At 39.2% G+C, this 121,853-nt stretch overlaps 2 protein-coding genes and 1 pseudogene across 2 annotated transcripts; 1 reads left to right on the forward strand and 2 right to left on the reverse strand.

Moving 5' to 3' along the window:
* The first annotated feature begins 4,235 nt into the window (after positions 1 to 4,235).
* On the forward strand, positions 4,236 to 29,394 carry LOC131901537 (vomeronasal type-2 receptor 116-like). Its single transcript, XM_059252653.1, has 6 exons — positions 4,236 to 4,450; positions 15,600 to 15,891; positions 16,763 to 17,569; positions 18,419 to 18,646; positions 20,235 to 20,358; positions 28,469 to 29,394. Exons 1-6 carry the CDS (start codon positions 4,236 to 4,238, stop codon positions 29,392 to 29,394), a joined length of 2,592 nt encoding a protein of 863 aa, XP_059108636.1.
* A 6,815-nt stretch (positions 29,395 to 36,209) lies between these two features.
* On the reverse strand, positions 36,210 to 59,636 carry LOC131901536 (vomeronasal type-2 receptor 116-like). The gene is made up of 7 exons (XM_059252652.1): positions 59,525 to 59,636; positions 54,591 to 54,837; positions 44,986 to 45,277; positions 43,800 to 44,603; positions 42,676 to 42,903; positions 39,142 to 39,265; positions 36,210 to 37,105 (listed from the first exon to the last, which is right to left on the reverse strand). Exons 2-7 carry the CDS (start codon positions 54,797 to 54,799, stop codon positions 36,210 to 36,212), a joined length of 2,553 nt encoding a protein of 850 aa, XP_059108635.1. The 5' UTR covers positions 54,800 to 54,837; positions 59,525 to 59,636.
* A 21,411-nt stretch (positions 59,637 to 81,047) lies between these two features.
* On the reverse strand, positions 81,048 to 116,709 carry LOC131901535 (vomeronasal type-2 receptor 116-like; annotated as a pseudogene).
* Positions 116,710 to 121,853: the final 5,144 nt, after the last annotated feature.

A 121,853-nucleotide genomic window follows, 5' to 3' on the forward strand; every position in this document is an offset into this window, starting at 1 on the left:
GTTCTTGTCTTCCTTCATGGTGGTCCCTGAGCCTATGTTGATATATATTTCCAAATATGGCTGACCATTCTACTGTCACTTATTCTCTGCACTCTGATGACTTCTGGGTATCTGTGTTAATGACTGTCCACTGCACAAATGTGCTTCTCTAATGGTGTCTAGTGTTGCACTGACTAGAAAATGTGGAGATATGAATTTAGAGGACTGTTTGATACTATGTTCACTTAGATAAATAATAGAAGTGATTTACCCTTGGAGATCTTGGCCAGATTATATCACCAGGCACGCATTTATGTCTACTGAGCACACCTTGAATCCAATAAGAAAGTAGTTGGTTACCAATAGAATATTTGTGCCACTACTACAGATAAGGCATATCCTGCCTTGCTAGTTGTTACCATATATCCATATATAGCCTGTAGAGGGTTACTTTGATTTCTATCTTGATGAGTTTGGTTTTAATTCATCATTATATAAATTTAAGTTTTCTAATAAAAGAATAAAATCAAACACAAAAAAACACAACCCCTAAACTATGCGTGAGGATCATGAAACAATCACCCTTTCCATAATAAAATTGCTTACTTTCTTGACATCTTTGAAGCCTTATATAACCACAGTTACTATTCATTCATGTATATAACAAGCATGTGATATCTAGGGGCTAGTCACATTTGTCTTCTCACACTGATGAATGAACTTGGTTTTAGGATACATATGACTGAACATAGAACGTATTATGGAGTTTTGAGAGCTAAAGTTAAACAGCTAATTTCAGACTCCAAACAGGAATGCAACAACAACAAACACCTCATACTGTATTGAAGGAATTGTATAAAGGCAAGTCATTCTTGAAATCAATCTTTCATGAACTCACCCATTTATTTACTGATATTCTTTTTCCAGTATGATTGTAACACAGAAATAAGAATTTGTATCTTCTTACAAAAGATGGATAGACCCCATGTTCCCAGAACACTGAGGATAAAAAGGTTTCACTGTGTCTTTTATACTCTGAAATGGATGGAGAAAGAATTGTCTCTTCGAATGCAGTACAGACAACATTAGAGACCCTTGCATTGTTGTTATAATACTTTATTCTTTATCAAAGCCATGACATAGGCTGTAATTTATTAAAGAAACCAAATAATATGAAGCCCATCCAGAGTTTACCTATTCAAATATGATTACTTCAAAAAACAACCAATTTCTAAAGAAGAATTACAGGGTATCAGGGATTAGATTATTATTAAAACCTGTGGTGAGACACAATAATCTTCCATAAGGTACAGGAAACTGGATGCAAGATGACAGTTAATGCTGAGTGGTATTCAGAATAGGAACCCTTTCACATTCTGTGCTCAATGATCTACAGAGAAGCTGCTGTAGTGTTCACTAGGGGAGGAATATCATCTGCATTTTATTTTATTGTTCTGCAAATGAGCCAAAGTAAGCTTTTACCATTGTATCATGGAACAAAACCCACAGACAACCTGATCTCACATGGCAAAAAGCATGAAGCAACACAATTGAAGTCAGAAAGAGGACAGAGATGCCCACTCTCCCCACTCCTTTACAAAACTGTGGTTGGAGTATTACCTGGAGCAATAAGGCAAGAGAAGAAAGTCAAAGAGGGCACAAAGAGAAAAGGAAGTCAAACTATCCATATTTGTGAATGAGATGATGCTATACATTAGAGATGCCAAAAGTTCTACAGAAAAAAAATCTAAAAATGTTCAACTGATTCAGCAATTTGGGCAGATAGAGAAACATCTTTCTCAAATAAATTTCTTTTCTATACATCAAAAACAAAGGCAAAGAGAAGAAATTCATTAACCTACTCCTATTCACAATAGTCTCAGAAAATACCTAGTAATAAACCTAACCAAAGAAGTTAAGGAATTCTACAATTAAAACTTTAAATCTCTTAAGAAAGAAATGGAGAAAGACAGTAGAAAATAGAAAGACATTCCATGCTCACAGCTTGGTAAATCTAACACTGTGAAATCACCATTTTACCAAAAGCTATTTTGTCACTACAATCCCAGTTAAAATTCCCACCTTTTTCTTCAAACAAACAGCAAAAAGTTTCTGCATGGCTAAAGGAACAATCCACCAGGTGAAAAGGAGACCCACAGTATGGCAGAGTCAAAAAAAATAAAAATGAATTAAAATAAAATAAACAAACAAAATGACCAATTCAAAAAAAGTGGACCTGGTACCTATACAGAGAGTTATAAAAAGAAGAAAAAATGGATCAAGAAATCTCAAAAAAAAATCATTATCCTAAGTTATTAGGGAAATGCAAATCAAAAGAATTTTGTAATTCATCTTACCTCAGCCAGAATGGCAAACAGTAGCAAAACAATGGCCAACAAATGGTAGGAGTGGTACTCAAGCCATGGAGTCCTCAGGGACTGGAGGTAGGGTGGCAGGAAGGTCTTCTGAAGCCAGAAAATTAAGGAACAGGAGGGCAGGAAAGATAGTGAACCTCCTGTGACCTAGCCCAGTAATATTGATTCATCACTATCAAGAAGCAATTATATACACAATGATTCACCTTCTGTGTTGTGCATAGTTTGCATTGTGGTCACCTTTATGTTAGCATGCATCATGGCCACCATGTCACATACAGTAGAGTCACGGGCTTAACTCATTCCTGTGCTTATGGAAAGAGGGTTCTTCTCCTGACAGCTTTGCTCAGTGTTTGGAGGGGTGAAAACCTAGATGTATTTCTAAGGTATTATAATTCTTAATGGCATTATGTTCTCAGACTTAAATAAATAGATTTAAAATATTATGTCTAATAATTAGACTTAAATAAATCCAATGTTCTAGTGAAAGACCCCCGGAGGAGATCTTCCCTCAGGAGAGACCCCAAGTCCAAGGAACACACCGAAACCACAGATCAGATGCAAACAGCAAGAGGGTTTATTCAGATACACAGGTACCCGGGGCGACAAAGTCTCTCGGAGGACTTGCGCGCCCTCCTTGGGTAAAGGGGACTTTTTATAGGATCCCAGGGGCAGAGGCACGGTTACAGAAGCGAGAAGCATAGTTACAGGGTTCCCATTGGTTGATTCAAAGAAGGCCAGGGTGAACTTGGGGACATATTTTTAATTCTCGGAAATTTGATGTGTGTGGCTGACTTGGCCTTGGGGGTGCTTTCCCAGCCCAACTGTTTATTCCCCAAGGCCAAGTGGCCAACCAGAGATATCTTATTTTGACTCAACGGTTTCTCTCCCAGGGCGGGTGGTCAGGGTGGGTGTTTCCTTGGTCCCAGGCTTTTGCAGCTGGCTGATTACGGTTTATGCCAAGTGGTTTATCTAAACGTACATTTTGCAGTTAGGCCAAGGACGCCCTGTTTTTCTGGTACTTGCCTCGCAGAATGGTGTTTCTTATGCTAAGTAAAAGCCTGCTATAAGCGGGGTCTTTCACTAGGTTTAGGGCGTATCATGACAATATGTCGATTCAGTGGTTTATGGTGGATAAATGAATATAACAGAAAGTCAAAGTTTAGATTCAATGAGGAAACTTGATTTCTACATTAACATGAAGTTGATAATTTGGAAATCAATTCGGCAGAACCATTAGTTTCATCAGAAAGAGACACAAACTGTATAGAGAGGGGCCTGGACACAATACTGGTGTTCAGAAGTACATCTGTGGAAAAGGATTCTGTGACTCATGGAGACCATGCAAACAAGACTAGGATGGAGAGTCTCCAGTTCTACAGAACATGGTGTCTGCTATTGTGTCCTTGTCAGACCTGCCATGGGGCGTTTTTAACCCTTTCCCCTTTTATTTACCATGGCATCAACTGGTGTAACAAGTTTGTATCACAATAAATGGCTTTCCTATGAGTAGTTTCTTGGTTTACACTTGTGGCAGAATCCACTAAGATGATTTCATGTCTTGGGACTCGTTCTCTATGGTCTTGGATGAAATCATACTGCTTGTGGCTGGAGAAGATCCTAAAAAAATATTTTTTATGCATATTGTGTGTTATTCTGAAAGCAAGGCCTCAGATTCAATGCCTGAGGGAAGTAATCATTGGATAATTCCACAGGGGAGTGAAGATTCCTGTCAGAAAGAACTTGAGATGGTTCAAGGGAGAGCTCCAGTCACCAATAAAATTAGAAACAAACACTTACACACATGAGCTATGTATACACGGGCTGGACCCTGTAGAGTCCACCTTATCATGCTCGTGGGTGGGCAGATACTTTGTTAATATGCTGTGCTCTTGGATTTTTATCTCTTGCTTTCTGCAGATTCCTATTCTTGTGTGCTCCTACAGAAGCAGCGAGTGCTTAGTCAGATTGAACTACCATTTAACTGGTGAAGGAAATGTGGTGATTGTTGGACTTTTCCCAGCTTTTGCTGTCTATCCACTCAACAAAACAACTGATTGGATAATGACTAAATTTAACAGAGATATTATGATTGAGTAAGTCTTTTATTCATTTATTCCTTTTCAATATTTGGTACTCATATGCCCTAGAGGAAGTACAAACTCAAACATTATTCCATCTCTATGCCATTAAGATATTTTCTAGTGACACATCTGGTGTTTCCAAATAGAAGAGTGAATTCGGGTTTTATTCTTTCTCTTTTCTGTTGTAGACATGGAATTTCCCCCATATTCTCTGTCATACCTATATCTCCTCGGGATTTTGATGTCTGAAATGCTAGTTCTGCAAGAGAAAGATTATATAATAGAGGATTGATATAATATTTGATGGAATTCTAGAGTTCTAAACACGCTCCTGTGAGAAGGGATGATGTCACTACTGTTAGTTGCTAGCAAATTCCTTGTGTGAGGTTGTAGTAACAAATATTGTCTCTGTTTGCTGCAGAAGATTTCAGGGCAGGAATGACAGAAATAGACACTGGGACCTACTGTCTGCTATAGATATGCCTTTGTCTGACTCAGATACTTCATCTGACTTCTAGTATTTGTATTATCTGATAACTTATGATGTTCATCTGTTTGCTGCATATATAATGTCAATGTGTATTTGTTCCTTTTGTGAATGTGTTTCTGTGTACACATTGACTGTGATTGGGCCTCTGACATATTTTCTAGGAATTCTCAAAGATGCAAGATTAAGACATAGTGTCAGACTAATCTGCTTAAGTAACTTCAGTACTGCTAAAAAGAAACCATCATGTATGTTAGGATTTGAAAGAAGTCAGGTATATTTTATCCCAGGCTGACATGCCCCTAGCATGAGAAGTGCAGCTTACACTCAAGTCTGAACTCAACAAGGCAATATGGAATATATATATATATATATATATATATATATATATATATATATATATATATATACTATTCAGGAATTAGGTTGGAAGCAAAGGATGGAAACCCACCTAAAACAAATATAGAACAGATGGATTGTTGTCCATGTGGCATTACTGTGTCTGCTGAAATATGGCTGTGGAGTAAGTCTTCAATTCAGCAGTGGAATGGGAAAAACGTTCAAGTATGAAATGTCATTTGACATAAAGTACATTGTGATAGGTTTAGTCTGAAGTGGACATACCAATGGTAGCTGGGAAGATTTCAAAATTGGCATCTAGATAAAATATTCTATGGAAGAGTCAACTGTCTCCAAGTGACATTGCTTACTTCATGTAAGGTTACAGTGCTGTATGGTCTACCAGACACTGGATCTTGCATGCTAGAAGGAGACTCTTGTGCTTTACAGCAGATGGTGTCCCTGTTCCTCCCTGTTTCTCCTCTTCTCCTCTGCTGTTCAATTTCAGCAGCTCAGGAACCACTCTCCATCAACCTGCGTCCCTCTTCAGGTTGTACAGCAGCAATCCCACACCTGCAAAGATCACACTTGTAATTACATGAGCTCCTGTGGCTGGCTTGTCTAATATGTACAAGAGGAGAGTGTTGTGTCAATGTGATTTGATATCTTATGAAGTCAGAAAGAAATTAAAATAAACTTATAAAAGCTATAAGAATTTAACTTATTTGATTAGACAAGCCATTTTCAATTTACACTTTTCATAGAGAATGAGACACAAGCAAGCATATGCACTTCAAGGCTCACAACCACTTTCATGCTTTTGATAATTGTTTTTACATAGCTGTGAGAAACTATGTGTGTAATTTGATAGAGGAATTATTCTGTCATTCTCCAGTTAAATTTCCTCACTGTGGCTGAATAAGTATATTTATCTTAATTACCATAACTACAAAACACCATAAGTCATAGAGCTAGCATTATTTTATATGACACTAATTTTGTCTAGTCTAATTTTCTAATTGGATTTTACTTTCTTGTCAAAATTAAGATGGTAAATGAATATTTGTTAGGTACTGAATAATGTCTAATAAGTACAATATATGTCTACCATCTGATTAAAGCAGATTAATCTACATAAACACATGTTGATGTACACTAATAGAATCTATATGCACCGAGACTAATTTCCCTGAAAAGTAATAATGACAGTTTCTCACTTCATTAGAGTGCTTTTCCTTAACACTAACTTAAAATATGGCTGACTTAGTATGTTCAAGTTGCACTATCTCAGTTATGTGTGCATTTGCATATGAACAAATTGAAACAATTTATATTAGAAGAATATGAAACCTTAGATTTTAATTTTTTTCTATTTTACTATGGATATTTTTCAATTTATAGTTTTTCCAAATTAAAAGACATAAATATCTGCACACTGGTTATTTGAAAACATTTTTGCAATGTAATGTTTATTTTAATATTTATATTATGTGATACTAAAGGCATAAAATAACACAAACTTTAGTTGTTCAAGTTATATTTATCAATTATAAAAACTATTTATCAGAAATTGCACAGATTTCCTGCCTTGCTCTAAACCTATTTTAATTAAGTTTTGCACTGTCATAGTTATCAGTAATATTTATACATGTTCATTTATCATCATGACATCGGTATCTACAGGTTAGAGGATGATAATTTAATATGTATAAAAATGTGAAATGATTAAACTATGGAAATTATCATGTCTGGCTTTTCAGTTTTAATCGTATTAATTATTCATTTTATAATCAGCGATGTACTATCAGAACCAAGCATCTGACTGGGTATCATGTTGGTGCGTGCCATTAATCTGAGCATTTGTGAGGCATAGGCAGATGAACCTATGTTTGCAAGGCAAGCATGGTCTACATAGAAATTCTGGAACATGCAAATACATATATCGAGTACTCTTTTAGAAATATCTTTTTAGATTCTCTTACTTTAATAGTAGAACTAGTAAAACAACATATTTTGTAAATACCTTTTAGTGACAAATTCATATGTAATAATATTTTGGGAATATATGACCCTCTTGAGTTGCCCACAGTGTGTTCATGTCCCAAGAGAACAAAATGCCAAGCTCTAAGCTGTGTGCTCACAATGAGATGGAGAACCATTGTCCCATTTAGTTTTGCATTGTCATGTACATAGTGCATATAATATAAAGAGATCCTTATTTAAATCATATATATGGATTCTGTACATGTTTTAAAAAGATTTTAAACTAATATATTTTGTATTAAACTTTTCTGCTCAAAATTTTGATTTTCATATTCCATTAGTTGTTAGAAAAAAAGGTTTCTGGGAGAGAATGCTGATATTTTGAAGATATTCTGAAAGTATTGTTTCATGTGGGTGAGTTTTTGAAAGCTGCTGTGTACATAGTGGACAAAGAGTACTTTCTGTAAACATATCCTCTATCTAGAGGTTTACAAGTCCACAGGGTGTGTAAAACGTAGAGTTAAAACTGACTTATGATGTCATTTAACTTCAGTATTTCTCTGTTTAATTTTTCTCATGTTACCTGTCTGTTTTTGAAAGTGAGGTATTGAAATGACCCACCATCTCTGTGCTGGGGTTGATCTGTGATTTTAAATCTAATACTGTTTCATCAATGAAGTTGGGGACTCCTGTATTTGATGTATATGTGATTAGCATTGTAATACCCTGTTGTTGGATTTTTCCATTAATGAGTACAAAGAACACTTCACTGTCTCTTCTAAATAGGACAGTTATGTCTGCTTATATTTGCTGAGGTTTTTTTTCTTATTTTCTTGTTGTTAGTACATCCTGACTGCAATTTTCCCTCCCTCACTCCTCCCAGTCCCCATTTTTCCTTCTCCCCCAGATCCACTCCTCCTCCATTTTCCTTCAGAAAAGAGCAGGTCACCCAGGGATATCAACTGGAAGGGCATAACAAGAATCAATAGCACTAGGCACAAACTCTCATATCAAATCTGGCAGACACATCACAGTAGGAGGGAAAGGTCTCAAGAGTAAATGAAGGAGTCAAAGCCACCCACGCTCCCACTGTTAGAGGTACGGTAAAACCAGCAAGCTAACAACAATAGCATGTATACAGAGGACCTCGCACAGACCTGTTTAGACTCTGTAATTGCTGCTTTAGTCTCAGTGAGCCTCTATGAACTCTGCTTAGTTGACTCTGTAGACCTTGTTCTCCTCATGTTCTTGACCCCTTTGGCTCCTACAATTCTTCTTCCCCCTCTACTCCAACCTCCCAGAGGAGGGATCCAATGGAAATCTTCAATTTGGGCTTTCTCTCTCTGCCTAATGTTTGGTTATGGGTCTCCACATCTGCTCTCATCAGCTGCCAGCAAAGAATTCTCTAATGACGATTGGGTTAGGCACCATTTATGAGCAAAATATCATTAAGAATCATTTTATTGACTTTTTTTGTAGCCTAAGTCTCTGGGCTATCCAGGCTTCAGTTCCTAGTCATCTAGACAGTGACAGGCATGGGCTTCCTCTCATGCCTTGGGCCTCAAATTAGACAAGTAACTAGTTGGCCAATCCCACAAATTCAGCCTCTCCACTGCCCCAACACATCTTGAAGGGAGGATAAATTATAGGTTGAAAGTTATGTGGCTGGGTTGATGTCCCAGTCCCACCACTGGAGGGCTTGCCTGGTTACAGAAGATGGATAGTTCAGGACCCATATCTTCCATTATTAGAATTCCTTCTCTAGTGTACCTTCATAAACTCTTAGGAACTTCTACTGTATTAGGTTTCCCACACAAAATGCAACCCAATTCCAGTCATCTCTCCAAATATTCTCTTCCTTTATCCTTCCCCCAAACCTGACCCCTCTTGTTTCAATGTCCACATCATGCACCATCCCCACCCTCTGTACACCCAAAAAAATTTATTCCACTTCTCCTTCCCAGGGAGATCCATGAGTCCCCATTAGAGCCCTCCTTTTTACATAGTCTTTCTGGGTCTGTGAATTGTAGCATGATTACAATTGACTTAGCAACTAATATACACCTATAAGTGAGTATACATCATGTTTCTCTTTCTGGGTCCATGTTACATCACAAAGGATTATTTTTTTCTGGTTGCATCTATTTGTCTGCAAATTTCATGATGTCATTTTTTCTAACAGTTGAATAATACTACACTGCATAAGTGTAACAAATTTTCTTTATCCATTCTTTGGTCGAGGGAAATCTATATTGATTCCAGCTTCTGGCTATTATGAATAAAGTCCCTATGGATGTGATTGAGTATGTGTACTTGTGGTAGGATGGAGTATCATTTGGTGATATGCACAAGAGTGGTAATACTGGGACATGAGGTAGAACAATTCTCAATTTTCAGAGGAACTGCCATATGGATTTCAATAGTGCTTGTATGAATATGCACTCCCACCAGCAATGGAGGACTGTTCCCCATGCTCCAAATACTCACCAGCATAAGATGTCACTTCTGTTATTAATCTTAGCCATTCTGACTGGTATAAGATGGAATTTTAAAGCAATTGTGATTTATATTTCCCTGATGGCTAAGGATGTTGAACATTTCCTTAAGTGTTTCTCAGCCATTTTGGTTTGCCCTATAGAGAATTCTCTGCTTAGATTTGTACTTCATCTTTTTACTGGATTATTTGGTTTGTTGATATCTAGTTTCTTCAGATCTTTATATATTTTGGATATTAACCCTGTATCTGAAGTAGAGTTGGTGAAAACTTTTCCCCAGTGTGTACAATGAAATCTTGTTCTATTGATGGTGCTCTTTCGGTTCCATAAGGTCCCATTTATTAATTGTTGGTTTTAGTGCCATGACTAACTATTGAGATGCTGTTCAGGTAGTCATGTCCTGTGCCAATGCATTCAAGGCTACTCCCTATTTTCTGTTCTGTTAGGTTCAATGCGTCTGGTTTTACTTTGAAGTCTTTGATACACATGGACTTGAATTTTATTCAGGGCAATAAATGTCGATCAATTTGGAATCTTCTACATGCAGACATATAGTTAAATCAGCACCATAGTGGAAGATGCTTTCTTTTTGCCTTGTGTCTCTCTGGATTCTTCATCAAAAATCAGGTGTCCAAAAGTGTGTGGATTTATGTCTGCGTCTTCAATTAGACTCCATTGATCATCCTATCTGTTTTTTATGCCAATACCATGTAGTTTTTATTGCTACAGCTCATAGTACAGTTTGAACTCAGGAATAGTGTTACCTCTGGAAGTTCTTTTATTGTACAGGATTCCTTTAACTATCCTGGGTTTTTTGTTTTTCCATATAAAATTGAATATTGTTCTTTCAAGGTCTGTAAATAATTGTCTTGGAATTTTGATGGAGATTGTATTGAATCTGCAGATTGCTTTTGGTAAGATGGCCATTTTTACTATATTGATCCTACCAACTCATGAGTGTGGGAGATCTTTCCATCTTCTGATATCTTCTTAATTTTTTTTCTTCAAAGACTTGAAGTTTTTATCATACAGGTCTTTCAAATGCTTGGTTGCTTAGTTGGAGTTACCCCAAGATATTGTACATTATATGTGAATATTTTGAAAAGTGTTATTTTCCTGATTCCTTTCTCAGTCCATTTCTCCTTGTATTGGGAGGGCTACTAATATTTTTGAGTTAGTCTTGTATCCAGCCACATTGCTGAAGGGGTTTATCAGCTGTAGGAGTTCTGTGGTAGAATTTTGGGGGTCACTTATGTGTATTATGAGATCATTTTCAAATAGTGATACATTTAATTCTATCTTTCCAAATTATATCTACATAATGTCATTCAGTTGTCTTATTGCTACAGCTAGAATTTCAAGCACTATATTGAATAGATGTGGAGAGAGTAGACTGCCTTTCTTGTTTCCAATTTTAGTGGAACTGCTTTAAATTACGCTCTATTTAACTTGATATTGGCTATAGGCTTGCTATAATTTAACCTTATTATGTTGAGGTATGATCCTTATATCCCTACTCTCTCCAGACTGCTTAACTTTTAGTTACATTTGCATGGAAAATTTTTTCCATCCTTTAATGATAATTTGGGGGCTATTATTAGTTGTAAATTGTGTTTCTTGGAGACAGCAAAAATCTGGCTATTGTTTTCTGATTCAACTTCTTTTCCTTTTCTTGTAAGTAGTATTATGAGACCACAAATATTAAAAGTTATTATTGAATGGTATGTATTAATTCCTGGAATTTTATTTGTGTTTTTAGATATTTCATTAGAGGTTTATTATTTGGACTTATTTTTCAGTAATAAGTTCTGAAATTTTTTATTTTTCCTTCTGCAAATTTGAATAAGTTTATCCTTTGCTTCAGACCTAACTTTTCCTTCATTTGCCTTTTGTGAAATGGGTTTAGTGGCCATAATTTTCTTCAACCACTTTTTATCATGAAAAGTTTACCTTTCTCTGTCATTATGATTGATAGTTTGCTGGGTATAGTAGTCTGGGGGAGCGTTGGAGCTATCCTGTATCTTGGAGAATATCAGCCCAATCTGGTCTGGTTTTCTAGTATCTACTGAAAGAACCTGTTGCTATTCTGAAGGGTCCTTCTTAAATACAACTTGATCATTCTCATTTTTAGCTTTCTATATTCATTCTTGGTTTGGTATATTAACAGTCACTTTTGTTTTATAACATAGGAAGTTTCTTTTGTGGAAATTTATATTTGGAGTTCTGCAAAATCAAATAAATTAACATATATCTATAGAACAATCCAACCAAAAACTAAAGAATATGGATTCTTCTTTGCAGTCCATTAAATTTTCTCTAAAATACACTACATATTCGGATAAAAGCAAGTCTCTAATGCACAGGAGAATTTAAAGCACATCCTGCATGCTGTCAGTCGATATGTACTAAATCAGGATATAAACAACAAAAAAGAAAGATCACAAATACATGGATGTTAAGTTACACAAAACTGAACTATAACTGACTGAAGGAAGAAATCTAGAAGGACATTGACATTCCTAGAATTGAATGGAAATGAAATCATAACATATCAAATCCTGTGGAACACAGAGACAGCTGTCACAAGAGGAAAGTTTATGGAACTGTGGATCCATGTCAAAAAGAAATGAAAAATTCAACAGAAAGAATGAATCAATCCAATACTAAGATCAATAGCATGTTAGTCAAATCAACAAAGGAAAAAAGAGAATTCAAATTAATAAAATTAGAGAAGGAAGGGGAGAGATTTACAACAGACATTGAGGAAATTCAGATGAGCATAAAGATATGTTATAAAACACATATATTCCTCTAAATTGGAAAAAATTAAATTAACAGGTGAATTTCAAGATGTAAAAATGACCTACCAATGAAGTTACAAATGAAGTTTATAGTTCAAATACATGTATAATATCCAGTGAAATTAAAATATTAACTAAAATATCCCAATTTAAAATAAAATTTTAAAGTTGGATTGGAGTTGGTACACAATTCTACCTGGCCATCAAAGAAGACCTAACATTAATATTTCTCAAATTATTACACAAAATATAAAAAGAAAGAATATTTACTTTGGAAGATGGTATTACCCTGATTTCAAAAACATACAAACACCATACTATAAAATGAAGAAAAATTAGCAGGCAACCATTTATGAACATAGAAACAAATAAAATGCTTGAAAACAGAACTCAAGAACACACAAAAATGATTATGCACCATAATCATATTGCCCTTATCCAATAGATGCAGGACTGGTTCAACACCTCTAAATCAATGAATGTAATCCCCCATTTAAACACACTAAATGACAGGGGAAAATGAATCATCAGATTAAATGCAGTAAGGCCTCTAAGAAAAATCCAAGATCACTTCATGATGAAAGTCTAGGAGAAAATAGGTACAAATAGAATAAATTCTGTTTTCTTAACAAGTGAGTTTAAGGTGTTATTCATCTCCTCTTCTACAGAACCCAGCAACATGAAGAAAATAATATTGCATTTATACTAATCACTAAAAGCATGTCAACAGGGGAATGAACTTTGGCACACAAATCAAGGAACTATGTATAAAATACAAAGTCAATGAAATAAAACTTCCCAAATATTATATTTTTCTTATGAAATGTCATAATATTCTTTCATATTTGTGGAAATTTGGTGGCTACAGAGTGCAAGTTATTTTCCTCACAAGTGACTAATATTAAGAGAATGAGTAGATATATCAGAAGGTGACATGATTGCAGTGCAATATAAGAACTAAGTTTACTTTTGCAGGTCACAAAAGCAAAATGGGGGAGGGAGCATTACAGTGCAGATGTGTAAACCTGTTGTTTTTGGAGAAACGAGGGGGAGAAGCAGGAAAAATCCAAGTTTATGTGCCACAAAGTACGTGTTATTAAATATGGATGAAGATAACAACCCCTATTTCAATTTTCACTGTCAACAATCATGTACGTGCACACACGCCACAGAAAAATATATACACATATCACACAACACACTTAGAAAACGAATTGTTATAGAATTGTCAACTAATGTTCAGACAGGTTGAATGGCCTGGAAGATCCTGAATTAAACAATGTCTTAATAACTAGTGGCTTGATCAAGAAATATTTTATTTTTCATGGTTGTGCAGAATGAAAGTTGGGGTCTAGGAGATCTGAAGACCTTCTACTAATGCATGGACAGAATTTATCACAGATATAAGGCAACTGAATCTTTGCTTACCTTCTTAGAGCTCAAGTTATTGGTAGGTTCACATTCAGGGTATTTCATAGTCTTATAGAAATAAAACTAAGAACCTTTTAAGTCATATAGGAATTCAATATAGTAGCAGCTTCTTAAAATATATACATATATGAAAGAAATCTCAAAGGAATCACCAAAAAACAGGGGAGAGAAAGCCCTAACAAAATATTTCTCACCAACAGACAAAACTTCCAGTTCTGGGAAGGGTTAATTGCACTGTTAGCAAAAACAGGCCCCCTGGAAATGCCCAAACAACCCAGGCTACTGCCAAAGCTATTGGTTGCTCTCCACAAATTGATGGTAAAACCCCATTGCTGAAGACTACCCTACAGGACTCATTGAACATGGAGAAGTTGAGCTAGTGCCTACCTAGAATCTTTGCTCCTATACACTAGTGATCGTGGAACTGGAAGGCAGTCTGCACGGAGATTGCATGGAGGTAAACAACAACCCAACTATAGACACTCCAATCTATAATGATGTCCTGCCTGCAAGATATACTGGTGCAAAATGGCTCAAAGCCTGTTGGACTAAACAACAAATATCTGATTGGATTTTAGGTTCACATCATGAGATGGACCCCAACACCTCTCAGACTGTCAAGAACTTGAAACAAGATAGGCCACGAAACCAGGGGGAAACCAAATACTATTGTTTTGCTAGACATGTGACAATGTAATGTCACCTAAGGATATTCTGCCATATTCATAGATCATTGTGTCACTCAGTTATCATCAAAGATGTTCTCTCCAGCAGTGAAACACTCAGTCCTAAAGGAGATGCCTTCATAAAGTCTTTTCCCTCAGGGCTCAGGGAACCCAACAGAAGAGGAGGTGGAAAGACTATATGAGTCAGAGAAAGCCGAATACACTGAGGAAACAAAGACTTTCTAAACATACCATGACTGATACACATATGAACTCAAGAGACTGGGAAGGATGCACAGGGCCTGTACCACTAAGACAGCTGGGTTGCCAGCACTGAGAGAGGAAGTGGACATAAGCCCTCATCTTTAATTCAGAAGCCAACTCCAAGTTTTCACAAGCCTCCATCACGAACCCAGTTGCAAATACAATAACTGGTTTTCTTCAAGGGAGTCTCGTTGGGTAAACAAACAATTCATGAGAGCAGACCCCATGCTCAGTAGTAGATGGAAAACAAAAAAAAAATAAACTTAATAGCATTTGTGTATTTTAAATTTTTTTAAGATTATATGACTTTTGTGCACAATTATTGTTTCTGATTTCTTCTTTTCATGATTTTCTCTGTATGAAAATGTCTGCCTTTTCCTCTATTGTGTTTCTTGTCTTTTTCTTTGGATTTTTGTCTTCTGTTTGTTTACTTATTTTATCCAATTTTGGCTTGTCAGTTTTTATTTTAATTTATCAAGATTTTCCAATACTTGTTTGTTTTCTAATAAGAGAGAGGAAGAAAGGGTATAGATTTGAGCAGGAGGGGAATTGAGGAGAACCTGGAGGAGTTGGTGGAGGGGAAACTGTAATAGGATTATATTGTATGAAAAAATCTATTTTCAATATGTTTGCACAAATGTCATGTGTTGTGTGTTGTGAGTCTTCCTGCTAAATATTGTTCTACCTTCTGTGCAGGTTCAAGTTGAGGAATTACCAATGTATTTTGGCCATGATGTTTGCCATTGAGGAAATCAATAGCAATCTCTATCTTTTACCTAATACATCCCTGGGATTTGAGGTTCATAATGTCCCAAATGGTCAAAGGGCCACTCTGGCAACTCTTTTTGGCTCACTTTCAGGGAATGGCTATGGCATCCCTAATTACAGATGTGCAAGAGAGGGCATGTCAGCTGCTGTACTTACAGGACCATCATGGGCAATATCAGAATACATAGGAACACTGCTGGATCTTTACAAATTTCCACAGGTGAGAGAAGGTGATGGGATAAGACATGATGTCAGCTCTGCTTGGTGATATTTCAGCTGTCTGTGAGGAAAAGAGGGCAAGCTTGAGTAACTCTTCATGGACAGGGAAATAAAGCAGACACAGTTGACACATCTATATTTTTGTAGCTTAGAAGAGAGAGAAGGGGAAGGAAGGGTGGAGCAGACACACCACTATTAAACCTCTAAATGTTGTCTCTATTTCTTCAGGATATAAATCACACTGTAGTGTGTATGCATTAATTAAGTAAAATCAACCTTGGTTCAGTGGGGCAGAGCCTGCAAATAGTTGCATGGAATCAGCCATAGAGCATTCTGATGAATCAGGAATACAGATAGAGAGACAGCACAGGAAGGGGTAGGGAGGGACACGGAATTTGGTTGTTTTGCTTTGGGACGAATGGAGAGACATGTCTCTTGCTGGGTCTCCAGTCAAACAGGAAGGTCACATGGATGCTCTTTGGTCTCTATGATCTAACAGGTTTTCAACCTCACATCTGACTTCTCAGTCTTTGTTGGTAAAAAAAAAATGATAGAGACTTAGTTTAAACCTACATAGAGCAGCCACCATGTACCCAGGATGAGGGACTGGATGCCCCTCCAGGTTGCAGCCTGAGTGACTGTTGGGGCACTGACTGTGGGGCTGTGGTGATGAAGACAGTAATTAAAGTATCGGTAGATTCATGTACAGCTGCTGGGCTGACCGAAGAACATCACTGTATGTTCTCATAAAGCCAAAGGAAGACAGATTTGAATTTCAAAGCAGGATTGTGCTAAAGGCTTCAAACCATTGCTGTAGAATTTTGTTCATTTTTTATGACAACGTTTTTCTTTCCAATTGTTTTTCCCCACAGCTTAGTTTTGGGCCTTTTGATACTACCCTGAGTGAACAAAGAAGGTTTTCTTCCCTGTACCAGGTGGCCCCCAAGGACACATCTCTCACACTTGGCATTGTGTCTTTGATGCTTCATTTCCACTGGAACTGGGTTGGGCTGTTCATCATAGATGATCACAAAGGTGCCCAGATTCTGTCAGATTTGAGAAGTGAGCTGGAGAAAAATGGAGTCTGCATAGCATTTGTGGAAATGATCCTAGCCGTCAGGGGTTCATTTCTAACCACATCTTGGAAAAATCAGGTGAAAATCCTGGAATCATCAGCAAATGTGATTATTATTTATGGGGACACTGATTCTCTACTGAGCTTAATAGTAAATATAAAGAAGAAGTTAGTCACATGGAAAGTCTGGGTCCTGAACTCACACTGGGATCATTCCACATTTGATAACTATTTCCTGTTAGATGCATTACATGGGACCCTTATTTTTTCACACCATAAGGAGGAGATGATTAATTTTACGGATTTTGTTCAGACAGCCAATCCTTATAAATACCCAGAAGACATTTATCTTCATGTATTATGGCACTCATTCTTCAATTGCTCATTTTTGAGGGAAAACTGTAAAATTGTGGATAACTGTCTGCCTAATGCCTCCTTGGGATTCTTGCCAGGGAACATATTTGACATGACCATGAGTGAAGAGAGTTACCATGTGTACAATGCAGTGTATGCTGTGGCCCACAGTCTGCATGAAATGATGCTCAATCAAGTACAATTTCAGTCTCATGGAAAAGAGAAAGAGATGGTATTCTTCCCATGGCAGGTAATGTCACTCTGGTGGTATTATAATGTCAGAAAGATGCCACTCTAAGGGTTTATAAATGCACTAAAACTAGACAATACATAGATTAGATTATTTTCTCAAAATCTATGAGAGAGACTGTGTAAGGAGGAGTCTGTTTTAAGTTGATATGGAGTTTTATTTCAAGGGGTCATACAATATTTCCAGGGTAAATTTTTCAATACAAAATGTCCATTAACCCCAGAGATTTCACACAACAGAAAACACACAGACAGAGAATTGTCACAATGGACATGGATACTTCTAAAATCCATACGTTACATAAATGAACACTCAGAAAAGCATTCATTTTACATAGTGAAACTCTAAGTATTTTCAAAATTTAATTGGATGTTACTAAATTTTCTTTTTTATTTTATTTATTTTATATGAGCATTAGTGTTTTGAATGCATGTATGTCTGGTGAGGGGTTCTATTCCCCTTGACCTGGAGTTACAGACAGTTGTAAGCTGCCGTGTGGGTTCTGAGAATTGAGCCCCAGTCCTCTGTTAGAACAATCAGTGCTCTTAACCTCAGAGCCATCTCTCAGGCCCAGATGTGACTATATTTTAAAAGAAGGTGGGAGTTTTCTCCATGCTCATACATGATTTAGGAGTGCTGAGTTATGTTTTTTAATGCAACTAATTGGAATATTTTAGAACCGTAATGATGTTTCCATTATCTTGGATATAACTTGATTGATATGAGTGATACCTGTATTAAAGGTGCTTTTCACAATAAAAATTAAAATCAAGAAGAGATGTTGCCTAATTCTGCCTCTGTTGTACCTCTCTGGAGTTCATGTAACATAACAGCATGCATCTCTTCCAGCTTCACCCTTTTCTAAAGAACACTGAACTCATCAATCATGCTGGAGACCAGGTGGTTCTGGATTATAAAAGGAAATCATATGCAGAATATGACATTCTCAATTTTTGGAATTTCCCAAAAGGTCTTGGGATAAATGCAAAAGTAGGAACATTTTCTCCAAATGCTCCAGAGGGCCAGAAATTCTCTTTATCTTCTCACATGATACAGTGGGCCACAGGATTAACAGAAGTGTGTGTCATCTTACTTCACTATTTTGACCTGTATGTAAATTTCAAAAAACTTATTTATGCCCACACAGGACCCATTTATAGACACATAATAACTACCAATATAAAGAATTCTCTTCATATCTAACTTTTCTAGATTAACTATATATTTTCCAATATGGCCATTTATTTAATATGGATTTTCATCATTATTACAGATCATTTGAAAAAAAAGATTTATTTGATCTCACTTTGAAAGTTTTCAGCCAATGATCAGTTGGCCTTTGTAGCTAGGGTTTTTCTCCTGGGGTTCCGCCAAACCCCGGCAGTCCTGGAGCCCATTTATAAAATAAACATACAGACACTTATATTATTTAAACTGCTCAGCCATTACCTCAGGCCTACCATTGTCTAGCTCTTTCTCTTATACTCAGCCCATTACTGTTAATCTGTATGTCGCCACATGTTCCATGACTTTACCTGCTGCCTTTACATGCTGCTCCCTGGACGGCAGGCTGGCTTCTCCTACAGACTCCACCTCACAGCCTCTCCTCTCTGTTTGTCCCGCCTATCCTATACTTCCTGCCTGGCTACTGGCCAATGAGCATTTTATTCATTTACAACATACAGGACATCCCACAGTAGGCCTTTTGCTTCTAGGCCCCTGTCAAGACAGAAGAGCATGAGGAAAATATTTAGACGTGTTAGTTGTTTGTTTTGCTGTTGCAAAAAGGGTACTTAACAAACAGTATGGGAGGTTTTCCTTGGGTCATAGTTTGAAAGTATGTTCATTCACTGCAGGAAGTCATGTTTTAAGGTGGTAGAGATAGCTGTTCACATTGCATCAACAGTCAGGAGGCACAGATAGCTGAATGCTACTGTTATCATCCTTTCTTCCTTTGCATTCATTAGGGACCAGGACCAATAACTCGAAATTGCCCACTTTAGAGAAGTTTTTCACCTCAAGTAACCTAATGTAGAAAACCTTTCCCAATAGTTCTCCTAGATTGTTTTCCATGAAGGTTCTAAGATGAACCACTACTGTGGAAGACAAGATGAATATGTACCATGGAAGAAAAAAATTACTTGCCTTTCTATCCAGGAGTCAAGAGACAATAGGTTATAGTCCCATCAAGACATGCTACTGGGCTGGAGAGATGGCTCAGAGGTTAAGAGCACTGCTTGTTCTGCCAAAGGTCCAGAGTTCAATTCCCAGCAACCACATGGTGGCTCACAACTATCTGTAATAAGATCTGGTGCCCTCTTCTGGCCTGCAGGGATACATGCAGACAGAACACTGTATACATAATAAATAAAGCTTTAAAAAAAAAAAAAGACATGCTACCAAGGACCTAAACTCTTACTTTTACACCTCATCTCATAATCTTTCAACATTGTGCCAATAAAGTGATATTATTAGGGTCAAGCATTTACCACATGGGCCTGTAAATGATGCACTTTAGCAATAAAAAATTCAACTGTATGAATTTAGAAATATTAACATAAACAAATTAACAATTCTAGGTCTTATCGGTGGTCTGTTCAAAAACACTCTATTAGAGATTCCATAAAACATGGCCATTTGCTAACATTCATATTATTATTCTCAGATTCCTCAGTCTGTATGCAGTAAGAGCTGTCATCCTGGATTCATGAAAACCCACCGAGAGGGTGAGGCTTCCTGTTGCTTTGACTGCAAGCAATGCCCGGAGAATGAGATTTCCAATGAGACAGGTACATGTCAATCATGCAGAAAACATCACAGCTCTCCACACCTGCAATATCCAAGCAAATGAAAAATATCTGTAAGTGAACTGCAATCAGTTCACTTCAGTGAAGACAATCAGTTTTCTTCCTCCCAACTGTTAGAAAACAACAGGTTGCAATTCATTTTTCCCACTCGAAAAACACACTCGTGGCATTGAAATTCATACCTGCTCTGTGTTCTTGAATCCTTGTGGACATGTCTGTCTAGAGAAAACCACTCTTCCCATACCAGTGCAGTATGCTGCATGTCATCATGCACTTTGTCTCTATTTCTTCTCTATTGCTGTACAAAGGCACTATAACCAAGCAACTTATAAAGAAGACATTTAATTGGCTTAAAATTTCAGACTGTTAAGGGTCCATGAAGGCACAGCAGAGGCATGTGTGGTAGATTGATGAGATAGGCCCCCAAAGGTTCATATGCTTGCATACTTGGCCTACAGGTGTGAAACTGTTTGGGAAGGATTAGGATATGTGGCCTTGTTGAAGGATGTCTGTCACTGAGGATGGGAATAGAGATTTCAAAAGCCTGCTTCATTCCCATTTATGTCTCTCCTCTCTGTCTCTGTCTCTGTGTCTCTGTATGTCTCTCTGTCTCTCTGTCTCTCTCTCTCCTCTCTGTCTCTCTGTCTCTCTCTGTCTCTGTCTCTGTGTGTGTGTGTGTGTGTGTGTGTGTGTGTGATCCCTATGAATCAGATGTAATCTCTCAGCTATTTTTCCTGCTCCATTCCTTCCTTCCTGCAGCTTGCCATGTTCTCCATCTGGAACTGTGAGCCTGCAATTATATTCTTTCTTTTATTAGTTGTCTTTGTTATGATGTCTCTTCATAGCAATAAAAATTTAACTAAGACAGTGTAACGACAGGAACAATTGAGACTTTACATACTGATTCACAAGTAGGAGACAGAGAAGAAACACTCTGTATGACAAAATCCTTAAAACCATTCCACAACAAGAAGCCTCTCTCACAAAGGTCCACATCTCCTAATCCTTTCCAAATAGCTCCACTCACTGGGGACAAGTCACACAAGTATGTGATGTAAGGGGAAGCATTCTCACTCACACCACCACAGTTTTCTCCCTTCTACCCATAGACTTGTGAACATGTGGTGGTTTTTTTTTTTACTTTAATTCAATTTTATGATAATTCTACATATTATACAATACATCCTGAGAACAGCCTTCCTGTCCTTCCCTCCACCCAGCCACACACGCCACCTCCCCTTCTTTCCCAGATCCACAGTTTTTTTTTCAGTTCCTTTCCAAAAATGACAGGCCTCTGAGTGATATCAACTGAACTTGACATAACAAGATGCAATAAGACTGAGCATAAACTCTCATATCAACGCTGGACCAGACAACCCAGTAGGATGAAAGAGTCCCCTGTACAGACAAAAGATACCCCCACTTCCAACTGTTAGGAATCCCACAAAAATCTCAAGCTAAAATAAACTCAGCATGTATTCATAAGGACTAGCACAGACCCATGGAGGCTTGCTGATTGCTGCTTCAGTCTCTATGAGCCCTTATGAGCCCTGCTTATGTGATTCTTCAAGCCATGATCTCCTGGTGACTTCAAACTCTTTGATGCCTACAATCCTTCCTCCTCCTCTTCTGTGTTGTTTACCAAACTTCCTATAATGTTTGGCTGTGGGACTCTGCATCTCATCGGCAGCTGGAGTAAATCTTCCTGATGATGATTGGGCTAGGCACCAATCAATGATTATATCAATTACATTTCCCTTTCCCAGGGATGTCCATTTGTCACCCCTAGAGCCCTACTTGTTACTTAGTCTCTCTGTGTATGTGGAATGTAGTGTGATTATCCTCTACTTAACAGCTAATGCTCACTTAAAAATAAGTAATTATCTTGTTTGTCTTTCTTGTTCTGGATTACCTCACAAAGTATGTTTTCTTTTCCTACTTCCATCCACTTACCAGCAAATTTCATGACGTTTTTTTTTCTAACAGATGAATAATACTCCCTTGTGTAAATGTACCACATTTTCTTTATTCAGTCTTTGGTTGAGGGATATCTAGATTATTTCCAGTTTCTAGCTATTATGAATAGCATTGCTGTGATCAGGGTTAAGCAAGTTTCTTTATGAGAGGATGGAGTGTCCTTTGGGTATGTGCCCAAGAGTGGTATAGCTGGGTCTTGAGGTAGGTCAGTTCCTGATTTTCTGAGAACTCACTATAGTTGTTTTATAATGGCTGTACAAATTTTCACTCCCACCAGCATGGAAGAGTGTTCTCCTTGCTCCGTGTCTTCACTAGCATAAGAAGTCACTTGTGTGATTGATCATAGCCATTCTGACTGGTGTAAGATAGAATCTCAAAATCTTTTTGGTTTGCATTTCCCTGATGGCTAAGGATATTGAACACTTCTTTGAGTGTTTCTTAGCCACTTTAGTTTCCACTATTAAGAATTCTCTGTTTAGCTTTATACCTTATCTTTTCATTTGATTATTTGGTTTGTTGATGTCTAACATCATTTGGATATTAGCCCACTATTTGATGCAGAGTTGGTGAAAATTTTTTCCCATCCGTAGGCTACCATCTTCTCCTATTTATGGTGTCCTTTGCCTTACAGAAGCTTATCAGTTTCATGAGGTCCCATACATTAGATGTTGATCTTAGTGCTTGTGCTATGGGTGCTCTGTTCAGGAATTCATCTCCTGTGCCAAAGGGATCAAGGCTACTCCCCACTTTTTCTTCTGTTAAGTTCAGTGAATCTGGTTTCTTCTTCAGTCTGCTTTTATGTGAAGGCTTTTGATCCATTTGGACCTGAGTTCTATGCAGGATGATGATTATAAATCTGTTTACATTCTTCTATATTCAGAAATCCAGTGAGATCAGTACCATTTGAGGACTATGTTTTCTTTTTTCCATTGTGTCTCTCTGGCTTCTTTATCAAGATTCAGGTGTCCATAGGTGTGTGGATTTAAATCTGGGTCTTCTATTATACTCCCTTGATCAACCTATCTGTTTTTATGCCAATACTTTATGGGTTTTGCTAGTATAGTTCTGTAATAGAGTTTTAAATCAGGGATGGTGATACCTCCAGAAGTTCTTTTATTATACAAGATTGTTTTAACTATCTCAGGTTTTTTGCTTTACCATATGAAACTGAGTCTTGTCCTTTGTCTCTGTAAAGGGTGGAATTATGTTGCAATTTTGACATGGATTACATCGAATCTGTAGATTGCTTTTGGTAAAAATGGCCATATTTTCCTAGGTTGAACCTACTGACCCATGAACATGAGAGACCTTTCCATCTTGTTTTATTGTCTTCATTTCTTTCTTCAAACACTTGAATTTTATGTTATGTAAATCTTTCACTTGCCTGGTTAGGGTTACCCCAAAACATTCCATATTGTTTATGGCTATTGTGAATGGTGTTGTTTCCTGATATCTTTCTCAAACACTTTGTAATTTGTAAAGGAGAGCTACTGAATTTTTTAATTATCTTGTATTCAGCCACATTGCTGAAGTGGTTTATCAGCTAGAGGAGGTCCCTTGCAGAATTTTGGGGTCAATTATGTTTACTGTAATATCATCTACAAATAATGATACTTTCAAATCTTCCTTTCCAATTTGTATGCCCTTTATCTCCTTCCGTTGTCTTATTGTCCTAGCTAGAACTTTTAGTATGACATTGATTACTTTTGGAGGAAGTACACAACTTTGTCTTGTTCCTGAATTTAGTGGAATTTCATGAGTTTCTCTCCATTTACTTTAATGTTGGCTATAGGCTTGATATAAATTGCCTTTGTGATGATTAAGTACGTTCCTTGTATCCCTAATCTCTCTAAGACTTTTATCCTGAAAGGTGTTGGATTTTGTCAAAGGATTTTTCAGTATCCAATGAGATGATCATATGCAATTTTCTTTCTTTCTGTTTGTGTATATGGTGATTATATTTACTGATTTTCATATGTTGAAACATCCCAAAATCTCTAGGATGAAGCCTACTTGATCAAGATGGATGATGTTTTTGATATGTTCTTGGATTCTATTTGCAAGAATTTTATTATATATGCATCTATATTCAAAAGGGAAATTGGTCTGTTACTCTCTTTCTTTGTTGACTCTTTTTGTGATTTGGAAATCATGGTGACTGTGACCTCAAAATGGATTTAGCAATATTCTTTCTGTTTCTATTTTGTGGAATAATTTGAGGTGTGTTGGTATTAACTCTTCTTCAAAGGTCTGGGAGAATTCTGTGCTAAAACTACCTGGCACTGGGCTTTTTTAGCTTGGTAGACTTTTAATGATTGCTTCTATTTCCTTAGGAGTTATAGATCTATTTAAATAGTTTATCTGATCTTGATTTAATTTTGGTAAGTTTTATCTATCAAGAAAAATATCCATGTCTCTTAGATTTTCCAATATTGTGGAGTACAGCTTAAGTATGACCTAATGAGTCTTTAAGTTTCTTTGGTGTCTGTAGCTTTCCCCTCCCCTTGTCATTACTGATTTTGTTAATTTGGGTATTCTCTCTCTGCCTTTTAATTGGTTTGGATGGCGATTTGTCTATCTTGTTGATTTTCTCAAAAACCAGCTCTGTGTTTCATTGATTCTCTGTGTTCATCTCTTTGTTTCTATTTTCTTGATATCATCCCGCAATTTGATTATTTTTGCCATCTATTCTTCTTCGGTGTTCTTGCTTCTTTTTGTTCTAAAGCTTTCAGGTGTACTGTTAAGTTGCTGGTATGAGATCTCTCCACTTTTTATGTAGGCACCTTTTTCCAGCCCTTTACTCACAACTCATGTCTATATTTGATGTAGAGATGTGTTTCTTGTATGCAGCAAAAGGATGGATTCAGTTTTCATATCCATTCTTTTACCTATGTCTTTTTACTGGGGAATTGAGTCCAATAATATTGAAAAATATTAGTGATCAATAATTGTTAATTCCTGTTATTTTGTTGTTGGTGATGTTTTTTTTTTGTGTGTGTGTGTGTTTGTGTGTGTGTGTGTGTATGTGTGTTTGTGTGTTTCTATTTTTTGGTTTTTGTTGGTATAAGATTATCTATTGCTATATATTAGTGGGTGTAGTTAACTTCCTTAGAGTTTTGGTTGAAATTTTGGTTCCTATACCTTCTCTAGATCTGTGTTTGTGGATAGATATGATTTAAATCTGAACTTGTCATGAAATATCTGGTTTTCTCCATCTGTGGTGATTGGGCGTTTTGCTGGATATAGTAGTCTGGGCTGGTATCAATGTTCTCTTAGAGTCTACATAACATCTCTCCAGACTCTTCTGGCATTTATAGGCTCCCTTAAGAAGTTTGATGTATTATTTTATATTATATTATTTTATTTTATTTTATTATTAAGAGATTTTTCTATTCACTTTACATATCAACCACGGATTCCCCTGTCCTTTCTCTTCCAACCCCCAAGCCTTCTCCCTGAAACCACCCCCCATTGCCACCACCTCCAAGGCAAGGTCTCCCCGAGGAGTCAGCAGAGCCTGGGAGATTCAGTTGAGGCATGTTCAATCCCCTCCTACCTGCACCAAGGCTGAGCAAAGTGTCTCAGCATAAGCACTAGGTTCCAAAAAGCCAGCTCATTCACTAAGGACAGGTCCTGGTCTCACTTCCTGGGGGCCCCCTAAACAGCTGTCTCACTTATCCAGAGGGCCCAGTCCAGTACCTTGGGGACTATTCAGCTATTGGTTCACAGTTCATATGTTTCCACTAGTTTGGCTAGGTGTCTCTGTAATTTTTCCACTCATGGTCACGATATCTCTTGCTCATATAATCCCTCCTCCCTCTAATTGGTTAGACTCTTAGAGCTCCACCTGGGACTTGGCCATGGATCTCTGAATCTGCTTCCATCACTCACTGAATGAAGGTTCTATCATGACAGTTAGGGTGTTCAGCCATTTGATCACAAGAGTAGGTCATCTCAGGCACCCTGTCAACCTTGCCACTGGAGTCATTTTTGTGGATTCCTGGGGACTGCTCTAGTACTCTGCTTCTTCCTATTCCCATGGTATCTTCATTTATCATGGTTTCTTTTTCCTTGTTCTCCCACTCTCTTCCTGATCCAGCTAGTACCTATCACTCCCCTAAGCACTCTTTCCCACGACGCTTGCCCTCTGTTAATCCTCTTACCCCCAGTTTGCTCATGCAGATCTCACCCATTTCTCCATTGCTGAGGGATCCCTGTGTCTTTCCTAGGGTCTTCTTTACTACCTAGCCTCCCTGGAGCTGTGAGTTGCAGTCTGATTATCCATTGCAGTATATCTAGACCTCTGGGATTTAGATGCCAACCTCACCTCTGTACTTCCAATAACCTGTGTAGCCTCTTGTGTTCTGGATATCTGCTTGGTGTCTGGGATTCCTAGTACAGCATAGGCTCCAGTAAAGCAGAAGATTTCTGCGAAAGTTGTGGGCTGCAAAAGGGAGTGGAGGTAGTGTGCAATTTCGGGGGTGTTGGGCCAGCTTTGGTGAGTGTTGGCTGTCTGTGGGCAGTGTTTTATCTTGGGTCTCTAGAACCAGCCTGGCCTGAGGTAAAATAGAAGTCTTCTGCCTAAGGTGTGAGATGGAATATGGAGCCCAAAGAAGGGAGTACAGTCTGGGCCTCTAGAGCAGGCTTTAAGGAGTGTTACCAGGTGGTATGGTATCCTACCTGGGGTCCCTAGGATGAACCTGGCATCCAGTAAAGATGCCAGAGTTGTGGGGTGGAATATGGAGCCCAAGAGACATGGTGCTGCTGGCTATGTTGGGCATGCTTTAAGGAATGTTAGCCAGTAGTTGGGCAGAGACTTACCTGGTGTCCCTAGGACCTGCCAGAGCTGTTTGCTGGAATATGGATCTGAGTGAAGGGGATGACAGGGTCTCTAGAACCAACCTGGCCTTTGATAAAGCAGAAGTCTTCTGCTGAAGTTACGGGCTGGAATATGGAGCCCTGGGGCAACAGTGCAGCCTGGAGCCATTGGGAAGACTGGGGTCCCTAGGACCAGCCTGGACTCCATTAAAGTGCCAGGGTTTGGGGCCAGAATATGGAGACAAGTGGAGATGGTAATGTTTTAAGCTGTTGTTTTTCTTTATTTATTATCTTCTGGTCATGTTGGACTTTTCCTTTATACTTTGAATCACAACTTTGTCTTTTGTGCTTTTGTGGTTTGTGTGTGCATGTGTGAGAGAGTGAGTTTATTTAATGGTTGTTTTGGTTTGTTGGGATTTTGCGTTTTCTTTTTTTAAAGAAAGAGAGAAAGACAGGGTGTGGAATTGGGTGGACATGGAGAGAATCTGAGAGGAGCTGGCAGAGTGCAAAATCATGATCAGAATGTATTATATAGGGAGTGTGAATGGTAATGTAATGATATAAAGAGAATTAAATATATATCAAAAATAAAAAGTGTATAGAAATATGGACATTATTACTACATTGAAAATATAGCAGAAAAATCCATAATCATAAATCATAATTGAAGAGTAAATCAATAAGATATTCAAACACTTGTCCATAAAGACATAAGAATACATGAGTAGTTCTTTATCTATGCAATACATGGATACTACTGTACAGAGTTATGAAAACAGTGTCACTGATGAAGTGGTTCAAGGCTGAAAGACTTGAAGAATTTTAAATCATTCAGGCTCCTTCATAGAATGAAGACACTTAGAGAACACTGTGGATTTCGTTAATGTAGATGCATTTGGAATATAAGAGAACATCATTATAAGATTTCAAAGGACATTCTTTCTATCACACTGAAGTCTCATGCCCTCTTAAGAATGGAGATGTATTAATGAAGAGGCAATGACAGAGTAAAATTAAGTTCATGTGATGTATATCAGTGCTCTAGTGACTTTTAAAACAGATACAAGAGTGTCGCTAAAGATGAGGATACCATATGAGTAACAACAGAGAAAGCCTGATGCTTCTTAATTTCTGTCAGCATGAAGTAGAAGGCAAATTGAGTTTAATCTTCCTGTATTTATATGTGAAACAAAGCAAGGCTGTTCAGATACCATTGCAATGTTCTGGAGCAGGTAAGTGACTTAGAATAAAAAAAGAAACCTGAGTATGCATTCATAATCGCCTGCATTTCTGCCAGATGTGGATCAGTGTGTGAAGTGTCCAGAAACACACTATGCAAATAATGAGAAGAGCCACTGCCAATATAAGACTGTGACATTTCTGGCCTATGATGATCCCTTGGGGAAGATATTCAGCATGATGTCCTTGGGTTTCTCATCACTCACAGCTGTTGTTCTTGGGGTGTTTCTGAAACACAGAGACACTCCCATTGTCAAGGCCAATAACTGTCATCTCAGTTATATCCTGCTCATCACTCTCATCCTCTGTTTTCTCTGTCCCTTGCTTTACATTGGCCATCCTAGCAGAGTCACCTGTATCCTACAGCAGAACATATTTGGACTTCTGTTCACTGTGGCTCTTTCCACTGTGCTGGCCAAAACTCTCACTGTACTTATAGCCTTCAAGATCACTACTCCAGGGAGAATGAGGAGGTGGCTGCTGACAGCAAGGACCCCTAATTTCATCATTCCCATCTGCACCCTGCTGCAAGTTGTTCTTTCTGGAATCTGGCTGGCAACCTCTCCTCCATTTATTGACAAAGATGTTCATTCAGAACATGGGCACATCATCATCATTTGCAACAAAGGCTCAGCTATTGCCTTCTACTGCATCCTGGGATACCTGGGAACACTGGCTATAGGCAGCTACCTTATGGCTTTTTTGTCCAGGAATCTGCCTGACACATTCAATGAAGCCAAGTTTCTGGCTTTCAGCATGCTGGTGTTCTGCAGTGTCTGGGTCAGCTTCCTCCCTGTCTACCACAGCACCAAGGGAAAGATCATGGTGGCTATGGATATCCTCTCTATCTTGGCTTCTAGTACATCAATCTTAGGCATCATCTTTGTCCCCAAGTGCTATATAATACTATTAAGACCAGAAAGGAACTCACTTCATCACATTAAGGACACAATATATGCTAGAAAAACAATCCTTAAAACCTAGCTCCCATATTTCTTAAATTAAAGAGTTTTGAAGCATGATTATTCTTCACTATCTGAATGCTCACATATGAAGTCATAATTTGGCATTCGATCCCATAGGCTATTATTTCTTTAAGTAATCATATTAAGCTAAATGAATTCTGCATCCATCCTCTTATTCATGTAGAGATACAGCTTGCATTTTGAGTCCTCCTCTTACATTCACTATTACTTTCGTGTTATTGATTTCATTTGCTAATGAAATGCTAATTTGGGAGTTCTTCTACTTGGATCATTCACATATTTTATTAATTTGACCACTAGATTATTCCAAAAAAAATTATTTCCACTGTCAATTACGTATGCTGATGAACAGATTCAAGAGTCATACATGTAAATATTCTTAAACATTTTGTAAATTTGACATTCAGTACAACAGATTTCTGTCAATATAGTGTTTTGTTGCTGAAGCCCTTGAGACATTTCTCCAATTTCTCATATGTTCTTTTCTTATATGTTTTTATTCTCAAGAAATCCAAATTCTTTACATTCGATGTACCTTTCCATGAAGGTTATACTATAACAGATCACTGCATAATGAGCTACATACTAAGTTATGGCAAATGTAGGACCTCATTTTATAACCCAACATGAAATGTCACCCAGAACAACCAATTTGCAGTCAATACCTGGAGCCTCTCTATAAATTATGATGCCCTGTATCAAATGCCCAGATGTAACTACTCCCACTGACTCTGTACTCACTTCTCTGTGTTACGCTAAACATCCAAGCAGCCTTTACCTTGTCACTTCTTCACAGTCCACTACTTTTTGCTAAATTGGTGCATATTCCTTCAACTCATACAGACTGGGAAAGATCTAAAATCCAGGAAGGCCATTTGTATCCATTGAGGTGGAGGCTTCTCTGTACCCAGGACTCCAGACAGAATCAGCAGAAGATCCTGGCATGCAGCTTCAGAACTGGTCTGTGTGATGCCTGTATGTGAACCAGGACTTCATGAACCATGTCTCAGAGAGCCAGATCAGTCAGGAAGACAAGAGTAAATAGTAATCCATAAAGAAGGTGGGGACTGGCATACACTCTTATACACACAGGGTTCCCAAAAGAGGAAGATGATGCCTCCTGTGTCTCTAAAGCCCCAGGACTCTTCCCATGATGCACTTCCCCCATTCTCATGGAAATCCACTTTGTTCAGTTGCCTGGTCCATTCAAATAGTGTGTGTGTGTGTGTGTGTGTGTGTGTGTGTGTGTGTGTGTGTGTGTTTGTAAGAGAAAAAGTGTGTGTGTAAGAGAAAAAGGAAAAAATGGAATAAAATAAAATAAGGGAAAATTTTTTAAAATCTCATCAAGGAAGCTGCAGTGAGACAATGATTCACACCATGAACCCCTTTTGCATTTATCTTTACTTATAAGGGTTCATTGCAAAGAGTCATTGGTCTGGTTCGAGGCCTTTGGTTTCTACTATCTTATCAATGCTGGGCCCTAACTAGGGCTCTTCCAGGATATCCTGTTGTTGTCCTGTGTTTTAGAAATCTTGAGACTTTAGGTCTACAGGCCAGGTTCCTTCACAAGCTCCAGCAGATCATAGATAGGGTGGATAGTGGGGCATGCCAAGTCATATCCTTGGGTCTGGGCCTGCCAAACTGTAGTATTGGTCTTCCAGATGTCAAATGGGGACAACTGTTCCATGTTTACAACTTTGAGTCTGGCTCACACACACCTGCACTAACAAGGATGGCTCCATTGTGCTTCTCTGGTGAGGTGCAGGGCCTGCTCTTCCAAGTGTTGCAGCTGGTGGGGGTCAGGTATAGCTCTCCCACTCTATGACCACAATGCCACTCTATCACTTGCCCCAGATATTGATGGGCATAGGGGAGGAGGACAACTCTCCTCAACCCTTGCCACCTCAAGACAGATGGGTACTTGGGACAGATCATGCAAGCTCACAGTTTTTTGGCTGGCTCTTCTACAACTGCACTAACAAGGGTGGCTCTATTGTGCTTCCCTCATGAGGTAGAAGGTTTGCTCTCCCAAGTGTTACAGCTGCTGGGGGTCAGGGATAGTTCTACCACGCCTATAACCACAGGACATGCTCTCCCTAGTACCCAAATGTCTGGTGGTGGCATGGATGGGCATGAGCTGCCTTTCTCTCCCTCCCCTCACCCAGCAATGCCTGGATCATGTGGAAGACCTAGCCCTGTGGTCTTAAGAGCTGAAGGCATTCTTTTAATTGATGTCTCTCTTCTCAGATGACTTTAGATGTGATGACTCAGATATGTCAAGTTCTTAGGAAACTATCCATCACAATTGACACCATATAATTTTGACACACAAATACATCACTACAAAGCGGCCTTTCCTTTCACATTTTTCCCAAGATCTCATATTAAATTCTAAGTAGTGGCTGGAGAGATGGCTCAGCATTTAACAGCACTGGTTATTCTTCCTGAGAAGCCAGGTTCAAGTCCCAGCACCGATATGGCAGCTCACAACTGTCTGTAACTTTAGTTCCATGGGATCCAATACCCTGACACAGATATACATTCAAGCAAAACACCAATGTACATAAAATAAAAATAAACAAATATTTTCAAAAACATAAGTAACTTTACATGTCCCACAGTATTAAAAGTCCCACAATGGAACACACTAAAATTTCACTCAGAGGTTAAGAGTACTGGCAGATTTTCCAGAGGTCCTGAGTTAAACTCTGAGCAATTGCATGTTGGCTCACAACCAGCTATAAAGAGACCTGGTGACTTATTCTTGCATTCAGAAATACATGCATGCAGAGCACTATACATAATAAATAAATCTTTTTAAAAATGCAGTCCTGCTGGGCAGTGATGGCACACACATTTACTGTCAGCACTCAGGAGACAGAGATAGGTGGATTTCTGTGATTTCAAAACCAGTCAGATCTACACAGTGAGTTCTAGGCTAGCCAGTACTACACAGAGAAACTCTGTCTCAAAAAACAGAAAAATCGGCCGGGCGGTGGTGGCGCACGCCTCTAATTCCAGCACTTGGGAGGCAGAGGCAGGTGGATCTCTGTGAGTTCGAGGCCAGCCTGGTCTCCAAAGCAAGTTCCAGGAAAGGCGCAAAGCTACACAGAGAAACCCTGTCTCGAAAAAACCAAAAACAAACAAACAAAAAAAAAACCAGAAAAATCAGTCCCTTTATTATATCCAGTCTCTTTTCAAACCCAAAAATGTTTTTAAAAGTTTAAAATCTAGCCAGGCAGTGGTGGAATATGCCTTTAATCCCAGCACTTGGGAGGCAGGGTCAGGCGGATATCTGTGAGTTCGAGGCCAGCCTGGCCTACAGAGTGAGTTCCAGGACAGGCTCCAAAGCTACACAGAGAAACCCTATCTCAAAAAACCAAAAAAAAAAAAAGGTTGAAATCTCTCAAGTGTGGGCTCCTTAAAAGATAAAAATTAGGACCTGGCGGTGGTGGTGCACGCCTTTAATCCCAGCACTTGGGAGGCAGAGCCAGGCGGATCTCTGTGAGTCCGAGGCCAGCCTGGACTACCAAGTGAGTTCCAGGAAAGGCGCAAAGCTACACAGAGAAACCCTGTCTCGAAAAACCAAAAATAAAAAATAAAAAAAATAAAAAATAAATAAAAATTAGATTAAATAATTCCTTACTTGAAGAGGGAAAGGCCCAAGGCAAAGTCTCTCTGACAAATAAAATCCACTCTCCAACTGTGTAATAGTTCGATTTCCAATGTCTGGATCCACTTACTATCTTCTGGGCTTCTCCAAAGGGCTTGGGTCACTTCTTCAGCTCCATCCTCGGCAGCACACACAGCTTGCCTTCCAGGCTCAGGATGGCTCCACTCTATGGCTGCGGCTGTTCTTGTCAGTCACCCCACAGTACTGACATCAACCGCAATGCTGGATCTTCTGCTGCAACATGGCTGCACTTTCATCAACGCCTCTCATAGACTCTCTTCATGGTTCCAAGTCTCAAATTCTCTGTATGACTCCTTTAATGCTGGACCTTCAAGTGCTAGTGTACTTCCACCTTCACCAATAGCATCTCCTGGCTTCTCACAGTACCGAGCCTCCACTGGAATCCATGACCAATTCATGCCTTCAAAACCAGTACCACCTGGGTGACTCTCATACCACCATTTGACTGCCAGCATGAAGTACAACTGCCTCTGGGACACAGCATCCATGTGCTCTCAGGAAACACTTCTCAGAAGATTTCAACTCAGCAATGCTGGGTTCTTCTTCTTCTTCTTCTTTTTTTTAAGACAGGGTTTCTCAGTGTAGTTTTGGTGCCTGTACTGGAGCACACTCTGTAGCCCAAATTGGCCTTGAACTCACAGAGATCTGCCTTGCTCTGCCTCCAGAGTGCTGGGATTAAAGCCATGCACCACCACAACCATGGGCTCTTCTTAATCACCACTAATTTCTCAAACCAACCAGCATCGAGTATCTCAGTAAAACAAATTTTCAATTTAGTTGTTCAGATATTTTGTTAATCATAGTTGATAATACAGGCCCAGCTAATCAGGGCCACAGAATCTTAATTCAAAATAACAAAGGGCCCCAATAGAGTCTTTAAACTTCCCTCTGAAACTTCACAAGCCATGTTCCAATCTTCTGCATTACCCTCAACATTCTTATATTCCAAGGTACTACAGAACAGTTCACCATTATGTAAAACTCAAAGGATTTTCTTATACAATGTTTCAAAGTCCCTTCAAGGTCCTCCTACAATACAACATGGTTAGGTCTGTCAAAGCAAGACCCCACTCCTGGTACCAACTTGTCATAGTTAGAGTTTCTATTGCTACAATAAAACAACATGGCCAAAAACCAAGTTGGAGAGGAGAGGGCTTATTTTGCATACACTTTCACATTTGAGTTCATCATTGAAGGAAGCCAGGACCGAAGTCAAACAGGGCAGAGAATGGAGGTAGGAACTGAGGCAGAGGCCATGGAGAGGTGCTGCTTACTGCCTTGCTCAGCCTGCTTTCTTATAGAACTCAGGACCACCAGCTAAGGATTGTCACCACCTGCTTTGAGCTGGGCCCTCCCTATCAATCACTAAGAAAATACCCTATAGCTGGATCTCATTTTCTTTTTGGGGGGTGGGAGGCGTCAAGATAGGGTTTCTGCCAGGCAGTGGTGGTGCACGCCTTTAATCCCAGTACTAGGGAAGCAGAGCCAGGTGGATCTCTGTGAGTTAGAGGCCAGTCTGGTCTATAGAGTGAGTATCAGGAAAGGCACAAAGCAACACAGAGAAACCCCATCTCAAAACAAACAAACAAACAAAATGGACAGGTTTTCTTCATGTAGCCTTGGCTCTCCTGTAACTAACTCTGTAGACCAGGCTGGCCTCAGACTCACAGACATCTGCCAGCTTATACCTCCCAAGGGCTGGGATTAAACGTGTGCACCACCACTGCCAGCTAAAAAACATTTTCTTAATTGAGGTTCCCTCCTCTCAGATGACTTTAGCTTGTGTCAGATTGACAAAACATTATCAAGTGCAGGGTACTTGAGCTGAAAGGAGAAGTGGACATATGTTTCATTCCTAACCCAGAAGCAATATCCAATTGATAGCCAGCTGCTAATGAAAGCTTAGTTTCCTTCAAGGGAGTCTCACTGGGGAAACCAACTACTTTGAAGAGTAAAATGCATGTTCAACAGTAGAAGACAACAGAAAATGAACTCATGGCATCTTTGGATGTTTCTTGTCTCACAATATCATGTCAGGGAGTTTTACTTTTTTGTTTGTTTCTTTGTTGTTTTTATCTTGTTTTTGTTGTTTTGTCTTGTCTTCTTATTTTTTTCTTCTCTCATTATACCCTATGGGTTCTTTGAGTATGTGCAATGGCTATCACTTTATGTTTTGGTGGCATCGAGTGTGCAGCCATGTGGGTCTCTGATTCATCTGAGTTTTCTTGGCCTCTTTCCTTCTCTTTATTTCTTTTGTTCAATTTAATGTGTTATTTTTTATTTTATCTTAGTATATTTTCTTTTCATGAATTTTATATTATTATTATCCAATAGGAACCTCGTTGCTTTCTAGTGAGAGACAGAAAGGTGTTGGATTCAGATGTGTGTGAAAGTGTGTGTGTGTGTGTGTGTGTGTGTGTGTGTGTGGTGTGTTGAGTGTTTTGTTATGTGCATGTGTGTGTATAAGAGTCTTTGGAGGCCCCAAGAAGGCATTAATCCCTTGGAGCTACGATTACAGGTGGTGTGAACTACATTTTATGAGGGCTATGTATTGAACTCAGCCATTATGCAAGAGCAGCACACAATTTTGTCTGCTGAGACATCTCTCAGGCTTCTGCAACATTCCGCAATATCTGTTTATCAAAACATCCTTCTATCTCATGAGTTCTACTCCTCTAACTCCCAGGATGCATCAGGATTCTCTAGTCTTCCCCCTATAAGGGCTAGCATTGTTTTGCATTCATCTGCAAACATGAGTTCAAAAACTTCCTACAGATTCTTTCAATATTCATGTGATATCAAAGACTTACATTCACTAAGATATCAAAAAGAAGCCTCAGATTTTATTTCAAATCTTATAGTATATATGAGACAAATAGAACATTACCCCTATGCACTAATGTAGAACAGCCATGTCTTGTAAAAATAGGTGGCTAAGTGGAAGATTGTGGGAGACAATGTAGATAAAAATAGTATACATGACACTGATAAACAACATCATTAAAAGAAACAGTGAGAGTCACTAGCTAACGAATAATCTTTCATCGTATCCTAATAGGTTGTTCTGTACCAACATTACATGTGTCATTTAAAATTTATGAAATGTGAGTTCTGGAAGACTATCTCTCCCTTAACTTTTGAAGAGAATTTCTCTCTGGTCTTAACAAAATGATGTAGCACTTGGGGACAAAGACACATCCCAACAAGCCTGTACTGGAGGCTAAGATGGAGAAGACCTCCACAGCCACCATGACCTTGCCCTTGGTACTGTGGTAGACAGGGAGAAAAGTGACCCAGACACTGCAGAACAACAGCATGCTGAATGTCAAGAATTTGGCTTCATTGAATGTGTCAGGGAGATTCCTGGCCAAGAAAGCCACAGTGAAGCTTCCCAGGGCCAGAGAGCCCAGGTATCCTAGGACAGAGTAGAAAGCAGTTACTGAGCCCTTGTTGCACACAATGATGATGTGGCCATGCTCAGAGTGTGCATCAATATCAACAGAGGGAGGAGAAGTTCCCAGCCAGATTGCACAGAAAATAATTTGGATGATGGTGCAGAATGGAATGATGTAGGTAAGTACCCCTGATACCAGGAGCCACTTTATCCTTATTCCAGGAGTAGTGATTTTGAAAGCCAAAACCACAGTAATTGTCTTGGCCAACACAGTAGAAACAGCCACAGTGAATAAAATTCCATATGTTATTTGCTGCAGGATGCAAGTGACTGAGTTGGGATGGCCAATGAAGAGCAAGGAACAGAGGAAACAGAAGATGAGGGAGATGAGCAGGATGTAGCTGAGAGTGAGGTTATTGGCCTTCACAATGGGAGTGTCTTGGTGCTTCACAAAGATCCCAAGAACCAGAAGGGTGAATGCAGACAAACCCAAGGCCATACAGGACAAAGTCATCCCCAAGGGGTCATCAAAGGCCAGAAAGGTCACATCTTTGTACAGGCAGTGGTTCTGCTCTGCATTGGCATATTGGTCATCTGGACACTTCATACAGTGATCCATATCTGATGCAGAAAGCAAAAGTATTGTTAGTGCAACTTCAGCATTTCTTATGAACAGGTCATGTCAGTGTATTTTGGGAACTTTACAACATCCACATACTTCATTGATAAAGATGTAATTGATACTTTTCTGAAGAGCAATGCTTCCATTTCATAATGCCTATCTTCTACAAGGACAAACGCAGATCACTATAACATGAATCTTTCTGTCTGAATTAGAAGTGATGCCCTCATGAGTGATGGAGACTTGGTCTTATCCAGGATCAAACTTCTTATGGCTTTTTTTATTCCCATATTATCATCACCAAACACATGAGTAGCCGAGCAACAACAAATAAAATCTATTTTGTGTGTGTGTGTGTGTGTGTGTGCAAGTGCATATGTATGAGAAAGCAGTAAATGCAAAAGAGTGTTTGAAAATAATAAATGAAAAAGAGCTCATGAGTTTGAGAGATTTTCTTGCATGGGATATGTTGAAAAGAGAATGGGGAGAGAGGGAGGTTTTATAAATATGTATGAAATTCTCAAGAAAAATTAATGAAATATAATGCCCTTAGTTGTATCCTCATCAGGAAATAAGGATACCCAGCAATGTATAATATGAAATAACCCTGCTGTTAAGGTAGAAAACTCTATACACACATAGCACCTAGAAGTCTTGTATCTTATATAATCACCTTTGTGAGCACAGAGCACTTACTTCCTTCCCTAATTTCCTTCTACATGAGACCTGTGTGGGGACCTGCCACAACATTTTCCCCATGGGTATTCTTGGGGAGTGAGGGATAAGAGATTTAGATAAAAATATAGAGGGAAGAGAGAGAGACAAAGACAGACAGACAGAGAGAGAGAGAGAGAGAGAGAGAGAGAGAGAGAGAGAGAGAGAGACAGGATCATTTCAGAGAGGCCTAGATCTTAATCCCCCAGCCCAAAACTTTATTCAAAAGGGCTTTTTATATCAATGTCAAGGGGGGAGGCAAAAGACATCCCCCTCAGTAGATACAACTAAATGTAGACACTACCAAACACCTAGTACCCAGGGCTGAGGTCCAATCATCTTCTTATGCAGCCCTACTGGGAAAGCAAGCACAGATATCACTAGGAAACTTCTGTGGACTCCAACCGACTGAGGTTCTACTAATGTACTCAATGGTAAATTAGTTGTTGGTAAAACATCATGAACAAGACAACAGGACAACTCTCAAGTGAGAGTGGTAACACAGAATATTTGAATTGAACAATAATACCCCATTCATAAGTTGTAATTTCCACCACAGCAAGCAAGGGAAATATGATTGTAATTGTGCTAAATTGTGGATAATAAAGGAGAACAATAATGTGCTTCCAGGATTTTAAGTCATTCCATGAACAAAACCAACCTAGCATTTATGGCCAGCTATGGTTACATTTTTTGTTTGTTGTTCTTTAAGGGGCTGGAAAGATGGCTATGTGTTAAGAACATGATCTGCTCTTACAGGGGGCCTAAGTCCAGTTCCCAGAACATGTGAAGTTCCATATTACTACCTATAACTCTGGTACAAAGGGCATCAGATGCCTCCAGTGGCCATCACATGGACCTGGCCCTGTATGGACTTACTATCCTCTACATATGCCTAATTCAAATATATATAAACATAAAGTTTTTGTTTATTTTTGTTGGTATTTATTATTATAAATGCCCTTAATAGTTATTATCTTAAATCAATTTTATTACATTCTGTTTATTTTTTACAAATATGTGTGTGTTTGTGTGTGTGTGTGTGTGTGTGTGTGTGTGTGTACAGTACAAAGTGTCAAGAGGGCATCGTGTAGGAGTTGGCTCCATCTCATTTCAATGGGCTTCCTAAGATGAATTCAGGTCATCAGAATTGTGGCAAGAGATTTACATGCTAACTCTTCTCACTGACCCTAAATAGCTTTTTTTAAAGATTTAGTTATTTATTATATATACAGTCCTCTGCCTGCATGTATGCCTACACACTAGAAGAGTGCAGTGTGGATAGCAGAAGACAGTCAATCTCCCTGCAGTCAACACTTACCTGTCTCATTGGAAATCTCATTTGCTGGGCAGAGGGTGCAATCAAAACAGCAGGCTGCCATTCCTTCTTGATGAATTTTAATGAATCCAGGGGGACAATCAACACTGCACACAGCAGAGGGCATCTGAGGAAAAGCAGACAGATGCTGGGCAGGAGTTTGACTACTCCTTCAATAGTTATAGCATCTCATCATGTTGAGTAGTTAACAAGTTTTCTTTCTATACATGACCTGAGTGAACACATTTCTTTCAGTACATTGTACAAGTCCACACATGAATAAGTGAGAATAAATTGATGAAGTGTTGAGGTGCTTCTGAACTACTAAAAGTTCAGGAAGATCTAGGAGTGTATGTTGTATCACCACTGGAATGCCTGAACTGAACAACCCTCCCTCCCACTGTGTAGCTTAGTTTTGTCAACTTGACACAAAGCATAGCTACAACAAAAAAGAGAGACTTAATTGAGAAGTTGTCTCTGTCTAATTGGTCTTTGGTCATATTGTTGACCAAATTTTTAGTTTTTCATTAATTCTGAGAAACACCACCACACTTGATTCCATTTCTGAATTTAGTGGAAATGCTTTAAGTTTCTCTCCATGTAGTACAATGTTTTCTATGTTCTGTTTTATAAAAAACTTATTTTGTCAAAAAAAATGTCCTTTCTATTTTTCAATTGTGTTTTTTTTATGTTTCTTTGTTTGCTTTCTCTGAAGGGATGCTGGACATCGTTTAAGACCTTTTCTGTATCTTTTTCAAAGAGCATATAATTTCTGTCCTAGCATATATTTATGTGACATATTATAATTGATTGATCTGCATATGTTGAACCAGCCTTACATCCCTGTAGGGATTGATCTTTCTGAGGTGCTGTTGAGACCTGTTTCCTAGTATTTACTTGAGAATTTCTCCACCCATGTTCATTGATTGGACTACAGTTTTCTTCTTTCTGATTCACTGTACCTGGAATGGTCTTTTTCCTGTACTGCAGAGACTCTATTCTTTTTTATGAGTGCACTAGCAAGACAATATTGTTTGTTTGTTTGTTTTTTAAATTTCCTTGTCTGTGTCCTTTGATTAGAGAGTGGGATTCTTCAAATTCAGTTATTAATGAGTTATTTGTGATTATTGTCAATTTGTATTTTTGTAAGTTTTGATGAATTTCAAACCTATCCTCTTCTGTCTACTGATCTAGTGTAGTCTACACATTCCTGTGACATCTACTGATTAACTTAATATTCGTTTTAAAGGAGTGTGTAATGTGTAAAGACACTGTGGGAGTGTCTTCCTTAATGATGTTCCAATAGCTAAATATTCCTGCAATTTGTGTTCACCATTACAAGTTTCTCTATCTTCCTGAAATTATGAAGGATAGCTTTGTTGGGTATAATAATTTAAGTTGTAAATTTTTTCTCTGTATGAAACACATAATTGATACTCCCTCATTTTAAAGTGTCTATGATTAAAGATACTGTGATTATGATGAGGACTTTCAATGATTTTTACCTTCTTTCTGTCTTTTAGCCTAAAATTCCTCTGTATTCTGCATAATGGAGATTTTAAGGAATATTCTAAAAAGGCAGGTCCTTTTCTGAACCTGTCTGTTGGGCACTCTGACTGCTTCCTGTATCTGGATGGCCATATTTCCCCAGAATTTGGTAAAATTTTGGCTGTCATTTTATTAGAAACACCTTTGGTCCTTTCATATGTTGTCCTCCTCTTGTGCCTGTACTTTCTTAATTTGGTCTTTTATTGATGTCCCCTAAATCTCTTGTGTTTTCTTCATCCTTCTTTATTGTTTTATCTTTGTCATAGTTTGAATTATAATTCATCTGTCTTCTTTCAACTCTCAATAGCCTGTCTTCTACTTGAGATATTCTCTTAGTAACATATTTTATACAGTTTGCTGTGTGAATTGTTGTATCTTTCATTTTCAGAATGTTAGTATGAATTCTTCATTGCTATTGTACCTTTATTGAATTTTTGTCACATTTTCACAAAATTCTTTATTATTTGCAAGTGTTTGTGATCTAATTGGATTTTCCTTAGACGTAATTTGTATGCTCTTTGATTTCTGGAACATTCTTATAATTATTCTTTGAAGTCTTTGTTTAGTATGTCATTGAGTTCACTGTCATGTAAGCCTATGATTGTATCATTTGGAGTCCAGCTTCCTCATTGTTTGCAAGTTTCATTTCTGCTTACAATTTGCATATCTAGAATATGGCACATATTGGTTTGTTTTTAGTCCTCCCTATCCTTCTGGTTGAGGTTTTGTAATGTTCTTTCAAGTTAGGCCTGGTAGAAGCAGACTTGTGATTTCATTGCTCACATCTGATCTAGTGGTACAGGCTAGTAGCTAAAAGTTGAACCCATTTGCTCTGTTCTCTGACCATAATTTTCTCATCACTGTGAAAATAGAATATTAAATCTTGATTCAACTCTACCATAGCAACTTGAGATATCACTTCAGATTAATTTTGCACACTTTCTGGAAGTAAAACCCTTTCAAATGCAACAAACAATATTGTACTAGGCAATGTAGTTCAGATACTATAAAATTAGACAAATCAGAATCAATAACTATGATATATCTGGAGACACATAATGGGATATTTTATTTTCAAATTTTCTCAAAGCCAAATTATAATTATGAGTGCCTGTCCAACCAAAGAAAAAAACAGTACAAATCTTTCTGTTTATTTTTTCATTTGTTTGTTTTTTTGAAAAGTTATGCAAGAATTAAGGTGCAAAGCAATGCTCTTCTAATGAAGGATTCATTTAGAAATTATGATTGAGGGCTGGAGAGGTGGCTTAGCAACCTATCACACTTGCTGCTCAATCTCCCAACTCCTACACACAGGCTCAAAATGGTCTTCAGTTCCTGTGTGTCATAATTCCTCTCTGGGCATACTGACATACCTAATACTCATATGTAAGAGATAGATACAGGCAAAACATCCATATACATAAAAATTCTAAAAAACAAACTTTAATTAATAAAATATCTAAGGTGGCCCATGAAATGTGAATGTATTGTTAGACAAGTAGGCAGTTTAGGACCTCCTAGTCAACATACTTGAATAAATTTATAGAATATAAATTAATGACTTGCGTATCTGTTCCTAGTTCCAAATCTTTCCTTACAAATAGCTTCAGTCTTTCCAGCATGTGGATTAGAGATTCAACAGAAGAGAAGAAAATCAATGGGCAGTAATCAATGGAACCAAGAGAATATTGATAAATTTACTGGGAATAACATCAAATGTTGGTCATATCTAGTTTTATATTTGTTTATAAATCAGAGTGTTTTTGATATGATAAAAATACATCATATGTTGGTCTTAGATTTTCAAAAACTTACCAAAAAATCATATTTTTAAAATCTGAAGGGAAGAAACATCATCTAGAAGTTTAAAATTGAGTCTTTACATGACCATCCTTCTAATTTCACTAAGTAACAGAGAAACCCAAATGGCCTCACTTGACAGTGGCTACAACTCTGAAGTGTACATCAATACATTTTGGTCAGACCTACCTGTCTACTTCCTGTGGCCCACTCTATCATATCTTCATATACATGGAGCTGTTGACCATGTGGAAAATATGGCTTAAACTCGCCTATTTTCACCTTAAGTCCAACACCATGGGGGAAATTACAAATGTGGTAAATGCCATAGTCTGCTTGCAGTTTTTCTTTCTGATTCATATTTATTACATCTCCAACAGGATTAACAAAGTGCATCTTCTTCAGAAATAGGTGAAGCTGGAAGATAGGCAATATTCTTTATTCTATATTCCTTTAAGTCTGAAAATGATTTTATTTTATCCTAAGGCAAATTCATTGAAGGTGCCCAAGGGAGAAACTCAATGAAAGCATGTGAATAAATAAAATAATTATGTTCCTAGAATTTTAGTTCTCTCAGGGGAAACCATCAAACACAAACAGAGACAAACACACAAACATCAAACATAAATATGCACCATAAACACACATACACACACACACACACACACACACATAAACAAACAAACCAACAAACACTTCCACATAGACACCCATGCAGAGGCACACAAATAATACAGCCACACTCATTAATACACATACACACTAACACACACATACAGACAGACCTAAGCAATCAAATACAGACACACACACAGAAACACATAGGCACATAAAGACAAAAAATACACACAGAGAGACACACACTGATAAAAAACATTCACAAAGAGACACACACAATAAAAATATGCTTAGATATACAGTCATGAAAAAACACAGGAGAAAGATATTCACACATGCAAAGTAGCACATCTATACACATGCATACAAAGTCACAGAAATGCATTTAGACACCCACAAAGACACAAACACGTACACAGAAACAAACACAAAAACATACAGAAAATCAGTCGCAAATATACTCACACACAGGTACACAAGTAACTACTGAACTGAATCAGCAGTATATCTTGAATCATGACGGATAAGTTCCCCAGAGCCTACAGTGGTGTCAGAATCAGGTGTGTACACTTATGCACACCATCCCTTATAGTGAACAACACACACATGACAAATATTGGTTTCAGCATGTGAGACACTCTTTAAAGATTATAAAATTGATGGCACCAAGTACCATCCATTAAAAGATACAGTACCTGTGAGCAGTCAGAATCCACTTCTCTCAGAGTCTTGATTGGCTGGTTTTCTACTTGTTGAAGAAGCATTTCATGGAGAGCATGGGCCATAGCATACACAGCATTGTATATATCATAAGCATCATCACTAAAGGCCATGTCAAAACTCTGTAGCTTTAACCATTCCAGTGAGGCATTGAATGAGCAGTTCTGCACTGTGTTACAGTTAGATGTGGAGGCTTCACAGCTAAAGTACATCCACCCCAGTCGTTCCAGGAATAGGTCTGTGTATTTAGAAGAGTTCAATGTCTGAACAAAATTTTTTAAACCAGAAATCTCAGCATGGTGGTGTGCAAAAGAAAGAGCCCCATGGAATGAGTCAACTGTGAAGTCTCCCTTACTTGTAGTGACATCCCACTGTGAGGTGGTGACCCATATTCTCTTTATACCCTGTGATACCCACATTCTGAAGCACACAGCTAGAGTACTGTCTGTGTCACCATAAATGATAACAACATTTGTAGATGATGTCTCAATTTGCTTGTTATACACTTCAGCTCTTGAAATGTATAAGTCCATGTTGACTGGGATCACGATCACAAAGGCTAAGCAGACTCTTTGGACTTCACTTTCTCCTCTCAGATCTGAGAGAAATTGGAGACCCTGGTCATCATCTGAGATGGCCAGCCCAACCCAGTTCCAGTTGATGCGAATCATCAAAGAGACCATGGCCAGGGCCAGAGCTGTGTCCTTGGGGGCCATCTGATACAGACTGGGAAATAGTTCATGATCACTCAGGATAGGATGGAAAGGTCCATAGGTGAGCTGAAGGACATAAAACACAGGGAGCAGCATGAGGTAGAAGACTGTCATAAATCTCAATGGGAGCCCTGAAGTGTGTGAAGCACCAGTTTGAAATGACAGGAAGGGCAATTTTCCCTATTACTACAGTTATACTACACTTTTAGAAACCTGCAGAAAATCAACTTTCTACAATTTGTTCAAGGAAAATCACCTTGACTGCTAATTCTTCTTCTCATCTACATATCAAATGATGAATTGGGAATGACCCATTGAGTGGCTGATTAATTACACTTGAACCTGATTTACATTAATGTGAAGCCAATCTCCCCCTTATGCTCTCCTCAGCATCAGGCTTAGCCAAAAAATGAGAAAGATTCCATAATTTACACTCAAACAACCTCACCTGTGGATATCTGTAGAGCTCAAATAATTGAGCCAGGCTCATGGATGGGGTTAACATTGGTCCTGTAATCATTACACGACATTTGGTCTTATGTTTACAGATGTAGTTAAGAAGAGGTCTATACCTTTTCATAGTAATGTATATGAACTTTTGAAATGCTTGTTTATCATGAAAAAGGTCTGTGAAGAAGTAAAATATGAGAGACACATTTGGTAGAAGATATTGATTCCTGTTGATTTCGTCCACAGCAAAAGCCAAAGGCAGAGCAAACTGTTGATTTGCTGGTGGTATTCTGAAAATAAAGGCACGGGTTTTAGTATGGATAAGGCACTATAGATGAATGCTTTGTAGTTAATACAAGGATTATCATGCGTTCGATGTCATTTTCATATATAGCTTGACAAATTCCCCTGTGTTGTCAAGTTGGCAAAACAGGAGATGCTTGAGAGCTTGAAAAAAACCTAAATGGTTGATGAGAGTGGATGTCACAAAAATGAGAAATGTGTTCTTGTCCACTTTGACAGAGAATTTGATCTTGGCAATTTGAGTAATGGATTCACGTTTGATAAATGATATGTGTGTGTATCTGTAGGAAGCTTGAGAATGCAGTTTTCTTGGGGGCCAGAAGAGGAAGCTGGATCCTGCAGAGCTGGAATTTGAAGTGGTTTTGAGGTGCCTGCCAACATGGGTGGTTGAAACTGAACTCAGATCCTTTGACAGATCAGCAAGTGCTCTTAACTGATGACTCGTGTCTACAGCCCCAGTTTATTACTACTTTCTATATTCTAGATATTCTTCAGTCTAGTACAGCCAGTAGATATTTTTCCTTCTGTGTGTGGGCTGCCTCATAACATCCTCATAACATATTTGAATGCAAACAAATTTAGTTTTATGCAATCACACTTGTTAAAATGTAGTCTTATTTCCTGAGTTATTCTATATATTTAAATGTTTGTTCCATGTTTTCTTTATCAGATTCATGCTTTCTGGAGTTACACTAAAGTGTTTGATCCATTTGGACTTGATTTTGGAGCAGGACAATGGTTGGGAGATACTTCTTTTCAACCTCTGGTTGTCAGGTTTTCCACTAGAATTTCTTGAGTAGGCTGTCTTTTCTCCACTCTATCTATGTGGGGATTGCCTATTAAATTGAATTTGTTCCTAGAGTGTTTTTTGATAATGTTTTTCTCTTCTCCCAATTTCTTCTGGGTCCTCCTAAACTACCTATCTTCCTCCCTTTATATTGTTTTGTCCTCTATTTTTCGTTAAAAAAAAAAAGAGGAGAAAAGTGCAAAGAGAATACCACAGGGGGGTTTAAGGATTTAGCTTAGTGGTAGAGCACTTGCCTAGAAAGTGCAAGGTCCTGTGTTTGGTTCTCAGCTATGAAAAGGAAAAAAAGAAAAAAAAAACATAAAAATGAAAATTAAAATAAACATCAGAAACCAAATAGACATCTCTTTCCACAAGTTGATTGTGAAGTGTCTCTTATGACAATTGGTCTAGACATCAGTTTATGACTATAAAGGGATATCATTTGGAATTATTCCATCCAATTTTTTTCCCATTCTTGTTTGGTTCTATCCTAGGTCTCTTGGATATCCTGATTCTGAGTCCTGGTCCTCAGGGGATATTTCCTATCATGGTATGGGTCTCCAGCAGTTCCATTTATCTGTTGGTCACTCCCACAATTTCTGCAACACATTTACCCCAACATATCTTGTAGGTGGGACAAATTGCAACAGCCAAACATTGAGCAGAGCATGGGGAATACTGCAGAAGAGGGAAAGCAAGGATTGTAGGACCTAGTGGTGTCAAGGTCACCACATGGAAACCCACAGAATCAACTAACCTGGGCTCAGAAGGGCTCACAGAGACTGAAAAGACAACCAGCGAACCTACATAGGACTGACCAAGACTCCGTGCCTATATGTTACAATTATGTAAATTGGTCTTCAAGTAGGACTCCTAGCAGTGAGAGCAGGGGGATGTCTCTGACTCTGTTGCCTGCTTTGGGGACTCATTTCTCCTGCTGGACTGCCTGATGCAACCTTGGTGGAAGAATGGTTGCCTGTTCTCACTGCAGCTTGATATACCAGGACTCACTGATATCCATGGGATTCCTGCCTGTATCTAAAGAATAACAGTGAAGGAAGATTGGATGTGGTGAGGTTGGAGAATAAAGGAGGGGGACCTAGGAAGAGGGTAAGGAGGGGAACCTTTGGATGGAATGTAAAATCAAGAAAATAAATAAATAAAATATAATAATAAATATAAAAATTGAAAAATAAACAAATACACAAAGAAGACCAAGGGAAGCAAATTAAGACAAAACAGTCTACAAAAATACTGTTCTCTCCATTTTGTGTTATCCAACTACTTCTGTGCATGGGACTGGTTCTAAAATGTGTCTAATAATATGCTCAGTGAGACTCCACTAGAGAAAACAGATTTTCCCTTTCAAAGCAAGTATCAATTTCAAATAGCTTCTTTTTTAGGAGTGAGAATTGTTGGGCACTTGCTCCTCACAATTATGAGACACCATATGAACCTGTACCATTTGAAACTCAACAGGCCTTTGGCATGCTCACACAGTCTGGGTGAGCTTATATATGTAACAGTGTGTGGAAGACACTACTTCCTTGCAGTTATCTACCACCTTTGACTCATCATTTTGTCTGTCTCCTCTTCCACTTAGATCTCTGAGCTTAGAGTTAAAGGAATTGATGAGACAACTCACTGAAGACAATGTGCTTCAAAGTTCCTCATTCTCTGTACACTGTTCAGTTGTGGATTGCTGGGTTAGTTCCCATCTACTACAGGAAGCATCTTCTATGATGAGAATTGAGTGATGCACTGGTCAATGGTATAGCAGAATATCATTAGAATTCAATTTATTACTGTGTTCCTTAAACAGAATAATGTTACTAAATTTCCCCCTATGTCTTTGACATGTATACTCTGAAGTTCAGGGAATCTTTATCCATGTCAGGTCGAGTTCCATTTCATGGAGTGGACTTTAAATCCAGTCAGACATTGGTTGGTTAAACCCCTAGTATTTATGCCATTATTGTACTTATGTATCATACAGGCAGGTCATCACTGTAGATCACAAAGTCTGTAGCTGGATTGGTGGTTACAATTCTCCTCTGGTAGAATGCAGAATACCTGCCAGTACCATGAATGCAAGTCAGTGGTGGTGAAGGCTTTAGAGAGAACTAGCTTGACTTCTCCATGTTCATTGAAATAATAAGTGGTGTCTTCTGCAATAAAGCCTTTACAGAAACTTGTGTGGAGTAACCCATAGCCTTGGGAACAGCCAATGATGTTTGGTAGTTTCCATGGATCCAATTTGGCTAATGACTCAACAAGATATGTAACCTGTTCCTGGCATTAGATAAATATTTGGTGCAGAAAATGTCTAGCTGGGGCACTGTTCCCCTTTATTTGATGATTCCATTCAGACTTCCTTTACACATGTAAATATTTAGGAACCTTCGAAGTAACAGTTTATAAATAATTATTTATTATTTTATATCCTGACCACAGTTTCCCCTCCTTCCTCTCATCCAAGCCATTCCCCCACCTAATTTCTTCCCCTCCACCATCCACTTCTCCTACTTTCCTATTCAGAAAGGGTCAGGCCTCCAATGGTTATCAACATATTATGCCGTACCAAGTATCAGGAAGACTAAGCACATCCCCTTGTTAAGGCAGCCCAGGATAAATAGTAGGGTTCCAATGCCAGTAAAAGTGTCAGAGATAGGCCCTGTTCGCACTGTTAGGAGTCCCACAAGAAGACAAAGCTACAAAACTGTCACTACCATGCAGGCTTCCTGTTGTTGGTTCAGTCTCCCTGAGCCACTAAGATCCCAGGTTAGATGTTTCTGTGAGTTTTCTTGTGATGTCCTTGATCACTCTGCATCCTACGCTCCTTGCTCTCTCTCTCTCTCTCTCCAGTAGGAATCCCCAAACACAGAACAGTGTCTGATGGAGGGTGTAGATGTAAACAACTGTCTTATTAAATAAGAAACTCAGAACCAATGCAAAGAAGAAAGCCAAGAGGTCAGAGCTAAGAGCTAAAACCTTACCCTTCCTCCTGCAGTGGTCCTACCTCTCCAAAAGAGAGCTACTTCCTGTGATAAAGTCTTTATGTAGACTTTCTATTCTGCCCTCTCATTGGTTGTAAACCCAACCACATGACCCCCTCGTCACTGCCTGTCTCTACAGACCTCCAGGTCTTCTATGGTTGGTATTGAGATTAAAGGCGTGTGTATCCAATGCTGGCTCTATCCCTAAACACACAGAGACTTACCTAGCTCTGCCTACCAAGTGATGGGATTAAAGGCATGCACCACCACCACCTGGCTTTCCTATGGCTTGCTAATACCTCTGACCCCCGGAAAACTTTTTTATTAACATTCAAATAACATTTTAGTACAAATAAAATATCACCATAGGTGGGCCTCTGGCATTGTTCTGGAATTCCTTTTGAAAAAATTATTACAACTGAAAAAAAACCTCATAGTTCAAATGTGCTATGATTTCATTATCCATTCCTCAGTTGATGAGGTTCTAGGATGCTTAAAATTTCCAACAATTATAAATAAAACAAGAGAGAAAATGATGAACAAGTGTCTGCATAGCAAGATGCAGAATACTTTGAGTATGTGCCCAAGAATAATATCGCTGGATCTTAAAGGAGATAGATTCACAACCTCATGAGGAATTGTCACACTGGTGTCCATAGTGGCTGCACATGTTTTTACCCCCACAAGCAATCAATAAGTGTTCCCCACTCCTGGAATCCTCACCAGCATAGGCTGTCATTTGTTTTATTGATCTTGGCCATTCTGACTGATGTAAGAGGAATTTTCAAAGGAGTATTTATTTGCATTTCTGTGATGGCTAAGAATATTTTCTTTAAGTGTTGTTCAGACATTTGTGTTTAATCTTCTGAGATCCCACTGATTAATTCTTTACCCCATTTTTAATTTGGCTATTATTTCCTTGATGTTCATATACATTTGTGATACTAATCCTTAATGTTCGGTTTCCTACCAATATTGGTTGAGGAGACTGAATCTTCTACACCGGTTGTTGCTGAACCCTTTGTCAAAGCCCAGGTGACTATACTCAAAGAATTGAATTATGAGTTTTCCATTTTGCTTTCTTGAAACATTTATATAATACCGAGTTAGCACTGTGGTCCTCTGTTACTATTGCCCAAGGTTATAACTTGGACACACACATTGTGGTAACTCCAGCATTGTTTCCTTTATTCACCTTTGCTTGGTCTATCTGGAGTCTGATTTTTATGTGAAATTTTGCTTTGTTTTTGTCTGTGTTTATTAGTTATGTTTCAATGGAATTTTGATGGAGATTGCATAGAATCTTAGATTATATTGGTAATGCAACCAAGTATTAATGTACACATTGATTTTGCAAACCCATCAATATGTCAGATAGTTTCATCTTCCATTGTCTTCTCTTTCTTTCCTTACAGTTACAAAATCTTCACCATGAAGACCCTTGAGTTCCTTGGTTGCATTTTTCTCAGGTATTTTATTGTGGGAAGCTATTGTAACTGTGATTGCTTTCTTGACTTCTTTTCAGTATCATCATTCCTTGTACACAAAAATGATATTTTGTATCTTGATTTTGTATTCTCCTCTATTCCTGATTGTATACTTTAGGTCTAAGACACACTCAGGGAGTGTTGACCACCTCATGTACAAGTTCATATTATCTACTGGTGAAAATGTTTGACTTCTTTTCTTGATTCATTCAGTGTTTTTCTGGGCTTATTGTTTTAGCAGAATATGAAAAAGACTTACCTTTGTGATACATAAATGAGCATCTTCCCTCCTTCGGTGTTTTTAAGGAAAGGTTCTCAGATATCCTCCATTTGGAATAATGCTTGACATGGGTTTGTCCTATGCAGACTTCATCCCGTTGAGACATTATCCTTCTATCCCAAAAGTTTTATGGATACTGTAGATTGTCAGATGCCTTTTCTGCATCTGTTGAGATGATCATGTCATGCCTGCCTTGTCTATTAAAGCTGTCTGTGACATTCACTGAGTTTTGGTGTTAAACCATCTTTCCAACCCTGGAATAATGCTACCTAGTCCACAGTGGATCTTGCTGACACATACTTGAATTTGGATTGCATGTATTTTCTGGAGAATATTTGGTTTAAGTACATCAGTAATCTTTGCCTATGATTGGGTTTTCCTTTATTCTGTTTTGATGATTCCTTATCTGGTTTTGGTGTCAGGGACATACTGAGTTTTTAAAATATCATTGTTTCTATTACTTTCCTTTCAATTTCTGAGAATTGTTTGAATGACATTCTTGTTGCATTTTCTTAAGGTATCTGTAGCTGGAGTTTTTTTGCCTGGTCCACAGTCAATACAAATCTCTGTCATCCATCAGTCCCACAGCCACTCAGACCCCACCAAGTAAACACACAGAGACCTGTACTGTTTACAAACTGTATGGGTATGGCAGGCTTCTCATTATCTGTTTTTATATCTTAAATTAACCCATTTTTATTAATCCATAACTTGCCATGTGGTTCATGGCTAACCGGTACCTTACAGCTCACTTGTCATGGTGGCAGCTGGCAGTGTCCCTATGCCTCAGCCTTCCACTTTGCAGAATTTTCCTATCTGCTTCTCCCACCTATACTTTCTGCCTGGCTACTGGCCAATCAGTGTTTTATTTATTAATCAATCAGAGAAACACATTTGACATATAGAACATCCCACAGCTGGTATCTGTTAGAAAAATTAAACCAAGATGTGGCAAACACCTTAAGCAAATCTACTCTAATGATTGAGATTGAAACAGTAATAAAAAATCATCTTCCAACTAAAACCCACCAGACTAGTAGTAGTCACTACTAGATAGAAATAAATCTTCCAATAACTAACACCAATGCTATTGAGCTATTAAATTAGTCCATTCAACAGAAATGGATGAAGTACTTTCTAAATATAGATATGAAGGAAGTGTCGTTCTGATGTCCAAAAAAGATTTATACAAAACAAAACATATGATCATTTAATAAAACACTCTTATATCTTTTTGAGACAGGGTCAGTTATGTCTCCCTGGCTATCCTGTAATTCACAATGTAGACAAGGTTGGTCTTGAAATCACCAGAGACTGCTTATGTCTGCCTCCAGAGTGCTAGGATTACAGACATGCTCCATCATGACCAGCTATTTGTAGATTCTTAATATAGTACTTTTAAAACCAATTAAAGAACACCTTAGATTAAATCATTCACAATGATCGTAGGTTTCTTTCCAGAGATGCAACAATGGATCAGGATAAGGAAATCTAAGAATGTAACGTATTGCATAAACGGCTTAAGAAATGAATCACAGTGTCATCTGGCTAGATGCCAAAAATACTTGGGACAAAAATTCAACCTCTTTTCATATCAATGAACACAATAGAAACCAACAACAGGCTTCATTTTTGAGATCCTAAACACTCCACAGAAACTTATTTACATCACAATGACAGAATACAAAATTACCACAAAACTCAGTTGCTTCCTTACATACAAAGAACACATTTACTGAGAAAGAAATTAAAGAAACCGAGTTCACTATTGCCTCAGAAATACGGTAAAATAAACTTAATAAAAACTTGAAGGACATCAATAATGAAAACTTCAAAATAATGAAGAAACTGAATATATCATTAGTAGATGGGGAAATCTTACACACACACACACACACACACACACACACACACACACACACACACACATATATATATATATATATATATATATATATATATATATATATATATGTGGATACCCAATATCGTGAAAATGTTTTCTTTAAAAACTTAATTGAGAGAATACAGGAGGACGGCATGGTCGAACTGGAATTGGGAAGGAGTGGGAGAGCAATGAAAGAGATACCATGATAAAGGGAGACATCATGGGGACAGCTTGAAGCTGAGTACTAGGGAAGTTCCCAGGGTTCCACAAGAACGCCCCAGCTTAGACTACTAGCAATAGTGGAGAGGGTGCCTGAACTGGCTTACCCTAGTGATCACATCAGTGAATATTATTATCTGTCATCATAGAGCATTCATCCAGTAACTAATGAAAGCACTTGTGGAGATCCACAGCCAAGCACCAGGCCAATCTCCAGGGCTTCAGTCAAAGAGAGAGAAGAGAGATTCTATTAGCAAGGGGCATCAAGATCATAATAGAGAAACCTACAGAGAACACCAAACCAAATTAGTGGGACCTCATGAACTTTGCCCAACAGCTTCGGATCCTCCATGAGACTGGACTAGGCTCTCTGCATAAGGCAGACAGTTGTGTAATGATCTGATTAATGGGCCCCCTGGCAGTAGGATCAGGATCCATCCCTGGTGCATGAGGTGGCTTTTTGAAGCACACTATATATGAAGGAACAACTTTTACAGACTTGATGCAGGGAGAGGGCCTTGGGCCTGCCTCTACTGAATGTACCAGGCTCTGCTGATTCCCCATGGAGGACACCTTATTGGAGGACGGAATGAATAGTGGTTTGGGGAGGGGAGAAAGCTGGAGGTGTGAGAGGAGGGAAGAGAGGGAGTACACGGTTGGTATGTCAAATTAATAAAAAAAAATCCTTAACAAAAAAAGAAACAAGAAAAAGAAGAGTAGAGGTAAATGTAAGTATCAGAGAATAAAACATTTAGACTTAAAACATCAGACAAACACACATCAGACACACACATCATTTACAGTAGCAGAGATGACCCAGTGTCTCCATCCCAGTTCTCAAACATTGACAGCTACCACAGGCAGCACCTGTCGCTCTAACAAGTGAGAAGGGGAGTAAGGAGTCACCACTATAAGTGATATGCTAGCATTTTCTGGATGAAAATACAACATTTGAAATGCAGACATTCCTTTTTGACTTTGAAGATAGAGACAGACTTGACCTTTGCAACCCCAAAAAGCCTGTGACTGTGCATGTGTTCAAGAGAGGGGAGGACAAAGGACACACCCAAGTACCTCACATTAGACAGATCTCATACATCCTTCTCCTCACAGCTGCAGAGTTGTGGAGTGATCACATGCAGAGTATCTGAAAGCTGAACAAAATGGTTACATGGATACTCTCCCCACTGAGGAGTGGCACAAATATTAGAGACCCTGCCTCTGAACTAGGAGTCACACACTGATACATGTGACACTGGAAGACTCGAAAAGAGACTCGAATGAGCCTTGTGACTACTGAATTCATTGTGGTAGTCTGGAGTTTCTTGTCTTAGGACACCACTGTCTACCTCACACTGGCACCTGTGAAAAGAAAGGCTACCTATGGTAGAACAAAGTAAAGAATGTTGTTTTCAACTTGGCTTTCAGCCATGTAAATGGAGGCTAATTGGAATAAATTTAAAAATCTCACACGTTGCTACTATGAATACAGTGACTATTGAAAATCAAAATGTATTTTGCATCAGATCTTGGAATAAGATTGGGAGAAAAGGATGGAAGATCACAGCATTGCTCTGCCCATTCACACACCTATCACGCATTATATATCATGACATTTATATGAAAAATCCAAATACACTTACATCACATCCAGGGCAAACCTGAAATAGCTTTTTAAGTACATCTGCACTTCACTGCTCTGCGCTGCAAGAAGGTAAAAGACACAACCTGACACCACCGCTCCATGCTTGTCTTCATTCTGCTTCATTCTCCAAAAGCACTTGGGGTGAGTGAGGTTGGACATGAGGAGGGGGATGTTCAGGAGCCAGAGGAAGAAATGCAGAGTGAGCATCAGGTCCTGCTTCCAAATCTCTAAGCCGGTAGTGTGGTCTGTGGATACAGAAGGGTTTATCAAATAGATAACCATGTATACACATCTGCTTTTATGTCTGCTGCCTACTGGAGAGATCACTTATGTGGCTGAGATGCCTTGCTCTCCAGGTGGCTCCACTACCCTGGAGAAATGTCAAGGACTCTCTGACCTAGGGCTCTGCAGGTGAGGTTCACAGCAGATGTACAAAAACATGGGTTGGAAAACAATCTGAGGACATCTCAGCCTTAGGTCCTATGACATCAGCTCATATCCCTGGGTATTGAGGTCCATGGGAGAAAGCAATGTTGGGCAGATTGGTCCCAGGACAGCGTCAATGAGTTATTTGTTTCAACACCTTTAGAAATGATCTCAGCAGAATGTATCAGAAGATGGACGGTTAGATGTGAAGGTAAAGAATTGAAATGACCCATGACAATCAGAGTTCATGTGGACACACTGTGTGTTCTATTCCCAAGTGCAAATAAGAGAGACTCAGTCTCATGTGTATGGCATCCACCATTCATAGATCATGAGCAGTATGGCCCATGCTACATCAGTCACAGAGACAAAATAACCAACTAGTATCCCTGCTCTCCGTTATGTGAAGCTCCAATGATCAGGTCAAATCCACAAATTCCTTGCCTTATACTGTGTCCAGAAATGCCCAGGCCATCATTCTCCATGAGAAACTAAGTTGCGTATTTGGATATAAAACATGATCTCCTTCTCTGAATTCAGTTCCTTCTGGTGACCTATTTCTTCAACTTTATCCTTCATTATCTATTTGCTCATGCTTATCTCAAATCTGAGTAGTGACTCCAAAGCAGCACTGTGTCCAGTAGCTTAGAACACATTAGTAACTGGGAATAAAGCCTGTGTTCAATGTGCAAGTAGTTCTTATTCCATTGTCTTATCATAGAATTGTGGCTGCATTCTAGAATATGTATTGCCAGTGGGAGAACTCATTGATGAGTGTGGGCTGAGGAAACACCTTTAGATGATATGGACTATAAAGCAAACAGCACAAAAGCAGGGCAATTACATGGTGTGAGGATGGTAGATGTTATTTATTACTGGAGATGAGGTACACAGGGCTGCTATTCTCTGGATCTTGTGGAATATTTAAAAATCAACATTTAACACATGCATGGCCCCCTGGTTCTGTGATGAGCTGTCTAAGACTGTGTAAGATGTGGATATAGACAGATGTGATGGGAGTAGATGTTCATATGAAAATGAGAAAATTCATGTTTCAAAACTAAATGTGTTGATCACAGCATTCAGAATTAATGCTTTCTTTCTACTAATTATTGTTAGTTTTTAAATTAGTGCATAACATAGTGGGATTTAGTGTGGCATTTTCATAGGTGTATACAAGTGTACTTTACTGGTGGTTACACTTTTATTACCCACATTTGTCATTCATTTTACTATTGATTTTTTTACTCAGCACAAGTAGCTGTGTTCTGAGTTCATGTCATATGTATGTATGTGTTTCATATGAGAGAATATGTGGTAAATTTGCACAATGGAGTGTTACTCTGCTATTTAAAAAATGACATCTTCAGCTGGGCAATGGTGGTGCATGATTTTAATCCCAGGACTCAAGAGGAAGAGGCAGAGGGATCTCTGTGAGTTCATGACAGCTAGGTCAACAGAGAAAGTTCCAGTTCAACAAGAGATACACAAAAAGACCCTGTCTCAAAAAACAAGGCAAAAAACATGGCATCATTAAATTTACAAGCAAATGGATAGAACTAGAAAAAGAAACATCTTGACTCAGATAACCTAGCCCAATACGATAAATATGGTATGTGTTCACTTATGTGTGGGTATTAGCCATTAAATAAATGATAACCTACTTATAATCCATAGACGCAGAGAGCTTAGGTATAGAAAAAATCTCTGGGAAAATGCATGAATCTTTCAGGGGGAGAAATAGAGAATTTATGGGTGGAATGAGGGTGGGGGACAGGAATGGGGTGTCAGGTGGGCAGGGTGAAGAGAAATGGGCTTGAGGAAGGGAATCTGGGGAGAGATAGCTGAAATTGAGGAGCAGTTGATGGATGGTTTAGAAACCTAGTGCATTGAAGACTTCCTAAAATATATGAAGGGGATCCTCATGAGATCTCCTGATAATGGAGGAGACTGAGTCCCTACTGGCTTGGCTATATCTTGTTACTAAACAATGTAACAATAATCTTTTTTAATATTTACTTTATTGGGGGTGTGGCATTGAATTTGCAATATCCTCTAGGTATGCTGAAAGTCATACAGATCTGCTCAGCTCATCATTCACTCTTTAGTTAAAAATTTTGGACTATCTAACCATTATAGTTTCATCCAGTGGAAATAACAAATTTATATTTTCCCTTCACAATCAAATTTTTCTTTCATTGACTGATTAAATAAGAGTGTTGGGTAAAAGTGGAGATAATGGGAATTCAGGTTCTTTTCCCAATTACCAAAAGTTGTTTGTGTTGTTACCATTTGATCATTTAGCATGACAATTTTTCTGGTAGGTTTTTTATGAAAGACTAAGAAATCACACTCTTAATATTGTATGAATTTTAATTTTTATTATTTTTTATTTTGTGTGTATATGTGTGTGTGTGTGTGTGTGTGTGCATGCAAGCACGAAATTTGTGTGTAAATACAGACACTTAAAGTGAGGGTGTGGAAGTCAGAGGGTAGTTCTCAGAATCTATTCTCTCCTGTCATTGTGGGATCCTGGGGTTGGTCTCAGAGCTTCAGGTCTATCTGTGTCTCTTGTCACCAAGACATCTTGCTGGCCTTGGAATAAGTTTTTAGTACATCTGCTGTTGTTACTAAGAATTGAAGTTGATCAGATAAGATGGCAGTTTAGAAGCCATGCTAGAACTAGCAAATGATTCTAGTTGGGGAAACAAAGGGACCAGGAATATTTCATCACTCCATCAGCTGCTTCTCCGGTCCCTAGGATATAATTACTCAATATCCCAGTATCCATAGTTTCAGTGCTCATTGCCAACAAGAGTCTGAAACTATTTAATGGAAAAATCCCAGATATAAGTCATTCGTGAGTTCCAAGTTATTGTCATTTTAAGTAACATGATAAAATACTGTGTCTTTTCACTCTTTCTTACTTGAGACATGAATAACTTTCTCCAACATGTCCATATTGGACAAACTACCCACTAATTAGCGTCTTGGCTGTCAGACTGACGGTCATGGCATCTGAATGCTTATGTTCATGTAACACTTCAAGGTTTTATTTGAGAAAAATCAAGGTGGCTGACAGTTCCTCTAGTCGTCAATTTTTCTTTTCCTCTAGTCACCAATTTTTTAATGTGGTTGTATTTGTAGATTTTCTGTTCTGAGAATTCTAATTCCTCTCATAAAGGAAAGTGTTTAAAACTACATAATAGTTATGTTAGAATTTTTACTGAAAAATTAAGGAAACCACAGTCTCCATTTCACATTTAATTTAATTATTTTTCCCATTTTTTGATTAAGAAATTTTCTACTCCCCCTACATACCATCCACAGCTCCCACCTCTTCCCTCCTCCCACCCCCAACCCTCCCTCCCAAGCCATCCCCTATCTCCGTATCCTCCAAATCAAGGTCTCCATGGAGAGTCAGCAGAGCCTGGCACACCCAACTGAGGCAGGTCCAAGCCACTCCCCTCCTCACCAAGGCTGTGCAAGGTGCCACAGAGCAGGCACTGCGCTCCTAAAAGTCTTCCCATGCACCAGGGACCAATCCCATTTCCCCTCTCTGTTGTCCCCCAAAGAGTTCAAGCTACACAATTTTCTCCCATATCCAGAGGGTCTAGTCTAGACCCATAAGGGCTCCAAAGGTACTAGTCCACAGTTCATGGGTCTCCACCAATATGGCTGGTCATCTCTGTATGTCTTCCCATCATGATCTCCCCATCCACCCCCACCCCAGGAATCCCTCCTCTCTCCCACTGACTGGATTCACGGAGCTCAGCCTGGTGTCTGGCTGTGGAACCCTGCATCTACCTCAATTAGTCACAGGGAAAAGTTCATATGATCACAGGGTATTCACAACACCGGTCACCAGAGTAGACCACTCCAGGCACCCACTCCATCACTGCCAGCAGTCCAAGGTGGGGTTATCCCTGTGGATTCCTGAGAGCTTCCCCGGCACCCTGCCTCTTCACACTCACATGATGTAGGGCAAGGGATGGCAGACTGCAGCTTATAGCTTTGGAGAGGCTAGCTGACAGGGAGAGACACATGGATTGTCCAGCAAAGGAGAAGTGGATGGGATCTGCATGAGCAGGCTAGGGGTGGAAGGGGTTATGGAGGGCAAGGAAAGGGGGTGAGAACAAGGAAATGGGAGGGTCGAGCTGGAGTGGGGACCATGTGGGAGAGCAGGGAAGGAGATACCATGATGACTTGAAACTATAAAGGACTTCATGAATGAGAAAATTGTCTCTGGCAGAAATGAATCCTATACTTAAATAGTATTAACTAGAAACTATGCCTTATATGAAAATAAAAATATGGATGTTTAGACTAGTATCTCATCTTTTATTGAAAATTCAAAATTCAAAATTACTGATTATATTCTCTTAAAATGCCTCCAGCATTTTATCCTCTGTATTTTATGTAAGCCACTGTGCCCTATGTGTTGCCCATACAGTACTGGCTGTGAGGTCATTTACTACAACATGGTTAACCTAGCAAGTGCCAAACCTTTAATAAAAACTGATTCTCCTTCTGGAGGCTTTCACAGTTCAGTAGTTTCTCAGTTAGCCATGGGGATTAAGGAGCCACTCCCATCTCCATTCTTGGTTAAATGGATTGCTCATCTACAGCCTTTTTTCTGGCAAACAGAGTGGTATTAGTTCATGAGTACTGCAGTCCAATTTGGTACAGAGATATTGTTTTGATCAGGTGATCCCTAACCTCTGATTCTTGAAAACCTGTTCTGGTCTTCCTTCATGGTGGTCCCTGAGCCTACGTCAGTGGGTTGATATATATTTCCAGATGTGGCTGACCATTCTACTGTCACTTAGTCTCTGCACTCTGATGACTTCTGGGTATCTGTGTTAATGACTGTCCACTGCACAAATGTGCTTCGCTAATTAAGTGTAGAGTTGCACTAACCAGGGGATATGAAGATGAATTTAGAGGACTGTTTGATACCAAGTTCACTTAGATAATTAATTGGAGTGATTTGCCCTTGGGGATCTTGGCCAAAATATGTCACCAGGCATGTATTGCTATCTACTGAGCACACCTTAAATCCAATAAGAAAGTAATTGGTTACCAATATAACATTTGTGCCACAACTACAGATAAGGCATATCCTGCCTTGCCAGTTGTTACCATATCTAACCTGTAGAGGGTTACTTTCATTTTTATGTTGATGACTTTGATTTTAATTCATCGTGATATAAATTTAAATTTTCTAAAAATAAAAAATAAAATCAAACACAAAAAAATCCACAACCCCTCAACTATGTGTGAGAATCATGAAACAATTACCCTTTCCATGATAAAATTGCTTACTTTCTTGATCTCTTTGAAGCCTTATACATATAACCACGGTTATTATTCATTCATGTACGTAACAACCATGTGATGTCTAGGAGCTAGTCACATTGTCTTCTCACACTGATAGACGAACTTGGTTTTAGGATACATATGACTGAACATGGAACATATTATGGAGTTCTAAGAGCTAAAGTTAAACAGCTAAGTTCAGACTCCAAACAGGAATGCAACAATAACAACAAATGTCCCATATTGTATTGAAGGAATTGTATAAGGCATGTCATTCTCAAAATCAGTCTTTCATGAACTCACCCATTTATTTACTGATATTCTTTTTCCAGCATGATTGTAACACAGAATTAAAAATTTGTATCTTCTTATGAAAGATGGATAGACACCATGATCCTGGAACATTGAGTATAAAAAACTTTCACTGTGTCGTTTATATTCTGAAATGGATGGAGGAAGAATTGTCTCTTAGAATCCACTACAGACAACCTTAGACATCCTTGCATTGTTGTTACAATACTTTATTCTTTATCTAAGCCATGACATAGGCTGTAATTTATTAAAGAAACCAAATAATGTGAACCCATCCACAGTTTACCTATTCTAATTTGATTACTTCAAAAAACAACCAATTTCTAAAGAAGAATTACAGGATACCAGGGATTAGATTATTATTAAAACCTGAGGTGAGACAAAATAATCTTCCTCAAGATACAAGAAACTGGATGCAAGGTGACAGTTAATGCTGAGTGGTTTTCAGATAGGAACCCTCTCACCATCTGTGTTCAGTGATCTACAGAGAAGCTGCTGTAGTGTTCACTAGGGGAGGAATACCATTTGCATTTTGTTTTATTGTTCTGAAAAAGAGCCAAAGTAAGCTTTTACAATCGTATCATGGAACAAAACCCAGAGACAACATGATCTCAAATAGCAAAAATCATGAAGTAACACCACTGAAGTCAGGAAGAGGACGGAGATGCCCACTATCCCCACTCCTTTACAAAACTGTGGTTGGAGTACTACCTGGAGAAATAAGGCAAGAGAAGAAAGCCAAAGGGGGCACACAGAGAAAAAGAAGTCAAACTATCTATATATGTGAATGACATGATGCTATACATTAGAGATGCCAAAAGTTCTACAGAAAAAAAAATCTAGAAATTATCAACTGATTCAGCAATTTGGGCAGATAGAAAATCAACTTGCTCGAATAAATATCTTTTCAATACACCAATAACAAATGCACAGAGAAGAAATTCATAAATGTGCTCCCATTTAAAGAGTCTCAAAAACTATCTAGTAATAACTCTAACCAAAGAAGTGAATATACTCTATGATGAAGACTTTAAACCTTTTCAGAAAGAGACCGAGAAACACAATAGAAAACAGATATTCCATGCTCACAGACTGGTAAAATTAACGTTGTAAAAATCACTGTTTTACCAAAAGCGATTTGTAACAGCACCCCAATCAAAATCCGCATCTCCCCTTTCACAGAAACAGAAAAATATTATCCTAAAATTCATATGGACCTCAGACAAAAGACCCCAGATAGTCCAAATAATTCAGAAGAAAGAAACAATCCTGGGGTATTATTTTCCAGATCTTATGGTAAATTACAGAGCCATAGTAATAAAAATATTATTCACTGGCAGGAAAACAGACATATTGGACAAAGATGTCACAAACATATGCGACAGAAAAAACAAACATCTTCAACTAATAGTGCTGAGAAAACTGGATGTCCACATACAGAAGAATGAAGTTAGACTATTGTCTGTCACCTTACATAAAAACAAACTCGAAATTGATTAGAGACCTAAACCTGAAACTTCTAGAAGGATGCACAGACAGTACCCCACATGATATTCAAACAGGAAAGGACTTTCTGAATAGGCCTCCATTAACACAAGAATAATAGCTAACAGCCTACAAGTGGGATTTCATGAAACTAAAGCTTCTGCATGGCTAAAGGAACAATCCACCAGATGAAAAGAAGTCCCACAGTATGGCAGAGAATCCTTGCCAGCTAGATATCAACAGAGAATTTAATATCCAGAATATACAAAGACCCAAGAAACAATAGTCAAAAAAAAAGAAAAAGAAAAAATGACCAATTCAAAAATGTGGGCCTGGGAACTGTACAGAGAGTTACAAAAAGAAGAAAAAAATGCCAGGAAACCTCCAAAAAGATCATCATGCTTAGCTATCAGGGAAACGCAAATCAAAAGAATTTTGATAGTTCATCTTACCTGTCACAATGGCAAAGATTAACAAAACAATGGACAAGAAATGGTGGTGGTAGTACAATTCTATTCAAGCCATGGAAACCTCAGGATGTGGAGGTAAGTTGGGAGCAGGTCTCCTGTAGCTGGACTGTTAACGTAGAGGAGGGCAAGAAGGATAGTGAACCTCACTTAGCTATGTCCTAGTCCAGTAATACTGATTCATCACTATCAAGGAGAAGTCATTGTTTGCACAATGATTCACATTCTACTTTGTGCATAGTTTTCATTGTGATCACCACTACATTAACACACATCATAGCTACAGTGCCACACACACACAGTGGAGTCACTGACTTAACTGATCACCATGCTTTTGGAAACAGAGCCCTTCTCCTAACGTCTTGACTCAGTGTTTGGAGGGATAAAAACCTAGATGTATTTCTAAAGTATTATATTTCTTTATGGCACTATGTTCTCAGATACAGATAATTAGTGGTTGGACTCAATGTTATGGGATTGGCCATATGATGACAATTCATTGGTTCATGGTGGTTAAAAGAATATTACAGAAAGTCAAAGTTCAGATTCAAAAAGAAAACTTGATTTCTGCATTAACATGAAGTTGAACATTTGGAAATCAATTTGGTAGAACCATTAGTTTCATCAGAAAGAGACACAAAGTGTTTACAGAAGAGCATGAACGTAATATTGGCATTCACAGATACATCTGTAGAAAAAGGAACGTTCTGTAACTCCTGGAAAGCAAAACTAGGATGGAGGGTCTCCAGTTCTACAGAACATGGTGTCTGCTATTGTGACTTGATCAGACATACCATGGGACCTTTATGGCCCTATTCCCTTTTGTTTACCATGGCATCATCTGGTATAAAAAAGTTTGTATCACCATAAATGGATTAACCATGAGCAGTCAGTCTCTTGGTTCACACTTGTGGCAGAATCCACTAAGAGTATTTCATGTCTTAGGAATTGTTCTCTATGGTCTTGGATAAAATCATACTGCTTGTGGCTGGAGAAGAGTCTAAAAAAATATTTTTATGCATACTGTTTGTTATTCTGAAAGCAAGGCCTCAGATTCAATGCCTGAGGGAAGTAATCATTGGGTAATTCCACAGAAGAGGAGTGAAGAATCCTTTCAGAAAGAACTTGGGATGTTTCAAGGGATAACTCCAGTCACCAATAAAATTATAAACAAATACTTACATACATGAGCTATGTATATATGTGCTGAATTCTGTAGAGTCCACCTTACCATACTCCAGGGTGGGCAGATACTTTGTTAATATGCTGTGCTCTTGGATTTTTATCTCTCGCTTTCTGCAGATTCCTATTCTTATGTGTTCCTACAGAAGCAGCGAGTGCTTAGTCAGAATGAATTACCATTTAAGTGGTGAAGGAAATGTGGTGATTTTCCCAGCTTATACTGTCTACCCACTCAACAAAACAATTGATTGGACAATGACTAAATTTAACGGAGATATTATGATCAAGTAAGTTTTTTATTCATTTATTCCTTTTCAAGGTTTGACATTCATATGCCCTAGGGGAAGTACAGACTCAAACATTATTCCATCTCTATCCCATTAACATATTTCCTAGTGGCCGGGCGGTGGTGGCGCACGCCTTTAATCCCAGCATTCGGGAGGCAGAGCCAGGCAGAACTCTGAGAGTTCGAGGCCAGCCTGGGCTACCAAGTGAGTCACAGGAAAGGCACAAAGCTACACAGAGAAACCCTGTCTCAAAAAAAAAAAAAGATATTTCCTAGTGATCCTGCCCCGGACTTCCCTTCTGGACAAGAGGGTAGTGCCTGGAAACAGCCTAGATCTCATTCCTGGGCACCAGCCACTCCGGGGAATACCTGCCCAACTTGGCCCCAGGTTCTGGCCACTGGGCAAGTTCTCTTCTACCCCTACCGGGAAGGCTCCCCTTCTCCAAGACCCATGGCAGACACTGCAATTTCAGAGCTCTGCCCCTTGCCCATCATAGCCCAAGACCCCAGCCACTTCCTGAGACCTAGAGACTGGTCCCCAGCTCCCATCCTCCTCAGGACTTCCCTTCTGGACAAGAAGTGACCGCCTGGGATCAGCCTAGATCCCATGCCTGGCAGCCACTCCGGGGAAGACCTGCCCAACTAGACCCCAGGTTCTGGCCACCAGGCAGGATCCCTTCTACCTCCACCCCTACTGGAAAGGCTCCCCTTCTCCAAGACCCCCAGCAGACCCTGCAGTCTCCAAGCCCTGCCCCCATGCCCATCATCGCCTGAGACCCCAGCCACTTCCTGAGACTTAGAGACTGGCCCTGAGTGCCCATCCTGCCCCGGACTTCCTGTCTAGACAAGAAATCCCATCCTACCCCGGACTTCCCATCTGGACAAGAGAGCTCCCATCCGGACAAGAGAGAGAGACTTCATGAATCTCTCAGCTCTGTCTGGACAAAGTGCACTGATAAGACCAAGAACAAACCACAAGGAGAAGGGCAGACATCAAGGCAGAAGTGCTGTGTTGCTGATTAGTCAATAAATAAAACACGGATTGGCCATTGGCTAGGCAGAAAGTGTAGGCAGGACAAGGAGGAGAATAAAGCTGGGAAGTGAAAGACTGAGTCAGAGAGACACTGCCAGTCGCCACGATGAGAAACAGCATGTGAAGATGCCGGTAAGCCACGAGCTACTTGGCAAGGTATAGATTTATAGAAATGGATTAATTTAAGCTATAAGAAAAGTTAGCAAGAAGCCTGCCATGGCCATACAGTTTGTAACCAATATAAGTCTCTGTGTTTACTTGGTCGTGTCTGAGCGGCCCTGGGACTGGCAGGTGAGAGAGATTTGTCCTGACTGTGGGCCAGGCAGGAAAACTCTTGCTACACAGAAGTACATACAACAAAATGAAGAGCAATACAGCATCACCAGAACCTAGCCCTCCTCCAACATCTAGACCTGAACATCAAAAATTGGAAGAAGCAGAAGAAAACAGCCTTATGAAGAAGGTAGAGGCTTATATAGAGGAAAAGACAAACAAAAAATGAGAACACTATAAAAAACTAGAGGAAAGGACAAATAAAGTAGAAGAAAACAATAAAGTCCTGGAAGAAAACAATAAAGCCCTGAAAGAAAATCATGAAAAAGCAATGAAACAGATGAAGAAACAGTCCAAGACCTGAAAAGGGAAATAGAAAAAAAGAAGAGGACACAAACAGAGGGAATGCTGGAAATTGAAAATCTGAGTAAACAAATGGGAACTTCAGATGCAAGTATAAACAACAGAATGCAAGAGATGGAAGAGAGGATCTCTGGCATTGAAGATACGGTAGAAGAAGTAGATTCATCAGTCAAAGAAAACACTAAAGCCAACAAAGTCATGAACCAAAATATCAAAGAGATTTGGGACACCATGAAAAGACCAAACCTACAAATAATAAGGATAGAAGAAGGAGAAGAATACCAACTCACGGGCACAGAAAATATATTCAACAAGATCATAGAAGAAAACTTTCCCAACTTAAAGAAAAAAATGCCTATGAAGATACAAGAAGCCTATAGAACACCAAACAGACTAGACCCCAAAAAAATGTCCCCTTGCCACATAATAATTAAAAAACTAAATGTACAGAATAAAGAAAGAATAATGAGAGCAGCAAAGGAAAAAGGCCAAGTGACATATAAAGGCAAACCCAACAAAATAACACCCGATTTCTCAATGGAGACTTTGAAAGCCAGAAGGACCTGGACAGATGTAATGCAGACACTAAGAGACCATGGATGCCAGCCTAGACTAATATACCCAGAAAAACTTTCAATCATCACAAAGTGAATAAGACATTCCAAGAAAAAGCCAGATTTAAACAATATTTATCCACAAACCCAGCCCTACAGAAAGCACTAGAAGGAAAATTCCAACCTAAGGAAGTCAGATACATCCTCAAAAACACAGGCAATAGATAAACCTACAGCAGTAAACCCCAAAGAAAAGAAGTACACACACACTACCACCAAAAAATAACAGGAATGAACAATCACTGGTCATTAATATCCCTTAATATTAATGGCCTTAATTCACCTATAAAAAGACATAGGCTTACAGAATGGATATGAAAGCAGGACCCATCATTCTGCTACACACAAGAAACTCACCTCAAATTCGAAGATAGACACTACCTAAGAATAAAAGGCTGGGAAAAAACTTTCCAATCAAATGGTCTTTAGAAACAAGCAGGTGTAGCCATCCTGAAATCCAGCAAAATAGACTTCAAACTAAAATCAATCTAAGGAGATCAAAAAGGGCATTACATACTCATCACAAGAAAGATCCACCAAGAAGAAGTTTCAATTCTGAACATTTATGCCCCAAACACAAGGGCACCCACATATGTAAAAGAAACATTACTAAAGCTTAAACCACACATAAAACCCCACACATTAATAGTGGGAGACTTCAACACCCCACGTTCACCAATGGACAGATCTCCCAAATTGAAACTTAACAGAGAAATAAAAGACTTAACTGATGTCATGACTCAAATGGACTTAATCGATATCTACAGAACATTCCATCCTAACAAAAAAGAATATACCTTCTTCTCAGCACCCCATGAACCTTCTCTAAAATTGACCACATACTTGGCCACAAAGCAAATCTCAACAGACACAAAACAATTGGAATAATCTCCTGTGTTCTATCAGACCACCATGGTTTAAAGTTAGATTTCAACATCAAGAAAAACTACAGAAAATGTTCAATCTCATGGAAACTGAATAATACTCAAATGAATCACCAATGGGTTAAGGAAGAAAATAAAGACTTCCTAGAGATCAACAAAAATGAAGACACCACATACCCAAATCTATGGGACACTATGAAAGCAGTGCTAAGAGGGAAATTCATAGCACTAAATGCCCACATAAAGAAGTTGGAGAAATCTCACACTAGTGACTTATCAGCACACCTGAAAGCTCTAGAACAGGAAGAAGCAAAGTCTCCCAGGAAGAATGCATGCCAGGAAATTATCAAAGTGAGAGCTGAAATCAGTAAAATAGAAACAAAGAGAACAATACAAAAAATCAATGAAACAAAGAGTTAGTTCTTTGAAAAAATCAACAAGATAGAAAAGACCTTATCAAAACTAACCAAAAGACAGAGAGAAAATCCAAATTAACAAAATCAGAAATGAAAAGGGGAACATAACAACAGACATTGAGAAAATCCAGAGAATCATCAGGTCATACTTCAAAAACCTCTACTCCAAAAAATTGGAAAATCTAAAAGAAATGGATAATTTTCTGGATAGGTACCACACACCTAAGTTAAATTAAGACCAGATAAACTATTTAAATAGTCCAATACCCCTAAGGAAATAGAAACAGTCATGAAAATCTCCCAACCAAAAAAAAAAAAAGCCCAGGACCAGACGGTTTCAACACATAATTCTACCAGATCTTCAAAGAAGAGTTAATACCAATACTCTCTAAATTGTTCCGCACAATATAAACAGAAAGAACATTAACAAACTCCTTCAATGAGGCTACAATTACCCTGATTCCTAAACCAAACAAGGATACAACAAAGAAAGAGAACTACAGACTGATCTCCCTCATGAACATTGATGCAAAAATACTCAATAAAATACTGGCAAACAGACTCCAAGAACACATCAAAACAATTATCCACCATGATCAAGTAGGCTTCATCCCAGGGATGCAAGGGTGTTTCAACATACAAAAGCCCATCAATGTAATAGACCACATAAACAAACTCAAAGAAAAAAACCACATGATTATCTTGCTAGATGCAGAAAAGGCATTTGACAAAATCCAATACCCCTTCATGATAAAGGTCTTGGAGTGATCAGGAATACAGGGAACATACCTAAAGATAATAAAGGCAATTTACAGCAAGCCAACAGCCAACATCAAATTAAATGGAGAGAATCTCAAAGCAATTCCACTAAAATCAGGAATGAGGCAAGGCTGTCCACTCTCCCCATATTTATTCAACATAGTACTTGAAGTTCTAGCCAGAGCAACAAGATAACATAAGGAGATAAGGGGATATAAATTGGAAAGGAAGAAGTCAAGCATCCCTTATTTGCAGATGACATAATAGTATACTTGAGTGACCACAAAGATTCCACCAAGGAGCTGATACAGCTTATAAACACCTTCAGCAACATAGCAGGATATAAGATCAAATCAAAAAAATCAGTAGCCCTCCTATATACAATTGACAAACAGGCTGAGAAGGAAATCAGAGATACATCACCCTTTACAGTATCCACAAATGATATAAAATACCTTGGGGTAACACTAACCAAGCAAATGAGGGACCTATATGACAAGAACTGTAAGTCCTTGAAAAAAAGAAATTGAAGAAGATGTCAGAAAGTGGAAAGATCTCCCATGCTCATGGATAGGCAGGAGTAACATACTAAAAATGGCAATTTTACCAAAAGCAATCTACAGATTCAATGCCATCCCCATCAAAATACCAACACAATTCTTCACAGACCTGGAAAGAATACTCAACTTCATATGGAAAAACTAAAAACCCAGGATAGCCAAAAAAATCCTGTATAATAAAACAACCTCTGGAGGCATCACGATCCCTGACTTCAAGCTCTACTATAGAGCTACAGTAATAAAAACAGCTTAGTATTGGCATAAAAACTGACATGTGGACCAATGGAATCGAATTGAAGACCCTGACATTAATCCACACACCTATGAACATATAATTTTTGACAAAGAAGCCAAAAGCGTACAATGGAAAAAGAAAGCATCTTCAACAAATGTTGCTGGCATAACTAGATATCAACTTGTAGAAGGCTGCAAATAGATGCATATCTATCACCGTGCACAAAACTTAAGTCCAAGTGGATCAAAGATCTCAACATAAATCCAGCTACTCTGAACCTGCTAGAAGAGAAAGTAGGAAGTAATCTTGAATGCATTGGCATAGGAGATCAATTCCTAAATATAACACCAGTAGCACAGACACTGAGAGAAACAGTCAATCAATGGGACCTCTTGAAACTGAGAAGCTTTTGTAGAGCAAAGGATACAGTCAACAATGCAAAGCGACAGCCTACAGAATGGGAAAAGGTCTTCACCAACACCACATCTGACAGAGGATTGATATCCAGAATATATAAAGAACTCAAGAAATTAGACATCAAAATGCCCAACAGTCCAAGTAAGAAATGGGCTATAGAACTAAACAGAGAATTCTCAAGAGAGGAAGTCCAAAAGGCTGAAAGACATTTAAGAAATTGCTCAACATCCCTAATCATCAGTGAAATGCAAATCAATACAGCTCTCAGATACCACCTTACACCTGTCAGAATGGCTAAGATCAAAAACACTGAAGACACCTTATGCTGGAGAGGATGTGGAGCTAGGGGAACTCTCCTCCACTGCTGGTGGGAATGCAAGCTTGTAAACCACTTTGGAAATCAATATGGCGCTTTCTTAGAAAATTGAGAATCAATCTCCCCCAAGACCCAGCTATGCCGCTCTTGGGCATATACCCAAAGAATGCTCAATCATACAACAAGGACACTTGCTCAGGTATGTTCATATTGGCATTGTTTGTAATAACCAGAACCTAGAAACAACCTAGATGCCCTTCAACTGAGGAATGGATAAATAAAATATGGTACATATACAGAATGGAATACTACTCAGCAGAGAAAAACAATGACATCATGAGGTTTGCAGGCAAATGGATGGATCTAGAAAAAAATCATCCTGAGTGAGGTAACCCAGACTCAGAAAGACAAACGTGCTATGTACTCACTCATAGCAGGATACTAGATGTGGAACAAGGATGACTGGACTGCTATTCACAACACCAGGGAGGCTACCTGGAAAACAGGACCCCAAGAAAGACACAGGGATCACCCAATGACAGAGAAATGGCAGAGATCTACATGAACAGCCTGGACATGAGTGGGGGAAATGAAGGGCAAGTGTCAAGGGAAAGAGAACTTAGGGGAGAGGGAGATCCTAGCTGGATCAAGAACAGAGAGGGAGAACAAGGAATAGGAGACCATGGTAAATGAAAACCACATGAGAATAGGAAGAAGCAAGGGGCTAGAGAGGCCCACTGAAATCCACAAAGATGTCCCCACAACAGACTGCTGGCAATTGTCGAGAGACAGCCCGAACTGACCTACTCTGCTGATACAATGGCCCAAACACCCTAATTGTCGTGCTAGAAACCCCATCCAATGACTGAGGGAACTGGATGCAGAGATCCACAGCTAGGCCCTGGGTGGAGCTCCAGGAGTCCAACTGGCGAGACAGAAGAGGGTTTATATCAGCGAGAATTGTTGAGACCAAGGATGGATAAAGCACAGGGACAAATAGCCAAACAAATGGAAACACATGAACTATTAACCAATGGTTGAGGGGCCCCCAACTGGATCAGGCCCTCTGGATAGGTGAGACAATGGATTAGCTTGATCTGTTTGGGAGGCATCCAGGCAGTGGGACCGGGTCCTGTGCTCAGTGCATGAGTTGGCTGTTTGAAACCTGGGGCTTATGCAGGGCCACTTGGCTCAGTCTGGAAGGAGGGGACTGGACCTGCCTGGACTGAGTCTACCAGCTTGATCTCAATCCTCAGGGGAGTCTTTGCCCTGAAGGAAATGGGAATGGGGGGTGGGGCAGGAGAAAGGGAGGGGGCGGGAGGAGGGATAACAAAGGAATCCGTGGCTGATATGTAGAATTAAATTATATTGTAAAATAAAATAAAATAATAATAAAAAAGGCATTTCATAGTGACTCTTCTGGTATTTTCAAATAGAAAAAAAATTTGGGTTTTATTCTTTCTCTTTTCTGTTGTAGACATAAGGAATTTCCTCCATATTCCCTGTCATGCCTATATCTCCTCAGGATTTTGATGTTTGGAATGTTAGTTTTGAAAGAGAAAGATTATATTATAGAGGATTGACAGAATATTTGAGGGGATTCTAGAAGTCTAGACATGCTCCTGTGAAAAGGGATGATGTCACTAAAGTTAGTTACTAGCAATTTCCTTGTGTGAGGCTATAGTGAAAAATACTGTCTCAGTTTGCTGCAGAAGATTTCAGAGCATAATGTAGGAATTAGACACTGGGAACAACTCTATGCATTAGAAATGCCTACATCTGTCTCAGATCCTTCCTCTGACATTTATTATTTGTATTATCTGATAATGTACCATGTTCACCTGTTTGCTGCATATATAATTTTTCCAATGTGTATTTTGTTCATTATTATGAATGTGTTTCTCTGCACACATTGACTTGATTGGGACTCTGAAAGATGTTTCTAGGCATTCTCAAAGAAGCAAGATTAAGGCATACTGTCAGACTAATCTGCATGAGTATCTTCGGTCCTCATAAAGAGAAATAATCATGTATGTTAGGATTTGAAAGAAGTCAGGTATATTTTATCCCAGGCTGACATGCCCATAGCTGGAGATAACTATATAATAAGTATCAGAAAATGAGAAGTGCAGCTTAAAATCAAGACTGTACTCAACAAAGGCAACATGGAATATATATATATTCAGGAATTAGGTTGGAAGCAATGGATGTAAACCCACCTAAAACAAATACAGGATAGATGGATTGTTGTCCATTTGACATTACTGTGACTGCTGAAATATGGCTGTGGAGTAAGTCATCAGTTCAGCAGTGGAAGAAGAAAAATGTTCAAGTGTGAAAGGTCATTTGACATAAAGGATATTGTGATAGGTTTAGTGTAAAATGGACTTATCAAAGGTAGCCAGGAAAATTTAAAATTTTTAATTTAGATAAAATATTCTATGGAAGAGTCAACTGGCTCCAGGGAACATTGCTTACTTCATGTAAGGTTACAGTGCTGTATGGTCTACCAGACACTGGATCTTGTACGCTAGGAGAGTCCTCTGCTTTACAGCAGAGGTGTAACTGGTGTCCCTGTTCCTCCCTGTTCGTCCTCTTCTCCTCTGCTCTCCAATCTCAGCAGCTCAGGCACCACTCTGAATCAGCATGAATCTCTCTTCAGGTTCTACAGCAGCAATCCCATGCATGCAGAGATCACACTTGTAGTTACATGATCTCTCTGTGGCTGGCTTGTCTAATATGTGCAAGAAGAGAGTTCTTTGTCAATGTGATTTGATCTCATATGAAGTCAGAAAGAAACTCAAATAAACTTATAAAAGCTATAAGCATTTAACATATTTGATTAGACAAGCCATTTTCAATTTATACTTTCAAAAGAGAGTGAGACATATGTAAGCATATGCACTTCAAGTTTCACAACCACTTTCATGCTTTTGATAAAAATTTTTTACATAGGTGTGTGGAACTATGTGTGTAATTTGAAAGAAAGTTTGTTCTGTCATTCTCCAGTTGAATTTCCTCACTGTGGCTGAATAAGTATATTTATCTTAATTAAATAACTACAAAACACCATAAGTCATAGAGCTAGCATTATTTTATATGACACTAATTTTGTGTAGTCTAATTTTCTAATTGGATTTTACTTTTTTGTCAAAATTAAGAAGATAGTAAATGAATATTTGATAGGTACTGAATAATGTCTAATAGGTACAATATATGTCTACCATCTGATTAAAGCAGATTAATCTACATAAGCACATGTTGATGTACTATGGTGATATTTTATTTGTATTGAAATGTGATTTTATTTGTATGCTAATAAATAAAGTTGCCCAGGGGTCAGAGCTATTAGCAAGCCATAGCAAAAGCTGGGTGGTGGTGGTGCACGCCTTTAATCCCAGCACTTGGTAGGCAAAGCTAGGTAGATCTCTGTGTGTTCCAGAATACAGCCAGCACTGGAGACAAATGCCTTTAACCTCAATACCAACCATAGAAGACCTGGAGGTCTATACAGACAGGCAATGACTAGGAAGTCATGTGGTTGGGTTTACAACCAATGAGAAGGCAGAACAGAAACTCTAAAAAAAGACATACACAGGAAGTAGGTCTCATTCAGAGAGGTACAGCAACAGTGAAGGGTAAGGTTTTTAGCTCTTAGCTATTGCTCTGACCTCTTGGCTTTCATCTCTGTATTGGCTCTGAGTTTCTTATTGAATAAGACAGTTACTTCTACAATATACACTAATAGAATCTTTATGCATGGACATTAATTTCCCTGCAAAGTAATAATGACAGTTTCCCACTCTGTTGGAAAGCTTTTCCTTAACACTTACTTAAATATAGCTGACTTAGTATGTTCAAGTTGCATTGTCTCAATTATGTGTACATTTGTATATTAATAACTTGAAACAATTGATGTATTAAAATAATATGAAAAGTCAGATTTTAATATTTTTATTCTATTTTACTGGGGATATATTTCAGTTGATACTTTTTTCTAATTAAAAGACATAAATATCTGCTCACTGGCTGTTTGAAACTATTTTTACAAGGTATTACTAATTTGAATATTTGTATTATGTCACAAGAGTATGTAAAATAGCCGGGCGGTGGTGGCGCACGCCTTTAATCCCAGCACTCGGGAGGCAGAGCCAGGCGGATCTCTGTGAGTTCGAGGCCAGCCTGGTCTACCAAGTGAGTTCCAGGAAAGGCGCAAAGCTACACAGAGAAACCCTGTCTCGGAAAAAAAAAAAAAAAAAAAAAAAAGAGTATGTAAAATAACACAAACTTTTAGTTGTACAAGGTCTATTTATCAGTGATCAAAACTATTTTTCAGAAATGGCACAGCTTTCATGCTTTGCTCTAAAACTATTTTCTTTAAGTTTTGCATTGTCATAGTTATCAGTAATATTTATACATGTTCATTTATCATCATGACAATGGTATCTAGGGGGTAGAGAATGATAATTCATCGTATATACATATGTGCAATGATTAAACTAGGGAATTTAACATGTCTTTCTTTTCTATTTTAATCATATTAGTTATCCATTTTATAAAAAGCCATGTTTTATCAGAACCAAGCATCTTACTGGATATCATGGTGGTGCATGCCAATAGTCTGAGCATTTGTGAGGCACAGAAAGGTCAACCTATGTTTTCAAGGCAAGCATGGACTACATAGAAATTCTGGAACATGCAAATACATATATTGAGTACTTTTGGGAAATATCTTTTTAGATTCTCTTACTTTATTAGAACTCTTAAAACATCATCGTTTGTAAATACCTTATAGTGAAAAAATTCACATGTAATGATATTTCGGGAAGATTATATACCCCTCTTAAGTTACCCACAGTGTGTTCGAATCTTGGTTCCCAGGAGAACAAAATGCCAAGCTCTCAGTCTGTATTCTCACAATGAGTTGGATAACCATCATCCCATTTAGTTTTTCATTGTTGTGTACATAGTGCATATAAACATAAAGGAGTCCTTATTGAAATCATCCGGGCTCTGTATATGTAAAAAGCTTTTAAACTAATATATTTTGTATTTAAATTATCTGCTCACAATTTTGAGCTTCATATTCTATTGGTTGTTAGAAAATGGAAGGTTTCTGGGCCAGAGTGCTCATATTTTGAGGATATTTTGAAAGTATTGTTTTATGTTGATGGGTTATTTAAGGCTTCTATGTGCATAGTGGACTAAGAGTGCTTTCTGTAAATATGTTCTCTATCTAGAGGTTTACAAGTCCACAGGGTTTGTAAAATATAGAGGTAAAACTGACTTATGATGTCATTTATCTTCAGAATATCTCTATTTACTTTTTTTCATGTTACCTATCTGTTGCTGAAAGTGGAGTATTGAAATGACCCACCATCTCTGTGCTGGGGTTGATCTGTGCTTTAAATCTAAGAATCTTCAATTAGTAAAGTTGGGGACTCCTGTATTTGATGTGTACAAGATTAGCATTGCAATACCATATTGTTGGATTTTTCATTTAATGAGTACAAAGTATACTTCACTGGCTCTTCTAAATAGGTTTTGTTGGAGTCTGGTCATCACTTCTTTCACATCTAGTATCCACTTATGAGTGAGTACTTAACATGTTTGACTTTCTGAGTCTGAGTTACCTCACTAAGGATATTTTCTAGTTCCATCCACTTGCCTGCAAACATCATGATGTCATTGTTTTTTTCTGCTGAGTAGTACTCCATTGTGTACATGTACCACACTTTCTTTATTCATTCTTCAGTTGAAAGGCATCTAGGTTGTTTCTAGGTTCTGGCCATTACAAATAATGCTACTATGAGCACAGTTGAGCGTGAGTCCTTGTGGTATGATTGAGCGTTCCTTGGGTATATATCCAAGAATGGTATAGCTGGTTCTTGAGGGAGATTGATTCCAATTTTCTGAGAAACGGCTATACAGACTTCCAAAGTGGCTGTACAAGTTTGCAACTGGTCTGTGTGATGCCTGTATGTGAACCAGGACTTCATGAACCATGTCTGAGAAAGCCAGATCAGTCAGGAAGACAAGAATAAATAATAATCCTTGAAGAAGCTGGGGACTGGCACACACTCTTATATACACAGGGTCCCCAAAAGAGGAAGATGATGCCTCATGTGTCTCTAAAGCCCCAGGACTCTTCCCATGATGCATTTCCCTCATTCTCATGGAAATCCACTTTGTTCAGTTGGCTGCTCCATTCAAATAGTGTGTGTGTGTGTGTGTGTGTGTGTGTGTATACGTGTGTGTGTGTGTAAGAGAAAAAGTGTGTATGTAAGAGAAAAAAGGAAAAATGGAATAAAATAAAATAAGGCAAAATTTTTTTAATCTCATCACGGAATTTGTGGTGTGAGACAATGATGCACGCCATGAACCCCTTTGTGCATTTATCTTTACTTGCAAGTGTTCATTGCAAAGTCATTGGTCTGGTTCGAGGCCTTCGGTTTCTACTATCTTATCAATGCTGGACCCTAACTAGGGCTCCTCCTGGATATCCTGTTGTTGCCCTGTGTTTTAGAAATCTTGAGACTTTAGGTCTACAGTCCAGGTCCCTTCACAAGCTTCAGCAGATCATAGATGGGGTGGATTGTGGGGCAGGCCAAGTCATATCCTTGGGTCTGGGCCTGTGAAGCTGTAGGATTGGTCTACCAGATGTCAAATGGGGACAATTGTTCCATGTTTACAACTTCGGGGATGGCTCACACACACCTGCACTAACAAGGATGGCTCCATTGTGCTTCTCTGGTGAGGTGCAGGGCCTGCTCTCCAAAGTGTTGCAGCTGGTGGGGGTCATGTATAGCTCTCCCACTCTATGACCACGAAGCCAGCTCTATCACTAACTTCACATATTGATGGGCATAGGGGAAGAGGCTAATGCTCCTCCATCAATGCTACCACAAGACAGATGCATAATTGGGACAGATCTCCCATGCTCACAAATTTGGCTGGCTAATCCACAACCACACTAACAAGTTTGGCTCTTTTCTGCTTTTCTCATGAAGTATAGGGTTTGCTCTCCCAAGTGTTGCAGCTGCTGGGGGTCACAGATAGTTCTCCCATTCCTATGACCACAGGACATGCTCTCCCTAGTAACCATCTGTCTGGTGTTGGCATGGGATAGGCATTAGCTTGCTTCCTCCCTCTTCCCTCACCCAGCAATGCCTGGTTCATGTGGAAGAGCTGGCTCTGTGGTCTGAAGAGCTGGCCCTGTGGTCTTAAGCGCTGAAGGCATTCTTTTAATTGATGTCCCCTCTTCTCAGAGACTTTAGATGTGATGACTCAGATGTATCAAGTTGTTAGAAAACTATCCAGCACAATTGACACCATATAATGTGACACACAAATACATCACTACAAAGCTGCTTTTCCTTACTCATTCATCCCCAAGATCTCACATTAAATTCTAAGTAGGGGCTGGAGAGATGGCTCAGCATTTAGCAGCACTGGTTATTCCTCCTGAGAACCCAGGTTCAAGTCCCAGCACCAACATGTCAGCTCACAACTGTCTGTAACTTTAGTACCATGGGATCCAAAACCTTGACACAGATACATATTCAGGCAACACACCAATGCATATAAAATAAATATAAACAAGTATTTTTAAAAACATAAGTAACTTTGCATATCCCACAATTTTAAAAGTTCCACAATGGAACACACTTAAATTTCACTCAGAGGTTAAGAGTACTGGCAGATCTTCCAGAGGTCCTGAGTTCAACTCCCAGCAATTTGACATTGGCTCACAATCAGCTATAATGAGAGCTGGTGCCTTATTCTTGCATTCAGAAACACATGCATGCAGAACACTACACATAATAAATAAATCCTTCTTAAAAAATGTAGTCCTGCTGGGAAGTGGTGGCACACACCTTTACTCCCAGCACTCAGGAGACAGAGACAGGTGGATCTCTGTGACTTCAAAACCAGTCAGATCTACAGAGTGAGTTCCAGGCCAGCCAGTACTACGCAAAAAAACACTGTCTCAAAAAAAAAAAAAAAAAACACAGAAAAATCAGTCCCTTTATCATATCCAGTCTCTTTCAAACCCAAAAATGCTTTTTAAAGTTTGAAATCTGCCAAGTATGGGCTCCTAAAAAAATAAAAATTAGATTAAATAATTCCTTACTTTTAGAGGGAAAGGCACAAGGCAAAGTCTCTCTGACAAATAAAATCCACTCTCCAACTGTGTAATAGTTTGATTTCCAATGTCTGGATCCACTTACTGTCTTCTGGGGTTCTCCAAAGGGCTTGGGTCACTTCTTCAGCTCCATCCTCGGCAGCACACACAGCTTGCCATCCAGGCTCAAGATGGCTCCACTCTATAGATGCTGCTGTTCTTGTCAGTCACCCCACAATACTGACATCAACCACAATGCTGGGTCTTCTGCTGCAACATGGCTGCACTGTCATCAATGCCTCTCATAGACTGTCTTCGTGGTTCCAAGTCTCAAATTCTGTGAATGACTCCTTTAATGCTGGACCTTCAAGTGCTAGTGTACTTCCACCTTCACGGATGGCATCTCCTGGCTTATCATAGTACCGAGCCTCTGCTAGAATCCATGTCCAATTCATGCCTTCAAAGAAAGTACCACCTGGGTGACTCTCACACCACCACGTTTGACTGCCAGCATAAAATACAACTGCCTCTGGGACACAGCATCCATGTGCTCTCAGGAAACACTTCTCAGAAGATTTCAACTCAGCAATGCTGGGCTCCTCTTTTTTTATATTTTTTTAGTTTTTTTTTTTTTCGAGACATCGTTTCTCAGTGTAGTTTTGGTACCTGTCCTGGAACTCACTCTATAGCCCAGGCTGGCCTTGAACTCACAGAGATCCACCTGGCTCTGCCTCCAGAGTGCTGGGATTAAAGCCATGCACCACTACCACTGTGGGCTCTTCTTAATCACCACTAATTTCTCAACTCCAGCCAACCAGCATCGAGTATCTCCATAAAACAAAGGTTTCATTTTAGTAGTTCAGACATTTTGTTAATCATAGCTGATTATTCAGCCCCAGCTAACCAGGGCCACAGAATTTTAATTCAAAATAACAAAGGGCCCCAATAGAGTCTTTAAACTTCCCTCTGAAACTTCACAAGCCATGTTCCCATCTTCTGCATTACCCTCAACATTCTTATATTCCAAGCTACTACAGAACAGCTCACCATTCTGTAAACACTCAAAGGATTTTCTTATACAGTGTTTCAAAGTCCCTTCAAAGTCCTCTTACAAAACAACATGGTCAGGTCTGTCAAAGCAAGACCCCACCCCTGGTACCAACTTGTCATAGTTAGAGTTTCTATTGCTACAATAAAACAACATGGCCAAAAACCAAGTTGGAGAGGAAAGGGCATATTTTGCACACACTTTCACATTTGAGTTCATCATTGCAGGAAGCCAGGACAGAAATCAAACAGGAACTGAGACAGAGTCCATGGAGAGGCGCTGCTTACTGCTTTGCTCAGACTGCTTTCTTATAGAACTCAGGACCACCACCTAGGAATGTCACCACCCACTTTGAGCTGGGCCCTCCCAGTCAATCACGGATTAAATAAATGCCCTATATCTGGATCTAATGGAGACATTTTCTTTCTAGTGGGCTGGGAGGCTTTAAGAGAGGGTTTCTTTATGTAGCCTTGGCTATCCTGTAACTAACTCTGAAGACCAGGCTGGCCTCAGACTCACAGACATCTGCCAGCCTATGCCTCCCAAGTGCTGGGATTAAAGGTGTGCACCACCACTGCCAGCTTTAAAACATTTTCTTAATTGGGGTTCCCTCCTCTCAGATGACTTTAGTTTGTGTCAGATTGACAAAAAACTATCCAGTGCAGGGTACTTGCGCTGAAAGGAGAAGTGGACACAGGCTCATTCCTAACCCAGAACCAATAGCCAGTTGATAGCCAGCTGCTAATGAAAGTTTAGTTTCCTCCATGGGAGTCTCACTGGGGAAATCAACTACTCTGAAGGGTAGAATACATGTGTAACAGAAATTGGTCAACAGAAATTGAACTCAGTGGCCTCTTTAGATGTTTTTTGTCTCACAATATCCAGTCAGGGTGTTTTCTTTTTTTGTTTGTGTCTTTTTTGTTTTGTCTTGTTTTTGTTGTTTTGTCTTATTTTTTTTTCTTCTCTTATTTTACCCTATTAGTTTCTTTGAGTATATACAATGACTAACACTTTATGTTTTGATGGGATTGAGAAAGTGCAACGAAGTGGGTCTCTGATTCATCTGCCTTTTCGTGGCCTCCTTTCCTTCTGTTTGTTTGTTTTCTTCAATCTAAAGTGTTATTTTTTTTGTTTTACCTTAGTATATTTCATTTTAATGTACTATATTATATTATTAACCCACAGAAACTGTTCATTTTCCAGTAATCAACAGAAAGGGTTTATTTTCTGGAGTGTGTGTGTGTGTGTGTGTGTGTGTTTGTGTGTGTGTGTGTTGAGTGTATTGTTATGTGCATGTGTGTGCATAATAGTCCTTGGAGGCCCACAGAGGCCATTGATCCCATGGAGCCACTGTTACAGGTAGGTGTAAACTACATTTTATGATGGCTTTGTATTGAACTCTGCCACTTTACAAAAGCAGTACATGATTTTGTGTGCTAAGACATCTCTACAGCTTCTGTAATATTCTGCAGTATCTGTTTATTGAAACATCCCTCTCACACCTAAGTTCTACTTCTCTAACTCCCAGGATGCATCAGAATTCTATAGTCTTCCCCCTATAAGAGGTAACATTGTTTTGCCTTCATATGCAAACATGAGGTCAAAAACTTCCTTCAGTTTCTCTAATAATCAATTGCTGTAAAAGTCTTACATTCACTAAGACACCAAAAAGAAACCTCTGAGTTAATTTCAAATCTTATTACATATTAGACACAAAGAGAACACTTCCACTCTTCACTAATGTCCAAAAGCCAAGTCCTGTAAAAATAGGAGGCTGAGTGGAAGGATATGGGAGACAATACAGATAAAAGTAGTATACATGACACTGATAAAAAACACCATTAGAAGAAACATGAGAGTCACTAGCTAATAAATAACCTTGCATTGTATCCTAATAGGTAGTTCTGTACCAACATTACATTTGTCAGTTAAAATTTATGAAATGTGAGTTCTGGAAAATGTTTGCTCCCTTAATTTTTGTAGAGAATTTCTCTCTGGTCTTAACAAAATGATGTAGCACTTGGGGACAAAGACGCATTCCAGCAAGCCAGCACTGGAGGCTAAGATGGAGAAGACCTCCACAGCCACCATGACCTTGCCCTTGGTGCTATGGTAGACAGGGAGAAAAGTAACCCAGACACTGCATGCTGAATGTCAAGAATTTGGCTTCATTGAATGTGTCAGGGAGATTCCTGGCCAAGAAAGCCACAGTAAAGCTTCCCAGGGCCAGACAGCCCAGGTATCCTAGGACAGAGTAGAAAGCAGTTACTGAGCCCTTGTTGCACACAATGATGATGTGGCCATGCTCAGAGTGTGCATCAATGTCAACAGAGGGAGAAGATGTTCCCAGCCAGATTGCAAAGAGAATAATTTGGATGATGATGCAGATGGGGATGATGTAGGTTGGTGCCCCTGATACCAGGAGCCACTTCATCCTTCTTCCAGGAGTAGTGACTTTGAAAGCCAAAACCACAGTAATTGTCTTGGCCAACACAGTGGAAACAGCCACAGTGAATAAAATTCCATATGTTATTTGCTGCAGGATGCAGGTGACTGAGTTGGGATGGCCAATGAAGAGCAAGGTATAGAGGAAACAGAAGATGAGGGAGATGAGCAGGATGTAGCTGAGAGTCAGGTTATTGGCCTTCACAACGGGAGTGTCTTGGTGCTTCACAAAGATCCCAAGAACCAGAACGGTGAATGCAGACAAACCCAAGGCCATACAGGACAGAGTCATCCCCAAGGGGTCGTCAAAGGCCAGAAAGATCACATCTTTGTACAGGCAGTGGTTCTGCTCTGCATTGGCATACTGGTCCTCTGGACACTTCATACACTGATCCATATCTGAAGGAGAAAGCAAAAGTATTGTTAGTGCAACTTCAGCATTTCTTATGGACAGGTCATGCCAGTGTATTTTGGAGACTTTACAACATCCACATACTTTATTGATAAAGATTTAATTGAGATTTTTTCTAAAGAGCAGTGCTTCCATTTCATAATGCCTATCTTCTTCAAACACAGATCCTATTGATACACTATAACATGAACTTTCCTGTCTGAATTAGAAGTGATGCCCTCAGGAGAGATGGAGACTCAGTCTTATCCAGGATGAAACTTCTTATAGCTTTTTTTATTACCATATGATCATCACCAAACACATGAGTAGGCAAGCAACAACAAATTGAATCTATTGTGTGGGTACGTGCAAGTGCATGTGTGTGTGAAAGCAGTAAATGAAAAAGAACTTATGAGTTTGAGAGATTTAACAAAATCTGTGATGTGTGGGAAGTAGAATTGGGAGAGAGGAAGGTTTTCTAATGATGTATGAAACTCTCAAGAAAAATTAATTAAATATGATGCCCTTAGTTGTGTCCTCATCATGGAACAGGGACACTGAAAAGTTTATAAAATGAAATAATCCTAGTATTAAGGTAGAAAACTCTATACATATATAACACCCAGAAGTCTTGTATCTTATATCACCACCTTTGTGAGCACACAGCACCTACTTTCTTCCCTAATTTCTTTCTATATGAGACCTCTGTGGGGACTTTCCACTTGGGTGTTCTTGGGGAATGAGGGATAAGAGATTGAGATAGAAATATAGAGGCAGATAGAAAAAAGAGAGAGAGAGAGACAGAAACACAGGATAGCCTCAGAGGAGCCTACATCCTAATCAACCAGCCCAGAACTTTATTCCAAAGGGCTTTTTATATCAGTGCCAAAAGGGGTGGCAAAAGACATCTGCCTTACTAGATACAACTAAATGTAGACCCTACCAAACACCTAGTACCCAGGCCCGAAGTCCAATCATCCTCTTATACAGCCATGCTGGTAAAGCAAGCTCAGATCACACTAGGAAACCTCTGTGGACTCCAACTGACCTGGTTTCTACTAATGTACTCAATTGTGAAGGAGATATTGGTAAAACAGCATGAACAAGACATGAGAACTCCCAAGTGAGAGTGGTAACAGAGAATATTTAAATTGAACAATAATACCCCATTCATAAGTTGTAATTTCCACCACAGCAAGTAAGGGAAATGCAATTTTAATAGTCCTAAATTGTAGATAATAGTGGAGAGCAATGATGTGCTTCCAGAATTTTAAGTCATTCCATTAATAAAACCAATGTAGTATTTATGGCCAGCTATGATTATATTTTTTGTTTGTTGTTCTTTATGGGGCTGGAAAGATGGCTAAGGTGTTAAGAACATGGTCTGCTCATACAGGAGGCCTAAGGCAAGTTCCCAGAACATGTGAAGTACCATATTACTACCTATAACTCTGGTACATAGCACATCAGATGCCTCTGGTGGCCTTCACATTGACCTGGCCCTGTATGGACTTACTACTCTCTACATATGCCTAATTCAAATATTCACAAACATAAAGTTTTTGTTTATTTTTTGTTGGTATATAATAATATAAATGCCCTTTATAGTTATTATCTTAAATCAATTTTATTACATTCTGTTTATTTTTTACACATGTGTGTGAGTGGTGTGTGTGTGTGTGTGTGTGTGTGTGTGTGTCTGTTTGTAAAGTGCAAGTTGTCAAGAAGTCATCTTGTAGGAGTTGGCTCCATCTCATTTCAGTGGGCTTCCTGCAATGAGTTCAGGTCATCAAACTTATGGCAAGACATTTACCTGCTAACTCTTCTCATTGACCATAAATATCTTTTTTTTAAGATTTAGTTATTTATTATGTATACAGTGCTCAGCCTGCATGTATGCCTGCACACAAGAAAATGGCAGCAAATCTCATTATAGATAGTTGTGAGCTACCATGTGGTTTCTGGAAATTGAACACAGGACCTCTGGAAGAGCATCCCATGCTCTTAACTGCTGAGAAATCTCCCCAATGCCCCAAATGTCTTTTTGAAATGTTCTTTGCATTATAGACAATGACTGGCAATAAAAATCAAAAACAATTCTGGGCTCTCCTTTGAATTTGGCCATCTCCAAATCAATAACCAGTTGACTTATATGGATTGTGTATGTCAAACTATCATTCCAATAATTGTGGCTGTTTCTTTTCACTACAAAACTATTTTATCTATATTACAGTGACAATCATTTCTACTGTGTACAGAAATCTTAAGTGGGACACCTGTCTTTCTCTACATCAAATGTCCCCACTTTTCCCCATTTTTTTGATATGATATCAAGTGTTGTCTCGAGTTTAGCTGTTTCTAGTAATTTTGCCCACAGTTACTACTTTTTAGTCACTACATCCTACAATGGCATCAGTCTCAAAACTCCCTGAGAATATCCCTCACATGGAAGTAACAGCACTTCCATCATCCCAAAGTTTCCTTATCAGGCTACCATTGCAGCCTTATGGTACCAATGTGAATTCACATCTTCATGCTGTCTTCCCCACTCACCTGTCAGCTAAATGACAACACAAAAATATTAGCCATTCATCAAATGCTGTATAAACAGCATGCACACCACCACACAATACTTATTTAACATCACAACACATGGTGATTTAATATCTCTCTTTGTCAGCAATGTTGTAGGCAGTGGCAAGAACAAGTTGTATAGGATTCATGATTTCAGTGGCGGGAGAAGACTCAACAGTTAAGAGTGTTTATCAGTAGCACAGACACTGAGAGGGACAATTAACAAGTGGGACCTCCTGAAACTGAGAAGCTTTGTAGAGCAAAGGATACAGTCAATAAGACCAAACAACAGCCTACAGAATGGGAAAAAATCTTCACCAACCCCTCATCTGACAGAGGGCTGATCTCCAAAATATAGAAAGAACTCAAAAAGCTAGATATCAATATACTGAACAATCCAATTTAAAAAATGGGTTACAAAGCTTAACAGAGAATTCTAAACAGAAGAATCTCAAATGGCTGAAAGGCATTTAAGGAGTTGCTCAACATGCTTAGTCATCAGGAAAATGCAAATCAAAACAACTCTGAGATACCATCTTACACCTGTCAGAATGACTAAGATCAAAATCACTGAAGACATCTTATGTTGTAGAGGATGTGGAGCAAGGGGAACTCTCCTCCACTGTTGGTGGGAATGCAAACTTGTACAGCCACTCTGTAAATCAGTATGGCAGATTCTCAGAAAATTAGGAATAAGTCTTCCTCAAGACCCAGCTATATCACTCTTGGGCATATACCCAAGGAATACTCCACCTTATCACAAGGACACATGCTCAACTATGTTCATAGCAGCATTATTTATAATAGCCAGAACCTAGAAACAACCTATATGCCCCTCAACTGAAGAATAGATAAAGAAAATATGGCACATATTCACAGTGGAGTACTACTCAGCAGTAAAAAACAATGATATCATGAGGTTTGCAGGTAAATGGATGGAACTAGAAAATATCATCTTGAGTGAGGTAACCCAGACTCAGAAGGACAAACATAGTATGTACTAACTCATAAGTGGATACTTAATGTGATGGAAGGGATGGCCAGACTGCAACCCATATCTCCAGAGAGGTTAGCTAACAGGGAAAGACTAGGAAGGACACATGGATGACCCTGTGAAGGAGAGGTGGATGAGATCTACATGAGTTGACTGGCAGGGGGGGGCAGAGGTCCAGGAGTTGGGGATGAAAACATAGGGAAATGGGAGGGTCAAGCTGGAACAGGAACATAGTGGGAGTGCAGGAAGGAAGATATCATGATAGATGAGGACATCATGGGTATAGGAAGAGGCAGGGTGCTAGGGAGGCTCTCAGGAATTCACAAGGTTGATGCCACTTTGGTCTGCTGGCAGTAATCCAGAAGGTGCCTGGACCAGTCTACTCTGGTGAGCCGCCTAGCAAATCACCTAGCTGTCATCATAGAGCCTTTGTCCAGTGACAGATGGAGGCAGATACAGAAATCCACAGCCAGGCACCAGACTGAGCTCCAGGAATCCAATTGATGAGAGAGAGGAGAGATTCTGCAGGTGAGTAATGTTGAGATCATGATGAAAAGACTTGCAGAGATGACCAGCCACACTAGTGGAAGCCCATGAACTGTGGAGTAGTGGCTTAGAGCCCACATCAGACTAGACTAGGCCTTCTGGATAAAGAAGATAATTGTTTGGCTCGAACTGTTTGGGGGGCACCCAGGCAGGGGGATAGGGATCTGACCCTGGTCTATGGGCAGGCTTCTGGAATCTGGTGCCTGTGGTGTGACACCTTGCCCAGCCTTGGTGCTGTGGGAAGGGACTTGGACCTGCCTAGGCTCAGTGTGCTGGGCTCTGCTGACTCCCCATAGGAGACCTCAATTTGGGGGATATGGGGACCTGGGGTGGCTTGGGGAGAGGGCTGGGGGTGGGAGGATTGAGGAGGGGGGATCTGTGGATAGTATGTGGAGTGAGTAGAAAATTTCTTAATAAAGAAAAATGAAAAAAAAAGAGTGCTTACAGCTCTTTCAGAGAACAAGGGTTTGGACTCAGCATCCATGTGGAAGCTTATACCTGTCTGTAACTCAAAGTCCAGGGGCTTGTATGCACTATTTTGGCCTCCATAATCTACTGCACATAAACTCACACAGGAATACAGACATACATTCAAGGAGGATAAATGAATAACCAAATATTTACAAAGACTCATGACACCAATCTAGTCTACATGTACCTCTACAGGGATATAATCATTCGGACAGTATAGTGTAGAAATCCCTCACAGGGCTCTTTAATTTTTCAAAACACTAGCTTTTACAAAATACGACCAGCAATGATTATACAGTGAGTGAAGGGTATATGTGAAGGCACAGGTTGTTATTTATAAGGTCAACAGCCAACATCAAATTAAATGAAGAGAAATTCTAACCAATTCCACTAAAATAAGGAATGAGGCAAAGCTGTCTGCTCTCCCCATATTTATTCAATATATTACTTTATTGGTGAAATTATTAAGGCCACTCCATGTAGTTAAAAGGAGATTTATTTAATGGCGTAACTTACAAATTAAGGGATAGGTAGGTCGCGGGGTCTGGGGAAGGTATATCACAGTCCAGCGGTGTTCTCTGGAGCTCTGCTTTGTCCATCTCCACCATCCAGGGTCCTGGAACCAAGAGAGTGTTCGCCGATCCAGATCTCAGGTCCCCAAGCACCTCCCTTGGCCCCGCCTTGTAGGCGTGACAGTTGCTGAAGTCTCAATGGGGGTTGGAACTTCCAGAACAAAGCTGGAATGGCTACCCACTACATCTCCCCCTTTTTGTCTAAATAAGAAAGTTCTAACCTAATACAAGACTATATACAAAGGAATGGTTATCAAATATTGTCCAGGAATAATGAGGGATAATGACCTAGATAAGATAGAACTACAACCAATGCAAACAATATCAAGCAAGAAACACATATTAAAATCCAGAGAAGTATAGAGCATAGGTAAATGGCATGTTACAAAGATCATTCCAAAAGGTGTCCTATCCTAAAGAACCTGAATCTAATACTTAATATGTTCTATCTACTAAGTTGTAACTATAACTGCTAGTCTTCAATCCCATCAAAGACCTGAGAAGGAATATAATGGTACCTGAGAAATGGTAGATGGATGCAAGCAACTTTCGGGAATCTTGCGAGAGTAGACCGAGACAGCTGGCAGCCTGGACAGTCACCTAATGTTTCTCAGCATTGTTGGTGCATTCAAATTGGCTACAGGACTAAAGTATCTGACAGACCATTTTCAGAAGCAGGAATTCTGAAAGACCATCTTACCCTGTCTTGGCAGAGTACAGTGGTCGCTTTCCTTGTGTCCCGCTTGTCCAGAAAGGATAGCATTGCATTTGTACTGTCAGCCGTCGAGGCAAGGGCAGTTCTTTGCCCAGTAGGCCATTTTGTGCCAAGAAGACAAACTTCCAAATGGAAATGTCTAGAAGCCCAACATTCTCTCAGGATCAAATTGGTGCAGCCAGGAGCAATTGTGTCTCACATCAACAGAATTCTAAGTTATTTAAATGCCATATTCTCTAGGTCTATGAAGTGTTTGAAGATTACCTGTCCATCTGACCTATGTATCTGTAAATCTGGATAACCTAACTAATGTAACTATAGAGATGACAAGCATAGGTGACTATAAATCTATAATTCTTATCTACCGAAATAACCTAAGGACTAAGGCTTCACGTAAACAAGGTAGACAGTCTATAAGCAAGTGTATGGTAAAGAACGATGACTTCAAAATTGTGACAATACACAAGATGTTATAACAGAGGTAGGAGTGTATAGTGTGATATACAATATGACAATAATCTTAAATATATATATCAATATGTATGTAGTGGGATATGCAATATGACAATAATCTTAAATATATATCAATATACCGAATATCCTAAACAGAAGTAGAACATACATAAAGTATGACAGATATAAATTTACATTTGTATCAATATACAAATATTTCAAATAAGAGTAGAAATATATGTACATTATAACAAGCATAGTTCTGTATTTGTATCAATATACAAATTATCTTAAACAGGAATATAAAAATAGTTTATATTTGTATCAACATATAAGAATCCATAACAGTGCAAATTACAGTGCAAATTATTTAAGGCTGCTATTTTACTAAATTTGTTTACTAGTATACACAATAATCTACCATAATGTCTTATACCTATCCATTCCATTTCTTCTTTTCCTTTTTTTTTAAGAGTACTGAGTTTAATATTTCCTTCCACCCCCAACCCTATAACCATCATCCATAACCCTGAGAATTATAAAACCTAAGGGAGAAGGGGCGTCGTTTTCTTAGAATTGCTTCCTGCTGTTTAGGGGGTGATGTTATCTCTGTTGGGTACTGTAAGAAAGCTAAGATAGTTAAATTTCAGTTTGACTAACTGTAGGTTCTGCAGCAAGTCTTAGAGTAATGGGTAAGATTGTCTGAAATTCTGGTAAGAAGTGTAGTATGATGATGATTACCATGGCATCATTCTGAATTGGGTAGAGTTGTTTTTGGGGCCCCATCTTCCTTCTGGAGACTTCTGAGATTGCTATTAGAAAAACTTATTTGTTATCAAAATGGAAGATTTGGATTTAAAGAGGACATAGCATGTAAGAAAAAGATTCTGAGAAATCAAGAGTAAGCATGGAGAGAATTAGAATCTAGAAGACAATGGTCCCTTTTTTTTGGTTTCCTTCTGTCCCACACCAGAGGGCTCTTCTGATATGGTACTGAAGAATCTCTCAAACTTTTCTTTTAGCAATGTGCTTGGGTTTAGAGAAGGAGTGAGCCAATTCCATCTCCAAAGCCAGCTTGGCTTATAATTGAATTGGAACCACAACTTTTCTAGATTGATAGAGAGATAGATGTTAGACAGTGAGATTTTACCGTGTGTAGATTGGTACCAATAGATTCTTTCTTTCTGCTGTAAACATGCGGATATCCAAGGCCTTATGATTTTTGGAAGATGGGTATTTCCATTATCCTGGAAAGACAAAAACAGAACCCTACCCCAACCTTGATTGTTAAATTTTTCTTACAACTTGTAGAGATGTCACATTGGTGGATGATCTTTTACTTCACCTCATCAAGGGTTTTTTCCTGTTCAAATCAAATTTTTATTTTGTTGGTATCCATAGCTTTTCTTCTCCTGCAGAAACAAAGGCAAAAGCCCTTCCCCAACGTAGAACATATCCAGGTTTCCATTCTGAGGTCAGCACATCCTTGAAATAAACCGGTTGGTTTAGCTCGGGAGTTTTGTCTGTCGTCCAATGTCTCTCTGCAGCTGTTGTTCCTTTCTCATCAGCATTGAGAAAATTCAAGGTTAATAAAGCACTATACAATCTATTTCTAGGAGTCATTGTTACCTGTTGCTGTTTATTTAGCATATCCTTTAAAGATCAATTGGATCTTTCTATGACTGCTTGGCCTGTGGGATTGTGTGGTATACCTGTAACATGCTTTATATTGTAATAAGCAAAGAATTGTCTCATTTTATTGGAGACATACGCTGGAGCATTGTCTGTCTTAATTTGCACAGGTATCCCCATGATGGCCATAACTTCTAATAGGTGTGTAATCACAGAATCAGCCTTTTCAGAACTCATAGGAGTTGCCCATTGAAATCCTGAATAGGTGTCAATGGTATTATGTACATACTTTAATCTTCCAAATTCTGCAAAATGAAACACATCCATCTGCCAAATTTCATTTCTTTGTATACCTTTTGGATTGCTCCCTGCAGGTAATGGAAGTTGGTTATAGATGGAACAAGTAGGACATTTTTTCACAATATCCTTAGCCTGTTGCCAAGTGATGGAGAAATCCTTCTTCAAACCTTTGCTATTTACATGGTATTTCTTACGAAATTCTGAAGCTTCTAGCACATTACCTATTAGTAACTGATCAATCTCATCATTACCTTGTGCTAGAAGTCCTGCAGACCTGTATGGGATCTGATATGTGTTATATATATATATATATATATATATATATATATATATATATATATATATATATATATATATATATATATATATATATATATAGGATGTTCCCTTTTTCTGATGATTTCCCTGCAATTGTATGAATAATGAAGTTAATTCTGTATTATCAGGAATAAATTCAGCAGTTTCAATATGTAAAACAACTCTCTCTGCATATTGAGAGTCAGTGACTATATTGAGGGGTTCTGTGAAGTCCATCAGTACCATAAGAATGGCATACAATTCTGCCTTTTGTACAGAGCTGTATGGACTTTGTACCAATTTACTTAAGTCTCCTGATTTATATCCTGCTTTCCCTGATTTATTTGCATCAGTATAGAATGTGAGGACTCCAGAAATTGACTTTTGTCGTACAATGTGAGGAAGGACCCATTCGGTCTTCTTTATGAATTCTATTCTCTTGCTTTTGGGATAGTGGTTGTTAATCTCTCCCAAAAAGTTACTGCAGGCTCTCTGCCAGTATTCATTATCTTTCCATAGTGATGAAATTTCTTCATTAGTTAAAGGTACTACAATTTCTGCTGGGTCCATTCCTGTCAACTGGCGAAGTCTTAGTTTACCTTTTTGAATCAAATCAGAGATCTTTTCTACATAAGTCTTTAATTTCTTATTTGGTTTACGTGGTAGGAATATCCATTCCAATATAATATCTTCCCTCTGCATCAAAATACCTGTTGGGGAATGTCTGGAGAGAAATATGACAAGAATGCATTTAAGTTCTGGATCCACACGATCTACATGTGCTTCTCGAATTGTCTTTTCTACTAGAGCCAATTCCTTCTCAGTTTCGGCTGATAATTCTCTTGGACTATTTAATTCTTTGTCCCCTTCTAGAGTACTAGCCAAATTTTGTAGTCCATCTTTGGGTATTCCCATGATACCCAGTAAATTGGAAATGCTTCCTAATAACTTTTGAAAATCATTAAGAGTCTTCAATCGATCTCTCCTTAGCTGTACCTTTTGGGGTCTAATTTTTTGTAGCTCTATCTTATATCCTAAGTAGTTAATAGAATCTCCTCTTTGTATTTTTTCAGGAGCAATTTGCAGTCCCCAGTGAGGCAAAACTTTTTTTACTTCTTCAAACATGCTTTCTAATGTATCTAACTTTGGATAAGCTAATAGGATATCATCCATATAGTGATAAATTATGGACTGTGGAAACTTTACACGAATTATCTCCAATGGTTTCTGCACAAAGTATTGGCACAAAGTAGGGCTGTTTAACATTCCCTGTGGGAGGACCTTCCATTGATATCTCTTGACTGGCTGAGAATTGTTATAATTAGGTACTGTGAAGGCAAATTTTTCTCTATCATTTTCTTGTAAGGGTATGGTAAAGAAACAGTCTTTTAAGTCAATAACTATTATAGGCCATTCTTTAGGTAGCAGAGAGGGCAAGGGCATCCCAGTCTGTAGGGAGCCCATTGGCTAGCTCAGTCGGTAGAGCATGAGACTCTTAATCTCAGGGTCGTGGGTTCGTGCCCCACTTTGGGCGCCAGATATTGGTGAAATTATTAAGGCCACTCCACGTAGTTAAAAGGAGATTTATTTAATGGCGTAACTTACAAATTAAGGGATAGGTAGGGTGCGGGGTCTGGGGAAGGTGTATCACAGTCCAGCAGTGTTCTCTGGAGCTCTGCTTTGTCCACCTCCAACATCCAGGGTCCTGGAACCAAGAGAGTGTTCGCTGATCCAGATCTCGGGTCCCCAGGCGCCTCCCTTGGCCCTGCCTTGTAGGCGTGACAGTTGCCGAAGTCTCAATGGGGGTTGGAACTTCCAGAACAAAGCTGGAATGGCTACCCACTACAGTACTTGAAGTTCTAGCCAGAGCAATAAGAAAACATAAGGAGATTAAGGGGATATAAATTGGAAAGGAAGAAGTCAAGCTTTCCCTATTTGCAGATGACATGATAGTATACTTGAGTGATGACAAAGATTCAGCCAAGGAGCTGATACAGCTTATAAACACCTTCAGCAACATAGCAGGATATAAGATCAAATCAAAAAAATCAGTAGCCCTCCTATATACAATTGACAAACAGGCTGAGAAGGAAATCAGAGATACATCACCCTTTACAATAGCCACTAATGATATAAAATACATTGGGGTAATACTAACCAAGCAAATGAAGGACCTATATGACAAGAACTTTAAGTCCCTGAAAAAATCAATCAAAGAAGATGTCAGAAAATGGAAATATCTGCCATGTTCACGGATAGGCAGGACTAACATAGTAAAAATGGCAATCTTACCAAAAGCAATCTACAGATTCATTGCCATCCCCATCAAAATATCAACACAATTCTTCACAGACCTGGAAAGAATAATACTCAACTTCATATGGAAAAACAAAAAACCCAGGATAGCCAAAAGAATCTTGTACAATAAAACAACCTCTGGAGGCATCACAATCCCTGACCTCAAGCTCTACTATAGAGCTACAGTAATAAAAACAGCTTGATACTGGCATAAAAACCGACATGTGGACCAATGGAACTGAATTGAAGACCCTGACATTAATCCGCACACCTATGAACATATAATATTTGACAAAGAAGCCAAAACTGTACAATGGAAAAAAGAAAGCATCTTCAAAAAATGGTGCTGGCATAACTGGATGTCAATGAGTAGAAGATTGCAAATAGATCCATAATTGTCAGCGTGCACAAAACTGAAGACCAAGTGGATCAAAGACCTTAACATAAATCCAGTTCCTCTGAACCTGCTAGAAGAGAAAGTAGTAAGTAGTCTTGAATGCATTGGCATAGGAAATCACTTCCTAAATACAACACCAGTAGCACAGATGCTGAGAGAAACAATCAATCAATGGGACCTCTTGAAACTGAGAAGCTTTTGTAGAGCAAAGGATATGTTCAACAAGGCAAAGCAACAGCCTACAGAATGGGAAAAGGTCTTCACCAACCCCGCATCTGACAGAGGATTGATATCCAGAATATATAAAGAACTCAAGAAATTAGACATTAAAATGCCCAACAGTTCATTTAATAAATAGGCTATAGAACTAAACAGAGAATTCTCAACAGAGGAAGTCCAAAAGGCTGAAAGACATTTAAGAAATTGCTCAACATCCCTAATCATCAGGTAAATGCAAATCAAAACAACTCTCAGATACCACATTACACCTGTCAGAATGACTAAGATCAAAAACACTAAAGACAGCTTATGCTGGAGAGGATGTAGAGCTAGGGGAACTCTCCTCCACTGCTGGTGGGAATGCAAGCTTGTAAACCACTTTGGAAATCAATATGGCACTTTCTTAGAAAATTGAGAATCAATCTCCCCCAAGACCCAGCTATACCACTCTTGGGCATATACCCAAAGAATGCTCAATCATACCACAAGGGCACTTGCTCAGCTATGTTCATATTGACATTGTTTGTAATAACCAGAACCTGGAAACAAACTAGATGCCCTTCAACTGAGGAATGGATAAATAAAATGTGGTACATGTACAGAATGGAATACTACTCAGCAGAGAAAAACAATGACATCATGAGGTTTGCAGGCAAATGGATGGATCTAGAAAAAATAATTCTGAGGGAGGTAACCCAGACTCAGAAAGACAAATATGGTATGTACTCACTCATAGGAGGATACTAGATGGGGGAAAAGGATGACTGGACTGCTACTCACAACACCAGGGAGGCTACCTGGAAAACAGGACCCTAAGAAAGACACGGGGATCACCCAGTGATGGAGAAATGGATGAGATCTACATGAACAGCCTGGACATGAGTGGGGGAAATGAAGGGCGAGGGTTGAGGAAAAGAGAGCTTGGGGGAGTGGGAGATCCCAGCTGGATCAACAACAGAGAGGGAGAACAAGGAATAAGAGACCATGATAAATGAAGACCACATGAGAATAAGAAGAAGCAAAGTGCTAGAGAGGCCCACAGAAATCCACAAAGATACCCCCCAATAGAATGCTGGCAATGGTTAAGAGACAGCCCGAACTGACCTACTCTGGTGATAGGATGGCCAAACACCCTAATCGTCATGCTAGAAAACTCATCCAATGACTGACAGATCTGGATGCAGAGATCCACAGCCAGGCCCCAGGTGGAGCTCCGGAAGTCCAATTGGCGAGAAAGAGGAGGGTTTATATGAGCGAGAATTGTTGAGACCAAGGTTGGATAAAGCACAGGGACAAATAGCCAAACAAATGGAAACACATGAACTATGAACCAATGGCTGAGGAGCCCCCAACTGCATCAGGCCCTCTGAATGGGTGAGACAGTTGATTGGCTTGATCTGTTTGGGAGGCATCCAGCCAATGGGACCGGGTCCTTTGCTCAGTGCAGGAGTTGGCTGTTTGAAACCTGGGGCTTATGCAGGGTTGCTTGGCTCGGCCTGGGAGGAGGGGACTGGACCTGCCTGGACTGAGTCTTCCAGGTTGATCTCAGTCCTTGGGGGAGGCTTTGCCCTGGAGGAGGTGGGAGTGGGAGGTGGGCTGGTGGGAAGGGGAGGGAGCAGAAGTGGGGAGAACAAGGGATTCTGTGGCTGATATATAGAACTGAATTGTATTGTAAAATAAAAGAAAAGAAAAAAAAGAAAATCAATATGGCACTTTCTTAGAAAATTGGGAATCAATCTCCCCAAGACCCAGCTATACCACTCTTGGGCATGTACCCAAGGAATGCTCAATCATACCACAAGGGCACTTGCTCAGCTATGTTCATATCAGCATTGTTTGTAGCAGCCAGAACCTAGAAACAACCTAGATGCCCTTCAACTGAGGAATGGATAAATAAAATGTGGTACATGTACAGAATGGAATACTACTCAGCAGAGAAAATCAATGACATCATGAGGTTTGCAGGCAAATGGATGGATCTAGAAAAAATAATCCTGAGGGAGGTAACCCAGACTTGAAAAGACAAACATGGTATGTACTCACTCATAGGAGGATACTAGATGTAAAACAAAGATGACTAGACTGCTACTCACAACACCAGGGAGGCTACCTAGAAAACAGGACCCTAAAAAAGACAAAGTGATCGTCCAATGACAGAGAAATGGATGAGAACTACATGAACAACCTGGACGTGAGTGGGGGTAATGAAGGGCAAGGGTCGAGGGAAAGAGAGCTTAGGGGTGCGAGAGATCCCAGCTGGATCAACAACAGAGAAGGATAACAAGGAATAAGAGACCATGATAAATGAAGACCACATGAGAATAGGAAGAAGCAAAGTGCTAGAGAGGCCCACAGAAATCCACAAAGATACCCCCACAATAGACTTCTGGCAATGGTCGAGAGAAAGCCCGAACTGACCTACTCTGGTGATGGGATGGCCAAACACCCTAATTGTCGTGCTAGAAACCTCATCCAATAACTGAGGGAACTGGATGCCGAGATTCCCCGGCCTGGCCCCAAGTAGAGCTCCAGGAGTCCAATTGGCAAGAAAGAGGAGGGTTTGTATGAGTGAGAATTGTTGAGATCAAGATTGGAAAAAGCACAAGGACAAACAGCCAAATGAATGAAAACCCATGAACTATGAACCAATAGCTGAGGAGCCCCCAACTGGGTCAGGCCCTCTGGATAAGTGAGACAGTTGATTTGTTTGAACTGTTTGGGTGGCATCCAGGCAATGTGACTGGGACCTCTCCTCTCTAGTAGGTAGCCATTACAGCTTTGATCTGGAAGTTCCAAGCCCCATTGAGACTTTGGCAACTGTCACACCTACAAGTCAGGGCCAAGGGAGGCACCTGGAGACCTGAGATCCAGATCTGCGAGCCCTCTCTCTGTTCCGGGACCCTGGAAGGTGGAGGTGGGCCAAGCAGAGCTTCAGCGAACACTGCTGGACTGTGATACACCTTCCCCAGACCCCGCGCCCTACCTATCCCTTAATTTGTAAGTTACGCCATTAAATAAATCTCCTTTTAACTACGTGGAGTGGCCTTAATAATTTCACCAATATCTGGCGCTCACTTGGGGCAAATTCCAAAGGCCTGGGTGGCTCCCACCCTCAGCCTCCTCCCCGGCTAGTGGGGTACCTAAACCTGCCTGCAAAGTGCCATATAGCCAGGGAAGGCCTACACAGTTCCATTCCCGAAAAAGGAAGCAGCTAGTCTGGTCTCAGTTCCCTAGCTTAGCCCCAAGACCAGCGAAAGAGGCACTCCCCCGCTTCCTGAGTGCCGGCGCCTGCTCCAGCTCCTGCCATCTTGACTCCAGGAAGCTTCAGTCAGCCAAGATCACCAGCAGGCCCTGCTTTGGAGCTTTACCATCGCCACCTGCTGGATGAAAAGTGCTACTACACCCCCCAAAACCACCAAAGGTAAGCATATTGTTTCAAGTAAAAGTACTTGATAATTTTGCACCTTAAAATTGACTAACAAATTTTGAGTAATTCTTGTAATATGGCTGACAACATTACCTCACAAGAATTTGAAAACCTTTTTGCCTGTATGATGAATGACATCTTCCTGGAAATATAAACTTTCCTAAGGCATATCTGGCCTGTACCATTTTGGCATTCATTGTAATAATTCACACAGTGTTCAAACACTGGTTTAATAACAAGAACAAAGATGAGTCATTATTGAGACTGATACAGGCTTTAAGCGAGAGCAATGAAGGCTTACAAAAAAAGATTCTCTCTCTGGAATCTGCTAACCAGGATTTGTAAAATCTCACTGTCTAACATCTATCTCTCTATCAATCTAGAAAAGTTGTGGTTCCAATTCAATTATAAGCCAAGCTGGCTTTGGAGATGGAATTGGCTCACTCCTTCTCTAAACCCAAGCATATTGCTAAAAGAAAAGTTTGAGAAATTCTTCAGTACCATATCAGAAGAGCCCTCTGGTGTGGGACAGAAGGAAACCAATAAAAAGGGACCATTGTCTTCTAGATTCTAATTCTCTCCATGCTTACTCTTGATTTCTCAGAATCTTTTCTTACATGCTATGTCCTCTTTAAATCCAAACCTTCCATTTTGATAACAAATAAGTTTTTCCAATAGCAATCTCAGAAGTCTCCAGAAGGAAGATGGGGCCCCAACAACAGCAACTCTACCCAATCCAGAATGATGCCATGATAATCATCGTCATAATACACTTCTTACCAGAATTTCAGACAATCTTACCTATTACTCTAAGACTTGCTGAAGAACCTACAGTTAGTCTAACTGAGATTTAACTATCTTAGCTTTCTCACAGTACCCAACAGAGATAACATCACCCCCTAAACAGCAGGAAGCAATTCTAAGAAAACGACGCCCCTTCTCCCTTAGGTTTCATAATTCTCAGGGTTATGGATGATGGTTATAGGGTTGGGGATGGAAGAAAATATTAGACTCAGTATTCTAAAAAAAAAGTGAGAGAGAAAAGGGAAAAGAAGTAATGGAATGGATAGGTATAAGATATTATGGTAGATTGTTGTATATACTAGTATACAAATTTAGTAAAATAGCAGCCTTAGATAATTTGCATTGTAATTTGCACTGTTATGGATTCTTATATGTTGATACAAATGTAAACTATTTTTATATTCCTGTTTAAGATAATTTGTATATTGATACAAATACAGAACTATATTTGTTAATAATGTACATACATTTCTACTCTTATTTGAAATATTTGTATATTGATACAAATGTAAATTTATATCTGTCATACTTTATGTATGTTCTACTTCTGTTTAGGATATTCGGTATATTGATATATATTTAAGATTATTGTCATATTGCATATCGCACTATATATTCCTACCTCTGTTATAAATATCTTGTGTATTGTCACAATTTTGAAGTCATCGTTCTTTACCATACATTTGCTTATAGACTGTTTACCTTGTTTACGTGAAGCCTTAGTTCTTAGGTTATTTCGGTAGATAAGACTTATAGATTTATAGTCACCTATGCTTGTCATCTCTATAGTTACGCTAGTTAGGTTATCCAGATTTATGGATACATAGGTCAGATGGACAGGTAATCTTCAAACACTTCATAGACCTAGAGAATATGGCATTTAAATAACTTAGAATTCTGTTGATGTGAGACACAATTGCTCCTGGCTGCACCAATTTGATCCTGAGAGAATGTTGGGCTTCTAAGACATTTCCATTTGGAAGTTTGTCTTCTTGGCACAAAATGGCCTACTGGGCAAAGAACTGCCCTTGCCTCGATGGCTGAAATTACAAATGCAATGCTGTCCTTTCTGGAGAAGCGGGACACAAGGAAAGCGACCACTGTACTCTGCCAAGACAGGGTAAGATGGTCTTTCAGAATTCCTGCTTCTGAAAATGGCCTGTCAGATACTTTAGTCCTGTAGCCAATTTGAATGCACCAACAATGCTGAGAAACATTAGGTGACTGTCCAAGCAGCCAGCTGTCTCGGTCTACTCTCGCAAGATTCCCAAAAGTTGCTTGCATCCATCTACCATTTCTCAGATACCATTATATTCCTTCTCAGGTCTTTGATGGAATTGAAGACTAGCAGTTATAGTTACAACTTAGTAGATAGAACATATTAAGTATTAGATTCAGGTTCTTTAGGATAGGACACCTTTTGGAATGATCTTTGTAACATGCCATTTACCTATGCTATATACTTCTCTGGATTTTAATATGTGTTTCTTGCTTGATATTGTTTGCATTGGTTGTAGTTCCATCTTATCTAGGTCATTATCCCTCATTATTCCTGGACAATATTTGATAACCATTCCTTTGTATATAGTCTTGTATTAGGTTAGAACTTTCTTATTTAGACAAAAAGGGGGAGATGTAGTGGGTAGCCATTCCAGCTTTGTTCTGGAAGTTCCAACCCCCATTGAGACTTTGGCAACTGTCACGCCTACAAGTCAGGGCCAAGGGAGGCGCCTGGGGACCCGAGATCTGGATCGGCGAGTGCTCTCTCTGTTCTGGGACCCTGGACGGTGGAGGTGGGCCAAGCAGAACTCCAGAGAACACTGCTGGACTGCGATACACCTTCTCCAGACCCCGCGACCTACCTATGCCTTAATTTGTAAGTTACACCATTAAATAAATCTCCTTTTAACTACGTGGAGTGGCCTTAATAATTTCACCAATAGTCCTCAGTGCATGTGCTGGCTGTTTGGAACCTGGGGCTTATACAGGGACACATTGCTCAGCCTGGGAGGAGGGGACTGGACCTGCCTGGACTGAATCTACCAGGTTGAACTCAATCCCCAAGGGAGTCTTTGCGCTGGAAGAGATGGGAATGGGGGGTGGGTTGGGAGAAAATAGGGGGCGCAGGATGGGGGAGAACAAGTGAACATATCCATGGATGATATGTAAAATTAAATTAAATTATAAAATAAAATTTAAAAAATATAAAAATAAAATTAACCTAAAATTAAAAATATACTACCAGCAATGATTTTACAGTGAGTCAAGAGTATATGTGAAGGCACAGGTTGTTATTTATAAGGACATTGTTATTGATCACATACTTGTAAAAAAAATTAGGAAAGGAATAGATATTATTTGTGCTACAAAAGAGCCATAGGACTTAGTAGGTCCCCAGACCCTCCCTAGCTCAATTGATTCCATGATAGAAGTACCACACAGACTATAAAACTCACCACCTAGCAGCACCACCTGCCAAACTGAAGTAAAGGCCTAATCCATCACAGTCCTTTAAGTTCTGGGAAAGTCTCAAAATGTACTAACTTTGCTTTTTAGTTTCTGTGGAACTGCTTTTGGCTCACTTTTCTTGGTAACTGAAGTATGTCAACCCAGAACATGATTCTTTTGCTTCAAATCTCACCCTGAGAAAGGCTCAGTGCTACACTGGGGTTGTGCACATCAACTGTAGTTGACATCCAGCCAATGATGACTTTATTTGGCTTAAACCTATGTCTGAGCAGTCTTCTCTGGTGAATACCACACAACAGTGCAGCACCCTTCCAGGCCCCTTCGAAAGTGCAGGGTGGATAGCAGAAGAAAGTCAATCTGAACGATTTCTCCCTGCAGTCAACACTTACCTGTCTCATTGGAAATCTCATTTGCTGGGCAGGGGGTGCAATCAAAACAGCAGGCTGCCATTCCTTCTTGATGGATTTTTCTGAATCCAAGGGGACAATCAACACTGCACACAGCAGAGGGCATCTGAGGAAAAGCAGACAGATGCTGGGCCAGGAGTTTGACTACTCCTTCAATAGTTATAGCATCTCATCATGTTGAGTAGTTAACAAGTTTTCTTTCTATACATGACCTGAGTGAACACATTTCTTTCAGTACTTTATACAAGACCACACATGAATATATGAGAATAAATTGATGAAGTGTTGAGGTGCATCTGAACTACTAAAAGTTCAGGAAGATCTAGCAGTTTACGTTGTGTCACCACTGGAATGCCTGAACTGAACACCCTACCCACCCATTGTGTAGCTTAGCTTTTTCAACTTGACACAAAGCAGAGCTACAAGAAAAAAGAGAAACTTAATTGAGAAATTGTCTCTATCTAATTGGCTTCTGGCCATATTCATGACCTATTTTTTTTAGTTGCCCATTAATTCTGGGAAGCATCCCCACACTTGATTCCTTTTCTAAATTTAGTGTAAATGCTTTTAGTTTCTCTCCATATAGTACAATGTTGTCTATGTTTTATCTTATACAAAGTTATTTTGTCAAGAAATGTCCTTTTTATTTTTCAAGGGATTTTTTTTTATGTTTCTTTGTTTGCTTTCTCTGAAGGGATGCTGGACATTGTTCAAGACCTTTTCTCTATCTTTTTCAATGAGCCTACAATTTTTTTCTAGCATATATTTATGTGACATATTATACTTGATTGATTTGCATATGTTGAACCAGCCTTACATCCCTGTAATAAAGTCATCTTGTGCATAGGGATTGATCTTTCTGATGTGCTGTTAAGACCTGTTTGCCAGTATTTACGTGAGAATTTCTCCATCCATGTTCATTGATTAGAGTACAATTTTCTACTTTCTGATTCACTGTACCTGGAATGGTCTTTTTCCTTTACTGCAGAGACTCTATTCTGTTTTATGAGTGCAGTGTTTACCTTCTGAGCAACACAGGATTGTTTGTATGTTTTTTAAAAGTTCCTTGTCTGTATCTTTTGATTAGAGAGTGAGATTCTTCAAATTCAATTATTAATGAAAGCTATTTGATGATTATTGTCATTTTGTGTTTTTGTAAGTTTTGATGTATTTCAAACCTTACAAAAAAGGTGATATATACAGTTATATAAGCAAATACATAGTTTTAAAAAATAAAGTCTTTAAAGAGACAGTAAAATTAATATAGAAAATAAGCCACGTAAAGATGAATATTGCACAGAGAATCGGGATTGTGTTGTCTTTGGGATTTTTAACTGCAGAAAAACATTTGATCGTAAAAGATGTTGAGTTAAACCAATATGTATATTTTAAAGATACCTTGACTTCAAAATTTGGATGTAAGGAAGTGTTGCTTTGTAAAGGAGGCTCTGCTTTTGTTTCCACAGAAAGCAAGAGGCTATGGATTTGTTCCAGATTAAGATACATCAGGTTTGACCAGCCAAGACCCCCTGAAAGGTCTCTGATGACACCATGGCCCAGATGATCCAACATCCAGAACCATTTCAAGGCAACTGCCTCAGACAATACAGCCTCATGGACTATTCCTTGATCCTAAAATTTTCTTTATGTCCCCATAAGATACAGCATCCCCCTCCAGCAGGAAGTAGTAATAGAAGCTATGCCCAAATTCCCAAATTATATGTAATTTTACTAGGTTAAGGTTAAAATCTTCCTTTTTGAAAAAAAGAAAAGGGGAAGTGCTGTGGGATGTTCTGTATGTTAAAAGTGTGGCTCTGATTGGTTAGTAAATAAAACACTGATTGGCCAGTAGCCAGGCAGGAAGGATAGGTGGGACAAGCAGAGAAGAGAATTCTGGGAAGTGGAAGACTGAGTCAGAGAGACACTGCCAGCCGCCACCATGACAAGCAGCGTGTGAAGATGCCAGTAAGCCATGAGCCATGTGGCAAGGTATAGATTTATAGAAATGGATTAGTTTAAGATATAAGAACAGTTAGCAAGAAGCCTGGTATGGCCATACAGTTTGTAAGCAATATAAGTCTCTGTGTTTACTTGGTTGGGTCTGAGCAGCTCCGGGACTGGCAGGTGATAGAGATTTGTCCTAACTGTGGGCCAGGCAGGAAAACTCTAGCTATAGACATATGTACACACAACAAATATATGCTCATATACACAGTTACTCACAAACACAGGAGAGAGATATTTATACATACAAAGTAACACATCAATACAAACACATACAAAGGCACAGAAATGCATTTAGACACCCATTAAGACACAAACACGTACACAGAAACAAAAACAAAGACATAAAGACAATCAGACACAAATATACTCACACACACAGGCACACAAGTAGGTGTTGAACTGAATCACAACACTATTTCCTGTGATATTGCTCTCAGAGAATCAAGAGGGATAAAGACCACAGAACTTACAGTGGTATCACAATCAGGTGAGTACATTTATGTAAACCATCCCTTATAGTGAACACCACTTATATGACAAATATTGGTTTCAGCAAGTCAGAGACTCTTAAAGAACATAGCTTTGATGACACAAAGTACCATCCATTGGAAGATACAGTACCTGTGAGCAGTCAGAATCTAATGATCTCACAGTGTTCATTGGCTGGTTTTCTCCTTGTTGAAGAAGCATTTCATGGAGGGCATGGGCCATAGCATACACAGCATTGTATATATCATAAGCATCATCACTGAAGGCCATGTCAAAACTCTGTAGCGTTAACCATTCCAGTGAGACATTCAATGAGCAGTTCTCCAGTGTCTTACAGTTAGATGTGGAGGCTTCACAGCTAAAGTACATCCACTCCAGTCCTGCCAGGGATATGTCTCTGTATTTGGAAAGGTTCAGTGTCTGAACAAAATTTTTAAAACCAGAAATCTCAGCATGGTGGTGTGCAAAAGCAAGAGTCCATTGGAATGAGTCAACTGTGAAGTCTCCCTTACTTGTAGTGACATCCCACTGTGAGGTGGTGACCCATATTCTCTGTATACCCTGTGATACCCAGATTCTGAAGCACACAGCTAGAGTACTGTCTGTGTCACCATAAATGATAACAACATTTGTGGATGATGTCTCAATTTGCTTGTTATACACTTCAGCTCTTGACATGTATAACTCCATGTTGACTGGGATCACAATCACAAAGGCTAAGCAGACTCTTTGGACTTCACTTTCTCTTCTCAGATCTGAGAGAAATTGAAGACCCTGGTCATCATCTGAGATGGCCAGCCCAACCCAGTTCCAGTTGAAGTGAAGCATCAAAGAGACCATGGCCAGGACCAGAGCTGTGTCCTTGGGTGCCATCTGATACAGATTGGAAAACTGTCCATGATCACTCAGGATAGGATTGAAAGGTCCATAGGTGAGCTAAAGGACATAAAACACAGAAGCAGTATGAGTTAGACAATTGTCAGAAATCTAAATAAGAGCCCTGAGGTGTGTGAAGCATCAATTTGAAATGACAGGAAGGGCAAATTTCCCCATTACTACAGTTACACTACACTGTTAGAAACATGAAAAAAATCACTTTCTACAGTTTGTTCAAGGAATATCCCCTTGACTGCTAATTATTCTTCTCATCTACATATCAAACAATGAATTGGGAATGTCCCATTGAGTGGCTGATTAATTACACTTGAACTTGATTTGCATAAATGTGAAGCCAATCTCCTCCTTATACTCTCCTCAGCATCAAGCTAAGCCAAATGATGAGAAAGATTCTATACTTTCCCACCCAAAAAACCTCACCTGTGGATATTTGCAGACCTGGAAATAATGTGCCAGGTTAATGGTTGGTGCTAACATTGGTCCTGTAAGCGTTACCCAACATTTGGTCTTATCTTTACAGATGTAGTTAAGGGGAAGTCTATGCCTTTTTGCAGCAAAGTATATAAAATTTTGAAATGCTTGTTTATCATGATAATTGTCAGTTAAGAAGTCAAATATGAAAGACACATTTGGTAGAAGATATAGATTCCTGTTGATTTCGTCCACAGCAAAAGCCAGAGGCAGAGCAAAATGGTGGTTTGCAGTTGGTATTCTGAAAATAAGGCCACAGGGTTTAGTATGGATAAGGCTCTGTAGATGAGTGCTTTGTAGTTAATACAAGGAATATCATTCATTTGATGTTATTTTCAGATATAGCTTGACAAATTCCACCCTCTTATAAGGTTGGAAAAACAGGAGATGCTTGGGAGGTTGTCAAAAACCTAAAAAGTTGATGAGAGTGGATGTCACAAAAAAGAGAAATGTGTTCCTGTCCACTTTGACAGAGAATTTAATCTTGGCAATTTGAGTACTGAAGGCACATTTGATAAATGATATGTGTGTGTATCTGTAGGAAGCTTGAGAATACAGTTTTCTTGGGGGCCATAAGAGGAGGCTGGATCCTGCAGAGCTGGAATTTTAAGTGGTTTTGAGGTGCCTGCCAAATGGGTGGTTGAAACTGAACTCAGAACCTTTGACCGAACAGCAAGTGCTCTTAACTGATGACTCGTGTCTACAGCCCCAGTGTATTTATACTTTCTATATTCTAGATATTCTTCAGTCTTGTATAGCCAGTAGATGTTTTTCCTTCTGTGTGTAGGCTGCCTCTTAACACTCTCATAACATATTTGAATGCAAACAACATTAGGTTTATGCAATCACACTTCTTAAAATGTGGTCTTATTTCCTGAGTTATTCTATATATTTACATGTTTTCTCCATCAGAGTCATGTTTTCTGGACTTACACTAAAGTGTTTGATCCATGTGGACTTGTATTGGAACATGACAATGGTTGGGAGACACTTCTTTCCAACCTGTGGTTGGCAGGTTTTCCACTAGCATTTCTTGAGCCGGCTGTCTCTTCTCCATTTTATATATGGGAGGGATTGCCTACTATTAAACTGAATTTTCCCTAGAGTGTATTTTGATAATGTTTTACTCTTCTCCCAGTTTCTTCTGGGTCCTCTTCAACTACCTACATACCTACCTTTATATTCTTTTTCCTCTATTTTTCTTTAAAAACAAAACCAAAAAGTGGAGGAAAAGGCAAAGAGAACACCACAAGGGGGTTAGGGATTTAGCTTAATGGTAGAGCACTTGCCTAGAAAGTACAAGGTCCTGGGTTTGGTTCTCAGCTCCGTAAAGAAATAAAAATAGAAAAAAAAACATAAAAATGAAAATTAAAATGACATCAAAAACCACATATATATCTCTTTCCATAAGTTGATGTGGGAAGTGTCTCTTGACAATTGGTATAGACATCAGTTTATGAGTATAAAGGAATATCACTAGGAATCATTCCATTGATTTTTCTCCATTCATGTTTGGTTCTATCCTAGGTCTCTGGGATATCCTGATTCTGAGTCCTGAACCTCAAGGGTTATTTCCTCTCATGGAATGGGTCTCCAGCCGTACCAGTCATCTGTTGGCCACACTCACAATTTCTGCACCACATTACCCCAACATATCTTGTATGTGGGACAAATTGCAACAGCCAAACATTGAGCAGAGCATGGGGAATACTGCAGAAGAGGGAAAGCAAGGATTGTAGGACCTAGTGGTGTCAAGAACACCACATGAAAACCCACAGAATCAACTAACCTGGGCTCAGAAGGGCTCACAGAGACTGAAAGGACAACTAGGGAACCTACATAGGACTGACCAAGACTCCATGCCTATATGTTACAATTATGTAAATTGGTCTTCAAGTAGGACTCCTAGCAGTGAGAGCACGGAGATGTCTCTGACTCTGTTGCCTGCTTTTGGAACCCATTTCTCCTGCTGGACTGCCTGATGAAACCTTGGTAGAAGAATCGTTGGCTGTTCTCATTGCAGCTTGATGTACCTGGACACACTGATATCCATGGGATTCCTGCCTGTATCTAAAGAATAACAGTGAAGGAGGATTCGATGTGATGAGGTTGAAAGATAAAGGAGGAGGGACATAGGAAGAGGGTAAGGAGAGGAACCTTTGGGTGGAATGTAAAATCAAGAAAATAAATAAATAAATATATAATAAATATAAAAAATGAAAAATAAACAAATACACAAAGAAGAAAAAGGGAAACAAATTAAGACAAAAATGTCTACAAAAAAATGTTCTCTCCATTTTGTGTTATCCAACTACTTCTGTGCATGGGACTGGTCCTGAACTGTGTCTAATAATATGCTCAGTGAGACTCCACTGGAGAAAACAGATTTTCCCTTTCAAAGAAAGTATCAGTTTCACATAGCTTCTTTTTTATGGGTGAGAATTGGTGTGCACTTGCTCCTCACAATTATGAGACACCATATGAACTTGTACCACTTGAAACTAAACAGGTCTTGGGTGGCATGCTCACATAGTCTAGGTGAGCTTATATATGTAACAGTGTCTGGAAGACACTACTTCCTTAGAGATATCCATCACCTTTGACTCATAATTTTGTCTGTCTCCTCTTCTGCATAGATCTCTGAGACTTGAGTTGAAGGAATTGATGAGACAACTCACTGAAGACAATGTAGTTCAAAGTTCTTCACTCTCTGCACTATGTTCAGTTGTGGATTTCTGGGTTAGTTCCCATCTACTACAAGAAGCATCTTCTCTGATGAGACTGAGTGATGCACTGATCTATGAGTATAGCAGAATATCATTAGAATTCAATTTATTGCTGTGTTCCTCAAACAGAATAATAGTACTATATTTCCCCCGATGTCTTTGACATGTATACTCTGAGGTTCTGGGAATCTTTATCCATGCCAGGTCGAGTTCCATTTCATGGAGTAGACTTTAAATCCAGTCAGACATTGGTTGGTTAAACCCCTAGTATTTATGCCATTATTGCACTTATGTATCATGCAGGTAGGTCATCACTGTAGATCACAAAGTCTGTAACTGGATTGGTGGTCACAATTCTCCTCTGGTACAATGCAGAATACCTTCCAGTACCATGAATGCAAGTCAGTGGTGGTGAAGGCTTTAGAGAGCACTAGCTTGACTTCTCTATGTTCAATGAAATAATAAGTGGTGTCTTCTGCAATAAAGCCTTTACAGAAACTTGTGTAGAGTAACCCATAGCCTTGGGAACAGCCAATGATGTTTGGTAGTTTCAATGGATGCCATTTGGCTAATGACTCAACAAGATATGTAACCTGTTCCTGGCATTAGATAAATATTTGGTGCAGAAAATGACTAGATGGGGCACTGTTCCCCCCTTTATTTGGTGATTCCATTCAGACTTCCTTTACACATGTACATACTTTAAGAACCTTCCAAGTAGCAGGTTTCCAGATAGTTTTCTACTGGCCTTGAGTGTGAGTTGTCCTTCTAAACACACCCACAATTATCACTCTCTGCCTTTCCCTCCCTATTTAATCTTTTATTTCTAGTTTGCCCTGTGTCTCTCCATAACAGTGTGTTCCATTTCCCTCTTCATGCTAGATCCTCTCCATCTCATGACCCTTAATACATATTTAACTTCTGTGGTTATTCAGATAGTAGCATGCTTATCAAAGTTTTACAAGCTAATAGTCACATGTAAAAGAAAACATGTATTTGTCTTTCTATTGGGGTGTTAGGTACATTCCTCAAGATGATTTTCACTACTTCCAATATTTACTCATGGATTTCAGGAATTCCTTAAATAAATTTTATTTATTGTTTTGTATCCTGACCACAGTTTCCCCTCCTTCCTCTCATCCGAGGCTTTCCCCCACCTCACTTCTTCCCAGCCCTCATCCACTCTTCCTACTTTTCTATTCAGAAAGGGTCAGGCCTCCAATGATTATCAACAAAATATGCCATATCAAGTATCAGGAAGACTAAGCACCTCCCCTTGTTAAGGCAGCCCAGGATAAATAGTAGGGTCCCAATGCCAGCAAAAGTGTCAGAGATAGGCCCTGCTCTCACTGTTAGGAGTCCCACAAGAAAACAAAGCTACACAACTGTCACACACATGCAGAACACCTAGGTCACTACCATGCAGGCTCCCTATTGTTGGTTCAGTCTCTGTGAGCTCCTATGATCCCAGGTTAGATGTTTCTGTGGGTTTTCTTGTGATGTCCTTGATCACTCTGGCTCCTATGCCCCTTGCTCTCCCTCTCCAGCAGGATTCTCCAAACACAGAAGAGTGTCTGACTGTGGGCCTCTAGCATTGTTCAGGAAATCCTTTTTTAAAAAGATTATTACAAATAAAAAACACCCTCATAGTTCAATTGTTCTATGATTTCATTATCCGTTCCTCAATTGATGAGGTTCTAGGATGCTTACAATTTCCAATAATTATAAATAAAACAAGAATGAAAATTACAAACAAGTGTCTGTGTAGCAAGATGCAGAATACTTTGAGTATGTGCCCAAGAATAATATCACTGGATCTTGAAGGAGATAGATTCACAATCTCATGAGGAATTGTCACACTGGTGTCCATAGTGGCTGCACATGTTTTTACCCCCACAAGCAATCAATAGGTGTTCCCCACTCCTGGAATCCTCACCAGCATAGGCTGTCATTTGTATTATTGATCTTGGCCATTCTGACTGACCATAAGAGAAATTTTCAAAGGAGTATTTATTTGTATTTCTGTGACGGCTAAGAATGATTTCTTTAAGTATTGTTCAGACATTAGTGTTTAATCTTCTGAGATCCCACTGATTAATTCTTTACCCCATTTTTAATTTGGCTATTATTTGCTTGATGTTCTTATGCATTTGAGACACTAATCCTTAATGTTCAGTTTCCTACCAATATTTGTTGAGGAGACTGAATCTTCTACACCGATTATTGCTGAAACCTTTGCCAAAGCCCAGGTGACAATACCTGTGGAATTGAATTACGAGTTTTCCATTTTGCTTTCTTGAAATATTTATATAATATGAAGTTAGCACTGTGGTCCTCTGTTACTATTGCCCTAGGTTATAACTGGGACACACACATTGTGACACCTCCAGCATTGTTTCCTTTCTTCACCTTTGCTTGGTCTCTCTGAAGTCTGTTTTTTATGGGAAATTTTGGATTGTTTTTGCCTGTGTTTTTTAGTTACTTTTCAATGGAATTTCGATGGAGATTGCATAGAATCTTAGATTAGTTTGATAATATAACCAAGGGTTATGTACACATTGATTGTGCCAACCCATCAACATGTCAGATAGTTTCATCTTCCATTGTCTCCTCTTTCTTTCATCACTGTTACAAAATCTTCACCATGAAGAACCTTGAGTTCCTTGGTTGCATTTTTCTCAGATATTTTATTGCGGGAAGTTATTGTAACAGTAGTTACTTTCTTGACTTCTTTCTCAGTATCATCATTCCTTGTACACAAAAATGATATTTTGTATCTTGATTTTGTATTGTCCTATTTTTCTGATGGTATTCATTACATCTAAGACACACTTGGGGAGTGTTGACCACCCATTATACAAGTTCATACCATCTGCTGGTGAAAAAGTTTGACTTCTTTTCTTGATTCATTCCATTCTTTTTTCTGGTCTTACTGTTTTAGCAGAATATGAGAAAGACTTACTTTTGTGATATATGAATGAGCATCTTCCCTCCTTCGGTGTTTTTAAGGGAAGGTTCTCAGTTATCCTCCATTTGATGTAATGCTGGACATGGGTTTGTCCTGTGTAGAATTCATCCCATTGAGACATTACCCTTCTATCCCTAATGTTTTAGGGATACTGTAGATTGTCAGATGCCTTTTCTGCATCTGTTGAGATGATCATGTCATGTCTGCCTTGTCCATTAAAGCTATATGTGACATTCACTGAGTTTTGGTGTTAAACCATCTTTCCAACCCTGGAATGAAGCCCCCTAGTCCACAGTGGATCTTGCTGATACATACTTGAATTTGGATTGCATCTATTTTCTGGAGAATATTTGGTTTAAGTACAGCAGTAATATTTGGCTATAATTTCCTTTTCTTTTATTCTGTTTTAATGATACCTTTTGTGGTTTTGTTGTGGGGGACATACTGAGTTTCGATAATATCTTTGTTTGTATTATTTCCTTTCACATCCTAGGGATGGTTGAATGATGTGCTTGTTGTATTTTCTTTGGGTATCTGTTAGGATGTGGCAAATAACTTAAGCAAATCTACTGTAAGGACTGAGATTGAAACAGTAATAAAAATCATCTTCAAACTAAAAACCCACCAGACTAGTAGTAGTCACTACTAGATGCAAATAAATCTTCCAATAACTAAAACCAAAGCTATTAAGCTATTAAATTAGTCCATTCAACAGAAATGGATGAAGTACTATTGAAATATAGATATGAAAGCCATGTCACTCTGATATCCAAACAAGATTTATATAAAACAAAATTTATATGATCATTTAATAAAACACTCATATCTTTTTGAGACATGGTGAGTTATGTCTCCCTAACTATCCTGGAATTCACTATATAGACAAGGTCGGTCTTGAACTCACCAGAGACTGCTTATATATGGCTCCAGGGTGCTGGGATTACAGACATTCTCCAACATGACCAGCTATTTGTAGTTCTTAATATATTACATTTAAAACCAATTAAAGAACACCTTAAATTAAATAATTCACAATGATCTTAGGCTTCTTTCCAGAGATGCAACAATGGATCAGGATAAGGAAATCTATAAATGTAACATATTGCATAAACAGTTTAAGAAATGAATCACAGTGTCATCTGGCTAGATGCAAAAAATACTTGGGACAAAAATTCAACCTCTTTTCATATCAATGAACACAATAGAAACCAACAACAGGCTTCCATATTTGAGATCCTAAAAACTCCACAGAAACTTATTTACATCAAAATGACAGAATACAAAATTACCACAAAACTCAGTTGCTTTCTTATATACAAAGAACACATTTGCTGAGAAAGAAATTAAAGAAACCGAGTTCACTATTGCCTCAGAAATATGGTAAAATAAACTTAATAAAAACTTGAAGGACATCAATAATGAAAACTTCAAAATAATGAAGAAACTGAATATATCATTAGTAGATGGGGAAATCTTCCAAACATATATATAGGAATACTCAATATTTTGAAAATAATTTCTTTAAAAATTAATTGAGAGATCATAAGGGCACAGATGGTCGAACTGGAATTGGGAAGGAGTGGGAGAGCAATGAAAGAGATACCATGATAAAGGGAGACATCATGGGGATAGCCAGAAACTGAGTACTAGGGAAGTTCCCAGGATTCCAGAAGAATACCCCAGCACAGACTACTAGCAATAGTGGAGAGGGTGCCTGAACTGGCTTACCCCAGTGATCACACTGGTGAATACCCTATCTGTCATCATAGAGCATTCATCCAGTAACTAATGAAAGCATTTTCAAAGATCCACTTCCAAGTACCAGAGCAAACTCCAGGATATCAGTCGAAGAGAGAGAAGAGGGATTCTATGAGCAAAGGGCATCAAGATCATGATAGAAAAAACCAAACCAAACTAGTGGGACCTCATGAGCTTTGACCAACAACTGTGGAACCTCCATGAGACTGGACTAGGCTCTCTGCATAAGGCAGACAGTTGTGTAACTTGATCTGATTAAGCGGCCTCCTGGCAGTAGGATTAGGATCCATCACCGGCTCAGGATGTGGCTTTTTTGAGCACACTATCTATAATGGAACTCCATTCACAGCCTTGAAGCAGGAAGAGATCCTTGGTCCTGCCTCTAATGAATGTACCAGGCTCTGCTGAATCCCCATGGAGGACACCTTATTGGAGGAGTGAATGAATAGTGGTTTGGGGAGGGGAGAAAGCTGGAGGGGAGAGAGGAGGGAAGAGAGGGTGATATGTGGATGGAATGTAAAATTAATAAAAAAAAATTCCTTAACAAAAAAAGAAACAAGAAAAAGAGCAATATAGGTAAATGTAGTTATCAGAGAATAAAATATTTAGATTTAAAACATCAGACACACACATCATTTACAGTAGCAGAGGTGACCCAGTGTGTAGGCTCTCCATTCCAGTTCTCCACAGGCAACTCCTGCCACTCCAACAAGTGACAAGGGGAGTAAGCAGTCACCACCATAAGTGATATCCTAGCTCTTTCAGTTTGAAAACACAACATTTGAAATGCAGACATTACTTTTTTATTTTGAAGACATAGACATGGCCTTTGTAATCTCTAAAAGCCTGTAACTGTACATGTGTTCAAGAGAGGGGAGGACAAAGGACACACCCAAGTACCTCACAGTAGACAGATCTCATACATCCTTCTCATCAAAGCTTCAGAAGTGTGGAGTGATCACATGCAGAGTATCTGAAAGCTTAACTAAATGGCTATATGGATACTCTCCCCAATAAGGAGTGGCAAAAATATTACAGACCCTGCCTCCGCACTAGGAGTCACACACTGATACATGTGACATTAGCAGACTCTGAAAGACACTTGAATGCACCTTGTGACTACTGAACTCATTGTGGTAGTCTGGAGTGTCTTGTCTTAGGACACCACTGTCTACCTCACAATGGCACCTGTGAAAAGGAAGGCTGCCTATGGTAGAACAAAGTAAAGAATGCTGTTTTCACTTGGCTCTCAGCCTTGTAAATGGAGGCTAATTGGAAAAATTTAAAAGTCTCACAGTTTGATAGTGGGAAACAGTGATTATTAAAAATCAAAACGTATTTTGCATCAGACCTTGGAAATAAGATTGGGAGAAAGGACGGAAGCTCCCAGCATTGCTCTGCCCATTCAGACACCTATCACGCCTTATATGTCATGACATTTATATGAAAAAATGCAAACACACTTACAGCACATCCAGGGCAAACCTGAAATTCTCTTTCAAGTCCACCTTCACTTCACTGCTCTGCTCTGCAATAAGGTAAAAGACACAACCTGTCACCACCTCTCCATGCTTGTCTTTATTCTGCTTCATTCTCCAAAAGCACTTGGGGTGAATGAGGTTGGACATGAGGAGGGGGATATTCCCGATCCAGAAGAAGAAATACAGAGTGAGCATCAGGTCCTGCTTCCAAATCTCTAAGCCGGTAGTGTGGTCTGTGGTGCATAGCAGTTTATCAAATAGATAACCATGTATACACATCTGCTTTTATGTCTGCTGCCTACTGGAGAGATGCCTTGCTCTCCAGGTGTCTCCACAACCCTGGAGAAATGTCCAGCATTCTCTGACCTAGGGCTCTGCAGCTGATGTCCACAGCATAGTTACAAAACATGGGTTGGAAAATAATCTGAGGATATCTCAGCTTCACGTCCTATGACATCAGCTCATATCCCTGGATATTGAGGCCCAGGGGAGAAAGCAATGGTGGGCAGATTGGTGCCAGGAGAGTGTCAATGAGTTATTTGTTTGAACACCTTTAGAAATGATCTCAGCAGAATGTATCAAAAGATGGATGGTTAGATGTGAAGGTAAAGAATTGAAATGACCCATGACAATCAGAGTTCATGTGGAAGGCTTGCTATTAACTCTGACCCCCAGGCAACTTTATTTATTAACATACAAATAATAATACATTTCAGCACAAGTAAAATATCACCATATTTCCCCTTTTCTATTTTAATAAAAATAAAAAAGGAAAAAAGTTTTAACTAACATAAGAAAAACTATATACAAAAGTACAATAACTATATACAACATATACAAGCAATAAATACTGTGGAAGCCCGTTTTCAGGTTCCTCATGGCTTTACCCAGCAGGTCCGCATAGAGGATAATTAGGACCACGGGCCTGAGTGCAGGTGTCTGAAATGGTCTGCACTTGGCTGTGCTGGGGAAGGAGGTCTTTTGTTCCACCCTTTGGTGTCTATAAAAATACCCTGGGGCAGAGACAGTCAGGGCCTGTTGGAAAAGGTTCCAGGCCCTCTTGAGGCTATCCTTTATTTTCTATCTGTTTATCTCCACAATATTCTCCACAAAAAATCCTTCTATCTAATATTTCCTGCTGCTCACGCTCAAGAAATCTCTGGGGAACTGTGGAGTTGGTGGGTAAACTCGCAACAGAATGGTGCCATGAACAGGAACTAAAGAAAAAAAAGAGGGGACTAAAGAAAAAAAGGGAAAAAAGAAAAGGTGGGACTAAGACAAAGAAATAGGGACTAAAGATAAAGGAAAATAATAGTTTTATTACAGAGTTTTTGGTGAAAGTGCTGATTAAGCCCTGCCAGTGGAAAGGCATGCAAGTGTTATGGAAAATACATATAGTATTGAGGGCCAGGGGTTTTATCCTCAAGAGAAAAGGAAAGAGGACTAGAAGGATGTCCCATGCTGCAACGCAATTCTCTTCTGTCAGACTTTTCTATCTTCTATCCCTTTCTCAATTTCTATCTGTGGAAAATGAGTATAAGATATAGAGCAGTAATATAGTGTAGGAAAACTTAGAAGTGTAAGATTGTGTAGAAAAAAATTTAAGATAAGTAAGGCAACTAGGCAGAAAAACTCTTCAATGTTCTAACTTTGGGGGCTATGAATGCAAACTCGGTAAAAATCTATCTTTGGCCTTTATGGGTAGTAAAAAAAAAAAACCTCTTCTTTGAGCTTATGGGGAAGAAAAAGTTTCTTGTGGAAGCTTTTGATCGTGGGACAGCTGAAATGCTAAGTCCAAGCAGCAGGAGAAAGTGTGTTCTCCCTGAGTCAAAATGGGGGTGTAAAAAGCCAAAAATTTAAAGTTCAGAAGTTTTGGGAAAAGTTGGTCTTTCTCTCTTGGGGAAAAAAATCTTTCTCTTAAACTAAAAAGCTTTTCTTGGAAAATTTGAGGGGAAATCTCTCTAAAAAAGCTTTAATCTTTCTCAAAAGCTCTCTTAAACTTAAAAACTAAAGCCTTTCAGAACTCTCTCAGAAGGACAAATTAGAATCACCTGAAGATACTAGTGTGGGGACCACCTGTGATTAGCTCTAAGGGAAAACAACAAACTTCTTAAGACAACAAAACCTCTCTAAGTTCTGTCTTTCAAGCTTTAAAAATCCTCCCTGCAATGCAGGAGGCAGGGATGGAGTTCCTAAAAACCTCTCTTCTAAGCTCTGTCTCAAGCTAGTAAAAGGCAGTGGATCAAATTCCCTTGAGAAAAACACTCGGGAGAGTGTGGGTAAAGAGCTACAGAGAGCTTAAAAGGGCAGGAAACTTTACCTGAGAAAAGCAAAAAAGCCAAGCTTTTCAGTTACAGCCAAGCTGAGGCATCAAGGGTTTTGTTTCTGAGTGAGCATTTCAGAATGAAAAGGTGCTCCTAATCGTCCTAATGCAAAGATCCCCTGAAGCAATGCAAACTGTTAAGATTGTATCCTCACTTCTGACCAAAAACCCAGAGTGTTCAAACACTTGTCCATAAAGACATAAGAATACATGAATAGTTCTTTATCTATGCAATACATAGATACTACTATACAGAGTTATTAAAACAGTGTCACTGATGAAGTGGTTCAAGGCTGCAAGAATTTAAGAATTTTAACTCATTCAGGTTCCTTCATAGAATGAAGAAACTTAGAGAACACCATGAATATTATGAATGTAGATGCATTTAGAATATGAGAACATCATATATGATTTCAAAGGACATTCCGTCTATTGCACTGAACTCTCATGCCCTCTTAAGAATGGAGATGTATTCATGAAGAGACAATGTCAGAGTGAAATTAGGCTCATGTGATGTATGCCAGTGCTTTAGTGACTTGTAAAACAGATACAACAGTGTCCCTCAAGGTGAGGATACCATATGAGTAACAACAGAGAAAGCATTGATGCTGCTTAATTTCTGTCAGCATGAAGAAGAAGGCAAATTGAGTTTAAAACTTCTGTACTTGTATGTGAAACAAAGCAAGGTGGTTAAGACATCATTGCAATGTTCTGGAGCAGGGAACTGACTTAGAATAAAAGGGGAAAGCTGAGTATGCATTCATAATCACCTGCATTTCTGACAGATGTGGATCAGTGTGTGAAGTGTCCAGAAACACATTATGCAAATAATGGGAAGAGCCACTGTCAACATAAGACTGTAACATTTCTGGCCTATAATGATCCCTTGGGGAAGATATTCAGTGTCACGTCCTTGGGTTTCTCCTTACTCACAGCTGTTGTTCTTGGGGTGTTTCTGAAACACCGAGACACTCGCATTGTCAAGGCCAATAACCTGCATCTCAGTTATATCCTGCTCATCACTCTCATCCTCTGTATTCTCTGTCCCTTGCTTTACAATGGCCATCCTAGCACAGTCACCTGTATCCTAGAGCAGAACATATTTGGACTTCTGTTCACTGTGGCTCTTTCCACTGTCCTGGCCAAAACTTTCACTGTATGTATAGCCTTCAAGATCACTACTCCAGGGAAAATAAGAAGGTGGCTGCTGATAGCAAGAGCCCCTAATTTGATCATTCCCATCTGTACCCTAATGCAAGTTGTTCTATGTGGAATTTGACTGGCAACCTCTCCTCCATTTATTGACAAAGATGTTCATTCAGAACATGGGCACATCATCATCATTTGCAACAAAGGCTCAGCTATTACTTTCTACTGCTTCCTGGGATACCTGGGAACATTGGCTATAGGCAGCTACCTTATGGATTTTTTTGTCCAGGAATCTGCCTGACACATTCAATGAACCCAAGTTCCTGGCTTTCAGCATGCTGGTGTTCTGTAGTGTCTGGGTCAGCTTCCTCCCTGTCTACCACAGCACCAAGGGAAAGATCATGGTGGCTATGGAAATCCTCTCTATCTTAGCTTCTAGTACATCAATCTTAGGCATCATCTTTGTCCCCAAGTGCTACATAATACTATTAAGACCAGAAAGGAACTCACTTCATCACATTAGGGAGAAAATATATGCTAGAAGAATAAACCTTAAAATCTAGCTCCCATATTTCTTAAATTAAAGAGTTTTGAAGCATGATTGTTCTTCACTATCTGAATACTCACATATGAAGTCATAATTTGGTATTTGATCCCATAGGCTATTATTTCTTTAAGTAATCATATCAGGCTAAATGAATTCTGCATCCATCCTCTTATTCATGTAGGGATGTAGCTTGCAGGTTCAGTCCTCCTCTTATATTCACTATTACTTTTGTGTTATTGATTTCATTTGCTGATGAAATGCTAATTTGGGAGTGCTTCCACTTGGATCATTCACATATTTATTAATTTGACCACTAGATTATTCCAAAAAAAATTATTTCCACTGTCAATTACATATGCTGATGAACAGATTCAAGAGTTATGCATGTAAATATTCTTAAACATTCTGTAAATTTGACATTCAATACAACAAATTTCTGTCAATATAGTGTTTTGTTTCTGAAGCCCTTGAGAAATTTCTCCAATTTGTTACGCGTTCTATTCTTATATGTTTTTATTCTGAAGAAGTTCAAATTATTCACATTCAATGTAACTTTTCGTGAAGATTATAATGTAATAGACCACTGCATAATGAGCTACATACTAATTTATGGCAAATTTAAGACCTCATTTTATAGCCCGACACCAAATGTCAACCAGAACAACCAATTTGCAGTCAATACCTGGAACCTCTCTATGAATTATGGTGCCCTGTGTCAAATGCCCTGATGTAACTACTCCCACTGACTGTGTACTCATTTCTCTGTGTTACTCAAAACATCCAGTCAGCCTTTATCTTTTCACTTCCTCACAGTCCATCACCTTTTGCTAAATTGGTGCATATTCCTTCAACTCATACAGACTGGGAAAGACCTACCATGCAGGAAGGCCATTTGCAGCCATTGAGGAGGAGGCTTCTCTGTACCCAGGACTCCAATAGAATCAGCAGAAAATACTTGACACTCAGCTTCAGAACCGGTCTGTGTAATGCCTGTATGTGAACCAGGACTTCATGAACCATGTCGGAGAGAGCCTTATCAGTCAGGAAGACAAGAGTAAATAATAATCCATAAAGAAGGTTGGGACTGGCACACACTCTTATACACAGAGGGTTCTCAAAAGAGGAAGAGAATGCCTAATGTGTCTCTAAAGCCCCAGGACTCTTCCCATTATGCACTTCCCTTATTCTCATGGAAATCCACTTTGTTCAGTTGGCTGCTCCATTCAAATAGTGTGTGTGTGCATGTGTGTGTGTGTGTGTGTGTGTGTGTGTGTGTGTGTATAAGAGAAAAAGTGTGTGTATAAGAGAAAAAAAAGGAAAAAATAGAATAAAATAAAATAAGGGGAAAACTTTTTTAATCTCATCGTGGAAGCTGCAGTGTGAGAAAATGATTCACGCCATGAACCCCTTTGTGCATTTATCTTTACTTGCAAGTGTTCATTGCAAAGAGTCATTTATCTAGTTCAAGGCCTTTGGTTTCTACTATCTTATCAATGCTGGGCCCTCACTAGGGCTCCTCTTGGATATCCTGTTGTTGCCCTGTATTTTAGAAATCTTGAGACTTTAGGTCTACAGACCAAGACCCTTCACAATCTCCAGCAGATCATAGATGGGGTGGATAGTGGGGCAGGTCAAGTCACATCCTTGGGTCTGGGCCTATGAAGCTGTAGGATTGGTGGAATAGATGTCAAATGGGAACAACTCTCCCATGCTTACAACTTCTGGTCTGGCTCACACACACCTGCACTAACAAGGAAGGATCCATTGTGCTGCACTGGTGAGGTACAGAGCCTGCTCTCCCAAGTATTGCAGCTGGTAGGGATCAGGTATAGCTCTCCCACTCTATGACCACAATGCCAGCTCTATCACTTGCCCCAGATATTGATGGGCATGGGGGAGGAGGGCAACTCTCCTCCACCCATGCCACCTCAAGACTGATGCATAATTGGGACAGATCTCCCATGCTCACAATTTTTCACCTGGCTCATCCACAACCACATCAACAAGGATGGCTACCTTGTGCTTTTCTCATGAAGTATAGTGTTTGCTCTCCCAAGTGTTGCAGCAGCTGGGCATCATGGATAGTTCTCCCATTCCGATGACCACAGGACATGCTCTCCCTAGTACCCATCTGTCTGGTGGTGCCATGCATAGGCATGAGCTGCCTTTCTCTCCCTCCCCTCATCCAGCAATGCCTGGATCATGTGGAAGACCTAGCCCTGTGGTCTTAACAGCAGAAGGCATTCTTTTAATTGATGTCCCCTCTTCTCAGATGACATTAGATGTGAAGATTCAGATGTATGAAGTTGTTAGGAAACTATCCAGCACAAATGACACCATATAATTTTGACACACAAATACATCACTACAAAGCTATCTTTCCTTTCCCATTCATACCCAAGATCTCACAATAAATTCCTAGTAGTGACTGGAAAGATGGCTCAGCATTTAACAGCACTGGTTGTTCTTCCTGAGAACCGAGGTTCAAGTCCCAGCACAAACACGGCAGCTCACAACTCTCTGTAACTTTAGTTCCAAGGGATCTAATACCCTGACACAGATGAACATTCAGGCAAAACACCAATGCACATAAAATAAAAATAAACACATATTTTTAAAAACATAGGTAACTTTAAATGTCCCACAGTTTTAAAAGTCCCACAATGGAACACATTAAAAATTTTTTTTTTTTAATTTTTATTTTGCAATACAATTCAGTTCTACATATCAGCCACAGATTCCCTTGTTCTCCCCCCTCCCGCCCCCCTCACCTTCCCCCCAGCCCGCCCCCCATTCCAATCTCCTCCAGGGCAAAGCCTTCCCCACAGACTGAGATCAACCTGGTGGACTCAGTCCAGGTAGGTCCAGTCCCCTCCTCCCATGCTGAGCCAAGGGACCCTGCATAGGCCCCAGGTTTCAAACAGCCAACTCATGCAATGAGCACAGGACCCGGTCCCACTGCCTGGATGCCTCCCAAACAGATCAGGCCAATCAACTGTCTCACCCACTCAGAGGGCCTGATCCAGTTGGTGACCCCTCAGCCATTGGTTCATATTTCATGTGTTTCCGTTTGTTTGGCTATTTGTCTCTGTGCTTTATCCGACCTTGGTCTCAACAATTCTCTCTCATATAAACCCTCCTCATTCTCGCTAATTGGACTCCCAGAGATCCACCTGGGGCCTAGTCATGGATCTCTGCCTCCAGGTCCATCAGTAGTTGGATGAGGTTTCTAGCACGACAATTAGGGTGTTTGGCCATCCCATCACCAGAGTAGGTCAGTTCGGATTGTCGCTCGACCATTGCCAGCAGTCTGTTGTGGGGGTATCTTTGTGGATTTCTGTGGGCCTCTCTAGCACTTTGTTTCTTCCTATTCTCATGTGGTCTTCATTTACCATGGTCTCCTATTCCTTGTTCTCCCTCTCTGTTTTTGATCCAGCTGGGATCTCCCACTCACCCAAGCTCTCTTTCCCTCGACCCTCGCCCTTCACTACCCCCACTCCTGTCCAGGCTGTTCATGTAGATCTCATTCCATTTCTCTGTCGTTGGGCGATCCCTGTGTCTTTCTTGGGGTCCTGTTTTCCAGGTAGCCTGCCTGGTGATGTGAGTAGCAGTCCAGTCATCCTTGTTCCACATCTAGTATCCTGTTATGAGTGAGTACATACCATGTTTGTCTTTCTGAGTCTGGGATACCTCACTCAGGATGATTTTTTCTAGATCCATCCATTTGTCTGCAAACCTCATGATGTCATTGTTTTTCTCTGCTGAGTAGTATTCCATTGTGTATATGTACCACATTTTGTTTATCCATTCTTCAGTTGAAGGGCATCTAGGTTGTTTCCATGTTCTGGCTATTACAAACAACGCTGATATGAACATAGCTGAACAAGTGCTCTTGTGGTGTGGTTGAGCATTCCTTGGGTATATGCCCAAGAGTGGTATAGCTGGATCTTGGGGGAGATGGATTCCCAATTTTCTAAGAAATCGCCATATTGATTTCCAAAGTGGTTGTACAAGCTTGCATTCCCACCAGCAGTGGAGGAGAGTTCCCCTAGCTCCACATCCTCTCCAGCATAAGGTGTCTTCAGTGTTTTTGATCTTAGCCATTCTGACAGGCGTAAGGTGGTATCTCAGAGTTGTTTTGATTTGCATTTCCCTGATGATTAGGGATGTTGAGCAATTCCTTAAATGTCTTTCAGCCATTTGAGTTTCCTCTGTTGAGAATTCTCTGTTTAGTTCTATAGCCCATTTCTTAATTGGACTGTTGGGCATTTTGATGTCTAATTTCTTGAGTTCCTTATATATTCTGGATATCAGTCCTCTGTCAGATGTGGGATTGGTGAAGATCTTTTCCCATTCTGTAGGCTGTCGCTTTGCTTTGTTGACCGTTTCCTTTGCCCTACAAAAGCTTCTCAGTTTCAAGAGGTCCCACTGATTGATTGTTTCTCTCAGTGTCTGTGCTACTGGTGTTCTATTTAGAAAGTGGTCTCCTATGCCAATGTGTTCAAGACTACTTC

The sequence above is a fragment of the Peromyscus eremicus genome, unplaced genomic scaffold (assembly GCF_949786415.1).
Source record: "Peromyscus eremicus unplaced genomic scaffold, PerEre_H2_v1 PerEre#2#unplaced_106, whole genome shotgun sequence".
NCBI classification, from domain to species: domain Eukaryota; kingdom Metazoa; phylum Chordata; class Mammalia; order Rodentia; family Cricetidae; genus Peromyscus; species Peromyscus eremicus.

Coding starts and splice junctions, on each gene's coding strand:
- LOC131901536 (XM_059252652.1), bottom strand. CDS start 54,799: ATGCTCACTCTGCATTTCTTCCTCTGGCTCCTGAACATCCCCCTCCTC. Junction 45,278..54,590: donor AGGTTTGCCCTGGATGTGAT/GTAAGTGTATTT, acceptor CTTTATTTTCAG/AATACCACCAGCAAATCAAC. Junction 37,106..39,141: donor TGAGATTTCCAATGAGACAG/GTAAGTGTTGAC, acceptor TTTCTGCATCAG/ATATGGATCACTGTATGAAG.
- LOC131901537 (XM_059252653.1), top strand. CDS start 4,236: ATGCTGTGCTCTTGGATTTTTATCTCTTGCTTTCTGCAGATTCCTATT. Junction 17,570..18,418: donor TGGTATTCTTCCCATGGCAG/GTAATGTCACTC, acceptor CATCTCTTCCAG/CTTCACCCTTTTCTAAAGAA. Junction 20,359..28,468: donor TGAGATTTCCAATGAGACAG/GTACATGTCAAT, acceptor CATTTCTGCCAG/ATGTGGATCAGTGTGTGAAG.